Source organism: Aedes albopictus, chromosome 3 (assembly GCF_035046485.1).
Source record: "Aedes albopictus strain Foshan chromosome 3, AalbF5, whole genome shotgun sequence".
NCBI lineage: Eukaryota > Metazoa > Arthropoda > Insecta > Diptera > Culicidae > Aedes > Aedes albopictus.
In genome coordinates this window covers 317,423,878-317,545,773 of record NC_085138.1, presented here as the reverse complement: position 1 = coordinate 317,545,773, position 121,896 = coordinate 317,423,878, and the positions used below count along the sequence as shown (strand labels likewise).

The 121,896-nt window shown below is 39.0% G+C and overlaps 3 protein-coding genes and 2 long non-coding RNA genes across 5 annotated transcripts; 1 reads left to right on the top strand and 4 right to left on the bottom strand.

Moving 5' to 3' along the window:
* The first annotated feature begins 405 nt into the window (after positions 1-405).
* Positions 406-1,533, top strand: LOC109413575 (enoyl-CoA hydratase domain-containing protein 3, mitochondrial). The gene is made up of 2 exons (XM_019687264.3): positions 406-565; positions 627-1,533. Exons 1-2 carry the CDS (start codon positions 530-532, stop codon positions 1,422-1,424), a joined length of 834 nt encoding a protein of 277 aa, XP_019542809.3. The 5' UTR covers positions 406-529; the 3' UTR covers positions 1,425-1,533.
* A 7,200-nt stretch (positions 1,534-8,733) lies between these two features.
* Positions 8,734-9,955, bottom strand: LOC109413574 (speckle-type POZ protein). The gene has a single exon (XM_062859299.1). It carries the CDS (start codon positions 9,772-9,774, stop codon positions 8,806-8,808), a length of 969 nt encoding a protein of 322 aa, XP_062715283.1. The 5' UTR covers positions 9,775-9,955; the 3' UTR covers positions 8,734-8,805.
* Positions 9,956-10,366: 411 nt separating this feature from the next.
* Positions 10,367-12,808, bottom strand: LOC134284174 (uncharacterized). Its single transcript, XR_009995667.1, has 2 exons — positions 10,589-12,808; positions 10,367-10,513 (listed from the first exon to the last, which is right to left on the bottom strand). It is a non-coding gene; the product is annotated as an uncharacterized LOC134284174 (long non-coding RNA).
* A 5,380-nt stretch (positions 12,809-18,188) lies between these two features.
* LOC134284175 (uncharacterized) lies at positions 18,189-28,134 on the bottom strand. Its single transcript, XR_009995668.1, has 2 exons — positions 18,568-28,134; positions 18,189-18,504 (listed from the first exon to the last, which is right to left on the bottom strand). It is a non-coding gene; the product is annotated as an uncharacterized LOC134284175 (long non-coding RNA).
* Positions 28,135-45,674: 17,540 nt separating this feature from the next.
* Positions 45,675-90,833, bottom strand: LOC109401280 (glutathione S-transferase). The gene is made up of 7 exons (XM_062858022.1): positions 90,763-90,833; positions 77,082-77,239; positions 75,755-75,922; positions 67,835-67,977; positions 67,609-67,765; positions 66,701-66,868; positions 45,675-46,337 (listed from the first exon to the last, which is right to left on the bottom strand). Exons 1-7 carry the CDS (start codon positions 90,816-90,818, stop codon positions 46,027-46,029), a joined length of 1,161 nt encoding a protein of 386 aa, XP_062714006.1. The 5' UTR covers positions 90,819-90,833; the 3' UTR covers positions 45,675-46,026.
* Between the last annotated feature and the right edge of the window lie 31,063 nt (positions 90,834-121,896).

Genomic DNA, 121,896 nt, shown 5'->3' with positions numbered 1-121,896 from the left:
CTGGAAAGAAATGAAAATTGTGTAACGCTCGTAACGCCTGCCGGGCAAATCAAATGGAGCTGTCACTTTTCCTTGCGGAAAAATATTCCGTTCATTTATTCCTCAAGGAAAAGTGACATTTCTTCCCATACTAATCAGTTGCCAAAATTCCTTTGGTAATTAGAGGGATTTTTTCTGGAGTGCGTTTCTTACCAGGTGCGTACTAGACTTTAGTAGCAACAGAGCAATGGCGGATATTTATTCGACCGTCCGGTCCGCCCATAAAATCGGCTCGTAAAATGTACATTTTCAGGGCAAAAATTATGACCAGTTTGGAGATCACCATTGTTCCACTATGTATATCAAATTGTTTTGCTTTCATAATGTCTGTTCACATCTTTTCACTCATCGGCCATCAGTTTGTTTTTGTTTCCGTTTAGTTGCTTATCGCTATATTTTTCGGTTTGGTTGTTGAAATTTTATGTTATTTTATAATAAAGATTACAATTAAGATAATATTTAATAAACCATTAAAAAATAGTTGCTTACAATGCTGCGAAAGTTCGGTCTGCTCCAGCATCACAAGGTAACCCAAATATGCTATAACAGGCGTTATTTCCTCACCGTTTGTTTTTACGTAATTCCAGCTCGGTTCAGTTGCATACCGGCGCCGGCTGCTGAGCACCTTCACCGAACGCGATGGCATCGGTCACATCCAGCTGGACAACGAGAAAACCCGTAATTCGTTGTCGCTTGATATGATGGACAGCATCCAGCAGCATATCGTTGCCCATCAGGACGATCCCACCGTGCGGTGTTTCGTGCTGTCCGCCAAAGGTCATGTCTTTTCGGCCGGGCACAATCTGAAAGAGCTGACGCCCGAACGGGGACCGGATTTCCACAGGCAAGTGTTCGCCAAATGCTCCGAATTGATCGGGGTCATCCTCAGGGCTCCCGTTCCGGTGATTGCCAGGGTGGATGGTTTGGCTGCGGCCGCCGGATGCCAGCTGGTGGCTTCCTGCGATATGGTCGTTTGCAGCGATAGCAGTACTTTTTCCACTCCCGGCGCCAGTTTTGGGATTTTCTGCTCGACGCCGGGAATCGCCGTAGCCAGGGCCGTTCCTCGCATGAAAGCTTCCTACATGCTCTTCACGGGGCTTCCCATCAGCGCTCAGGAAGCGCTGGAATCCGGGCTGGTCAGCAAGGTGGTCCCATCGGATCGGTTAGACCAGGAAGTGGAAACCATTTGCGATGCGATTAAGGGGAAAAGTCGGGCCGTGATTGCGCTGGGAAAGAAGTTTTTCTACGAGCAGATCGCAATGGATGTGAACAGTGCCTACCGGAAGGGAGAGCAAGTCATGGCCGACAATCTGGGGACGGTTGACGGCCAGGAAGGGATTCTGAGCTTTGTGGAAAAACGCAAGCCGGTTTGGAGACATCACTGAGTATCGATCGGTAAGTAGAACTGTTTTGATCAATTGCATTTATTTTTGATGTTTATATTTGCCATTTAATCGAGTTTATTTACATATAAAAATGTATCTATTATAAATATCGAAGAAGTCATTAATCCGAAAGCCGTATTAATAGACACCTATTTTTTGAAGGATTTGTTTTATTCTCTCGAGCACTCTCGGCATACGATTTCGTACCACTTCCGAAGGGAGCAAAAAGTAAACTTCAAATGTTTATTCTTTGCCATCATCATCGCGTTTTATTGCAATTAACCCTTCCGTTACCAAAACATAAGTCTGGAAGTTCATGCCGGTCACTAAGTGTCTTGGAACCAGTTTTACGGATGTTCCGAGGAACCGGTTCCGGGGTAAATTTTTGAATATGATTCAATACCTTCGTAATTATTCAAGATACATCATTCTGAACTGTTTTTGTGTTATCCGAAATATTTCGTCCTGGTATTTATTCAAGGACTTTTCCCTGGATTCACCTCCATTTATCGATTCTTCCAGCGAATTGTTAGGTATTCTTTCATGGATTCCTTCCGATATTTCTTCAATAAACTTCTCCTGGGATTTTCCAGGCATCCCTGATGAAGTTTCACAAGAAATTCTTGCAGAGATTCCTCCAGCAATCCCTCCTAGGATTATTCTAGAAATTCTTACTACGAAACCTCCCGGAATTCTTCTAGGGATTTCCCTAGAGATTTCTATTGGGATTTTTTTAGGAATTCTTGGTGAGGTTATCCAAGACAATCTTCCTGTGATTCTTCCAGAAGTTTCTCTGGCGATTCCTCCAGAAATTCCTTCAGATATTTTGGCCTGGGATTTTTCGAGAAATTCTTCATGGGATTTCTCCAAGAACTCGTTTTGGCCTACCTCCAAGAATTGATTGCCTTCGATTCCTTCAGGGACTCTTCCAAGAAATCCATCACAAAAAAAACCAATAGAAATCTCTAGAGAAATCCCTAGAAGAATTCCGGGAGGTATCAAAGTAGTAATTTCTAGAACCACCCTAGGAGGGATTGCTGGAGGAATCTCTGCAAGAATTTCTAGTGAAACTTCATCAGGAATGCCTGGAAAATACCAAGAGAAGTTTATTGAAAATAATATCGGAAGGAATCCATAAAGAAATACTTAGAGAATTCACTGAAAAAATCGATAGATTGAACTGTTGTGGCTTTCTCAGTCTAAGAGCATTGCAAACTGTCACAAATTTCGACAAATGAAAATATTTGTATTATCAAACAAATGGAACAGTTCAGTTTAAACTATAAATCAGTTTGTCGCTATAGTAAACTGAAAAATCGGTTGATTTGAACTAGAATTTAATTGTGTTTACAATTTATTTTTCTGCGTGAAGTGCAGCTTTGGCCGTGATGGATAACGCGCAGGTACTCAAGACTGCATCCGCAAAAAGTTGGTCGGTTTCGATGTGTTGTCTTTTTTTATTCGTTTTCGTTTCCATTCGCTTGTCGAGTGTCTAAAAATAGATTTCCGAGCTGCCGCAGGAGCTGCCGTCACCAACACATTCACTTGCCGGCTTTGTTAGTGGCAAAAGTGCAGTCGTTTGAAACAATCTGTTATTTTATGTTGAAACTACCAAATCTCTGTTTGTTCTAACAAACTGTCAAAAATTTCGGCAAATGAAAATATTTGTATTATCAAAAAATGGAACAGTTTTGTTTAAATTAGGAATCAGTTTGTCGCTATAGCAAACTAAAAAATCGGTTGATTTGGACTGGAATTTAGTTGTGTTTACAATTTATTTCTCTGCGTGTTGCTTCAAGAAAATTTGGTCTGCGGCACAACGAAATGTTACAGAGAAAGTTGTGCAGAATCTAATGGGAGATATCAAGAGGAAAGTCCGAGCGTTCTTCAGAAATGCGAAATAAATGTTCAAACTCACGTAAATTCGGTCACATGGATGTTGATTGTCATTTATAAAAAATAAACTTATGAATTTGTTCAAAAATAAATCAGGTCAAACATTTCAATAGGTCCTATCTGCATTTGAGAGGCTCTCTCTGCTCACTTTCTCTCTCAATTATTGAAATGTAATGGTACACTTTTCAACTATTTTTGCAGTACAAATCAAAAGACGATTGTTTTGTCCATCGTTCAATACAATGAAACAATCATAATACAAATAAACAGCTTAGATATTAATGAAAGAGAGGGAAACCAAAGAGAGCAATCCCCACAACCCAACAGTATGGTCACTTGAGTATCCCTGGGATTTTAATTATATGATGGTCAGTGATCACAGCCATCAAAACGTTCCACCCTTTACCAGGGCTTGCGACCTGTAACCATGATGATTTCCGCTATGGGAAACCACTATGGCTAGCGGTGTTACGAACGCATCCAGTTGTCCTAATGAACAAAACGGTTTTAGGCGTAAAATTGTCTGGAAAATCGAATTAAAGTGGTTAAACAGACCGCACGGATCATTATCCTGCTCATTTTGCCCTAATTCCCCAGTTTTTTTATTGACTTTTATATGAAACTAGCTCTAAAACACTTCTGAAACATGAATGCAGTTTGCCTTGAAGGACTTTTCTGAAGGATTTTTCTGAGAGACTAAGATGTAGAGAATCGATTGGAAGTGATTGCAGTGATCGCATGAATGTATTTATGCTTATTTTATCCTGATTCCCCACATATATTGTGTTTTGTATGAAATTAGCCCTATAACTCACAAGAAACATATGAAAGGTACGTTCAGAAGCGTTTATTTGGAGGATTGAGGTACAAGGAATTGATTAGCAGTGATGGCAGTGACCGCGTGAATGAAATTATGCTCACTTCACCCTCAATCCCCACATATATTGAGTTTTGTATGAAATTAGTTATATAACTCACAAGAAACTTAAGGGTGGGTTTCTGGGTGCAGTATCATAACGTCCGAGGCCATAATGTCCCAGGACTTTATGGCGCATTTTTTCGGGGCATAAGGTACAAACATGCAGGTATGTCACGAAGTCCAAGGAAAGAAGGCACATAGGATATTATGACGCACCCAAATTTTTGGACGCTATTTCGCAAAAAAACGCGACTTAACGACCGGGACAGTATGGCCTCGGACGTTGTGATCCGGCCCCGGGTTTCTGTAATGGATTATGATACAAGGAATCGATTAGAAGTGATGGCAGTGTCCGCGTGAATGTAGTTATGATCATTTTACCCTAATTCCCCACATATATTGAATTTTGTATGAAATTAGCTCTATAATTCACAAGGAAATTATGGGTGGTATGTCAAGAAGCGTTTATTTGGAGGATTATGATACAAAGAATCAATTCGAAGTAATTGCAGTGATTGCGTGAATGTAATTATGCTCATTTTACTCTGATTCTCCACATATATTGAATTTGTTTTTAGAATTAGCTATAATATAATAAAATACTCACAAGAAGCTTGTAGGTGGTATGCTGTGAAGGACACTGCCATCACTTCTAATCGATCCCTTGTATCGTAATCCACTGAAGAAACCTTTCATAGCATACCACCTTTAAGTTTCTTGTGAGTTATATACCTAATTTTCTACAAAACTCAATATATGTGGGGAATTAGGGTAAAATTAGCATAACTACATCTGCGTGTACACTGCCATCATTTCTAATCAATTTTTTGTATCAAAATCTACAATGGAAACTCTTCATAGCATACCACCCTTAGTTTTCTTATAACTCATAACTCCCAGCTAATTTCATAAAAAAAAACTCAATATATGTGGGGAATTAGGGTAAAATGAACATAACTACTAGAGTGGGTCAACGTTGTATGGAGAAACTTTAAATTTGATCGCATCAACCCGGAACAAAGTTTTTTCAATCTGTATTGGCGGCCAAAACAACTGTGCAAAATTTGGAAGCGATTGGTTGCGTCGCCGTATTCCGCATTGCGATTGATATTTGTATGGAAGTTAGTATGGGAAAACGTACTTTTTTGCATTTTACTCATAACTTGAATTCCTTTGTCTAATACCATGTAACTAATGACGATAAAGTATAGCCTAGGATATGCCGAAAAACTTTACCGAAGACCGCAAAGTGATCCGACGCTTGTGAAAAAAGTTATTCGCTTGGTAACTTAGGACAAAAATTGAGATTTTATTGTTGATGTTATTCCTTTACATGTTAAATGTTAAGCACCACTAGGCAATCTGTACGTTAAAACTTTTTTCACAAATGTCGGATCACTTTACGGTCTTCGGCAAAGTTTTTCGGCATATCCTAGGCTAATACTTCAACATCATTAGTTAGAAAGTTTTAGACGAAAAATTTAAATTTATAAGAAAAATGCAAAAAAGCACGTTTTCCCATACTAAATTTCATACAAATTTCAAACGCAATGCGGAATACGGGGAAGCAACCAATCGCTCCCAAATTTTGCACAGTTGCTTTGGGCGCCAAAATGAATCAAAAAAGCTTTGTTCCGAAAAATCGACTTTGTTGACCCAGTCTAATAACTACATCTGACGTGTGCACATTGGTCGGGCTCCATATAAAGGGGCGGCCAAAACTCTCAAAAAACGGAATTGATATTTTTAAACTTTTTTTCACTTTATAACAAAGATAATGTATTGTAGTTTTATGATTCTTAATTAAAAGCATACCAGCTTTTGATTTTCTATGACATTTTCACTGCCAAAGTGGCCCAAGCCATAAAATTGAAAAATGAATTATTCGAAAAAAGTATAATAATAATATTTTGAGAACGGAATATATGTTTTATGTTATCCAGCATATGAAAGCTTGTTATTGGACTGTTTGAATGCACGTATGATGCAAAATTAATATGTCACAAAACTTTTCAAATTTTCATATATTGTACCTTAGGAATTTTGGTAATTTTTAAGTTAAAAAACGGTTAGTGTCGTCACGTGTCGCCGCAATTTCGAATAGTACATTTTAAACATGATGCTTAGGGCTGCATAAAAACGTTTAAACTTTTTGCAGAAATTTGCCGTTTTTCAAATTAGAGCTATTTAAAAAAGTCATATTTTTTTCATATATTTTACGTTATTTTTCCATTTTTTACTGAAATAAAATTTATCTTTCCACATTTTTCACACGTTTTGAACAAACTTGATTGGATTTGATCGAAAGATGATCATTTAATTAAATTTAAATTGATTTTCTAACAAAAATGTAAAAAATGTGGGGTTTACTGATTTTTACCGTTATTGAAATTATTGAAGTTACGTAATTTTTGAATACCCCTTTTTAAACAATAAAAATACTATAAGGCTATCTGACGTTTGATCTCCTTTCTCTGTTTCGCTCCCGAGATGGATAGGTTTGTTTTCATACGGAAACGTTTCCGTATGAAAACATTAAACGAAAAATTGCTATCTTCTGTGTCTGCTTGAGAGAGAAGGGTAATGAGCGCTAGATTGCCTTATATAACATATCTAGACAACTTATAACTTCGATTAAACACATAAAAAGAGTTTTGGCCGACCTTTATATTTTTCCGAGCTTTGTGGTGTGGCAGGCACGAAGATACTCTATGCCTAAGGAAGTCAACGAAACTCCCTTTACGAATAGTTCCTGGACCGACCGGGAATCGTATCCGTTACCCTCAGCATGGTCATTAGAGTGGGTCATCGTTTAGCTGAGCTTGATTGACCGCCCGTGGATGCTACTCCAGTATCGCCAGACCAGCTACACTCACACAAGGACCAATGAGATAGCTGCCGGGGTCTAGCAGGCATCTTCAGTGTGTGAGCGTTGGTGATCTTCTATTTTTAGGCGACAATGGCGCCTGCCACGTCAGGTTGCAGGTCAATGTGGGGAAGGGGTAAGGAAGTGATGATTGCAATCGTTTGTATCCACATCTGGCCGAATATACCTCTGCGCCAGCACAAATTCATGCGGATGTTGGAGTGTTGGTGGGAATTGGTTGGCAGAAGGTTCACACATTGGTGTGTGGATACCAGAGGAAGATGATAGAATTGTGTGTTTTTATTATTTTGAAGATGTGCGGCACAGCTCGCTTCATTGCATAACTTGTAGGCGTTTTTCTAATAGGATTGTGACACTGTGCTGTGAAAGTTTGGAAGGAAGGGAAACGGCTTTTTCAACCCGTTTCTGTTCTAGCGACGGCTATGAACATGTTTATATACATGAGTTGTATATGTAGAGAGCAGAGAGAAAGTATTTAGAAAGATACAAAGTAGGAGGAAAGGGACGGGCCAGGGATTGATCCCAGGACCTTCTGCATATAAATCAGAAGCGGTAGCCACTAGACCACCAAGCCTGTCTATGGTCATTAGAGTGGGTCATCGTTTATATGGAAAAATGAAAAAAAAAAATCAATGGTATCCCATCAGATCCCATTTCAGGACCCAAATGAGTGTGCAAAATTTGGGCACGATCGGTTATGTCTACGTTTTGCGCATCGCGTTTGAAGTTTGTATGGAATTTAACATGGAAAACACCCTTTTTTGCATTTCTCTCATAACAAGCTCGAATTTTTCTAAAACCGTGTAACCGATAGCGTGAAAACATAGCCTAGGGTGTCCTGAAAAACTTTGCCGAAGACCGCGAAGTGATCTGATGCGTATGAAAAAAGTTATAGCGTTAACATTGCTTGGCGAAACAGCATGATTTTGTTGCTATTGTTATTCCTTTACATGTTAAAACATAAACACATGCATGCGGTTCGTTGTTTATAACTTTTTTCACAAGCATCGGATCGCTTTGCGGTCTTCAACAAAGTTTTTCAGAACATCCTAGCCTATCATTTAGAAAGTTTCAGACAAACTTTTTCAACTTATGACTAAAATGCAAAAAAGTATGTTTTCCCATACAAAATCCCATACAAATTTCATTTCCAATGCGCGTGTAGACGCAACCGATCGTGCTCAAATTTTGCACTGATTCTCAGGAGCCGAAACGGAACCGAAAAAGCTTTGATCTAAGAAAACGGTTCCGATGACCAACACTAATGGTCATGCTGAACACCCATGCCTTTACAGCTGTGGCTATATGGGCCCCTGATTACGCCTTACCTTACCGGGTTACGCCATCAATGCCAAACTTCGGCGCCAGTATTCATTCCCACAGCGTGCGTCGGCTACAAGAATGAGATGATCATCATTCGTTTTTACGATGATTGCCATACGACTGATTCGTAATTCCAAAACACGATGTTGATAATTTGGACTGGATGGAGGGACAAATCAGTCGATTTTAGGATGGGGTTTTCTTTCAATGTAGCACGGCTTGCTTGATCCCAAATTCGCGTTCCTATTCAACCACCGGGAGCTTGAATAAAATAAAGGCAGATGTTGGTTATTCAAAGGTTGGATTTATTATTCTTGTGGAACATATTGTAAATAAGAAAAATCAGAAAAATACCGCTAATTTTCCTCGTTTTGTACCGAAAGTTTTGCAACCAGATCGAGCCAGTCCTTTGTGAGCATAGCCTCTTCAATATTTTTTGCCAAGAATGTTTTGGCTTGTGAAGCCAGCAGTTTGGTATTATGCCGATTCGCAAACGCCAGCATCTGCAATGCATTTTCTACCGACAGTTGTTCACATAGAGCCTGTTCGCAGACGATCTTGAGCCCGACCAGGTCGTATTTATCGGCTGCTCCCAGCAGCCGATCCGCCATCAGATGCACCTTAGGAGCTTTGTCCGTGTAAATGAAGTGGAGCATTTGTTCGACCACTTCGTAATCCAAATCGTCGATTTCTACACGGTTAGTCGAGCTTTCCTTCATGTCGGAATTGAACATGGCCCTGAATACGGAACTGTGAGCGACCAGAATGGCTTTGTGCACCTTAAACTTGTCTTTCCCACATACCAAAATGACATCCGTAAATTTTTGATCCTCCAGCAAAGAAAGCTTGTTCAGGTAGACGTCCGGTGGAATGAGCTGGGCTTTTGACGTATTACTAGTCTCCCCATTCTTAGGCAACGTAATTACCTTCATCTCGCCATATAGGACTATCCTATCATCTATTATCCACTTAGATTGAAAATCCGACGCAGTCATCGAGATCGTTTTATACGAACAATTCAATATCTGACGCTCCGTGAGCGTGATCTTTTCGCCATCCTCATTAATAATCCAAATCTCATATTCCCCACGAACATCATCCGCACAAACTACCTTCATAGATACCTTTATTCCGTATCTTTCCCTACTTATACATATATACCATGTTTGGGTTCTATCGTTCAAGTACATTGGAGGCGATTCCAGTAAATCAGGAAATGGATTCAGTTGAAAATGCGCATTTTCGATTGTCCAAGTGGCACTCAGTTCTACGACCTTATTCTTTGAGTTGACGCTGCAATGGTTGCTTCCAGTTGAAACGGACATTATACCGAAATGACACTTTTATTGGTTCTGGAGTAGTAGATCTTCCGGTATATCAGTGTTATTTCTTCGACCAAACTGAAAAACCTAGAAACTATTTTTATGTTAATAAACTTTATAGTGATTCGAGCAAGTTGTAAGCACTGATTTGAATTTCTTTCCCGTATGGGGCGATTCAAATATGACGTCCATCATTTTTCGGAAATTTTAGACCCCCCCTCCCCCCTCTGTCACGCTTTTTCGTATACCTTATACATGGAGTGTCACACTTTCTCAGATCCCCCCTCCCCCCTAAACTATGGACGTCATTTTTGAATGACCCCTATATAGTTTTCTTACATGAATTAGGTAAGCAAAATAAAATACACTCTGAAAAATCTTCACGTCCGATTTACGTGAAAACATAGGTAATTCTCGTCCACCATACTTTTCATGTAAAAGTTACATGAATTTCAGGTGGAGGAACTCACCGGTGAGAGATTCTCGGTTACATGATTTTCACGTGAAAATGACGTTATTGTTCAGGTAGCTCAAAAAGGTCTTTAACGCGATTTTTGTAATTCTTGTTTTAAAATGATAAACTTAATACACAATATTCATTTCCACTAATTTATTTCAAATTAAAGTTAAATTTATACAAAAACAATCAATCATCTGCATTGCACTAAGAAGTAGACCATTGTTGCTGGCTCGTAAACTGTAGCTGTGTTGCCGTTGTTCTCGCGATGAATATGAAAGTTTACTGAAAGAAATTAATAGAGCACATATAAAACTACAACTAAATGTATAGGCAAATTAATAATAATAAGAAACTTACTCGGATTTCCATAAAACAACAGTTTTCAGATAACAACAGCTGCCAATCCACTGCCTCGTCCACTGCCGCCATGTTGGTCACTCAGTATGAAACTTCACTCATATTTTTTTCAGACAGGAAAATCACGTCATTGTGACCTGAACTGAAGGTGAAACTGAACTGATCTCATGTAAGAATCACCGGAATCATGTGAAACAGACCGGAAGAAGCATAACCAGTAAGTACGTGATTTTTCACGTAACTTGGACGTGAATACTTTTTAGAGTGTAGGTAACAATTATGAAGCAATCGGTTCGGTCACGCTCATTGAAAACTACTCTAAAGTGAGTCACTTTGGTACAAAGTGCATCAGCTCATTTTAGAGTAAATTGAAGTTACTCACTTTTGAGTAACTGTAAGATTTCCCAAAATTAGTGTAGTTTTCAACTCACTTTCTTAAACTTCAATAAAAGCAAAAGTGAGTAAGTGCTACTCACTTTTTAATTTTTTTAGATGACATTTTATAGTATAGGGTAAGTGTACCAATTATGGCTATAGTACCATTTATTCGCCATAGTTGATTTTCACCCTTTAACGATATATATCAACAATAAAAAAAATGTGAACAACAGATCACGTTCACAAAAGATGGTTGCATTCATTTAAAGTCCACGTTTTGCTCAAATTATGGTAGAAATAAATCATTTTCTTTAAAATTTCGGCTTCCTTGCACCCTTTTTCGCCATAGTGTACCAATTATGGCTAATCCCATAAGAAATGCATGCAAATAGTGCGAAAAAGAACCGAAGTTAAAAAATGTAGCTATAACTGGGACAGGGTTCCTATCATTGGCACACGCCGTAATAAATACTTAAAGTAGTTTTGGCTCCGTTTTTATATTTTTCCTGTAAAGTATGGAAACTAAACTATCTTTTAACATATTGGTGACATTCGTTGGTCTTCTCGTTATTTTTGTACAAATAGTTTTCCTTAGGTAGTGCCATAATTGGTACAGGCACCCTAATTGGGTTTTTAAATTAAGAAAAATGTATTGATTTTTTGATTTTATACGAAAGAGCACCTTTTTCTGAACCACCATGATTTTTTTCAGATTTTTGGAACTTCATTTTGGTACCTAAAATCGCTTTCGAAGATATTTTTCGAAATCACCTTTTGACAGCTGGCCAACTCACTAAGGGCCAGAATCGCAATCTAGCGGAACAAAATTAATTACTCCAAAACGAAGCATTTCCGGCACATGGTATCTTCGACAAAGTTGCTTGACATCAGCAGGGGCATCTATTGCTAAGAACGTAGTAGTTCGCAAATCGTCCGCATAGGTGGCGCCACCATCTAACTTCTTTGTTTTACGTCCTAGAGACTTGGCGTCTTCGGCAAAGTTGTTCATTTTGGCAAAATAAACAACTCTTTCTCAGACGTCAAAATTCCACAGCCTACTGTTTTCGAGTTATTTTAAAAATAAAATACATTCAATGAAAAACCAGTTTTTTAAGCTTATTTTGACATTTTTACTAGAAACCATGTGAGTTTAATTTTTTTTCCCAATGCAAATATGTCAAACCAAACACATTCTTTGGAAATATATTCAATATTATCATTAAAAATTTGAAATTAAAATACAAATTGGAAAAAATAGTGGGAATTTCAAGCCTTAATATCTCACAAAGCGCAAAAAATCGCAACTTAAAATTTTCAGCAAATACGAAGCAATACTAGGTGAACATACTATCAAAAATTTGGAGAGGTATTTTTTGGTGTTTTTGAAATAATAGCTTTTTAGTATCACCATAAATATAAGTAGTGCCAGCGTGTAACTTTTTACTGTTACACATTAGAGAGTTTATGTCTTCGAGAAAGTTGTTCATTTTGACTAAATAAACAACTGTTTCTTAGACGTCAAAATTCTACGGCCTACTGTTTTCGAATTATTGTATATAAACTAGATTTTATTGATAAAATTTGTCAATAAAACACATTTTGATGCAATAGTATGAACTATTTTTTATTGTTTTAATTTTTACGATACATAGTAGGTCATGAAACTGTCAGTTTACTATTGTCAGCATGGCTCAAGGTAACTTTTAATTGTCAATTTCTTGATTTTGCTTTGGCTGACCAAGCCATGTGGGAAATTACACTGTTGAAAATGCTTTGACATCCATGTGCACAACAGAACATGTGCTCGATGAACAAATTGAGATTTGAAATTATGAAAAGAAATCCACGTACTCCGGTGAGACTCGAACTCACGACTCCCAATTCGCTAGACGGGCGCTTCTATTCCTTCAAGCTACGGAGTCACTCGACTATCTCCGTCGCCAGCAGGCCTAGAACTGAACTCGATTCCACAATCGCACATGGTTATCTTCTTTTCACAATCCAAACCCCCTTCGGATGGGATTAGATGAACATCTAACACATTGTCTGTTGTGCACATGTATGTCAAAGCGGGAGAGGAAGTTATTTTTAATTGTCGAGAGCTTCGGGCACTGCCTTCCAATCACTTATTGGTATGGCAATTAGTGTGCAGTCGGACTCTCGACGGGTCGGTCCTCGGCCGACCGAATACGGTAAGGGTGACCGTAGCACCTTACAAATGTCAATTTCTTGATTTTGCTTTGGCTGACCAAGCCATGTGGGAAATTACACTGTTGAAAATGCTTTGACATCCATGTGCACAACAGAACATGTGCTCGATGAACAAATTGAGATTTGAAATTATGAAAAGAAATCCACGTACTCCGGTGAGACTCGAACTCACGACTCCCAATTCGCTAGACGGGCGCTTCTATTCCTTCAAGCTACGGAGTCACTCGACTATCTCCGTCGCCAGCAGGCCTAGAACTGAACTCGATTCCACAATCGCACATGGTTATCTTCTTTTCACAATCCAAACCCCCTTCGGATGGGATTAGATGAACATCTAACACATTGTCTGTTGTGCACATGTATGTCAAAGCGGGAGAGGAAGTTATTTTTAATTGTCGAGAGCTTCGGGCACTGCCTTCCAATCACTTATTGGTATGGCAATTAGTGTGCAGTCGGACTCTCGACGGGTCGGTCCTCGGCCGACCGAATACGGTAAGGGTGACCGTAGCACCTTACAAATGTCAATTTCTTGATTTTGCTTTGGCTGACCAAGCCATGTGGGAAATTACACTGTTGAAAATGCTTTGACATCCATGTGCACAACAGAACATGTGCTCGATGAACAAATTGAGATTTGAAATTATGAAAAGAAATCCACGTACTCCGGTGAGACTCGAACTCACGACTCCCAATTCGCTAGACGGGCGCTTCTATTCCTTCAAGCTACGGAGTCACTCGACTATCTCCGTCGCCAGCAGGCCTAGAACTGAACTCGATTCCACAATCGCACATGGTTATCTTCTTTTCACAATCCAAACCCCCTTCGGATGGGATTAGATGAACATCTAACACATTGTCTGTTGTGCACATGTATGTCAAAGCGGGAGAGGAAGTTATTTTTAATTGTCGAGAGCTTCGGGCACTGCCTTCCAATCACTTATTGGTATGGCAATTAGTGTGCAGTCGGACTCTCGACGGGTCGGTCCTCGGCCGACCGAATACGGTAAGGGTGACCGTAGCACCTTACAAATGTCAATTTCTTGATTTTGCTTTGGCTGACCAAGCCATGTGGGAAATTACACTGTTGAAAATGCTTTGACATCCATGTGCACAACAGAACATGTGCTCGATGAACAAATTGAGATTTGAAATTATGAAAAGAAATCCACGTACTCCGGTGAGACTCGAACTCACGACTCCCAATTCGCTAGACGGGCGCTTCTATTCCTTCAAGCTACGGAGTCACTCGACTATCTCCGTCGCCAGCAGGCCTAGAACTGAACTCGATTCCACAATCGCACATGGTTATCTTCTTTTCACAATCCAAACCCCCTTCGGATGGGATTAGATGAACATCTAACACATTGTCTGTTGTGCACATGTATGTCAAAGCGGGAGAGGAAGTTATTTTTAATTGTCGAGAGCTTCGGGCACTGCCTTCCAATCACTTATTGGTATGGCAATTAGTGTGCAGTCGGACTCTCGACGGGTCGGTCCTCGGCCGACCGAATACGGTAAGGGTGACCGTAGCACCTTACAAATGTCAATTTCTTGATTTTGCTTTGGCTGACCAAGCCATGTGGGAAATTACACTGTTCGAGTCTCACCGGAGTACGTGGATTTCTTTTCATAATTTCAAATCTCAATTTGTTCATCGAGCACATGTTCTGTTGTGCACATGGATGTCAAAGCATTTTCAACAGTGTAATTTCCCACATGGCTTGGTCAGCCAAAGCAAAATCAAGAAATTGACATTTGTAAGGTGCTACGGTCACCCTTACCGTATTCGGTCGGCCGAGGACCGACCCGTCGAGAGTCCGACTGCACACTAATTGCCATACCAATAAGTGATTGGAAGGCAGTGCCCGAAGCTCTCGACAATTAAAAATAACTTCCTCTCCCGCTTTGACATACATGTGCACAACAGACAATGTGTTAGATGTTCATCTAATCCCATCCGAAGGGGGTTTGGATTGTGAAAAGAAGATAACCATGTGCGATTGTGGAATCGAGTTCAGTTCTAGGCCTGCTGGCGACGGAGATAGTCGAGTGACTCCGTAGCTTGAAGGAATAGAAGCGCCCGTCTAGCGAATTGGGAGTCGTGAGTTCGAGTCTCACCGGAGTACGTGGATTTCTTTTCATAATTTCAAATCTCAATTTGTTCATCGAGCACATGTTCTGTTGTGCACATGGATGTCAAAGCATTTTCAACAGTGTAATTTCCCACATGGCTTGGTCAGCCAAAGCAAAATCAAGAAATTGACATTTGTAAGGTGCTACGGTCACCCTTACCGTATTCGGTCGGCCGAGGACCGACCCGTCGAGAGTCCGACTGCACACTAATTGCCATACCAATAAGTGATTGGAAGGCAGTGCCCGAAGCTCTCGACAATTAAAAATAACTTCCTCTCCCGCTTTGACATACATGTGCACAACAGACAATGTGTTAGATGTTCATCTAATCCCATCCGAAGGGGGTTTGGATTGTGAAAAGAAGATAACCATGTGCGATTGTGGAATCGAGTTCAGTTCTAGGCCTGCTGGCGACGGAGATAGTCGAGTGACTCCGTAGCTTGAAGGAATAGAAGCGCCCGTCTAGCGAATTGGGAGTCGTGAGTTCGAGTCTCACCGGAGTACGTGGATTTCTTTTCATAATTTCAAATCTCAATTTGTTCATCGAGCACATGTTCTGTTGTGCACATGGATGTCAAAGCATTTTCAACAGTGTAATTTCCCACATGGCTTGGTCAGCCAAAGCAAAATCAAGAAATTGACATTTGTAAGGTGCTACGGTCACCCTTACCGTATTCGGTCGGCCGAGGACCGACCCGTCGAGAGTCCGACTGCACACTAATTGCCATACCAATAAGTGATTGGAAGGCAGTGCCCGAAGCTCTCGACAATTAAAAATAACTTCCTCTCCCGCTTTGACATACATGTGCACAACAGACAATGTGTTAGATGTTCATCTAATCCCATCCGAAGGGGGTTTGGATTGTGAAAAGAAGATAACCATGTGCGATTGTGGAATCGAGTTCAGTTCTAGGCCTGCTGGCGACGGAGATAGTCGAGTGACTCCGTAGCTTGAAGGAATAGAAGCGCCCGTCTAGCGAATTGGGAGTCGTGAGTTCGAGTCTCACCGGAGTACGTGGATTTCTTTTCATAATTTCAAATCTCAATTTGTTCATCGAGCACATGTTCTGTTGTGCACATGGATGTCAAAGCATTTTCAACAGTGTAATTTCCCACATGGCTTGGTCAGCCAAAGCAAAATCAAGAAATTGACATTTGTAAGGTGCTACGGTCACCCTTACCGTATTCGGTCGGCCGAGGACCGACCCGTCGAGAGTCCGACTGCACACTAATTGCCATACCAATAAGTGATTGGAAGGCAGTGCCCGAAGCTCTCGACAATTAAAAATAACTTCCTCTCCCGCTTTGACATACATGTGCACAACAGACAATGTGTTAGATGTTCATCTAATCCCATCCGAAGGGGGTTTGGATTGTGAAAAGAAGATAACCATGTGCGATTGTGGAATCGAGTTCAGTTCTAGGCCTGCTGGCGACGGAGATAGTCGAGTGACTCCGTAGCTTGAAGGAATAGAAGCGCCCGTCTAGCGAATTGGGAGTCGTGAGTTCGAGTCTCACCGGAGTACGTGGATTTCTTTTCATAATTTCAAATCTCAATTTGTTCATCGAGCACATGTTCTGTTGTGCACATGGATGTCAAAGCATTTTCAACAGTGTAACTTTTAATTTTTTGCATGTTATTTTCCAAATGTTTTAAGCTTAACCTTTTTTGTCAATCATTTTAAATTTTAGAGCGCGAAATATTTTGCTGAGAGCTCGTGGATTTGTTCCTGGATGGAAAGGACGTTGATCAATCTCTAAAGATTGTGAAACTGGAGCTCCACGAAACTGACATTTTCATGACCTACTATGTATCGTAAAATCAAAAACAATAAAAATAGTTCATACTATTGCATCAAAATGTGTTTTATTGACAAATTTTATCAATAAAATCTAGTTAATATACAATAACTCGAAAACAGTAGGCCGTGGAATTTTGACGTCTAAGAAACAGTTGTTCATTTAGTCACAAAGAACAACTTTCTCGAAGACATAATATCTCTAATGTGTAACAGTAAAAAGTTACATGCTGGCACTACCTATATTTATGGTGTTACTAAAAAGCTATTATCTCAAAAACACCAAAAAATACCTCTCCAAATTTTTGACAGTATGTTCACCTAGTATTGCTTCGTATTTGCTGAAAATTTTAAGTTGCGATTTTTTGCGCTTTGTGAGATATTAAGGTTCAAAATTCACACTATTTTTTTCAATTTGTCTTTAATTTCAAATTTTTAATGATAATATTGAATATATTTCCACAGAATGTGTTTGGTTTGACATATTTGCATTGGGAAAAAATTTAAACTCACATGGTTTCTAGTAAAAATGTCAAAATAAGCTTAAAAAACTGGTTTTTCATTGAATGTATTTTATTTTTAAAATAACTCGAAAACAGTAGGCTGTGGAATTTTGACGTCTGAGAAAGAGTTGTTTATTTTGCCAAAATGAACAACTTTGCCGAAGACGCCAAGTCTCTAGAACGTAAAACAAAGAAGTTAGATGGTGGCGCCACCTATGCGGACGAGTTGCGAACTACTACGTTCTTATCAATAGATGCCCCTGCTGATGTCAAGCAACTTTGTCGAAGATACCATGTGTCGGAAATGCTTCGTTTTGGAGTAATTAATTTTGTTCCGCTAGATTGCGATTCTGGCCCTTAGTGCAACTGCTTGACTGCTCCGCCCAGTACAAAATGCGACGAGGGGTGATTCGACAAATCGCTCCCATACAAACTTCAAACTGATTTTTAAATAGGTTCCTGGGCACCAAAATTCATGAAAATTTGGATTTCGGCTCAGTTTTGCATGCAGATTCTTAATATGGAATTATCTCAACACCGCTAAAGAAGCCAATTGATTCTAAAACAAAAAGCAAGTCAATAACATTAATTATTTATTTATTTCTCCATTGCATAAATGTTAACAGTTTTAAAATTGAAAAAATAATAATAAAATAGCTAAATCTTCGCCTTGGTCCACTTGACTGTCTGGACCTCGGTCTGATTCCATCCCGACTTTGATTTTTGGTGGTTCCAGCGCATATTGGCCAAAGCAGATTCTTTGAAAGGAGACACCACGGCGACCGGGACGGGGACACACACAGGGTGTCTTTCGGGGCTCATTAATTTGGCTTGTTCGTCTTCGACATGTTTTTTCGTCACATGGACACGGTCTTCCATTTCGGACAATTTCCTGAAAAATATAAACATCGGTACAATTATATTTTATTCCACAGTTTTGTCGATCTAAACTTACCGGATTCATTTTCTTCAACACTTTTCCGCATGAAAACTACCTTAAAAATATAGATTTTTCAATAATAATCGTTAAGTCCGGACCGAGGTCCAGACTTCGCATGTTTTTCGTAAGTTTTCGGCGGTTGAAACTGAGTTCTTTTCTGATGCCGATACTCAAAAGTGAGTAAAGCACTAATTTTCCTATAAGAGAGTAGTTAATAACTCACTTTGACAAATGCATGTTACTCACCTTTGACAGATTTAGCAAAAGTTTGAAAGTGAGTATAATTTACTCATTTGAGAGTAGTTTTCAACGAGCGTGTAGATAAATGGAAAGAAAACCAAACGAGTGCGAGGTTTATGCCAGAGAAGTTGTTTATAAATAAAAATAAACAACTTCTCTGGTTTATGCCTGGTTTAGACTGTTCAATTCAAACGAACATCTGACTTGAAAACTTCTCAAGCATGTTCAATACAATGGAATGACGTGTTAAGACTGAAAAAATGACTTGGGTGTCCACTTGCATGCTCTTGAATGCATCTCACTTGAAACAGATGTTTACATTGTTCAACTCGTGCGGTGCGTAAGCAAACTGAATTGAATTAATCTAGCTTGACAGATGACTTGATTCGAAGACGGTTAATAACAAGACAGACATCTACCCTCTTGCTCCATATACTCTGAGAACTTCAAGCACACTAGCACCGCGAACGCCTCCCGGGAACAACATAATTAATAAGTGTGTGTGAGATGCTGCAGCTTCCGTGTACGTATTTGCATGTACACGCACACAATCATGTTCCTGTGAATCGTTGAGGGCGTTTCAACCTTGTCGCCTGCGATAGGGTGGGAGCTGTCTGTCCTGTTATTAGCCGTCTTCGCTTGAATTCAACTCACATGAATCGCGGGTTTTGACGGGGCAAGTGGGATGATTTCGCAAGGGGTTTCAAACTAAATTGGGGATCACGAAGGTGATGATTTTGTTTGCGGTTTTCTGTGGGAAAGTGAAGGAGGGAAGATTTTTTGCTTTTTTTTCACTCATACTCCCATAAGAAACCCCGTAGGAAGAAAGAGTGTTTCCCGGCTCATCAACCTTCGTAGTCCCCAATTGATTACTTGTCACTACTGAAAAAAAAAATACTCTGATTACTGTGATTACTATGATTACTTATTGATTACAAAAATTACTATTGATTACTCAAGATTATTACTGATTACTTCTGATTACCCACGCTATGTCTGAACTAGCAGAATATAAAAATTGTGTGTACATCGGGTTTCTTTCCACAGAATGTCGGAATTTATGCCATACAGTGATAGACATTCGTTTAGTCGAGGCTAAAAAAAATTCAAAAAAGTGCCAGGAAACTCATACAAAAGATTTTATGATAAAACTTTTTTATCGTAGTGATAGAATATCTAGTACTGTTTTATAAAAATGTAATACCTCACACTTACATATACACTGAAACTAAAATGAGGGTGAAAACCCTTCAAATGTCATTTTTGCCGAGACATTCGTTTAGCCGAATTGTATACAATTGATATATCAAATTTCGAAACATATCCAACAAAGTCGTTTTGTATGGTGATCTGCATTATAGATCGACTTGTAAATCATGAATTAGATCGTTTTTGGAAGTGTTGCCATATTAATTTTGCATGCATCTCATATAAATATGTCATAATAATTTAAATGTTTCTCAATTGAGATTTGATGTAGTTATTTTTATCGGAAGTGTTTCAAAAGAAGCTAATGAAAGTTTCATGATCAAAGCAGGTTGAAATTTTGCGAAAAACAACGTTTTAACAGAAAAAAATAACACAAACCATCAAAAAATCACGTATTTAAGTATTGTTTTGATGAAATATGATGGTTTCACTTGCTTAAATCACAGCGTTTACTACTATTACGTCTTCTAATAGCTCCCAATATCTTCTAGACTGTATTCTGGCAGAAATAATATACATTGGACGACTCATATTTCGAGAAATGGCACCGAAAGTATTTAAATTTCTAGCATGAACTACTTGTTTCATTATTTAGACATTCTTTTCAAATAAATCATGTTAAAAATGAATGTGGTTCACAACTAAGACTCATTTATAATATATTTCTTCAGATTGAATGAAATAAGCCAATTATTTAACCAAATCTTGCATTTTTGTAGGAGCATCTGCTTTTGAATAAACAGGGTACACAAAATCTGAGACTTCTTGCAGTTCTTTCCCTGATAAAAAGTATCATAAAAATACGATAAATTTTATTGTTACAACACCATTTTTTCGAAAAATATTCACCATTAAACGCATTGTAATTTACACGGCAAACTCACCATCACCCCTATTGTTCTATACCATTCGGCGAATGGTAAATGGCTTTTTTACAATAAAAAATGGTGGTCGTTATGTAAATATCTTAACCATAAAATTTTGAGAAAATTTTCATACACTTTTTCGCGAAAAACAATAGAATGTATTGTGTTTTTATGAGACATTTTTAGGGCAATTTTCAAAAAATAACAATATATCTTAATGTTTTTTCATTGTTCTTACAATACAAATACAATTAATTGAATGGCGTCAAATGAATCGTTGTTACAATAAAAATACAATAATATTTGTTGTATATAATATTAGGTCGTATGATCCATACCATAAATCGTTCACAATTCATGTGGCCATTAGTATCTGTAAATGCTGGAGAAAAATGTTACCGAGAAATATGAATTCTTTGGTTTTTCAAAGGCGAAATCTGTTAACAACAAATATTATTGCATGTTTATTTTAACATCGGTTCAATTGACCCCATTAAACTAATTGTATTTGTATTGTTATCAATGGTAGTTTACTATTTACTAGATTCCTTTAATTTATTGGAAAACATTAGAAAAATCATTGTTCATCTTTTTCTTGTCGTAACATCCTCATTTGGCTAAACCTGCTTTTCAGCTAGTTTTCTATGAGTACTTCCTCAGTTATTCATTGAGATCTTCCTCTGCCAACACGGCTTGACGTCTGTCAGTCGTTGAAGTTTTAGCGAATAACATTCGATAACCGAAACATCTACTGTACTCAAATTTAAAACGAAAACTATAAAAAAAATATGTCAATTGATTTTGTATTTGATTATACAAACATTATCCAAGTAACAATAATATTTATTGTTATTTATTTGCTACGAATTGTTTTTAAGTGTAATTGAGAAATAAACTCTTTTTTTAATAAAAAGTCCATGAGAACTTTGCATGCACTTTTGCAACTATATAAAAACAACTTAAATTATTTTTTACTGATAGTAACTTTAAATTATTATAGAACTATTGAAAAACAATCGAATCAATTAGTTACTAATAAAGCTAATGTTCACTTATTGTACGAACTATATGGGCTTGCTTTCTATTGTAAAAAGTAACAATATATCTACTATGTGTTTTATTGTGAACAATAAAACCAGTCATATGTTAATAATATTTACCATGTAATGAATGGTAATTTTTTATCCGGGAACCCTAATCCCACCTAATGTATCTGACAGGAGCCAACATCTATCGTGTATCCACAATGGAATCCTTTGTGGATACACAAATGTTTACATACAACATGTTGGATTCTAAAAGATGGCGTCCTCGCACCCTAGTGAGCAGAATATAAAAATTGAGTGTACATCGGGTTTCCTTCCACAGAATGTCGGAATTTATGCCATATTGTCATATGCAGAAACTTTTAAAATATTTCATCGGTGAAATTTTGATATTTTCATCTTTTTAACGGTTTTTCATACAAATTTACATGAATTTTCGTTTTCGGCCAATTTCTTCAAAAAATGTATGGAAAAATTTTCACCGATAGAATATTTCGAAACCATCTGAAATGATCTCAAATGAAAATATAGCTTGAATACTGATTTTTGGTCACCGACGAACCGACGTCACAGTGGTGCTTCCAAACTGTCAGTTCAGTGGTGTTCAAAACAGATTACCTATCATATATGATTATCATATGATTACTCATGATTACTTTGTTTGGTTATACCGTTGATTACCTACAGTCTGGTCTTTTTTACGCGGTTTTCATTTAGGCGGCCACGTAAATGAAAACCCCACACAAAAAAAAATAATCGTCTTATTTTTGCATGATTCGTCGAGAAATGGTGAAACTTTTTTTCACGCGGTTTTTTGAATTTTGAACTGAGTTTTTTTACGCAGTACGTATCCCCAGCGTAAAAAAACCTGACTGTATTTGATTACATTTGATTACCATTAATTACATTTGGTTACCCTTGATTACATCTGATTACCATTGATTACCTCGGATTATTAAAGAGACGAGCCAGCCAAGGGCTGAAAGTCTCTTAAATAAAAACAAATCAATCAATCAATCGGATTATTAATGATTACTTTTGATTACCCCATGATTACTTGTGATTACTCAAGATTACTCAGTTTAATAATGATTACTTCTGATTACCATGATTACGTGTGATTACTTTAATTACTTATTGATAACCAGGATTACTATTTATTACTTAAGATTACTACTGATTACTCAGTTTACCTATGATTATCATATGATTACAACTAATTACTCATGATTACTTTGTTTGGTTATACATACCGTTGATTACCTAGTTGATTGCATTTGATTACCATTGATTACATCTGATTATTATTGATTACATCTGATTACCATTGATTACTTCGGATTACTAATGATTACTTCAGATTACTTGTGATTACCTGATTACTCAGAGAAATCTAAAATAATCATTGATTACATGTCTTTAAAAAAAACTTGTTGGAAACCCCTTGTGATTTCGTTTGATTTGACTGCAGAAGTTCAACATGTTCAACTTTCGTTCAAGTCAAGTGTGTTGCTCAGGTGAGATGAATGCGACACTGATTTTTCATTTCGGCCTTACTGAGATTTTTTGGTTATGGGTAGTACGGAGATCGCAAGAAATTTCTTGGCCTATCTCGATGCATGGGAAATTCAGGCAAGCAATCGCTCAAGAAATGAGAAAGCGTTGCTTTATTCCGGTTCCTAGTACGGAGCTGAAACGAAACGTCAAATCAAATGGGGCTTGCTGTGTTAAATTTCTTGACCATTCCGGTCACTGAAAATTAATGCACTGAACGAAAATTACTTGAGCGATTCCGTTTGAGGTCCATACCTAGCATTAAAATGCGAAGAAGACGACTACATGTTGCTATAGAAACAAAAAGAATAATGATTTTGTTTGTTTTGATCAAGTTATTAGCGAAAGAGAGAGTCGACGATAAGAAATTGATCAAGTCAGTTAGGCCTTTGTGAAAAATCACTATCGAATGGTGGTGTTTACACGTTCAATTCGCGTTCAATTTGACAGTTTCCATTGACTTGAATCAATAAGGCAATCTAGCGTTCATCACCCTTCTCTCTCAAGCAGTCACACAGGATAGCAATTTTTTGTTTAATATTCATATTTTCATAGGGAAACGTTTCCGTATGAAAACAAACCTCTCCTCGGGAGCGGAACAGAGAAAGGTGATCAAACGTCAGATAGCCTTATTGGCGATCAAATGTGAGGTTAGGTAACGCAAAATTTTCAACTTTGGAAGCAAAAATAACATATGTCTTGTCAATACATTGCATGAAAGTTATGAGAATCCGTAATAATTTCACTTTTCTTCCATTTATATCATTATTAATTCAGTCTAGGGTTCGTAATTCACTGTTTTAGAAAAACGCCACCTGCACAATTTAGCTTTGCGTTTGATCGTCAATAACGAAGACGGCTAAATGGTAGAACGTCTTCGCTTATAAGTCACTTCCACCGTCTAAACCAGGCATTACTCCCGAACGATGGTGGGTAGCAAACACGGACGATTACAAATTATAGACAATATAGATTCCATAGACTCACGGAGGCGTAGACAACTGTAGCCAAACGTGTAGTCAAAAGAGCATGACGTCTCACGATTTCAATAACTATAATGGACTACGTGACGTCATATTTGCTCGGTAAATTCACGATAAAACACACTTTAATCGTATTGCTCAACCATATCTCCGCGAGTCTATGGAATCTATAGTGTCTATATAACAAATGATTATCCATAGGGTGGGTAATCAAAATTTGAACCAAATAGGAGGCAATCAGTGAAGTACTAGATTGAAAGTAGTGAGCTGGATTTTTGTATGGTGAGATGATCGATTCTCCATTTCTGCAATGAAATGGTGCAAACAGCGTGGGTTATATGATTTCTTGTCTAATTTGATGCTGTTTGACCAAAAACTTGGGTAACTGTGTTGTTGAAGTTGCAAGAAATAAATAATACAACAACACAGTTATCCAAACTTTTGCTCAATCAGCATCAAATTAGGCAAGTAATCATATAACCCACGCTGTTTGCACCATTTCATTGCAGAAATGGAGAATCGATCATCTCACCATACAAAAATCTAGCTCACTACTTTCAATCTAGTACTTCACTGATTGCCTCCTATTCCGGCTTTCTGAAGCAGTGCAAATGGAAACAATTTACTACGGAGGAATTCCACGGAGTCATGTCAGTCGATCCTGAGCGACCATTTCAAAAATATCTGAAACTTTGCACAGTTTTTCAGTTCCATCTAAACCGCCATTTTTCGATATTAAACCTTCATATTCACTCACGACTAACTTTTCAAAAGGGTGTGTGCGAAAACAGTTCAAAAATATTCTAAAAGCTGTACAGCAAAAACGGATTGTTCGATTGTTATGAATTTTTCAGCAAAGTTAGATAACTAAATGATGATTCCTTAGAAAATATACACTGTAAAAAATTTCTTTTTTTACTTCAAAAAAATATGATCTTTGTCACAAAAACTCAAATATCTCAAAACCCTATCTTTTTACCAACGACAATTTTTTAGGGGAAATGGCCCATTATATCAGCTATCTACCATAAAATTTTGGTGATGGTAAACTGATAAACAAAAAAGTTATGACATTTCAAACATTTCACAATTTTTAGATTTAGTTACAAAAAAAAAAATTTTTTCTGTGTAAACTATTTCGAGAATTATATTTTGATGCTGATTTTATTGTCAAGGCTACCACCTGAATTAAACAAGTTGTTTTCAAGATATTTTTGTTTGATTATTCATAATTACTATAGTATCTATTTGAAACTTAGACGCGATCCAGTGTTGTGATCAAAAATATTGAGAGTGTCATACTTTTTATTGTACGTGACTGGCGAAAAAATCCCTTGATAGTGTTGAAAAGCTGTTGATTATAAGAAAAATGGAATTAAACTTATTTTTAAGACAAAAGCTGTATAATAAAAGTTTTACATACGCGTATACGTCTAGTTTATCTGCAAAAAAAAATTACCTCTTAGAGAACAGACTTTATGATCGGAAGAATGCGAGTAATTTCAACAACAACAAATGCATGAGAGGTACATACCATAGACAAACAGACGAAACGCCTAGGACACTTTTCGTGAAAATCCATCGCCCAGTTCACACTACCACCACCTGGTGGAAATGTTTCACGAAACACTGCGTTGTGCAATATCGTCATCAGAAGGCGCTAGTGTGAAACGTCAAACGCACGATGGGCGCTCTTCTGGATATGAAAGCCACAGCCAAGATTCAAAATGATCGTTAAATGCGTGGTCAATGGAAATTTCGTCAGTGTTACGTTTGTGTGTCTGTATACATACCATGACAATGCTCACGAAAAAACAAAGAAATACTACCGCTATGGATATTAAAAATTTAATAGTAAATTTTTTCTTCAGCCAAGCAAACAACACCAAACTAGTCAGTTAAAACTAATAAGTGATTGTGTTTATTATAATCTAACGAACAACATGAGCAGTCGCTTCAACATCTATACCCATTTCAATATTTTTAACGTTGCAAAACACGCTTTCAACATTCATCTTGAAGAAGAGGGAAAACACTTGTCCTCAAATGTAACAGCAAATTAATGAATAAACGACTAATGCGCGGAGAGCGTGATAGAATCGGAACATTACTGTACATATAATATACATAATACATAATTAAAACAGCTTGTTTTACTCACGCAAGGCCATTAACAAAAAAATCAGCATCAAGCTGCGATTTCCGGCCGAAATAATTTACACTAAAAAAAATTTATAACTAAATGTGAAAATTATGAAATGTTTTAATTATCATAACTTTTTTGTTTATTAGTTTATCATCACCAAATTTTTATGGTAAATTTTTAATACAATGGACCGTTTTCCCTAAAAAATTACGTTGGTAAAAAGATAGGATTTGAGATATTTGAGATATTTGAGTTTTTGTGACAAAAATGATATTTTTTAATGTTAAAAAGATTTTTTTTTCACAGTGTATATTTTCTTATGAATCACCATTTAGTTATCTAACTTTGCTGAACAATAAAATCAGCATCAAACTGCGATTTCTGACCGAAATAATTTACACAGAAAAAATATTTACCAAATGTGAAAATTGTGAAATTTTTGAAATGTTATAACTTTTTTGTTTATTAGTTTACCATCACCAAATTTTTATGGTAGATTGCTAATATAATGGACCGTCTTCGCTAAAAAAATTACGTTGGTAAAAAGATAGGGTTTTGAGTTATTTGAGTTTTTGTGGCAAAAAATATATTTTTTCATGTTAAAAGAGATTTTTTTTCACAGTCTATATTTTCTTAGGAATCATCATTTAGTTATCTAACTTTGCTGAAAAATTCATAACAATCGAACGAACCATTTTGGCTGTGCAGTTTTTTGAATATTTTTGAACCATTTTCACATACACCCTTTTGAAAAGTTAGTCGTGATTCAAAATAAAAATTTGATATCGAAAAATGGTGATTTAGATGGAACTGAAATACTGTGCAAAGTTTCAGTTCAATAGAAAATCTTGAATTAAAAAATTTCCTTAATTTTGATGCTGTTGCTTGGAATCGCTCTACGGCAAAATCGTATGCACATGAAAGCCACAGGTATAAGCTTTCTGTTAAATGGTAAAAAGTATGTATTTGCACCGAATTTCATTGAAATATTTTATTTTTCATCAACAATGATTTTAATCTTAATTTGAACCATCGTAATTATAATTTTAACCAATTTTAATCTTAATTTGAACTACTGGCAGCAGCAGCTCGAACATCTCACAAAACAGCCAATGGGGCACGTTCGGTGTAGTACTAGATTTGTAGTAATGAGCTGAATTTTAGTATGGTGAGAAGGTCAATAGGAGGCAATCAGTGAAGTACTAGATTGAAAGTAGTGAGCTGGATTTTTGTATGGCGAGATGATCATTTCTCCATTTCTGCAATGAAATGGTGCAAACAGCGTGGGTTATATGATTTATTGTCTAATTTGATGCTATTTGAGCAAAAGTTTGAATAACTGTGTTGTTGTTTTATTTTTTCTTGCAACTTCAACAACACAGTTATCCAAACTTTTGCTCAAACAGCATCAAATTAGTCAAGAAATCATATAACCCACGCTGTTTGCACCATTTCATTGCAGAAATGGAGAATTGATCATCTCGCCATACAAAAATCCAGCTCACTACTTTCAATCTAGTACTTCACTGATTGCCTCCTATAGGACGCAATCAGTAAAGTACTAGATTGAAAGTAGTGAGCTGAATTTTTGTATGGTGAGATGATCAGTTCTCCATTTCTGCAATGAAATGGTGCAAACAACGTGGGTTATATGGTTTCTTGCCTAATTTGATGCTGTTTTAGCAAAAGTTTGGGTAACTGTGGTGTTGTATTATTTATTTCTTGCAACTTCAACAACACAGTTACCCAAACTTTCGCTCAAACAGCATCAAATTAGGCAAGAAACTATATAACCCACGTTGTTTGCACCATTTCATTGCAGAAATGGAGAACTGATCATCTCACCATACAAAAATTCAACTCACTACTTTCAATCTAGTACTTCACTGATTGCTTCCTATTCTCCGTTTCTGCAATGAAATGGTGCAAAAAGCGTGGGTATTATGATTCCTTGCCTAATTTGATGCTGTTTGAGCAAAACTTTGGATAACTATGTTGTTTATGTTGCAAGAAATGGAGAAAACAACAACTTTGTTGCCCAAAGTTTTGCTTAAACAGCATCAAATTAGGCAAGGAATCATAATACCCACGCTTTTTGCACCATTTCATTGCAGAAACGGAGAATTCAATAACAAATTTTGAAAACGACGTATAATCAATGGTGTAGCATTGATTATACGTCGTTTTCAAAATTTGTTACTGAATTGACCTTCTCCCCATACTAAAATTCAGCTCATTACTACAAAACTAGTACTTCACCGATCTGTTGTATTCCATGCTAAACAATGAAAAATCACATGAATCTGCTAATTCTCATACCTATTTTTCATTAGGCAGTGGAATCTCAACTCAGAATGTTAGAAATTCTTTAGGAATTTGGAAACTAAATTTGGAATTTTTCATCCCCCAAGAGTAAACAAAGCAACCACTAGCGCAATCTACAGGCCAACACTATAAACTCATCCCCGTTTACTAGTTCAAATTTAGATTACAAATGGTTCAACTTAAGATAACATTCCCCAAGTAAGAGTCACTTAAATTTGATAATTTTATGACAAATAATGCGGAATATTATTCGGTTGGTCGATTCTACGATAAATAAGCTTTCATTTGACGTGTTCACATTTTGCGTGCGATACAATGCATGAGCTGTACGAGTGCACCGAAAATGTGCTTTCTCTTGGGGGAAATGGGTGAAATCACAGTGATTTTTCAATTGTCTGTTTTCCATGACAAAAACGCTTTTTTCAATGCTTTTAAAGTCCATGTTATCATGTTATATTACGGAAAGCTGTTTAACCTTTTTTTTCGGGACAATATTTGCCTGAAAAGTACGTCGTTTTAATGAATTTTGAAATGGTTCAAATTAAGATTACAATTTGACTAGTTCAAAGTTTGATTTCTTACCCTACCTTTTTTTCAACGACCAATTTAGTGGTGTCGGTGGGCGTAAAACTATTAACACTTCCTCTACCGTTTATCTCAAACAGCTACTTTACTACAGAGAATTTGTTTACCTGCTAGAGAAACGCCACGAGGATTTATTGTAACAGCCAAATACAATATCTACTTCAAATAGAAATGAAAATATATTGACCAATCCAAATTCCTGTGTGGTAGTGGTTTGTGTTCAGAATTCCCGTGTTAATCTATCTGTAAGAACTTTGTAAACATCTTTTGTTCTCACGTATATGGATAGGCTTGCATTAGGTTTCGTGAGACATTTTTTGGACAACTCAATATAGAATAGAAAACATTGACCGCGAGCGATGTCAATTATTCACAGGTCCGGTTGAACATACATGTTTGCCTGTATTTGTCGCCAAAAATATGTAAACAAACCGATCAGCTGATCGCGACGTCACGTTCGCCAGAAAATTTGTTCGCAGCTTCTGGAACGTGGCGTCACCTTCGGCAACTTCGTGCGATTTCTGCTTGCCGAAGTTGACATGACACGACTACTACTTCAAAATTATCATATCACAAACACCACTTTGTCCGATGGGCCTAACCTGTGAAATTTAGAACATTGGACCGCGAGCGTCCTGCTCGTCACATACACATACACACGTTCTCGCTTGTTCCCTCGCACTCGTTCCTAGTATAGACATTATAGATACCATAGACTCGCGAAGAAGGCGAACACAAATGTAGCCAAACGAACTGTCAGTTCGTGTAGCCAAACGAGCATGACGTCACGATTTCAATATCGACAATGGATTGCGTCATATTCGCTCGATACACTCTAAATTCACGAAAAAACACACTAAAATCGTACTGCTCAACCATGTCTCCGCGAGTCTATGGTATCTATAGGGTCTATAGTTCCTAGCTGTCAACTCCCGTTACTGAAATATTTATAAAATCATCCATGTCCAACTTACCCGATTATGAAGCTTTCCTAACCGTTACATTCCTCCTATTTCTTTAAATATAATTCCTTGATGGAATTCTTAGACAGAGGAACTTTCGCAGCAATCTTTGGAAAAAAAATGAAGGAATCTATGGAAATTGGGTTTTTAAATTAAGAATAATGTATCGATTTTTTTGATTTTATACGAAAGAGCACCTTTTTCTGAGCCACTATGATTTTTTTCAGATTTTTAGAACTTTATTTTGGTACGTAAAATCAATTTCAAAGAGATTTTTTGAAATCACCCTTTGACAGCTGGGTAACTGTTTGACAGCTGCACCCAGTACGAATGCGACAAATCGCTCCCATACAAACTTTAAATTGATTTTTGAAGGTTTCCGGGCACCAAAATTCATGAAAATTTGGATTTCGGCTCAGTTTGACATGCAGATTCAGAATATCGAGTTATCTCAACACCGTTAAAGAAGCCAATTACTAAGATTTTTTTTCGTGGAATCCGTAAAAAAATCCATACAGAAATCGTGGGATGAATTTCTTAAAAATTCTCTAATATTCTGATTTGTTACCGGAATCAAAACAATCCGAGCTTTAGTAAATGTAAACGGATGATTTGGTTTGAAATAACAAATCTGTTGTTTAGAACAACCGGTTAAGTTTGTTTTTATGCGGTAGCTTTTGATAGTAGAAACAACAAACTACCCGAATAAAAATATAGTAGAAAAACCGAACGTTGTATTGTAACAGTACTATTTAGAACCATATTTTAACAATAGACAGCACTGTAAAAGTAAAAAAATAAAAAACAAATACAATAAGATGTAATGTAGACACCATACAGTGAATTGTATTTAACCCTAAAAGGGATACCTTCATGGCCTCAGTTTCGTCACCTCGCTGAGTGTGTTCCATCAAAGACGAGCTCTGAAAGGCGCCTGGGGTCCAATGGACCCCAGGTATCCCTTTTAGGGTTAAATAGGATTTTCATAATATATTGTACAGGTTGTTTAGTATCGTTACAATATTTTCAATCCAGTTGAAAATTGGAGATTTCGACTAGCAAAGTTGGATTTTTTTCCAAATCTATGTGTCGGACCTAACTTCGGAAGTAGTGCGATGTATAACGGACCTGGTATACTATAATAATACTAAAAAAAATATTTTTTTCCTGCATCTTGCTTTGCTAGATTACCGTGCAAATGTTCAATCGTCTAAAATATTTGTTCACACGTCAAACACCAAGGAAAGTAGAAAGTAAACAAACCGATTATTCCATGCATCAACCAAAAAGTGTAACAGACGCTTAAAATTTCTAGCAGTGAAACGAACCAATGTATGTTGAAACTGGTGGGAGCATATTGTGGGTTTAGCACTAAATTGATTTCCGAAAAAAACTTCATTGACTTCCGTTGCCTTTCCTATGCGTTAAACATAATGCCGGAAGTAGTGCGCTGTACAGTAAATCTGGTTTTCTAAACAGCGCACTACTTCCAACGTAACGTTTAACGCATAGGAAAGGCAGCGGAAGTCAATGTAGTTTTTTCGGAAACCAATTTAGGGGTTGTCCATAAATGACGTAGCTTTTTGGGGGGGAGGGGGGCGTTTGTGATTTTGTGACGAAGTGTGACGATAGGGGGGTAGGGGTTTATGATATGCTACAGTAGACGTTCGATAACTGCAACATGTTTACGTTTCACTTAGCGAACAAAATTCGATAACTGCAACGTCAGACAGGCGTCAACAACCCATCAATTGACGTTAAATGAACGCAAAATTCATTCGACCGTTCATTTGGGCTAACTTGACGCACCGTTTTGACGGATAGCGGTGCGATAACTGCAAATTTCTGCACTTACCCCCGAGCAGAAGAGAATAACAACAGCATAACAAAATGCGTTATTTTGGCAAAATAACTGCATCATGGAATTAGTAATTTTCATGTTATTAACATAACATATTGAGTTATAAACTTGTCTGTCATAAGCGGCAAAATAACAAGTCACATAACAAAAATTTGTTCCTGAAAAATCAATTTAAAAACATGTTTTGTTAGTGGCAATAACAACTTAATAACAGTGAATTTGGGAAATATTTCAATAACAAATTTTGATATTGAAGAGTTATTGATAACATTCCGAAAGCAAAATTAGGGTAAAAACTAACTTGTTTTTACTCATTTTTGGGTAATTATTTTAAGTGTGTTATTCTATTTTTAGAAAATAATAGGTCACATAAAAAAAATTCGAATTCATTATAAAACTTACAAACATCGACGGGATTTGAACCTCCAATCCTGCTATCGTAAATTTCCAGTCGCCTTTACCAATGAGACTATCACAGCACTTGCAGTGAGGGACGATAGAAGCTTTACTGGTTCTACGTATTGCCAGTTTCCCTATTCCCCCATTTCATGTTTGCCAGTCGCAGGACAAAAATAGACAGAGATTTGAATGCAAGATCAAACAACGAACCTCTCTCTCTTACCAACAGCGCTATCGCGGTGCGCAGACATGTGCACTGTAACACTAATAACAGTGGTGGCGTTCGCAGGGCCCGTCGTCGGCTGTTTCGGAACAAAGAGAACGACGAAAAAGTTGCTAGTCGACTATTTATGATTGAGCTTCGTCATGGGGTGCATTTTGGCGGCGACAAAGATCCTTTCCAGACGGAGATGATTTTATTTAATTTTTTGTTTTGTTCGCGTTGTGAGAACGGCGATTATACACGTACCTACGTGAGCGAAGGTAAAAGGTAATTATATCATATGCCGATATGATTACTTCTGCAGATGCTGTTTAGTTTTATTCTGTTTTAGATTATTTTTGGTAATGAAAAAAGATATTTATGACATAATGTCAAACAATATATGATCGAAAAATAATAGACCGAAAGAAAAAAGTTATAATTGACAAATGCAACAATTGAGCAGAATTGTCTGTATAGTTGACATTTTTATTGATTAGAATTATTTAGTAGGTACCATATTTGCTATCTCCACTCTCACTAACATTCATTACTTCGTAATACATAGTCTGTTCGATACTTTTTGACGTTATAATTAGAGGTTAGAATAGCAGTACTGTTAAAATGACATATAAATTCAACTAAGTTTACTCAATTTTGAGATAAAAAAAACTCATTTGCAGATATATCACTTTTTGAAGCTAAAATTTTACTTAACCTATAAGAATTGGGAATCGTAGAAAAGTGATAGGAATTTGGCACCGTAACGGAACTGGGATATTGAAAGGGAAACATATCAATAGCTATGATGCTATATTTACCCAAAACTCAAATTATAGCAATGAATAAAATAAAAAATACGGAAGAGTCTGATGAAATTTCTAGGAGTTACAATGCCTTTATTTTTTACTTCATAATATGAAACAGCAGACAATAAAATAAAGAAGGTAAACTATGTAATGGTTATATCTGCGATAAATTTTCTCCGATTTTGACAATATTGATCTCATTTGATCCAGATTTATTTTTTCCATCAAAAACAAATCCGACTGAACCGATCTGGTCATCGTGAGTTAAGAAAAAACCCGAATTGCCATACACGTGGAATTTTCCATAGACCAGCTGCAATTGGCTTTTTAGTGGTGTTGAGATAATTCCATATTCACAATCTATACATGCCAAACTGGGTGGCGGGTTTAAGCGGGTGGGGGGGGGGGGGTGGAAGCTCAGGTAAAATATTATCTCCTGGGCGCCCATTAAAAACACCACCCCCGGCGAAGACTGGCGCTCGAGCCTAGCTATTTAGCACTGTAGTTGGAGGAAATGCCAATGCAGAACCCGTAGCTTCCGGGAAGGTAAGCCCAGCTCCCTGGGTTAGTGGGTTGGTGTCAGGCCCTGCGAGCCAGCCGTAAAAAAGACTAGCACCGGAAAATCAACAAGAGAAGAATGCGAACCGATACCAATGGCGACGACCACAGCGACGAAAAGGGACTTGCGATTGGAAGCTCGGTACGTGGAACTGCAGATCTCTCAACTTCATCGGGAGCACCCGCATACTCGCCGATATACTGAGGGACCGCGGGTTCGGAATCGTAGCGCTGCAGGAGGTGTGTTGGACAGGATCTATGGTGCGAACGTTTAGAGGTAATCATACCATCTACCAGAGCTGCGGCAACACACGTGAGCTGGGAACAGCTTTTATAGTGATGGGCGACATGCAGAGGCGCGTGATCGGTTGGTGGCCGATCGACGAAAGAATGTGCAGGTTGAGGATCAAGGGCCGATTCTTCAACATTAGCATAATAAATGTGCACAGCCCTCACTCCGGAAGCACTGATGATGACAAAGACGCATTTTACGCGCAGTTCGAACGCGAGTACGACCGCTGCCCAAACCACGACGTCAAGATCATCATAGGGGATTTAAACGCTCAGGTAGGCCAGGAGGAGGAATTCAGACCGACGATTGGAAAGTTCAGCGCCCACCAGCTGACGAACGAAAATGGCCTACGCATCATCGATTTCGCCGCCTCCAAGAACATGGCCATTCGTAGCACCTTCTTCCAGCACAGCCTCCCGTATCGTTACACCTGGAGATCACCACAACAAACGGAATCGCAAATCGACCACGTTCTGATTGATGGACGGCACTTCTCCGACATTATCGACGTCAGGACCTATCGTGGCGCTAATATCGACTCCGATCACTACCTGGTGATGGTTAAACTGCGCCCAAAACTCTCCGTTATTAACAACGTACATTACCGGCGGCCGCCCCGGTACGATCTAGAGCGACTGAAGCAACCGAATGTCGCCACCGCATACGCGCAGAATCTCGAGGCAGCGTTGTCGGACGAGGGTGTGCTCGATGTGGCCCCTCTAGAGGACTGCTGGAGTACAATCAAAGCAGCCATAAACAACGCAGATGAGAGCACTATCGGGTACGTAGAACGGAGTCGACGAAACGATTGGTTCGACGAGGAGTGCAGAGCGGTTCTGGAGGAGAAGGATGCAGCGCGGGCGGTAATGCTGCAGCATGGAACCCGACAGAATGTGGAGCGATACAGACAGAAACGGAAGCAGCAGACCCGTCTCTTCCGGGAGAAAAAGCGCCGCCTGGAAGAAGCGGAGTGCGAGGAAATGGAACTGCTGTGCCGTTCACAGGAAACACGCAAGTTCTACCAGAAGCTCAACGCATCCCGCAAAGGCTACGTGCCGCAAGCCGAAATCTGCAGGGATAAGGACGGGAGCCTCCTGACGGACAAACGTGAGGTGATCGAAAGGTGGAAGCAGCACTTCGACGAGCACCTGAATGGCGAAGATAATGTAGGCACGGAGGACCAAGGCAGCGGAGGAAATGACTATGTTGGTGCAGCAGAGGACGGGAACGAACCAACTCCCACGCTGAGGGAAGTTAAGGATGCCATCCACCAGCTCAAAAACAACAAAGCGGCTGGTAAGGACGGTATCGCAGCGGAACTCATCAAGATGGGCCCGGAAAAGTTGGCCACCTGTCTGCACCAGTTAGTAGTCAAGATCTGGGAAACCGAACAGCTACCGGAGGAGTGGAAGGAAGGGATAATCTGTCCCATCCACAAGAAAGGCGACAAGTTAATGTGTGAGAACTTTCGAGCGATCACCATTTTGAATGCCGCCTACAAAGTGCTATCTCCCAGATCATCTTCCGTCGTCTTTCACCTAAAGTAAATGAGTTCGTGGGAAGTTACCAAGCCGGTTTCATCGACGGCCGGTCGACAACGGACCAGATCTTCACCGTACGGCAAATCCTCCAGAAATGCCGTGAATACCAGGTCCCAACGCATCACCTGTTCATCGACTTCAAAGCGGCATACGACAGTATCGACCGCACAGAGCTATGGAAAATTATGGACGAGAACAGCTTTCCCGGGAAGCTGACTAGACTGATAAGAGCAACGATGGACGGTGTGCAGAACAGCGTAAGGATTTCGGGTGAACTATCCAGTTCATTTGAATCTCGCCGGGGACTACGACAAGGTGATGGACTTTCCTGCCTACTATTCAACATCGCCCTGGAAGGTGTTATGCGACGAGCCGGGCTCAACAGCCGGGGTTCGATCTTCACGAAATCCAGCCAATTTGTATGTTTTGCGGATGACATGGATATTATTGCTAGGACATTTGGAACGGTGGCAGAACAGTACACCCGCCTGAAACGTGAAGCAGCAAAGGTCGGACTGGTGGTGAATGCGGCTAAGACAAAGTACATGCTGGTAGGTGGGACTGAGCGAGACAGGACAAGCCTTGGCAGCAATGTTACGATAGACGGGGATACTTTCGAGGTGGTAGAAGAATTCGTCTACCTCGGTTCCTTGTTAACGGCTGACAATAACGTGAGCCGTGAAATACGAAGGCGCATCATCAGTGGAAGTCGTGCCTATTATGGGCTCCAGAAGAAACTGCGGTCAAAAAAGATTCACCCCCGCACCAAATGTACCATGTACAAGACGTTAATAAGACCGGTGGTTCTCTACGGGCACGAGACGTGGACGATGCTCGAGGAGGACATGCAAGCACTCGGAGTTTTCGAGCGACGGGTGCTATGGACGATCTTCGGCGGCGTGCAGGAGAACGGTGTGTGGCGGAGAAGGATGAACCACGAGCTCGCTGCACTGTATGGCGAACCCAGCATCCAGAAGGTAGCCAAAGCCGGAAGGATACGGTGGGCAGGGCATGTTGCAAGAATGCCGGACAACAACCCTGCAAAGTTGGTGTTTGCTAACCATCCGGTTGGTACAAGAAGGCGTGGAGCGCAGAGAGCACGATGGGCGGACCAGGTGGAGCGTGATCTGGCGAGTGTTGGGCGTGACCGACGTTGGAGAGCTGCAGCTGCAAATCGAGTATTATGGCGGCAAATTGTTGATTCAGTATTATCATGAATTTGATGTTAACTAAATAAATGAATGAACATGCCAAACTGAGCCGAAATCCAAATTTTCATGAACTTTGGTGCCCGGGAACCTATTTAAAAATCGATTTAAAGTTTGTATGGGATCGATTTGTCGAATCACCCCTCGTCGCATTTCGTACTGGGCGGAGCTGTCAAGCAATTGCCCAGCTGTCAAAAGGTGATTTCAAAAAATCTTTTTGTAATTGAAGCTTAAGGTATCAAAATAAAGTTTAAAAAATCTGAAAAAAATCATACTGGCTTAAAAAAAGGTGCTCTTTCGAATAAAATCAAAAAATCAATATATTATTCTTAATTTAAAAAACCCAATTGGTGATTGGTACAAATTAAGTACCTTACCAAGAAAAAAAATGTGAAATTTAAATTTATACGTTCAATATGTAGTCCGTCCAAAGTCTTACACCGTACATCAAAACGTTTTTAATTAGATTTTGTTTTAGATTTTATAGAGACATTTTAAAATCTTCTCCTGTGTGGTAGGGATAGGATTTTTCAAAACACCATCGTTCTTCTTCTTCTTCATGCACCATCAAATCACCAATAGCATATCTGCCCAGCCTAGGCCCAAAGTATTGACTTCAAAGTAATCATTACGAAGCATAAATGTCAATTTCTTGATTTTGCTTTGGCTGACCAAGCCAAGGTTGACCGTAGCATTTTCTGTGTTCATGTTCTGTTGTGCTGCACGTGGATGTCAAAGCGTTTTCAACAGTGTAATTACGAAGCATGTTTCACGAGAGACCATATTTTTTTTCAATACGCTAACTCCAACAACGCCGATATTAGAATAGAGGAGCTTAGAAGCAAAGGGGTGTAAGTTACAAAAACCCACTTTCGAGTAAATGAGCTTTGAAGTTTTTCACCAGTTTTTCATCCCATTGAAAATGTATGGAGTTTCAATATCAACCCAATTTTCTCTGATTTACTGTAATTTTTCTAATCATCATAAAAATAATCTTTAAAAAGTTCCTGTGAGCTTGAAATCTGAAGATTTTTTGATATGTTTAGCTCAAACTCGACAAAACGGTCACTTACACCTCTTTGCATATGGGCCCTCAATAGCATAAGGATATGTTCCAGAAAATTTGGACTTTTGGGAATACCGCGTAACCCAATCGTTCTATTCGCATAACCAATCAATAAAAAAAAAGATTTCTTATTCAAACGAGTCGAAGTTCACTTAAATCGGTTCAAAGGTGAAAAAATATGAGTACTTTTCAGTTTTGAGGGTAACCGGATACGCTTCCGGCATTCTACGCAATGAAAAACAAGCGAAACTGCAGCCCCTCAACAGCAATTGAATGTTTTTTTTTTTAATTTTTCAATTACATAGAATAAAGCTGTTTCCTTATAAACATTTTCTGATCTTTTACCTGCTATCCATCGACCTTTTGCTCTACAAGCAATGAAAAAAACGAATACTTAATCAAATTTCTCATTTTTTGTAATACATATAGCTAAAAATTAAAATTATTTCATATTCTGATATAATTATGTTATTTTTGCAACTGATTATTTTTTTCAGTTGCAAAAATAACAAAGTTATAACAGAGTTTGTTCTGATTTATTTGTAACAAAACTAGTTACAAAAGATTATAATATATTTTGTTACAATTTAGTTTGAAAAAGTTTGAAACAGTCCATGTCATAACAAAATTATAACATAACTTATTAGTTATATCACATTAAGATATAATTATGATATATTATTGTTATGTTCATCTAGTCGGGTATGGCCTCCACTTTAGCATCCTATTCTACATCATATATGACTTCGTGATGGCTGAGAATTCTATATATTTAGACCAACATGTGAGAATGCGAACTTCAGTTTCTCTCTTCCCTAATAGGTGTATTTTCAACTATTCATGTACCTATCTTTCAAATAGGTAGATCCGACTTCATCCTCTGGAACGACAGGGAAAACATGTGAAATACAAAATATTTCTGAAAAATCCCATTCAAAACCATCTACAATTTTGGATTCAGCTGTCTGTATTAGCTTCGTTCAAACAAGTTTATTCCATAAGTTTGACATTTTTATCATTGAAATTCACATGTCAAAGGCGGAATCTGGAACGTCCCTTTGAAAACCTCAAAAACCTTCAATATCGTCTGCAATGTTCTCGTTTAGATGTATGCAGGGTACTGCGCCACTTGGGCAGTGGCTGGTATTTTGGGTACTTTTCAGCTACAACTCAGTCAATTTCAGATATTTAACAAAACCTCGCGCCGCCCAGCAGGGACTTTGTTTTGTACACATTACAGCACCTCCATGTCACGTAATATACCACACCTCTTATCAAATGTGATACCGTAAGCGTACCATACTTTGCGCACCTAGGGCCTAACTTTGCGCACTTTTCAAAAAGTCGTTAAACAATTTTTCTGGTGCATTATGCAAACTTTTTCCCACGGAATACTAGCTAGTGATATGGGGCATGCACTTTGTCTCAGTTTGGATGTAATGATAAATGGAAGAGGAAGACAAATTGATAAGTGAATATGCAGTTGCTTTCCCTCAAATGCTGTAAATAACGTTGTAGAATGACGTAGGTTTTGTTTCAAAATTTGTTTTAGTTTAGATAGCAATACCATAAAGTACTTGTGTACTCTCAATAATACAATAATAACCAAACTTGTTCCACAACAGAATGTAATATTGAGTTGTTATTTAAGGGCTGCATACCAATTGCTTGGTCATAACAAAATAAGATTGTCCAACAAAACATGTTATGGAAACGTAATGCCTTGATAATTCAATAATAACAAAACAAGATATAAAAACAGGTTTTGTGATTTCGTAGTTATTGATTTGATATTCCCCTCTGCTCGGGCCGGACTTGCAGTTAAAAAGCATTGCAGTTAAACCGTTTGCACCAACCGATCGTCTACTGTAGTAGCTACAATGTGCAAAGCTTTTAGCGAACCATTCCATTATAATACACTTTATTACACTGTATGGTACAGGAATAGTTTTCACCTAACACCTTATGGTTAGTTTTTATCCGGGCTGCAGGCCGCAGCTCATTCTAGAGCTTGTTCTAGATTTTATTTTTAACAATGTGCAATAAACAAAATTGCTCAATATAAACGACTGATGTAGATGCGTATACATGAGTGCCACGATATTGTACCGATTTAGTTACAAAATTATTTATATTTTCCCTTGTAAAATTTGATTGAAAATTTTGTACCTCTGATGGCACAAAAACTGCACAATTCTTGAATTCAATTTTAAGAAATTGCTGTTTCTAAATAAGTTTTGCTGACAATGTGACCACAAATATTAAAGTCACAACATAGTTACAAGAACTGGGAGGATATCATTTACACTTTTATGCAATTCAGTATCATAATTAACATTTTATATAACTCATTTTGGTATAATGGCCATTTTTTCCGAACTGGTTCATTATGCAACGAAAATGAGTTGCATAATGAACAATAGTTGTATAATGTTCATAATGCAACTCATTTGAGTTGCATTATGAACATTATGCAACTCAAATGGGCTGCATTATGAAAAAATCATTGCATAAAATTTTGTATGGAACTCGTTGCAAAACTCGATTTTTTCAGCACTCTTCGTATTTATCCAACTCGGCAAGCCTCTATGGATAAGTGTACGACTCGTACTGAAAAAATCAACTTTTTGCAACTCGTTACATAAATACCTATTGCATTGTTTAAACCAGGGTTTAAATTTACTTTTTCATTGTTAGGTAAACTATTTTTTTTTTCATCATACTTTCATTATGCATCCATGAACACTGGCATCAAATAAACTGTTAGCATGACTGCCAGATTTGTTTTCAATTTCAATCATGCAGGGGCGCACCAAAAGTCTTCTGGGATGTTCAGGGGGTCTTACGGTCTATCCGGGGAAATTCCAGGGGCGTTCGAAAGAACTGCACACGGCTTTGAGGGATTTCATGGGTTTTCCATAAGGTTTCATGTGGTTTCAGGGGATTTTAGAGGGTAATGCGGTTTCAGGGGTATTTGAGTAGGTTTCGAAGGGTCCCAGGGGCGTTCCAGAAGTATTCCGGGGGTTTCAGGAGCATTCCGCGGTCTGCAAGGGCTTTCAGGGGCGTTGCTGGGAGTTTCATGGAGTTTCAGGGGGTTTCAAAAGCGATCCAACGATTTGATAAAAGTTTCAGGGGTGTTCCAGAGGGTTTCAGGGGGTTTTAGGGGTGTTCCAGAAGTGTTCCATGGGTTTCAGGGGCGTTCCAAGGAGTTTCAAGGGTGTTCCATGGGGGTTTAATGGTCGTTCCATGGGGTTTCAAACGGCTTCAGAGGCGTTCCAAGGGTTTCAGAGAATGCCAGTGACGTTCCAGGGGTGTTCCATGGATGTTCCATGAGGTTTCAGGGACGTTACAGGGTGTTCCATCGGGTTTCAGGGATTTTGTAGAAGTTTTAGAGGTGTTCCAGTGACTTTAAGGGGTGTTCCAGAGGGTTTCAGGGGGTTCCAGAGGCGTTCCAGGAGTGTTTTATGGGTTTCAGGGGCGTTCCAAGAAGTTTAAGTGGTGTTCCAAGGAGTTTCATGGGCGTTCCTTGTAGTTTCATGAGCGTTCCAGGGATTTTCAATTTCAAGGGGTTTCAGGGGTGTTCCATGGATTTTCAGGAGTGTTCCAGGGGGTTTCAGGGGTTTTCAGGGGAGTTCGATGCGGTTTCCGAAACGCTCTAGCGGGTTTCAGGGGGTTTTAGGAGCGTTCCAGGGGTTTCCATGGGGTTTCAAGGGTGTTTGAAGTATTTATATCCCTGATATATTTTGAAACCCTGAAAAGCCTTGAAACCTTTCTGAGAACCCGTGAAGCTTCTTGGAAAGCCCACCAAATTTCCCCTGAAACCCTCGGAAAACTCTCCGGAGTCCTCCTCAAACCCCCGGAAAGTCCTTGAAACTCCTCTGAAACATCCCTGAAACTCCCTACGAGAACCTCCATAAATTACGTCACGCTTTGATGGGGCAGGGGGAGTTCAGCAAAGTGTGACGATCTATACACAAATTTCAGAGCCCTCATTTAAAAAGTCTAACATAAGGGGGAGGAAGGTTGAAAATGGGCAAATTTTGCGTAACGTAATTTATGGACGTTACCTAAGGAACCCCTGGGACCCCGCAGAGAACCCCTCTGAAATCCTTCTGGAACTTCCGTGAATTTTGAAAATGAAAACCTGATAAATTTGTAACAGATAATATAAACATTTCGACTACCAGAATGAACCGTTCAACATTTAGCGAGTATCGGTCAACATTAGGACGAGCCAGCTCACGGAAGCGTTCAACCACAGACAAACAGACGTAACACTCTTCAAAACAGCTTGGCACATGCATTTAACGATCAATTAAAATTTCATTTGATTTGCGCGATCCTTCCACCAGAGGCACTAGTGTTCGGTCGCTTTGACGTTCGCCAGTGCACACGTTGCGGTTATACCAACAGATGGCAGTGTACTCATAAAAAAAGACAACGGGCAAAAGTTTTTGATGAATTTTTGTTTAAGAGTTACGTCTGTTTGTCTGTGGTTCAACATTTGGGTTCCAGACATCCGATATAAATGTTCTGTTCTCTTAGAAAATGGAATTTAGGGTAAAACATATTCAATGGGAAGAATAAGTAATGACCGATTCTAGACGTTCACTGGGTATTTTCTATCACCGTGGAATTATGCACGGAAAAACAGAAGAAAATAAAAAATTCCAGTACTAATCGTTCAACAATTGGCGAAATTTGTTTAAATTTTAAAACATGTTGAACAAAATCAAATAGCTAAACCACAGACAAACAGACGTAACACTTCGAACATTTTTCGATTCAAATCATAGTCACGGAAACATATTCGCCCAATACTAAAAGGACTAAGTTTGGCCGACCATCAACTAGGTGGCGGTAGTGAGCAAACGTCAAACTCGAACAAAAACGATGCGAGCGCCACGGGTGGGCAGTTGGCCAACTATCATATTTTGATAAATCTGTGACCGATGGGAATTATCAGAGTGTTACGTCTGTTTGTCTGTGGCTAAACCACTTGAAAAAACGCGAGAAACCTGATATTTTCAGAAGATTCAGTAGACGTTCGGTCGGTGCAAACGGTTTAACTGCAATGCTTTTTAACTGCAAGTCCGGCAAGTGCAAGTGCAACAAATTTTCAGTTATCGCACCGTTATCCGTCAAAACGGTGCGCCAGGGTAGCCCAAATGAACGATCGAATGAATTTTGGGTTCATTTAACGTCAATTGATGAGTTGTTGACGCCTGTCAAACGTTGCAGTTATCGAATTTTGTTCGCTAAATGAAACGTAAACATGTTGCAGTTATCGAACGTCTACTGTAGTTAAAAGTACAGTCACTATATATACAGTCTGGCGGATAGAACTATCGGAGCCAATTGAACGTGACATTTCGAGAGAGCTTAAATACGAGGGGAGTATTGTATCCGTAAAGATAATAATTTGCTGTTCTGAAAACACGAAGTCTGTCGAAAGCTTGAACTCTTCCTAGTGTTGGCAGTATATGCTCCTGCTGCCGGTTCTTAGGATTTTCTATTCGCCAGACTGTATATATATAGTGACTGATGTTAAAAATAATACAAAAATATTCAAAAACAAAGTTTGAACAAAATAAATTTTCTTAAGAATACTGTTGTAAAATTGACAAATGCTTCAAATAACTTTAGTTTGAAAAACTTTTAATAATCTCTAAACTGTGATTTAAGACGAAAAATCATTACTTGGTATGTGAAGATGAGTAAAACTCAGTATTTTGAGAAAATGTATTAGTTATTTAGACTTCTAGAAGCTGAATATATTCAGGATCTGGATCAGGATCAGGATTTAGGATTCTGAATACTGATTCAGAAAAGTGTTGTAGTTAGTTATTACTTCTGTTGGAAACTTTTTCATGAAGAAGTTTTCAATAAAAGTATCGACACAGACAAACAGACGTAACACCTTGAACGATTTTCATGCAAATCCATCGCCCTGTTCACACTACCATCACCTGGTGGAAAAGTTGCACGAATCACTGTGTTGTGCATTATCGTCAACAGAAGGCGCTAGTGTGAAACGTCAAACGCATAAAAAAACGATGCGCGCGCCTCTGGTTGTGAAAGCCACAACTATGAAAATTTAAAATGATCGTTAAAAGCGTGGTCGACGGAAATTTCGCAAGTGTTACGTCTGTTTGTCTGTGGTATCGATAAACCTGTTATTTATTCCCTTACATATATAAAAATATGTCAAAATTTCTTATTGTCATTATGGTCAAGGTTGTTAACCGATAAATTATCGACAGTTAACTTAACGCAAACTCGAAAACGATAAAGATTGCTCGATAATTTCTCGATAACGATAATCAAACTATGAATCAACGCGAAGATCAGCGTACTTTCGATCATTTTGCGATAAATCTAGTTACCCTAGTGACGGCATCAACAATGATTCAGACCGCGAAGATTTTTTTCCGGAGACATAATCGAGTCGATAATTTCAACAGTTAACTGTATCGCCGATGACGAATCCGTCTGCTGAAGACGTTATCGTTATCGACGATAAACGATAACAGACGTTAACTTTATCTGCGATGACGATAATTTATAGATTAACAACCTTGATTATGGTGCCTACCAACGGGCCACATTCTAATTAACTTTAAAATCAGTTCGCGGGCCGCACAAAACCTTCACGAGGGCCGCATGAGGCCCGCGGGCCGCAGTTTTGTGATAACTAAACCTTAATTTCTGGTGAATTACAACAAAGCTTAGTTCGAAACTTCTAATTATTTAGCATTCAAATATTTGTTGATTCAAACTACAATGATTTTTTTTCGTGTATGGTTTTGTGTTGTATGCGTGAATTTGTGATGTTATATTGCATCGTGCATTTGTAATGTTCCATTTTAGTAACATAGGTTCAACCAAAAGCATTTAGTGTAACTTAGAATATGTGTATTGGGGCCCATATAGCCGAGGCGGTAAACGCACGGGTATTCAGCATGACCATGCTGAGGGTGACGGGTTCGATTCCCGGTCGGTCCAGGATCTTTTCGTAAAGGAAATTTCCTTGACTTCCTTGGGCATAGAGTATCTTCGTGCCTGCCACACGATATACGCATGCAAAATGGTCATTGGCAGAGGAAGCTCTCAGTTAATAACTGTGGAAGTGCTCATAGAACACTAAGCTGAGAAGCAGGCTTTGTCCCAGTGAGGACGTTACGCCAAGAAGAGGAGAGGAGAGAATATGTGTATGTTTATCGGGCTAAAACCGTTGTTTTTTCGGAACTCAAAGTAAAACACCAGTTCGTTAGTTTCGATTTGGACTTTACACACAATATGTATTCTCTCGATCTCGACCTTGCTCTTACGGACAACTTAAAATATTTCTTAACACCTTAAACGTACGAACTATGTATTGGACTAGAATCTAGATATTCTCTTACTGTGGAGATGTACAACGTTCAATTAGTGAAATACGGTTTCATAAAAGATGCCACCATCATGGCAGGAATAGATACAATTCCTTCCCAGACCTTGGTTTCTTGGTTCTTTCGCGCGACTTATATCCCTACAAGCTAAAACAGCACAAAAATGGCGTAGCGTTCAATCGTAATCCCATTCGAGTTTATATTCAGTATATTCTTTTAGGGGCGGTTGTCTTAGACTTCAGTCACCGGTCTCTTGGCAATGTACGCCTTGACGTTCTCGTTTTCCACCACCTTGTTCACGACCTCCTGCAGCTGGGGGAAGTTGGTCAGCAGATCGGTCTTGGTGAGGTAGTTCAGATAGTCCAGAATGCCGGCGAAGTACACATCGGCCCAGGTCGGTTTGCCCAGCACCAGGTGGCCATTGTTCTCCTTGGCGATCACGTTCAGCTTGGTCAGGTAGAAGGGAATCACTTCGTTGGTGAGGGTGATCATCTTCTTTTCCTTTACCATGTCATCCGGCTCGTAGGCAACGATGGCGATCTCTGTGGATTGGATGGAATTTTAGAAAAAGAATTTCCGAAAAATCTATATTTTTATAGCAAAATAATAAAAAATCTAAGTGTAAAGGTTTTTGGAAATTTGAAATTATATAGCATGCAATATGGATCCACAATGAATATTACTCTCGGTGTATTTTTTTTATAAGTCCTTCAAATATCCTAAAACATCTTGGGAGACATCATTTCAATCCGACAAATCGTTTTCAAACTATGATTTGTTGAAAAAGAAAACTCCGTTTTTTTTCATACGTCCTTTTCAAAAGTTAGGTGAGGAAAACTGGAAATGTGTTGATACAAAAGTAAATGCACGAAATCCAGCGAACGAATAAATTCTCAATCTCAATGAAATATTTGGTCAAATATGGCATATTTTTCGTGTTTTGGGCTGTAAATATGCGAACCGGTTCCGATAGAGAGTGAGAAGGATATATATTTCCAAAACCAACGTTTACTGCTAGTGTTTGGGATTTTTTTTGTTAATTTCTCAAGGTAATTTCTTTAAAAATTTCTCCAGGGAGTCCTGGAATTCAAATGAGCATTTCTCTATAAAAATACCTCCAGAAATTTCTCAAATGCTTCCTTCATGAATGATTACTTCAGGACTTTTTCCGAGGATTCCTCTAGTTATTATTTTAGGGTTTCATTCGGGGATTTATTTAGGGATTTCACCACCCGGATAAAAACTAACCATAGGGTGTTTGGTGAAAACCATTCCTGCACCATACAGTGTACCAGCTACAATAATGTATATTGTAATGAAATGGTTCGCTAAAAGCTTCGCACATTGTAGCTACTGTACATTTACATTCGATTTTTATGTAACACTATATTATATTGTTTTTCTTACGTTTGAACCATTCACTTTTCCGAAACATTATTTTTCCGTGCATTTTTAATTATTTATTCAGTTTTAGATTTTTTCCGTGTTTTGTTTTGTTGATGTTTGTGACTTTTTTGATGCAAAGGAAAGGAAAGAAAAAAAGTGAATAAATTGAAACATCAATTTAAAGTCAATAAAATGTTTAAATAAGTAGTAAACCAGATGTCTTAAGAACTGCAGATCCAAGAGATATGGCGGGCTAGGTATGTAGAGTGCGATGAGAGGAATACGAATACGAGAGGAATATCTTTGACGTAGAGCCATCTTTAACAAATGGACTGGACTGATAACTGAAAGAAATTCTAATATAGGTTCGTCTGTGGGTTCGCTTTTTAACCTAACTTTTACTTGAATCGAACTTCAGACAGTTTTCTCATGAGTTGTTATGTATTTCCCCGTGTATTTCAAACTTTAGTCAAACTGGAGCCTCAATATTGCAATAACGGTTAAGCACGCTGTAATGATACTTATGTACCTCATCACCCACTTCATGCAACTACATTAGTGGTCTAATAATACTTAGCGCGCTCGGCATAGTTCCAACATGCCGCTCAAAGTGTTGCCACAAATAATGCTTAGTTTGCGAAACCCGGTTATCTGGCTGGTGGGGCATGGGAGCCTAAGCTTCAACTGTAAATACAATCAGAGACTACTCAGACCTCGACTCAGACTTGAACGTGGGCGAGCCAATATATGAAGGGTTATCCAAAACGCTCTGGAGAATTCCCAAAGCGCATTCTCATAATGCTAGTAAGCCTAAGATGCCATTAACAGGAGGAAAATGACAAGATAATATAACATTATATGGTTTATGTAATTTAAACCAATACAACATAACAAAAGAGAACCATTCCAAAACCATTTTATTAAATGTATAACCAGTAGTGAAACTACAATTAAAAACTATATATTTACGGTACATTTTATTGTTTGAAACCATATGTGTACCATACAATGTACGGTTCATTAAAACCCACGTATCAGTATTTATAACAATTCATTTACAATATAATGTATGGTTTTGAAAAAAAAATATATATGGAGAAAAATATTTTTTTATATTGTTTCGATACTTAACCACCCGTATAGTATATTGTAAAAATCTTATTTACAATTTTTATTTTTACAGTGGTGTCTATTGTAAAAATATTGTTTTAAATAGTACTGTTACAATACAACGTTCGGTTTTTCTACTGTATTTTTTATTCGGGCAGTGAATTCTACTAGCGATTCCTCAAAGGATTTCCTGCACGAGTTTGACAATAATTCCTTGTCAATTTTTGCTAAGGATTCTTTCAGGAATTTACCTCAAGAATTTCTCAAGATTTTCAGAAATTTCTCCTGAGATTCCTCCAGGAATTCCTAACGGGATTCCTCCCGGAATTCCCAATGGGATTCCTCCCGAAATTCCTCCACAAATTCCCAGTACTGGGATTCATTCTAGACTTTCTCTTGGATTTCATTCAGGAATTCATCCTGAGATTCCCTCACGAATTCATCTTGGGATTCTTTCAGGAATTCGTACTGAAATATCAGGAATTTCTCCTGGAATGTCTTCTGCAATTTCTCTTAGTATTTCTTCAGGAATTCTTCTTGGGATTTCCTCAGAAATAGCTTCCAGAATTCCACCTGGGTTTCTTTCTGAAATTCCTTCTGGGATTTTTTCAGGTTTCCTACAACTGGGGATCCTTCAGGAATTCCTCTTAGGCTTTCTTCAGAAATTTCTCTTAGAATTTCTACAGGAATTCCTCCTCGGATTCATTCAAGAAATCCTCCAGGGATTCCTTCACAAATTCTTCAAGGGGTTGCTTCAGGAATTTCTGATCGTTTTACTGCAGTGATTCCCTCAGGAATTCCTCCTGGGACTCTTTTAGAATTGATTTACGAATGGTATTCTTTCAGGAATTTCTCTTGGAATTTATTGAATAATTACTATTATTATTAGCTTCATTTAAGAGGCTTTCAGCCCTTGGCTGGTTCACCTCAGATTTTTAAAAGAATTCCTATGAGAATTAGGGATCTTGGAGTTCTTTTGGAAATTCCTCCAAGAACTCCTTCAGGAATTCCTCTTAGGATTTTTGCAGGAGCTCCTCTTGTGATTCTTCAAGGAATTCTGCCAGTAATTCCTTTCGGAATTTCCCAAAGATTCTTTCAATAGTTCTTTCAGTGATTTCTTTAGAAATTGCTCCAGTTATTCCTTCATGATTTTTTTCCTGAAATTTCTTTCAGGAATTCCTACTAGGATTCTTCTGGGTATTCCTACTGAGATTTTTCCGAGAATCCATACTGAGATTACTTCTGAAATTCCACCCGGGAAGTCTTTGGAATTCTTCTTGGGATTTTTTAGGAAATCATTTTGAGATTCTAGTAGAAATTCCTCCTTGAATTCCTTTAGTAATTCTTCCTGGAAGTCCCTTTCTGGCATACTGCCAGAGATTTCTCCGGAATTCCTTCAAGAAGTATTTTTTTTCGGAATTCCTCCTAGGATTCCTTGTGAGTTTCCTTCTTAAATTTCTCCTGGGCACTCTTAAGGAATTCATTCTCGGAATTATTCCGGAATTACCCCAAGGATTTCTTCAGCAGTACATCTTGGGGCTCATTCCGGAATTTATCCTTCCTGCGATTCCTTGAGGAAGTCCTGTGATTTATCAGGAATTTATCCAGTTTTTTTTTCAAGAATTCATCCTGGGATTACTCCAGATTTTTTTTCACAGATTCTTCCTAAGATTCCTCCTAGGATTTTTGCAGGAGTCTCTCTTTTGCTTTTTTTTTCAAAAGTGCAGCCAGTTTTTCCTTCTGGAATTTCCCAGGTATTCCATGAGTATTTTTTTCAGTGATTCCTTCAAGAATTCCTCCCGAGATTAGTTTAAAATTGCTTCTCGAACGGGATTCTTTCAGGAATTTCTCCTGGAATTTCTAGAAAAAAATGTTATTATTAGCTAGGAATTCTTTAAGAAATTCCTCCAAGAACACCTTAGACATTCCTCTTAAGATTTTTGTTAAGCTCCTTCAGTAGTTCTTTTAGTGATTCGTTCCGGAATTCCTCCAGTCATTATTTATTTTATTTATTTGTCTTTATTCAAGAGGCTTTCAACCAAATGGTTGGTTCACCTCCGCCCTCCAGTCATTCTTTCATAAAATCCTTCAGTAATTATTTCTTATTTTTTTTCAAAGATGTCTTCACGAGCTGTTCCAGGGATTCCTTCTTGGGATTTCACCAGGAATTCCTCCTGGGGTTTCTAGAGAAATTTCTAGAAGAATTCCTCTGGGGATTCTTTCAGGAATTCCATCTGGTTTATATTCTGTCTCCTGAGCTTACTTTCGGAATTCCTCATGGGATTCTTTCAGAAATTCCTTCTGAGATTTTTCAAGATTCCTTCAGGAATAAGGCTTGCTTAAGAAACTCCTTTTAGAATTTCTATATTGTGAGATGGTAATTGCTAAGTTTCGAGGAGAATTACATATTGAGCATCTCTACCATACGACACGTTACCATTCGGCTGATCTGTCAAAGCATTGGTAGCACACCAATACCAACCTCAAAGCGGTGGCGTCTTTCGCGCGGGAGAGTTCACATCATCCTCTTTCGCATCCCGACTACCGTGCCGGCAGGTTGTGCATGCTGGGCGACAGTGTGTAACGAAAGCGGATTTTATATAGGTATATAAATTCCTTTTAGGATTTCTACAGGAGTGCCTCCTCGGATTCATTCAGGAATTCCTTTAGGAAATCCTCTAGGGATTTCTCAACAAATTCTACAACAGGTTTCTGATCGTATTACTTCAGGAATATTTCCAGGAAGTGTTTCAAAAATTTCTACTGGGGGGATTTCTGCAGAGGTTCATGTATGTTTTTTTTTGGGAATTCTTACTAGGATTCTTCCGGAACACTACGGAGGTTAACTGTCAAATTCCTCCTGGGATATCTTCGGAATTCTTCTTGTTTTTTTCAGGATATCCTCTTAATATTCGTTCAAAATGTCTCCCGAGGTTCCTGCAGTAATTCTTTCTGGGATTTCTTCTGGAATTCTTCAAAGGATTTCTTCCGGAATTTCTCTTAGGATTTCTTCAGTAGTTCATCTTGGGACAATGTATCCTTAAGAATTTTATCCTGCGATTCCTTGATGAAGTTCTCCTACGATTCCTCAAGAATTCATCGCGCAATTCCTTCTAGAATGTCGGGATTCTTCCATAGATTCCTTAGAAATTCCTCCTAGGATTTTTTCAAGATATCGCCTTGTGCTTTCTTAAGATATGCTGCCGCCAGTAATTCCTTTCTGAATTTCCCAGATATTCATTCGGTAATTCTTTCAGCAATTCCATCTGGGAATTTCTCCTTGAACTCTTTTAGGATGACTTCACGAATTCTTCTCGGGATTCCTTCGGGATGTCTTCCTGGGATTCTTTCAGGCATTTCTCGTGAAATTTCTTCTGAAACTTCTAGAATTGATCGATTGATTTGTCTTTATTTAAGAGACTTTCCCAATTTCTAGAAGGATTTTCATGATAATTAGGGATCTAAGGATTCTTTTAGAGGAACTCCTCCAAGGAGTCCCTCAGACATTTCTCCTTGGGTTTTTGCAGGAGTCCCTTTTGTGATTCCTTCAGGAATTCTGCCAGTGATTTCTCCCGAAATTTACCTAGGATTTTTTCAGTGATTCTCTATGGGATTCTTCCAATTATTCTTTCATAAATTCCTTCAGGGTTTCCTTCGGGAATTTCTCTTGGCAATCTACTAGGAAATAATCCAGTGTTACTTCCAGTGTATTTCCAGAGATTCCTCCAAAAATACTTTCGAAATTTTTCTGGAATTTCTCCATGGATTCGTTCAGGTATCCCTTAGGGATATGTATCCAAGAATGCTTTCAACGATGTTCCTGGAGTTCTCGCAGGAAATTCCGGTCAGGAATTCCTCCTGCGATTCTCTTAGGAATACATTCAGAGATTCTTTTTTTTCTTCTAGAAATCCTACAGGACTTATCCGGATTATTTCAGGGTTTATCCGAAGGTTCCTTCTGGGATTTTTTGTTGGGATTAGCCAAAAATTACTCTAATGTCTTCTTTTGGAATTTTTCCAAAGGTTTCTTTCCTGGGAATTCTCCAGGAATTTCTTTCGGATTTTTTATTTTTTGAAAATTCCTTGAGTTATTAGTCTAAATATTGTTTCAGGGCTTATCAGAGGATTCCTTCTGGAACTCCTCTTGGGATCTTCTGAGCAATTCCCTGAGAGATTTCTTTCGGAATTTAACTAGGTAACTAGGTAGGGGTTTCGCCAAAATTTTTTACAATGGTTTCTTTCATAATTTCTCCAAGGCTTTCTCCAAACTTTTTCTGGGAATCCTTCAGAAATTGCTTCGAGAATTTGGATTCGGTCGAGAATTCAAACAGGAATTCCTCTATGGATCCTTTCCGGCATTTCTCCAGGAATTTACCCGGGGATTTCTTTTGGAATGGTCTGAAAATTTCTCCAGCAATTGCGTCAGTGTAAGTTTTAACGGGAATTCTACAGCATGTTCCACCAGAAATTCTTTTAGCAGTTTCCACCGGAAATTCTTCCAAGAGAACTACCAAAAATCCCTCTAGATGTTTCTCCAGGAAATCCTTCAGGAATTCCACTTGGAATTCCCGTTGTAGTTCGGCCGCGAATTTTCGTGGGAGTTCCACTGGGATTTATTTTCGAAGTTTCCGCAGGAATTCTTCCAAGAATTCCACCTGAAATTCTTCAAGCAGTTTCGCCGGAAAGCTTATTCTGGAATTTCTCAAGAAAAAAAATTACTGAAAATTTCTCTAGGAGTTTCACCTTTGATTCCTCTAAAAGTGCCACCGAAAGTTCCTATTGAAATTCCACTAATAATTCCTACAGGAGTTCTGTCGATAAGTTTTGTGGTAATTCGAAATTTCAGTAGCCATTCCACCGGAAATTCTTTTAGTAGTTCCAAAGAGAATTTTTCTAAGAATTTCATAGAATTCCGGCAGGAGTTCCAGCAGAATATCCTGTAGGAATTCCACTGGGAATTGTTCTCGAAGTTGCACCGAAACTTCCTATAACAGTATCATCAAGAAATTCTTCAAGGAGTTCAACATGAACATCCTCTTGGAGTACAACCGGGAATTTATGTTTGGATTTCACCCAGCATTTCTGTAAGAGTTTCATCGATTATTACTCTGGGTGTTCCACTTGCATATCAGGCAGGAACTCCGCGTTGAATCTCTGAGGGAGTTCTACCGGGAATTCTTTTAGCACTTCCACCAGGAATTCCTTTAGGTGTTACAAATATGCTCACGCCGCATCACCAATAAATGTTTTTAATAGTATTTTTGTCAGGCCATTTCACTGGGAATTGCAGCAAAAATTCTACCAGAAATTCTTTCCGAACTTCCACAAGGAGTTTCTCAAGGAATTCAAACAGAAATCCTCCAGCTCCAGCTCCACATAATATTTCTTTAGGAGGAGCTTCAGCTGAAATTACTTTGGGAGTACTATCAGAAGTTCCTTTAACAGTATCATCAGGAATTCCTCTAGATGTTCCATTGGGCCATGTGGAACCTTTCAAGACAAGGAATTCATCCAGTAGTCCCACCAGGAATTCTTCCAGGAATGCCACCAGAAGATTCAATCGAAATCAATGCAAATCGAAGAAGCATAGAAAAATTTTCTCGAAATTCCACCAGCCGGCAATTTCTTTGGAAGTTCCAATGATAAATGTTCTCAAAGTTCCAACGGGACTATCTCTAGGAGTTCCTGAGGAACATACTCTAGCTGTTCCACCGTGAGTTTCTTTAGGAGTACCGTTAGGCATTCCCGTAGGAGTTCCGAAGAAAATTTTTCTGGGAGTTCCACTATTTTTTTTTTTTTAGTTCCACAAATCATTTCTCTAGGAGATCCACTGGGAATTCTTCTCAAAGTTTCAACTAAAAGTTCACTTGAAGATTCTCTGTGAATATATGTACGTTCTCCACCGTGGAGCCTCGGTGGAGCCTCGTAGCCGTGCGGTTAGGGTCACCAAGCTTCTAATCGCACCATGCTATGGGGTGAGGGTTCGATTCCCGCTCCGGGCGATGAAACTTTTCGTGAGAATAGTTTCTTCTCCGTATCCACTGGTGCATGCTCCGTGTGTCCCTTGTCTAGTGTTTAAGTTTCATTCAGTCTGTGCAGCCTCTGGCTGAAGACGGTGTCCGCGTCTTTTTTTTTATGAAACTCCTGTAAGACTCCCACCGAGAATTCCTGTTGGGAGTTCCACCGGAGATTTTCCCAGGAGTTACAGCTTGAATCTCTCTAGGAGTTCCATCGATTATTCCTTGAAGTTCCACCGGGAGGTCCGGCTGGAGTTGTACCGGAAATTCTTGTGGGAATTTCACAGAGAATTCTTCTCGAAGTTCGATAATTTCTCCAGACATTCCCTTTAATAGTTCCAAAGAGAATTTCTCTAAAAACTCCTTAAATTATTAATTTTTCTTTGCTCTAGAAGATTCACCTTAAATTCCTATAAAGGTTCCGCAAGGAATTCTTCTGAAAGTTTCCCAGGGGATCCTCTCGATATTCTGATGCGAAATCATTTACGAGTTACACTCGAAATTCCTAACATGAGTACCGCCGAGAATTCCTGTGGGGATTCCGCTGGAAATTCTTTTCAAAATACTACGGGAAATTCCTCTAGGAGTTCCACCAAAATTTTTCTTTAGAAGTTCCAAATAGAATTTCTTTATCAGTTCCACCGAATATTCCCAGGGAGTCGAGAAAATGTTCCCGACCGGAACGGGAATCGAACCCGCCGTCTCCGGATTGGCGATCCATAGCCTTAACCACTAGGCTAACTGGAGACCCCTGGAGATTATTATTATACCAAATAATACCGTAATCCGGGGTCAAATTGATAACTTTAAAACAACTTTTGCTGATAACATTAGCGGCAATTCAAATATTGCCAAAAGAATTTCTGTAAAATCAGTACCCAGTGGATCTCCATGAAACCATGTGACAGAATTTTGTTCAACAAATTTAAACTTTTAGTTAAATTACTTCAAAAATCAAAAAATTGAAACTGCCACTTTGGGGCGAAATTGATCAGTACACAATTAAGCATCGGTTAAAAAAAAATCCTTATCCGCTTAATTTTGCTCTTCTAAACCCAAATAACGCGTCAAAACTCTTACAACTAGTGAATTTGGCACCTAAAATGCAAAATTAAATTTTGTTATTTCCCCTTAAAGCGAAACTGGAAGCATTTTGTCATTTTTTCGGTTTTTGATTTTTTTATTAAATAACGAAGCAATATTCTCAAAATCGGTTTTCGTGAGCATGTAGAGTATGGATCAAGATATCTTCTGAATTTTTTTGAGGTTGAAAATGTTTGCCATTTTTTCAGAAACCATTTTTTTGTGAAATTTTGTTCAAAAATGGTTTCTGCAAAAACGAAAAACATTTTCTACTACAGGAAAAAAAATCAGAAGATACCTTGATCCATACTCTACATGTGCACGAAAACCGATTTTGAAAATATTGATCCGTTATTTAATAAAAAAAATCAAAAACCAAAAAGTGAGGAAATGCTTCCAGTTTCGCCTTACCGCCTAAAGATAGGCAATTTCTTTCGAAATAAGAGATTTCTGTTACAATAAATGACTTTTTCCTCGAAAAAGAACTTATTATTAACTTATTCATATTTGGAATAGCTTCATAACTTTCCAACAAAGGCTCCACAAAAATGTTAAAACAAAAAAAAATACGGGAAGTCCTAATGGCAATCGATTGTTTAGAAGCAATGATTTCAGCTAAGTGAGAAATACATTGCAAATTCCTTGAAAAATAAGACAAAACTAACTTTTCCTAAAAAATTAAAAAATAAAAGTCATCTCTAGACATCTATGAACTAGTTGAAGTAAGAGATTTGAGATCATTGCGACGCTTAAAAGTTCCTGGTATGCAATTACAATGTAGTACCCAAATGATCAATTTCATCCCGCTGATCAATTTGACCCCAGTTTACGGTACTCTAGAAGTTCGACCGAAAAATATGGTATGAGTTACAAATTTTTTTTTTAGAAGTTTCACCAGTTCAAGGAGTTTCACCGTAAATTCTCGCAGGAGTTCCATCGGGTTTTTTTTTCTTTAAGTTTCACCAAATATTACACCAAACATTTCTGTAGAAAATTCAGCCACAAGTCTTGAAGGAGTTCCACTGGAAATTCCTCTAGGCAGCATCTCTTTATGACGCAACGCTTAAATCTTAATTTTCTTCTTTCCCACTCTTGCGTCCGTAACGCTTTTTTTGTATGAAAATCCTAAAATTTTTGCATGGGCCGTAACGCTTGCCTGTACTGCCTCACCCGTAGAGCGTTACGAAATTTGTGGACGGCGTACTAGAAACACTAGAAACGTCATCGGGAATTCGAAAAGATTTCACAGGACCACCATGATATTGTGTAAGAGTTACAGTCAGCGGGGCAACACGGACGTGAACCACGAATAGATGTGCCGTAGTCCACATGAATTTGACATGTTTGGGAAATTGACACTTTTGGGCACTCTGACAGCAATGAGGTACAGATACAGGTGGCGCAGATAAACATTACAAACCACTAGTTGTCTCTTTTGTTCTACCGCTGATCAAATGCAACTCAATTAGTGACGTCACTAATTCAGTTGCATACACTGAACGGCAGCTTGCGGTGAAAATTACTATTCTCAGGGTTAATTTAAATACACAACGCCACTAAATTTGTACAGACTGAGTTTCGTTTCAATTCAACAGAATCATGTTTTCAACTTTACCATGGACTCGATTTTTAATTAAAAAAAGTTTCTGATGGCAACCGGATTCGAACCAAAAACCTCGACATCACCGGGCTCGCACGCTACCACTCGGCTATCGAACCGGTTGATGTGAGGTGAAACAAAACGCACACAAGAAGCGTTGGTGGGTCGATGGTCATGTTTTGCCATGGTAAATTTATGTCGTTTTCGTTTTTGCGGCGGTGCTACACCGCTTCGTGCTACACCTTCCACTACAAAAACGAACATTTTCGGCGCAGTTGCATTGGTGTGCGTGAATAAAAACCAAAATATTTACAATTTTGCAAACGCTGATTGGTGGACGCGGTGTACACCTGCTACACTCCTGATTTTCTGAGTGCTGAATCTTGAGCGGTGCAGAAAAAGTGCTACACCGGTGCAGCACGAAAATCAAAAACGAACAGTTTCGGTGTAAAAGTGCTGCACCGGTGTAGCACCACCGCAAAAACGAAAACGACATTAAAAACATGTTTATGCTTGTCATTAGTGCAAGCCGCCTTTGAGTGTAAGATCAGCGGTAGAGCAAAAGAGACAACTACACTGAACGAAAACATCCTCCTCAGAACGTATGATCCATCATTCCTACTCATCCAAAATAGGATACGCCCTTTTTCAAATGACTAATGCAACCGAAGGATGAATCACAGCTTTTCCGGATGATTGTCGATTGATTATAGACTTTTGACTAATACGCCCACAGTATGCACCGTCAATCGAAAGTGGGATGAAAAAAAAACCGAACGAGGATCATCCGCGAGCTGGATGATGCTTGTTACGTGCGTGTCCCACAACGCAAATCATTCAGTTGTCGCATGCGCTTCCCACCAAAGATCGACTAATTACTAAACGCCTAGGATGCATGGATTACGCTGGTCTCGCATTGAAAGTTTTCGTTCCGTTCAGCAGCCATTGTTGGTAAATTGAGCACTTTACCTCGGTTATTTAGTTTTGAAAGTTTAACATTGTTTCTATGAAAATAAATAACGCCAGAACACTGCGATCAAGGTAAGATACAATATTAGCAATTGGCTTCTTTAACGGTGTTGAGATAACTTCATATTCTGAATCAAGGTTGTTAATCGATAAATTATCGTTATCGTCGATAACGATAATTGCGTTCAACGTTATCGCTCACTGCGATGACGATACATTATCGCAAGATTTATCGGCCTTCGATAAATCAACGCAAGTTAACTGTAGTTAACTTATGGAAGTTTCAATCATAGTAATCTTGGGTGAAAATCTTTGACAGCAACATACAGAGCTCCAATGATTCCAAAGTTACAGTTGTGTTTTCCATCGCAGATAATGAACCTTCGGGAATTATCATTGGGAATACCTCCATGGATTCTACATAAGGATTATTTCGACAGAGAATTATCGGGAGAATTCTCAGAGAATTATCGGGAAATTCGAAATAACGGATTCAAACGGGAATTCTTTTCCGATACATTGGGAGTTCTGTCGGTGCCAGATATTCTATCGAATAGTTTTCCAAGAATTCTATTGTCACTATTTTATTGGGAGTTCCACTAGGCATTTCTCTGGAAATCCCTCCAAGAATTCCTTTAATATTTCGCCAGCGATTCCATCGTGTAAATTTATTAGGTAAACAAGGGCTTTCATCAGGAATTCCACCAGAGAATTCCTCGCCATTCCAGTGGGATTTTGCCACCTAAGTCTGGAATTTCTTCCAAGATTCTATCGGGAATACCTACAGGAATGTTGTCGACTGATTAACAAGATGCAAGCATAATTTTTTCCGGGCTGTAACGTTGATGCACAGCTAATTGCTATGATTAATAATATCCCACACTTTGGTCATACACACGCCGCAGGAAAATTTCAAACTACATTTTTTTCACTCACCATTCAACAGTTAACTCGATAATTTTCGATAAATTATCGAAGTTACGATAACGATAACGATAATTCAACGCATTATTTATCGTCAACGACGAATTATCGAATCACTGTCAACGAAGTCAAAGTTGGCGTTAACTTATCGGCGATAATTTATCGATTAACAACCTTGTTCTGAATCTGCATGCCAAACTGAGCCGAAATCCAAATTTTCATGAATTTTGGTGCCCGGGAACCTTGTTAAAAATCAATTTTTAATTTGTATGGGAGCGATTTGATGAATCACCCCTCGTTGGATTTTGTACTGGGTGGAGCTGTCAAGCAGTTGCCCAGGTGTCAAAAGGTGATTTGAAAAAATCTCTTTGAAATTGATTTTGGGTATCAAAATAAAGTTCTAAAAATCTGAAAAAAATCATAGTGGCTTAGAAAAAGGTGTTCTATCATTTAAAAATATAAAATCATTGATTTTTTTTAAATTTAAAATCCCAATTGTATTGTTTGGACATAAACGAATATTACGGGTTCTACTTCAACATTTCAGGAAGGCATCTTGCTGTAGCTTCCGCATGGTTCAGCGACAGGAACCGGTGAGATTCCCACCCAAGCTTCCATTTGTGCACCATTTGCAGGTTCAGCAGCACATCTGGCAACTCGAATTCCCCGCATCGCTCGATAACTGAGCACATCACTGGATTAGTGTTCTTTGTAAGATTAATATGTAAGTTTTACTCATCCATGAGGCTTTCAATAAACTTTAAAGCTTTAAAGATAAACAAATTGTTTCATTCACAAAACCCTCCTTATGGATCAATTACGCATAGAAAAACGTTCTTCTTCCCATACAAAAACCAGATTCATTCCAGTTGATAACCAAATTAAACTCATCAGAAAACCAGATGACTAATCATTCGGTTTTCTTCTTGAAATTCATACGGTTTTAGGATGATCGTCATTCGACAGGTTGTCATCCACATCAGAGTCTTTCGGTTGGAAATCATTCGCTAAAGGAATGATGTTCGTTAAAGGGCGTGTGCGTATATCTTTGAAGTCGATTTAGGGAGGATGTTTGGGTTCAGTGTAGTGATTCGCAATGTTTATTTGCGCCACCTGTATCTGTACCTCATTGCTCTGACAGATCTGGGATGTGCACGACATTTGTGATTTAGTCATTACCACTAGTTATTACTTAAGTAAAACGTGTAAAACTAGCACAAGGTTATCAACATTTTAGCGAGCAACCGTTCGAAATAACACGACAACGCGGAGATAGCAAATAAATCAGTAAACAATTGTGTAATGCATCAATTTTTAACACAAACAATTTTGAACGTGTTTTTGTTGTGAGCTATGGGGATTTAGCCTTTCGCTGCCCCCCTGGTTACGGTGGTAATTTCAGTAGAAGTTTCAATGGGAATTCTTCTAGAAGTTCTACCGAGAATTCCTCTAAGAGTTTCACCGTAAGTTCCCTCAGCAGTTCATCCGGATTTTTTTCTAGAGTGGCAACGACATTTTATCTAGGAGTTCCACCCTTGTTCGTTGAGAATTTCCACTGCAAATTTCTGCTAAAGTAAAGCGGATTTACTCTTGTAGATCTACCGGAAATAATTGTAGAAGTTCCACCAGGAACTGTTCTAAAAGCCTCACCAGGAGTGCCTCTAGAAATGGCATAGAATATTGCCCTTCCACTGGGACTTTCTCCTAGAGTTCCACCCGGAATCCCTTCAGGTATACAAAATTCGTCTAGTAGTTCCACTCTAAGATTTCCACCGTAAATTGGTTTAGATGTTTAAGCTTAGTTTCCTGTTCCCAAGTAAATTTCCTCCTTCCAAGTAAAATTCCTCTCTTTTCCGCAAGTAATTTTGACAACTGGTGCGAAATGTCACTTTTCCTTTCGGAAAAATAGCAAGGACTATTTTTCCATGCGGAAAAGCGACTGCTTTGTTTGATTTGTACGGGAAGCGTTACTGGAGTCACACTTTTTTCCTTACTTGCCATCTGCGAACCGCCCAAGTAATTTTGAAGCGGAATTATTACTTGTCCTCTGTTTATGCACAGTACGTACGAAATGTAAACTAGCCATTAACCGGAAATTTTTCTAGGAACTCCATCAGTTGATCTTCCTGTAAAGGCAGGAGTTTCACCGAGAAACCCTCTAGGCTAGTGAGTTCCACTATAAAAAACTTCCAGAAGTTTCAGCAACGAACCGAAAAAGTTTCTAGGATTTACACCGGGAAATCCTTTAGAATTTACTACATAAAAGGAGTTTTACACGCAGAAAGCATAGTAAAATCAAAAATATTTCAGGTAAACTCAAATAAATTGTCAATTTGTTCTGGCAACAAAAATAAAACTGTTTGGAGCAAATCGAACGTCACTTTTGAAGCAAATTCAATTCATTTTTGAAACAAACATGCATCTTCTGACAGGTTATGTTAGAAACAAATGTAAAAAAAAAAATGTTTTTTTTGTGGCAGGTCGGCCCTACGGAAATATTTGTTTTCCAATTAAATTTTCAAAGTCATTTCCTTCTCTAGGAAAACCCACTTCCCGCGTGGCACTTTCAATGCCAACATCGTGTAGATAACATACGCTCCCGAAATCAATGAGATATCGTGGAAACTTTTGGTGAAACTTGACTTTTTTTTGCAAGAGGAAATCTTGTTTGATGCTGCAGGTGGAATTTGAGATTTTTGTTTATGTTATCGACGGCGGAACGGGGGGCTCTTCAATGGATATTGTAGAAATGAATATGTAATTGAGTTAGTTTTAAAAATTAATATTTTAGTTTTAAATATTTTATCAGTTTACCGAATAAACATGAATATTTTTGTTTCAAACGAACGAAATTTGTCTCCGTGTACTGGGAAATCTTGTATTATTTTCATCGATTTCCTCGTTGTTGTAAAAGAGTTCAAATAACTTTTGTATGATTAAATTTGGTCATACAGGAATCGTACACACTTTTGTTGCACTTGTGTGCTACTGGTGTCTCCAGGCATTACGCCAGTAATTCCTCTAGAAGCTCCTCCGGAAATAAGCTCTACCGCAAATTCCTGTAGGAGTTTCACCAGGATGTTTTTAAGAACTTCCACAGGAATCATCCTAGCAGTTCCACCGTTAATTCTTCTAGGATTTTTACCAAGAATCTCTCTCACAAAAAATTTTTCAGTAGATCTCCGGAACTCCGGTTAGTAGTTTCGTTCGTACGGGCGATCGTATTTCTTCAAGAGTTCCTCTAGATTTTTTTTTATTAATTTTAACGTAATAGCCTATCATCAATTTTTCATCACATACATAATGTATGGTGTTTCAAAATCTATCCAATTTTCTCCGATTTATTGTAGTTTTTATAATTATACTAAAATAAGCTTGAAAAAGTTCCTAAAAGCTTGAAATCTGAAGCATTTTTTGATATGCTCAGCTCAAAATAAACAGAATGGTCACTTACACTCTGGGTCTCCAGTTAGCCTAGTGGTTAAGGCTATGGATCGCCAATACGGAGACGGCGGGTTCGATTCCCGTTCCGGTCGGGAAAATTTTCTCGACTCCCTGGGCATAGTGCATCATTGTGCTTGCCTCACAATATACAATTCATGCAATGGCAGGCAAAGGAAGCCCTTCAATTAATAACTGTGGAAGTGCTCAAAGAACACTAAGTTGAAGCGAGGCAGGCCAAGTCCCAGTGGGGACGTAGAGCCATAAAGAAGAAAAAGAAGAAGGTCACTTACACTCCTTTGCATCTTGACCCCTCATTTATAATATCTTACCAACAGTCGTCATTGTGTCATATGGCGATGACAAAATAAATAAACAGCGTTTATAAAATGGATGACCGTTTACAATAGAAATACACTAGAACTCCAATGGCGCTGTAGTCACTTTTCTTATTTAATTATTTAAATAACTTTAATTGCAATATCTTACTATTTTTAAGTGGTCATCTTGTAGAGGACCTTTTGTTTTGGTAAACAAATTTAACTTGACACTTCTAGTACCGCTGCTGACGCTGTAAGGGTGTGGCAAACTAGATGTTAGTCACATGAACAGTCGCGACATTCGACTTCTGTGGCTAGTTATTCTACTCCGTTTACGAAGCTACTTCAATCTAACAAAGACGAGTTGAATTTTCTCTGAATCCATATTAAAATCGTTTTTTATGTGTCGATATTTTGCAATACTAAGCAGTTTTTGAGCTTCCAAAAACTCGTAATATTGTTGAAGACGCCAAGTTTGAATTTCAACAATTTTTAGAATCATAAAAGCTTTTCAATCAAAAAGTTTTTTTCACCATGAATACCACAGAGTACGATCTTTTCAACTCATCCAGGAAATTGGAAATCCATTTGCTCCTTTTTGAGATATGATTTAAAAAAAGTAGTTTTCTTGAATAAAAATTCAAATAACTTTTTTACTTTGAGAAATAGAACATTGAGCTCTTCGGGAAAAATATGCGATACTTCTAAAAGTGCTCAGAACAAAGTTTTTACGAGGAACGATTTAATTGGGTTTTTAAATTAAGAAAAATGTATTGATTTTTTGATTTCATACGAAAGAGCACCTTTTTCTGAACCACCATAATTTTGTTCAGATTTTTAGAACTTCATTTTGGTACCTAAAACCGCTTTCAAAGAGATTTTTCGAAATCACCTTTTGACAGTTGGCCAACTGCTTGACAGCTCCGCCCAGTACATAATGCGACGAGGGGTGATTCAACAAATCGCTCCCATACAAACTTCAAACTGATTTTTAAATAGGTTCCCGGGCACCAAAATTTATGAAAATTTGGATTTCGGCTCAGTTTTGCATGCAGATTCTGAATATGGAATTATCTCAACACCGCTAAAGAAGCCAATTGAAAGTTGTTGTAAGAAAACTGGATTTCAGGGATCATCCTAACACAATTTCTTAAAAAAACCATAAGTGAGGAACCATAAGAGATGCAATAAGGGTTTCTTCTGCAAATTTGCTCCAAGTAAGTTCTTCTACAAATTTGTGGAACATTTTGTAAACGTATATAAAATTATTAAAAAGCAGATGTTTGGATCAGCTAAACTAGAGGGGCCACCCTAAGTTCACAATGATGAGGATGAAGGTCCAAAAATAAGAAGATACTTTCTCAAAGACACCATGTATCTAAAACTAAAGGCTTAGGCACAAACATTTCTGTCTTCGTTAATATGCCTAGGGACCCATTGTTTCTCATATGAAATCCTTTACCAACTGTTACGGGTATAAATATTTGTTACATTAATAAGACAGAATAATTGTTTAATGTATTCAAAGTTTAATATTCGTGCGTTCTTTGTGTTGCATGTTGAATTTTGACTTGTTCCCCTTGTATTAATTAACATTTATAGGGTTCTGGCAGAATAGAGGCCCATAAAGCGCAATCCTATTTCGATTGCCAACATTCAGGCCATTTCGGGTCGCGATTAAGTACTAGAAACGTAAACTTTTCCCTGGCACAGACTTCAAGTCATATTTAGAACTCTAGTGATGAAACCCGAAACGGGATGCCCGATTAGAAATAGTTTTCCTAGACAAAACCAAGCTATGAACACAGCAACAAAATTTGCTGTGTTAATGCTGTGAACTAAAAGGTTAACTGCCAACTAAAATACAATGGAGGGGCCCATAATAATCAAGGGGGTGTAAGTGACCATTTTGTCGATTTTGAGCTGAGCATATCATAAAATTCTTCAGATTTCAAGCTTTCAGGAACTTGTTTTAGATTGTTTCTACGATAATTAGAAAAATTACAATAAATCTGAGAAAATTGGGTTGATTTTGAAACTCCATACATTTTGTATGGGATGAAAAATTGGTCCAAGACTTTGAACCTCATTTACTCGAAAATGGGTTTTTGTCACTTACACCCCTTTGCTTCTAACCCCCTCAATTCCAGGATAACTGATGAACCCAAACCAATACACGAAACCTCGTCATCCTGTGATCGGAAGATGTTATCCATGTGGATAACAGGGCACATTTATGTTCTGCGTTCCCAAGTAACATTTTGATGGCCAATAGGAAGCACAGAGAAGAGACATCCAGGCTAGAACAAATTTCAATCAGAAAGTTGTGTAAGGATTTGAATCTTCACTTGAGTAAGGTTGTAAACCAATATACGATGACAACACTAACGCCGCCAAACACCATATTGCCACAGTCAGTGGTGAATTGAAATATTTCAAGTGGTGAATTTAATTAGTATGAAAAATTAACCGATTGCAGCGCCACGGTATTGCCACTTGTGTTGCCGATTTCAAATGGCCGTTAAATTCCTTACACAGTTTCGGAACTGGACTTGGATGTCTGTTCTCTGTGTAGGAAGTAAGCAGCTGCGCTTATGCTAAAGTGCCGGTAGTGGCGCTTTTCTGATAAATGCGGTAAACGTGATAACAGTGTAAACAAGCAGAAAAGTTTGCGCTACGGAATCATAGACGGCGCTCGTGTTCCATGTGTTTTTCACATATACAGCGGCGCCGCCTGGCACCTATCCACTCGAAACATCATGCGCAACACGGGTGTAAAATGCCAGTCAGAAAAAAGAAGTAAACAACTTGAAATTTGTATGGTGATGTAATCAATTCTCTGTTACTGCAATGAATCCAGAAGAAACGCGTAGGGATAATGATTTTGTTTCTAATTTGCAACTTTTTGACCCAAGGCACAAATCGCTGCGATGCGAAACGAGTGCAAGCCAACGATTTGTCCATACAAGAAAAATGATTTTACTTTTAATGTGGTGGCGCCATCTCTGAGAAAAACAAGCTTTGATTTCCTACTATTAGTCTTGGAGAGGTTTCTAGAACCGTCAAAAAACCTAATACCTTTTATTTTGGTTTTATGATGGTGTTAAGAATCTTCTAATCTTTTTGACTATAAATTGTTACCTGGGTTGTGCTGTGTAAATTTGTGATATTTGTTGTTTGTGCATTTGTAAGGTTCCAGTGTCGTGAAATGTTAATCCTTTGAAATAATTGATTTTCTTTTATTTTTGTAACAAAACTTCAATCACGATGTGTATGCATAACACTAGTTTACAGCATTTTTGAACTCGGTAAGCTGATAATAATTTTTGGTGAAAAAAATTACAGTAGAGCGGAAATTTTTTCGACTTTTCATACAAGGTTGACGATTTGAAATCAATTTTTGTTCTATTTTTAAGCATAGTCGGTCACTTCATACATCTCTTTCTCCGTAATCAATGCTCCGATTGAGGTGATTTTTTTACTGCAACTCGCCTACTTATGACATGTCAAATGAACGTTGAGAAAGAATTTTTAAATTGTTTTTTTTTCTCGTTGAAAAAAAATACATTTCTTCATATATTTTTGGAAACTTTGCTAAAATTTAGGGAGATTGACCCTTAAACTTGCTAATATCTTGAATTTCATCAATCTTACGCAAAACCTACATTCAGAAGATCAAAAGGTATTAAATTCAGCTTTTAATTTATGGAAAAAGATTTAAAATTTGTTGAACAAAACGCAAGATAAATATTTGAATTTTAATTAGCTTCATATTTAAAAAAAAATGTTTAATTCGATATTGAGCTAAAACTCAAAAACTAATCTACTTAAATTTTTTCGAAATTCGGTTTCGAAATCAGCACTGAATCGTGCTCAAAAAATTTTAATCGTTTACAGAAGTTCACGTCTTTCGTTTTATTTTGTAAACTAGTGTAATCGATCGTGCCCAAATTTTATACAGTTGCTTGGACCTCAAATGGCAACTGGAAATCCTTGATATGATTCAATGCCATCAAATGAAAATTTTCCCGTCGTTGACCCACCCTAATACTTACTTAGACGGAAATCGTTAATCGTATCAACAATCGCATCAATCTGGAGCTCCTCCACCGGATCGGCCCCGGCCAGTCCGATCTGCTTGGCCACGTAGCGGCACATGGCCAACGATTGGTGGACTCGCTTGCCGTCGACCTCCAGGACCGGCATCTGTCCCATGGGCATTGCTGCAATGGAATAGGGTGGGTGCGGACAAGGGAAAGAGAGAAGAGCGAGAGAGAAAGCAAAGAAATGACTGTTAAATTTTAATAGAAGCTGGATTCGCGAGGGGGTCGAAATTCAGCATGTTTGTCAAAAAAATGCTTTTGCAAAAACTTTTTTTTTATTTGAAGTGTTTGAAGAAGTGTAAACAGTTAAATGATGATAAGCAGCTTTCTTATGGCTATCTATGGGTGAAACGGGTAGACTTACGTTATTTTCGGGTTTGGGAAGGCGCTGCTGTTATCAGCCGGGGACAAACATATTCAAAGAGTTATACCCATTAACAAACAAGCTTTTAGCTACAGAAGATGCTACGTTATCTCAGCGACAGAAAACCAATCGGGAGGCCTTGGTTTCAGACAGGGGAGTGCAGCAAGGAAAACATGTCTTTTTTTCTGTTGATGACTTGCCAGATAAAATGTGTTGGGGAAATTTATTGGATCATATTTTTTTAAGGTTTTATTATCGTTTCTTATAACAAAGTTGTGTAATGCTTATTCACTGGTCTTAAGTGGTGAATGTGTTTGGGTGTACGTTAATGTGGTTGATTCGCAATGCTTCAACTGGCACTGTAGCTGCTAGTGCCTATGATTGGTGGTGATAGTCTCCATTTGAATGTGATAGTAAAAATTGATTGTACTTTCAACCGAAAAGCACGTGTCGTTTTCCTTTGGTGTATGTGTGTGCGTAGTTGTTTAAATATCAGTTTGGGGTCGCTTATCGATCCAGTTCTTGATCGAATCAATGCTCGTCACATTGTCAACGACTTTCTGCAAGTTCGGGTGGTTGGCCACGAGGTCCGACTTGGTCATGTAGTTCAGGTAGTCCAGGATGGCCACAAAGTACATATCGGCCCATGTGAGCTAAAAAGCAAATTTGTTCAGGATTAGTAATCGAAAGATTCTTCCGTGGCTTAGTGACGGGTTATTTACTTTGCCGTTGGCCATGTGGCCGTTGTTGTCACGGGCGATGTCGTCCAGCTTCTCCAGGTAGAATGGAATGACCTCGCTGTTGAGGGTGACCAGCTTCTTCTCCTTCACATCATCATCGGGTTCGTAGGAGACAACAGCGATTTCTATAAGGGTAGGAAACTTAGCATTCGGGTGGTTCCGTGGGATGTTCGCCGAGCGTTGCCTTTTTGCCATAATTATTCAAATTTATTCATCAAAATCTTATTACTCACTTACTTTAGAGTCCTTTGTTCAGTTGTTCTAATTTCTGTAAGTGTTTGGATTATCAAAGTTTAACGCAATTTTAACGAAGTTCGCCAATATATAGCGATCACTAAGTTAAACGCAGTTTTACTAAAGTGCGGTACAAATGAATCGGTTATTCAGTAGTAGTTATCGATCATTCGGTAATATGTATATGTATTGTTAAACTTTAGTATTTTTTGTTCATTTTTCTCTAGTTCTGGTTTCAATGCCAGATCCATTCCTTTCTTCCTAATTTGATTCTATCTAGCTACTTTATATCTACAACGCATGTATAAATATTCGAACCCATCGATAAAACCAAAAACGGGTTGAAAAACCCGTTTCCCTACCTTCTAAAATCACTCCATAAAATGATCAGTCTATCACATCACGCCGAAAAGTTATATAACAAGTAAACTATGCTTTAGAGACATTAATCTATCATTTTACGCCTGGCATCCATGTACCAAACGTGAAGCCTCTGTCATACACATACAACCTTTTTCCCAAAACATCCACATGTTACTTGCGCAGACGCAGTGGTGTATACGATCAACCGTGGGCAAGCGATTGCAACCGTTACTGCCTGCCTCTCTCTCCCATATTGACCAGCAACCTGACGTAGCAGGCGCCATTTTCACGTAAAAAATAGAAGATCGCCGACACTCACACATAGGGCACAGCACCAATGTTCTAAATTTCACAGGTTAGGCCCATCGGATAAAGTGGTGTTTGTGATATGACTCCTCCAGGAGTTCCTTCTTGGATACCCACCAGGCAATTCTTGATGATATTCTTTGTGGGGTTTATTTAGGATTCCTTCAAAAGTTTCCTCTGGGGTTTTTCCAGTAGTTTCTTCTGAGATTCCCAAAGAGGTTCCGCATGAGATTCCTTCAAGAGGTCTTGCTAGGATTCTTTCAGGAAGTACTTCCGGGTTTCTTCCACAGATTCTTTCCGGGATTTCTTAAGGAATACCTTCTAAGATTACTTCATGAGTTCCTGGATTCCTTAAAAATCCTAGGTATTGATTCCGATAATTTTTTTTTTTTTTTCAAGGATTACCCAGCAATTTAAGATTTCCTTCTCTGATTCCTCAAGATGTTCCATCTGAGATTGTTTTTGGGATTCCTACAAATGTTCCCTTTGGGATACTTCCAGAATTCCTTCTGAGATTCCTTATGGGACTTCAAGCAATTTCTTCTAGGTTTTCTCAAGGAGTTCCGGGAATCCACCAAGAATTTCATTCAAGATTTCTATGACTATGGAAGATCTTTTGGAATGTCTTCCCTGGAAAAATGGAATCTCGGAAGGAACTGTTGGAGGAAAACCAGACGAAATTTGTTGGAGGATTTCCTCATGGAGCTTCTGTAGGAACTCCATTAGGCATTCCAAAAACTGCTGGAGGAATTTCCAAATAAACTCCTGAAGGAATTCCCAGAAAAGACTCCTTGAGGATTTCCATTTGGCAACATCTGAAATGTATGAGCTTCCGGAAGAACTCCAAAAAGAATCTGCAAGAATAGGGCACAATCGACGAAGTACTAAATTTGTAGTAATGAGCTGAATTTTTGTATGATGAGAAGGTACATCCTCCGTTTCTGTAGGGAAATCGTGCAAAAAGCTAGGGTGTTATGATTACTTGTTTAATTTGATGCTGTTTGAACAAAACATTGGAAAACTCTGTTGTTGTTTTCTCCATTTCTTGTCTTTTCAACAGCAGTTTTCTAAAGTTTTGCTAAAACAGCATCAAATTAGTCAAGGAATCATACCTAATACCCTCGCTTTGTGTACCATTTCCTTGCAGAAGCGGAGAATTCACCTTCTCACCATACAAAAATTCAGCTCATTACTACAAATCTAGTACTTTACCGATCATGCCCTGTTCCAGAAAGAACTCCTGGAGGAATCCAGGAAAGAGTTCAAAAATGAATCCTGGAAAGCGTTTCTTGAAAAATCCCAGAAGCAGTACCCTGAAGAATACTGGAAGGAATCCCGGAAGAAGTTGCCGGAGAGATCCACGAAGTAGTTCCTAAAGAAATCCCAGAAGTAATTTCTGACAAAAGTGCAGAAGAAATTGCCGGAGGAATCCTTGAATGAGTTCCCAGAATAATCCCTGATGATATTCCTGAGGAATCCCGGAACGAATTCCCGGTGAAATTACCCTAGAAATCCTGGCAGGAATTCTTGAAGCAATCCCAGAAGTAGTTCCTGGAGAAATCCCGGATATGTTATTTGGAGGAATACTGATAGAAGCTCATGGAGGATTTCTATGGACGGATATTAGAAATAATTCCTGATGAAATATAAGAAGAGCTTCGGGAGCAATCTCGGAATTTTGGAAGGAGTTTCTGAAGCAATCTCAGAAGGAATTCCTGACGCAATCTCCGAAAGAACTCCTGGAGGAATCCCGGGTGGAATTGCTCAAAGGATCCCAGAAAAACTTGAGGTGTAATCGCAGAAGAAAATCCTTGAAGAATGCAAAAAAAAAAACAACTTCCTTCTGGGTTTTCTCTAACAGTTCCTTCCGGGATTTCATTTATCAAGGAATACCGTCTTGAAGTACAAAAAATCCTGAAGACATTCTATAAGAAACTATTAGGAAGTTCTCGGTTGGAAACCCTGGAGTATTCCTGGAACTTCCCTTGAAGTCGCAGAATGAATCCTGGAATCAGTTCCTAGAGGAATCACAGATGGAGCTTTTGAAGAATCTCAGAAGAAACTCCTGGGAAGATCCCATCAGAGGAAACTTCTGAGGGAATCCTAATTAAACCCCACAAAAAAATCTCAATAGGAACTCCCTGGGAATCTCAGAAGAAGCTGATGGAGAAGTCCTGGAAGATTTTTTTTTTGAGAAACCGTGAAGGATGTCCCGGGGTTCCCGGATGGAACCCTAGAGGGCCATTTTCATTAAGGTCATGTTAGACTATAGTTTTTATCAAGAAAAGTCAACAACTCTTTCGTACATGAAAACCTTCCACAAGTTTTGAAAATTTGTCAACTGTTTAATTAAATAACAAGCTGTTACATCTTCTTTCACATTTTTGGAAAGCTTGCCAAGAAATCCGCCAAGTAGCTTCTTCCTTACACCCAAGATTACCTTGCCAAGGGTTTTTTTTCGACAAGTAATGTAAACAGGTAACGTGGCTAGATTCAGTATATTCCTTGTCGGGAGTGGGGTTTTGATGCGAGAAGTTAATAGTAGCATGATAGCGTGGCTAGATTCAGAAAATTTCTTGCCGGGAGGGAATTTTTCGACGTAATAAATAAACAGTGCATTTATGACCAGAATCGCAATCTAGCGGGACAAAATTAATAACTCCGAAACGAAGCATTTTCCAGCACATGATGTCTTCGACAAAGTTTTTTGTAATGATCAGGGACATAAATTGCCAAGAAATTAGTAGTTCGAAATTTATCCGCATAGGTGGCGCTTTTTAGTTGTAGGTCCTAAAGACTTCGCGTCTTCGGCAAAGTTGTTCATTTTGACAAAATAAACAAAACTTTCTTAGACGTCAAAACTCCACAGCCTACTGTTTCAGAGATATTTTTAAAATATATTTCAATAGTCAATAGTTCAATATTGAGCTTATTATGGTATTTTTACGAGAAACCATTTGATGTTTGAGTTATTGAAAGATGTAGTTTTTTCCTGAACTTGTACTCCTCACAAAACATAAATTATGCTTTTCTTATAATAATCCGAAAACAGTAGGCCATGGAATCTCGACGAATATGAAAGAGTTGTTCATTTTGTCATAATAAACAACTTTCTCGAAGAAAGCAACCCGGATAAAAACTAACCATAGGGTGTATGGTGAAAACCATTCCTGCACCATACAGTGTACCAGCTACAATAAAGTGTATTGTAATGAAATGGTTCGCTATACTATACATTTACATTGGATTTTTATGTAACAATATATTATACTGTTTTTCTTTCGTTTGAACCATTCACTTTTCCGAAACATTATTTTTCCGTGAATTTTTAATTATTTCTGGTGTTCGATTTGAATAGATCGTATGTTTGCTGTGATTCCTATGCAGATTCGACCTATTCAAATCGAACACCAGATTTATTCAGTTTAAGATTTTATCCGTGCTTTGTTTTGTTGATGTTTGTGACTTTTTTGATGCAAAGGAAAGGAAAGAAAAAAAAGTGAATAAGTTGAAACATCAATTTAACCTTTTGGAATCGATTTTTTTCGCCGCTGTTGACGCAACGTCGCTGGTGTCGAACACATTTGTTATGCTCGGTTTCATCGCCGGGGTCATATATGACCCCGCCGGCTCCAAAGGGTTAATGCCAATAACATGTTTAAATCAGTGGTAAACTGCAGGTCCAAGCAGGGGTCCAAGAGATATGGCGGGCTCGAGGGCGGGCTAGGTGTGTAGAGTGCGATGAGAGAAATACGAATGCAATGTAGGCCAACCCGGAAAGATGCAGGTCAGATTACCGTAAATCAGTAGATGAGTTCAACACTTCAACACTATTCTTTCTGTATTTGCATTTAGGGGAGTTTTCTCCTCTTCTCTCATGTGATCTTGCCTTCGACCACAATCGAATCAAATGCGGTTGACAAACTTTATCTTTGACGTAGAGCCATCTTTAACATATGGACTGGACTGAACACTGAAATGACTTTTAATATAGGTTCGTCTGCGGGTTCGCTTTTTAACCTAACTTATATTTGAATCGAACTTGACAGTTATCTCATGAGTTGTTATGTATTTCAAACTTTAGTCAAACTGGTGCCTCAATATTGCAATAACGGTTAAGCACGCTGTAATGATACTTATGTACCTCGTCACCCACTTCATGCAACTACATTAGTGGTCTAATAACACTTAGCGCGCTCGGCATAGTTCCATCATGCCGCTCAAAGTGTTGCCACAAATAATGCTTAGTTTGCGAAACCCGGTTATCTGGCTGGTGGGGAATGGGAGCCTAAGCTTCAACTGTTAATGTATTCAGAGACTACTCAGACTTAGACGTGGGCGATCCTATATATGAAGGATTATCCAAAACGCTCTGGGAATTCCCAAAGCGCATTCTAATAAATCTAATAAGCCTAAGATGTAAAGAAATGTAAGAAATGTAAAACAATTCAACATAACAAAAGAGAACCATTCCAAAACCATTTGATTAAATGTATAACCAGTAGTGAAATTACAATTAAAAACAATTTATTTACGGTACATTTTATTGTTTGAAACCATTCATGTACCATACAATGTACGGTATATTTAAACCCACGTATCAGTATTTTGAACAATTCATTAACAATAAAATGTATGGTTTTGCAAAAAAATATATATGGAGAAAAATATTTTTTTATATTGTTACGATACTTAACAACCTGTATAATATATTGTAAAAATCTTATTTACAATTAATGGTATGGTATCCTACATTACATCTTATTGTTTTTGTATTTTTATTTTTACAGTGGTGTCTATTGTAAAAATATGGTTCTAAATAGTACTGTTACAATATATCGTTCGGTTTTTCTACTGTATTTTTTATTCGGGATTTTTTTACAGCGCAACGGTCAAAAGTTAGACGCTAGCGCTAGCTTTACTAATAATATTACAAAAGATCAAATATCTCAAAAACACCAAAATATATCTCTTTCAATTTTTGGCAGTATGTTTGCCTAGTATTGATGTGTATTTGCTGAAAATTTCAGGTTGCAATTTTTGCGCTTTGTGAGATATTAAAATTTGAAAATTACACCATTTTTTTTCGATTTGTTTGTTTTTTTTTCTTCAGTTTCTAATGTTAATATTCCATCAACTTCTGTCTGAGAGTTATTATTTGACACATCTGTATCAGAAATTATTTTAAAATTCATATGTTTTCTCGTAAAAACACCAAAACAAACTCAAAAAACTGATTTTTGACTACATACTTAATTTTATTTTTAAAATAACTCCAAAACAGTAGGCTGTAGAATTTTGACGTCTAAGAAAAAGTTGTTTATTTTGTCAAAATAAGTCAAAATAACTAAAAAGTTAGATGGTGGCGCAACCGATGCGGATGAGTTGCAAACTACCAATTTATTGGCAATTAGTGCCCCTGATTATTACAGAAAACTTTGTTGAAGACACCATGTGCCGCAAATGCTTCGTTTCGGAGTAATTATTTTTCTCCCGCTAGATTGCGATTCTGGCGATCCAGTGATAGGAACACTCACTTGCAAAGAGTTACATTCACTTGCTAACATCTCTGTTCAGAATCGCTAACGAAAAACAGCGTATAGATGACATTTGGCTTATTGTTGTATCTAGAAGTATTCCGGATAAAGTATATGTCGCACATGCATATCAGAGTCGTGAGAAAGCTATGAAAGAGACTCCCATGGCGTGAGTGTGATTTACATTCACCATGTAGTGAGTTGCCTTTATAGGCCCCTCACGATTTTGATACGCTTGTGTGACCTATACTTTGTTCGGGCAACGTCTAGATGAAGTTTCAAGCTAAAAGTTATCCATGCATTGTTTTTCTGAACAGATAACATATAAAGTGAATCTTATTTTTTGCAAGTAGGTGACGTCTCATCTAAAAAAAAACTTGTTTCTACAAACAACAAAATAACAAAAGCAGCTACTTAACAGCTTGTGTAAAAGAGTTTTATTAAGCACTTATGCAGCAAAAAAGTGTTAGTTGAGTACTTTCTCTGAAAACGGTCAATTTGCATGGAGGGTGGTCTTTGATATTTTTTTACCTACGAGAATACAAAAGAATGTATTGATTGTACGCTGACAGCACCACCTAGTGACAAGAATTTAAAACTTGTCATTTATGCATACGTTTTTTTTTTCATAGGTAACAAATTGCAAGCTCCATGAGCGCCCCTTAGACTTTCACTCAACTTCACTCAAATTTTCACCGTAGCTTCTGGGAGTCCAAAACAACTGTTTTATTTAGAGTTTGCGCTAGGTCACAAGCATCGGTAATGAAATCGGCGATATTGATAACTGAATGCGATGCGATCCAAATCAGTGTGAGTTGAGTAACTGTCACTCCATCGGAACTGGACTGATTGTGATGGTGATGAGTGAAGTTCACTGATAGGTCATCTTTAGAATTCGTTCTGAAACTCAAGTGAAGGCCTATAAGGATCATAATTTTAAATGTTGTGTAACACAACTAGTATTGCATTTTAGCCGTGGAAAAGCTCGAGTTTTAGCCTAAACCACCAAAATATCAAATTAGATGCACACTCCCGACAAACTCACAAAATGTGAGTTCTTCTTTCGGAAGGGAAGTAAAGCGTGGATCCCGAAATGAACTAGCCTAGGACTAAAAATCTCGTTAATACAAAAAAAATACCTAGATGCAATGATAGTGATCTAGAGTGCGGATCAATATCTCATTTCCGTCTTGATATTCATCGGCCTACAGTGATAGTGACGGTAGTGCAATATCAGTAGTCATCTGACAAGCCTGATATTGAGCAGCTCTGGGTGACTTTGCATTTTTCGAGTTTATGTTTGTAATGTAAGTTTGGGCCTGAATACTAATAACTGTAGAGTGTAGAGACGTATATTAGATTTCTTCTAATAGGCTCCAATCCCATTCATTGATTCAATTCAAAACCAAAAGCAAAATGGCAACGCTCGCGCTTCTCATCCGGACGGACGTTCAGATCTTACTCAGGCGGAAATCGTTGATGGTGTCGACGACGGTGTCGATCATCAGGTTTTCCCAATCGTCGGCACCGGCCAGGCCGACCTGCTTGGCCAGATAGCGGGACATGGCCACCGACTGGTGCACCTTCTTGCCATCCACCGACAGCACCGGCATCTGTCCCATGGGCATCGCTGTGAAACGGGGTAAGAGTAGGAAACAGAGAAGAAAAAGAGAAAAAGAAAAGCAAATCGTTTGGTTTTGTGGTTATGGTCGATTCGTAGGAGGGTCGTTTCGCCGTCGGTAACACCAGTGCCTCCCCCGAACAATGCCTGCCACCAAACAATGTTTAACAATTTAAGCTTATAGAACGGTTTACGTGACGATGAAAACCCGATGATCAAGCGATGAGAAAGCTGCCATTTTTACACTGTGAATGTGAGTGTGGATGAGTCGTGAATGTCGTGATGAGGTACATTTTTTGTGAAATCCAGCGAATATTAAAATCTTAATTATGGGGAGATAATAGTTTTCCTTGCTGCATAGATTATAAGCGGTTAACGAGGTGATATCATCTAGTAGGCCATTATGTCATCTTATAACAGATATCAGCAACAACACAATCTATAGAAACAGCAAGGCATGCTTTGCTCTTGAGTTAAAATTAGTCAACAGGAAATCATTAAAACAATCGATTCTCCACGTACCGAAATCGTCGCCAAATCTGCGATATATATAATGCTATTACAAAGCCTTTCAGCATTAAAACATCACTATATGCCAGATTTGTCGCAGTGAGCGCATGAAAATTAAGCTTATACAACTGTATATTATATAACTGTAAGAAATCTCTTGAAATATCCTAAATGTGAAACTGCCAACCCATTAATTCCGTGCAGACATGCCTGTCTACGAAGATTCAATATGTCAACTTCGATCATCAGGCAGGATATCGAAATGTGGAGAGTCGATTGGTTGCATAACCAAACATGGCAAACGACACACAGTAGTGACTGTTAGTATACTGAAGATAACGAGTGTTATCATCGAAGAATTGAGTTTGAGTGAGTTGTTTACCGCAATCATAATCAAACCCAGACGTGCGATGAGTAAGAAACACGGACGAAAATAGAATACATTATCTGAATGAGACGTTTGCGAAAGTTACACAATATGATAAGTAGGTTTACGCAGACAATGTTAAAAAAGAAAACATGTTAAAAAAGACACCTATAAGCGATTTGAAAAAGTTATCAAAACATTGATCAATGCAGTATTTAAATGGAAACATACAGTACAACACCGGGTTAGGCACAGACAACGGGTAGGATGCTTTCCGGACGGGAGACTCACTTGGCTTCAGAGCTGGCCATTCCTCGCGGGTGATTCTGATATCGTCGAAGGGCAAATTGCCGTAGGACAGCAGGAACCGCAGGGGTTCGCCCAGGGCCTTGACGTTGAAGTAGTACACTTTGTAATCCGGCATGTTGGAGGGGTGGTGGTTTGATGCGCTGAAATAGAAGAATAAAGATTTGAGCTGAAGATAACTAAGTAGATTGATATTAAATATGAGTGTTGTTCCACGACATAGAGATTGTTTGGTAATTTGATTGTCATTAAGATATATTGCACAAAAATTGTTTGTATTTATTATGCCTAACTCTTCGTCAAAACTATTTACAAGAATTTAAAATTTGATAATGCCACTATTTGTTCGCTCCATAACATACCAAGTGGACCAGTGTCTGCGTCTTAGCACATAGTCTTAGCTTAGCGTTCTATGTGCACTTGCACAGTTATCAATTGAGAGCTCTAACAACGACAAAGAACGATATGTTATAGAGCTGCTTGGAATTTTAAGAGAAATTCTCGAAGAAACTCTCAGAAAAAAATCCATTGAAACTCCTAGAGAATTTCTTGGCGGACCACCCAGAGAAATTCACTGAGGAACTCCTCGAGAAATTCCTGAAGAACTCTTGGAAGGACTTCTAAAGGAATTTCCGGAGAAACTTTTGGAGAATTCTTGCAAGAACTCATAGAGGAATTGCTGGATGACCGCCTTTAGGAATTCTCGGGGAATTCCCGGATAAACTCTTAGAGGAATTCCTTGGCGAATTTGGAAAGAAACTCCTAGAAGAATTTCCTTGGGGAATTTTCGGAGAAGCTCTTCATTAATCAAATTGGAACTTCTAGAAAAAAAAAATCTTGGTTCAACTTCTAGACTCTAGAGGAACTCCCACAGATATTCCTGGAAGAATTTCTAGAGATATTTCCGGGGGAACAACTAGAGGTATTTTTAGGAGATTTTTCGAAGGAAGTCCTCGAAGAATTCCTTAAGGAACTCTTTGAAAAAAAAATCCGTTGAAACTTCTAAAGGAATTCTCGGAGGAACTACTTGAGAAATTTCTGAGAGTACTAGAGGGATTGCCGGAGGAAGTTCTAGAGGAAACCCCTAGAGGGGTGACTTTAAAAGTATTTTTTTTCCAGATTCCCTAGATTCTTGCCGTAATCGTAAGCTATCTTCAGGATGGTCTTCAAGGAAACCTTCGTGAATTTGATTTATTCTTTTGGAAAAATTCTTTCACTTAAAAATCGTGTTCGAAACAAGTGTAATTCAAAATTTCAAACAATTTAAAACTAGTAGCGTTCCAAAATTTAGAACGGTTATAAATTTGCATCAAAAAACGGATCACCGCTAAAAACGTCTTAAGCGGACCAAGATGTGGACAAAGAATGCCTACTAATTCTGAAAGCCAAAATTGTTACATATGTAGATTCTTGGAACATCCTCGAACCTAGCGGTCCTCGATGTGCACAAAATTTTCGTAGTATTTTCAAAAATTAGGAATTATTCCTAGAGTCTTTGAATGTCCTCAAATATCCTGAGCGGTTGAAGCCTTGCATTACTATTTTTGAGCGGTTATACTTCGAAACGGTAAACACTGCAACGCTGTTGAAGATCTTCCATCCAATAGTTTCGATTTAGGTTAGTAATAATCGTCCAGCACTGTTCTGAGCATTTGTAACGGTCATTGAACAGCTTTTCAGTGCCAACAAGCTCTACACAAGCATTCCTAATACTTATAGGCACTGTAAACAGTAAGCACTAAAATAGGCCCTGTATGCCTGTATAAAGCCTACAAGCTGTAAAGAAGTTTGTCAGTGATGTAACGGGGCTTGGAGTGCATGACGTTTATATCAATCAAAATTGATTTTGACCAAAACAGACTCAAGTCGATCTTGATCTATCAATTTTAACATCAATGTTTAGGAAAGCGATAATTTTTGGTGCAAATTCTGTTGTTTAATAGATAATGGAATCTTTAAAGGCTTTCTTGATGTTTTAATGTTGATTGTGGTGACGCCAGACACAATTCTTATAGTTCATTAGTTCTAAGACAAATTCCAGCTTATTTCCCTCCTCTTCTTCAACGTTTCTCGACCATTTATTTGAATATTGCTTCTCCTGCATCGCTTCCTGCAATCGTCACCACCAAGGTTACCACTAAATCATCACCCCCCCATATCATTTTAATTATTAGAGATATCTCAATGGACTGTTTCTGCTGAATGGAAACATGTATGTTGGTTTAACTATTTTGCTTTGCATGGTTTAAATACTAGTTACACTAGTCACACTGATTCCATGGTGCATCGGTGGAGCAGATGGAATGGACTTGGACTTTCTATCAGGAACCCGGGGGACAACAGCCAGAATCTGGATCAAGCAGCAACCTGTTCTTTTTTCCTTTTTCTTTTTCTCACTTTTGACAATTATCGCTCCAGAGACTCGGTACGAAATTTGGAAGTTGGCCGTATATCGGCCGACTAATGCGCCAAAAGTGGCTTTTGAGCAGCTCTATTAGAGCAAAGATGGTTAGAAGGAAAAAGATGAACGACTTCCGCTCCTAACAGGCGACACGAATAGCGCCGCTCTGGCGAGCCAGCGTCAAACTAATACACTCTTAATGAATTTTCGGAAAATCTCAAAACAAACGCACAGGCAAATTCACGCTAAACTATTTTCACACATTTCACACAGCCACGCGCAAGGTTATTATTGTAATCGCCAATAGATTTTTAATTCAATCAATCGATTCAGTGATGGGTGAACCAATGTTAACCTTGATTTGGATATTCCAATGTTCGACAACACAAATATGTTTGCACAAACAATTCAATTTCAATTCATAAATAATGTAATCACTTTTTGTGTGAATCAAGATGTTACATTACATAAGAATTGCATACATACGCACCAACTTGTGATGTAGTTGGTTGAGGGGGGGAGGTGCGCAAGTCCTCTCAAAATAAATGAAATTCGGAAATTATCTATGCAGTTCATTTAATTTAGGCATATTCACATGAAAATTTGTGCATTTAGCTGAAAAAAATAATTTGATTCAATTTTGGAGAGCTTTGCCTCCCAACTACGTCACAAGTTGGCGCTTATGATTGCAGATGTCGAAGCTTTCGGATGCTTGGCACTGTAGTTTATCTTCGTGACTGGATTCTCTTCAAATTATCTTAGAAAAAAATCAGATGCAACCATACATGTAATGATTCCAATGTAGATTCGAAAATCATGGAAAATTACATATTATTCAAATTACTGTATTGTGCCATATAATTTCGGTACATTTAAACAATATTTTATAAGCAAAATATTTACAAAAAAAAGAGCTGAATCAGATTTACTCGACGCAATTTTGTGCTACGCAGTTTTAGCGTGTTTTATTTGTGTCAAAATGGTACACTCTAACTTGAATCTAGCCATAAAGGATGTTTTTTGCGTTTCTCACTCAACAGATGGCGGTAGCGTAGCATGCATAGTGTGTCTCCGGAGGAATGTATGGGAAAAATAAGAGTCGGTCATCTTTTTCCTTCTAACCATCTTTGATTAGAGGATATTAAACCAATTAGCTCTATTTGCCAGGTTCCATATTCGACTATAGAACCGACCTAATGCCATGTTTACGGCTCAATGGTTACTTGGGCGATTATTCAGGAGTTGAAAAGTACGCAACAAATTCAGTTCGCAACAAATTTTGTCTCCAACAAAAACATTCGAGACCATGTCATTACCCAAGCAACACACATGTTATAATAGAGTTACGATAGCGCAAGTTTTGGTTGTATAGAAGTTTATTTTACGTAATTCTAACATTGTGTTGAAATTACGTAAAATAAACTTCTATACAACCAAAACTTGCGCTGTCGTAACTTTTATATAACATGTGTGTTACTTGGGTAGTCCTTTTCAATGAAGTAGGTTGAACATTGTTGAAGTTCCTGCATCCTGCTCTTACCCATTTGTTGACGAGTAGGTAAAAGAGCAGGATGCAGCAACTTCAACAATGTTTAACCTACTTCATTAAACAGAACTAATATCTGTTACCAGTTGAGATAAAGAGTGATCGCCGCGCCTTCTTTGTTCATTGTTTCGTGTCCCTCTTGTTTGTCGATTCTCTTCTCTGGTTTTTATTCTAAAAATCAAGGTTTTTCCTAGACTTTGGAAAAACTGTATTTCAATTAATTTCACCAGGCATTTGTCGAGAGATTCTACGGGAATCCCCCCAAAGATTTCTCCAAGAATACCTGATCTGCCGTGTGTAGCGTCCCACATTCTATGGGAGTCCCTATCAACATGGAACAATCATGCTGCACACGGAAGTGATGGAATTCTATAGAAATTCCTGCCGGGATTACAGAGAAAATACCTTCAAGGATTCCTCAAGGAATTTCTCCTGGGTTTCCTCCAGAGAGTCCACATAAACTTCCTTCATAAAGTTCTCTTGTCCAGGGATTTCTCCAAGAATTTCTTTATTAATTCCTCCTGGGATTTTGGCGAAAAATTAATGATTCATAAAGGAATTCTTCTATCAGACATATGTGGAGGAATTCTACGAGGGTTTCTCCAAACAAGACTTTTCTAGGAAAGCCTCCAGAAATGCCCGCTGGGATTCCTCCAGCCATTCTTCTCGAAACACCTAAAGGGGTTTCTCCATGAATACCTTCAGAAATTCTCCCTGTGGTTTCTTCGGAGGTTTCTCCAAGGATTCTTCCATAAATTCTTCTAGAAATTTCTACAAGGGTTCGTCCAAGATTCGCTCACTAGAAATTCTTACTGGGACTCCTCCAGCAATTCCTACTGTAATTTATTGTCATGGATTTCTTCAGAATTTTGTTTTTGTAATTTATTGTCGTCAATCATATTTTTGTAGACCAAACGCTAGATAAACAATTCGGTATTCCTACTGTAAAAATTATCTTGAGATTATTTTGGGAGCTACTGTTTGGATATATTCGCGTCTGTTACTGGGATTTCTATAGACGTTGCTAGTAGGAACCCTCCTCGATTTTTTGGGTTTTTCATGAAATATCTGCAAGGAATCCTCCAGGAATTCCTGGAGGACTCTGAATTACAATAATTGGATATATTTTTACTGTAAATACCTGAGAAATCTCAGCAGGAATTCCTTGAAGAAATCTCTGTAGGAATTATAGCAAGAACATCAAGAGGACTTGAGGAATCCCAGGAAAAAATCCTAAAGAAATCCTAGGAGGAGTCTGCGGAAGAACCCCAGCAGACCTCACTAGGGGAATTCCAGAAGCGATTGCTGGAGAAATTTTATAAATCCTATTGGAATTCCACCAAATGGATTTCTTCAAGGATTCCTCGAGGAATACCTCCAGAAATTCTTGCTGGGATTTCATCAGAAACTCCTACCAGGATTTCTCCAAGCATTCTCGCTACTAAGCATTTCCAGATGGTAATTCTGCAGTTTTTGCCCTTGGGAGTCCTTCAAGAATTATAGGGATATTGACATCAAGAGTTGCCTAACCCTTTGGAGCCGTAGGGGTCGACATGACCCCGGCAATGAAACCGAGTATAAGAAACGTGTTCGAGATCGGCGAGGTTACAGCAACGAAGGCAAAACAATCCGGCTCCACATGGTTAAGGAATCCCAGCAAGACTTCTTCCTTGAAGAATTCCTACCACGAATTGGAGAAATCACAGCAGCAATCCAGGAATAATTTCAACAGAAATTCTCAAAGGAATCGGAAGAGGATTTCCAATAGAAATATGAAGAGGAACTCATGCAAGAAAGCCTAGAGGAATTCTAAAGGAATCCCTGAAAAAAAATCTCTGGGTGACTTTCTAAAACACAGGAAGAGGTTACATCAGGGATTGCTGGATGATTCCCATCAACCCTCCTTGCGCTCTCCTCTCTCCTCTTCTTGGCGTAACGTCCTCACTGGGACAAAGCCTGCTTCTCAGCTTAGTGTTCTATGAGCACTTCCACAGTTATTAACTGAGAGCTTCCTCTGCCAATGGCCATTTTGCATGTGTGTATATATACTCTATGCCCAAGGAAGTCAAGGAAATTTCCTTTGCGAAAAGATCCTGGACCGACCGGGAATCGAACCCGTCACCCTCAGCATGGTCATGCTGAATACCCGTGCGTTTACCGCCTCGGCTATATGGGCCCTAGGGTCATTTTTTATCCAAAACGTACACTACGTCAGCGAGATGTTTCCAAGGTGGGGCATTAGAAAGGTTAAGAATAATTGGAGAAATCCCAGCAAGAATTTCTAAGAGATATTCCCAGAGATATTCTTGGATAAATTCCAATGAAAATTCCTGAAGGAATCCTTGAGGAAATATCTGGAAGAATCACACGAAGAAATCTTGGAGGAAACCTAACCGGTATTCTTTGGGGAAATTCCAAGAGAAAGCCGGGATTTACTAAATAGCGTAAACCGCTGCGTCAAATGTTTTCCCGCGTAAACGTCACGGTTACCAATCTTTGATTATGTCATACGGAATTTTAAGAAAAGCAGAAAATCATGGCTTACACATTCAGTATACAGAAAATATTTGTTGGCGAAAATCTTGCAGAATGCTTTCGTAAAAATTCTCTAATGATTTCGAGACAGAATTCCTTCACAGTGTATTATTTCTGACGTGATGTGTATCAGTAATACTTCAAAATACTTTTTTACAGTACATATTTTCAAAGCAAAATTCTCACTGAACTTTTTCCACAAAATAATTGTGAAAGACCTACCAAAATTAATTCAGGTTGTTGTTTCTAGGATAAACTCAACGACCAGTAGGGTTAGGAAAATACAGGGGGATGACGAAGGGCCAGAATCATCTACCCAGCATTCAATGCAACATGGCGTCCAATGTTTTTGTTTTGATTGCTTAATTCATGGAAAAAATGCGCTGGAAACATCGACACTGCTTCGCTGCTACATATAATATCGTGCAAAGTGATAAAGAAAGAGAAACAATCATCAAAAACAACGATTTCGTTTGAAATGTGTAATTTCTGAAATAAGCACTAGCAACACACGAGCCACACACCCGAAAATCAGGAGCAAGTTAGGGTAAACCGACCAGACAGTGGGTACCAAAACGCGCCGTACCAAAAATGATGTTGGGTGAAGCGGCGATGTACCGAGTTTGACAGCCGTGTCACCCCACTGGGAAAATATGTTCAAGAAATGGTGTCTAACGTGTGAATTTCATGTTGCTATGCATTATGGGGTCTCCAGTTAGCCTACTGGTTAAAGCTATGGATCGCCAATCCGGAGACGGAGGGTTCGATTTCCGTTTCGGTCGGAAAACTTTTTTCGACTTCCTGGGCATAGAGTATCATTGTACTTGCCTCACAATATACAAATTCATGCAGGCAGGCAAAGAAAGCCCTTAAATTAATAACTGTGGAAGTGCTCAGCACTAAATTGAAGCGAGGCAGCCCAAGTCCCAGTGCGGACGTAGAGCCATAAAGAAGAACAAGAAGAAGAAGAAGTTTAGCAAAAAAAGTCTTTTTTGAACATACAATTTTCAAAAGTCCGTATTTTAGTGAAAAGTTGAAGAAGCTTTATGAAAATTTCACTGTAGCATCAGAAAATATAGGAAATGATGTGGTCAAAATTTGAACCTTTTTTTTTTGTCTGTATTAACGAGATTTTTAACCCTAGGCTAGTTTATCTCGGGACCCACGCTTTACTTCCCTTCCGAAGGAAGAACTCACATTATGTGAGTATGTCGGGAGTGGGATTCGATCCCAGGTCCTCGGCGTGATAGTCTTGTGTTCTAACCACCACACCAGGTCCGCTCCACAAAATTTGAACCATTTCCACCCATTGGTTTTTGGCCACAGCCGTCGTTAAAGTTGAAGTAGTACTAATTTGGATGTCTACAGTTTTTACTCTGTATTTATCATACTAAAACACCGTGCAGAAAAAAAAGTCAAGATATAGCCAAGATGGAGAATTGCAAGTGAAAACCCTAGGGAATCACAGTTGGAGTCTGAGGCGGCGAAATCTGCGAAGTAATTCCTGGAAAAACTCCAAGTGAAATATCTGGAAAAATTCCTGGAGGAGTCATTCTCCTTAAGGAATCCCAACAGAGGAGTTCCATAAGAAATTTCCAGAGGAATCTTAGCAGAATTCTTGGAGGAATCATTGGAAAAAAATCTCTGGATGAATTTTATGGAAAAATCCTTAGAAAAATCTCCAAGGGGAAATTTCTAGAGGATTCGCAGGGAGATTGACTGGCGAAGCCCTAGCGGAATTTCTACAGGAATCTGGTGAGATTACTAATGGAATCCCTGTTGAATTTCCTGGAGAAACCCCAGCATGATCTTCTAAATAATCTAGAGAAACTTTTGGAGGAATGACCCTTTTCATAGAATCAGCAGGAATTACTGGACGACTCCCAACTAACTTTTTTTAGGAGGAATCCCAGCAGAAATCGCTGGAGTAATCCAATGAAGAACCACTGAAAGAGTACGTGAAATAATATCTGCAGGATTTTTTTTAGAAATCCCAGCACACATTTCTGGAGGAATCCAAAGAAGGATTCCTGGAGGAAATCTAGAAAGAATCATCGGATGTATCTATGAAAAAGGTATTTTTTTCACTAAGCTGAGATTTACAATGACATGCTTTGAGGCCACTTTCTTACCTTATAAGCAAACCAGAAACAACAAACCACGCAGACCAAATTTAGGTCATCACATTAGTTCACATCAGTTTTTGGCCCTTTTGTAACGCGAGATTTGTTCTTACGTAATTTGTTTGTGATGCCAAAAGACATTAACTTAAATTTATGTTGATTATAAAATGGTTATTCTGAGTGAAAAAAACGGTTTTATCTTGTTCAAAAAAGCAGAAAAAATCGGTAGTACACAAAATCGGGTCACCACTGCACTGCATTTCTTATAGTACCTAACAATCATAACAATTTCAGGTTAGTCACTACATCTTCGTGTCTTCTCGTGGTGTAGTGGGCAACGCGCATGTCTATTGACTAGGAGTCGTGAGTTTGAGCCTCATCGAGAGGACGAGTAACTTTTTCACAAATTCCGCACCAATTTGTTCATTTCTCACTCACGTATTTGTAAAATCTAGCTTTTGGAATTAAGTAAAACTTCCACTCGGCTGGTTCGATAATTTATTAATTATATAAATCAATTAATTATATAGAGCACCATTTAAAAAAACCGTTTTAGCTGAAAATGCATTCCGATGCGTTGACAATTGCTTAAAATGCAGCCATATCCGTTGAACGGTTCTTTAAACGAAAAAAAAACGGTTCTTTAAAAGTGGAAAAAATCGACCCAAAAAACGAATATTCTAACACCGCTGGTTTCTGTACGTTAAGTTGACTATTTCTGATGTAAAAAAGTACGAGAAATCACCCTATTTTCAAACGGAGAGTCAGAATGCACTTTTAAACAACAAGCTTATTATGCCCCATATGCCCCAAACACTGTTGAAAATTCACAGTTTTGCATAATTATGAAGAGATTTTTATTGTTACTGATTTGAAGTTGAGTTGAGTTCAGAGTTGTCTAATTTGCTCCATTTCAACCTCTCTTTTCATGCTATGGAATGTTGAAATTAGTTTTACGTGCAATTGGGAGCTTAGTAAGCATGAGCATAAATGAAAGATCATTTCCTTATTTTACCTTATTTTACCATATAGGGGAGACTGGGGAGACTTGATCCCTTTTTCTTAATTTACCTGTAACTTTAAGAAAAAACACAAAACTAGATCCGATTTCCGTACAGAATGGCAGGTAAACATCTATTGTAAGTTAATACACAACAGAAGGCCTTTAAATTATTGTTAAAGTTTTCAAAACTGTGTTTTTATGGAGGCATGTCTTATGATGTATTTTTCAAAAATGGGTGACACTTGATCCCCCTTTGAGCACATGGTTTATTTAAAGGGAAAATAATTCCAGAGTCTCCCTATTCGTTTTCTTTTCGAGTTTTCTTGTATTTTCGATGAATATGGAGTGTTTGAAATTTTAAGATTTCCCTAAGTTTTTAAGGATATGCCGTATTTTCAAAATGGGGAGACTTGATCCCCCTTTTCTTGGTTTGTACTAAAGTTATAATTATCTGACACATTTTATCGTTGAATAGACTAGAATTCCAAGTAAAAAGAGGCTTCCGAATAGAATTTTATTTTTCACATATATAATGTGTGTGTAATTCTCGAGGGATCAAGTCTCCCCATATCACTGTTATGTATACTAAGCTGCTTTAATGAAAATATGTTAACAACAGCCGTATTTGGATAAATAAGTTTGAAAGTATTTTATTTAAACTATGTGCTGTGAAATTTTAAAACGATTTGGTTCAATTTCCACAAAGTTATTGAGATTTTTCGGAATCGCCGAAAAGATTTCTGAAGGACTGAAAACAAACCATCAGCCGGTAAAAAATAATGCAATGTAGAATCGAAATCACTTGTAGCCAAAACATATTCGTTTGTCCAGGAGTAGTTTTGGAAAAATTATGCTAGAAGAAAAATGTTTTTGATTCCGAGAAAATATGGGGGGAACAAGTCTCCCCAGGGATCAAGTCTCCTCAGTCTCCCCTATGTATGTCCCAAAAACTGCTGATAGTGATGTGATTATCATTCACGGGAGGGTACATAATATGTACTACATATAGCTATTCCACAGACAAACAGACGTAACTCTTAGGAAATTCATCAAAAACTTTTGCCCGGTGTCTTTTTTATGAGTACACTGCCATCCGTTGGTATAACCCTGAGAGAGAGGAGACAGTTGGCTTCGATTGCGTGCTACTTAAGTGCCCCACACAATGCATACGTTTGCGTGTGCGTGACAGTAGTTTGACACATTTTCCATGGGAAAACTGTCAAAAAACGCAAACCTCGACGGAACGGACGCTATGTGTTCCAGGCTTTAATGTCAAGGAGGACCTGTCACAAACTGTCACCGCAAACCGAACAGAAAACGTACATTGATGGTATGGAGTGGCCAAATATCCAAAAGATCTTATTGAAATTTCACTCCGTTTGTTGTGATTAAAAAAGATAAAATAATGATGGTCGGTTTTCCACAAGTAGTGCATGAAATCCATTAACTTTCCGTGTTTTATCACAGCGAACACAATATGCTAATCATTTTTGACCAATAATATATTTTCAAACCATTGTGCGGCGCAAAATGTTGTAAAAAGAAATAAGAAGAAGAAATGTAAACATCGTGGCTGTGAGTGAGCTGTCTCCTCTCTCTCAGGTATGACCGCGTGAGACACTGTCGGCCATGACGGATTTCGGTTTGACGTTTGCTAACACGCACACTACTACACAAATCGCCTGTAATTTTCGTTTGCATCATTCAGCAACGTGTACACTGGCGAACGTCAAAGCGATCGAACACAAGCGCCTCTGGTGGAAGGATCACGCAAATCAAATGAAATTTGAATTGATCGTTAAATGCATGTGCCAAGCTGTTTTTAAGAGTGTTACGACTTTTTGTCTGTGGCTGTTCATTTTGCCCCAATTTTCCCTGATTTTTTTGTGATGTACCGTATGTGTTTATGTTATAATTGATCGACTTCTGGTACCGAACCAATTTAATTGAAAGCACAGTAAAAATATGTGACTATTTCTAATTACAGGTTTTGGTGGGGAATCAAGGGTATAATAAGCATTTTATAATATTAATAGGTACTTATGTGTCAAATATGCACAAAACTAATTAAATAAGGCATCCCATATACACAGAGGTCCTATCAAATCAGTTTTGTGCATAATTGACACATGTTTTAAAATGTTTATCATGCCCTTAACTCCCCATCAAAAGCTGAAATTAGAAAAAAAAAGTCATATATTGCGGATTTTTTGAAAAATTTCCACTCTGCGGTAGCCGTCGAGTTCTACCGCAGCTGTCAAAGTCCTACCGCAGCAATGAAAATCATCCTATCATTGAAAAAGATGGTCAAATCAAAGTATGCTAGCAAGGTGAAAATTTCATTATTGCACTGAAAACAACTGAAAACCAACAACAAACAATAATCATCGACGTCGTATCCAAGGCGTTGCTTGGGCTTATCAATGATGCCTTAGAGAAAATCAGTAGTCTGACAGCTGCGGTAGCTTTTTGTTCTACCGTAAAACGGAAAATTTTCTCTAAATTAGCCATATATGACTGTCTTTGTACCATCCTGAGAATGATTCTAGTATATGATATGATATAATATAATCGATAAACCGCATTTGTATATTATACCGTAAAACGGGGTAATATTGATAATGGGGGTTACTTTGATAGTGCGACAGGCATTGTACCGTTTCATCTTATAACTATGGTTCTTTCAATCAGTTAAGAAAACCAGGCCTATGTTAAACTTTTTGGGTCAAAAATAAAAATTGTTGATATTTTCATCATTTGTCAACCCCTTCAAACAATCTGCTGTACGACTTCGTTTTAACTATTTTTTTCAATAAATGGCCTTTCATTAGCGCTACATTCATCATAGTAGATTCCAAATCTGGCTTTGCATCTTTTAACGAGGTGTGTTTTTACTAAATGCAATCAATTTTGTTACCCCCTTTTACGCTACCCTGGTTTATTACTTGTGAATTCCAGTCATTATTTTGGGAGTTATAATGGCATAAAGTTTAATAACCACGAAATAAGTGTAAGAAGAAGTCCCGCACGACGATAACACATTTTATTTTGAAATCATCAAAAGTTTACGGAGGAATGAAAATTTCATGAAACTATGCATAACAGAAATTCTAATTAACTTTGTAGAAGAAGTTTTAGTGGAAATCCAGCGATGATTTTTTAGTGAAACTTTTAATTCCAATGTTTGACTAAGTTTCCTTTAGAATTTCTAGAAAACTTGTGTGTGACGAAAATCCCGGACAAATTTACAGTCGCTTTTACAAACTTTTTCTGTAATTTCCTTAAGAAATCTATGGATATTGCCAAAAGTTCCGCCATAAATCACATCCAAGATTTTTTTTTATTTTTCATATTTTTGTAAAAAAAGTTCAACCCGAAATTATAAAAAACGTTCAAAATTCCTCCAATACTTCAACAGATTGGTTTTGATTGATTTTTTTTTCTAATTTTAAGAAATTTGTTTTGATACCTAAAATTATTTCTGAAATACATTTTTTCCAAAATATACCACGAACTCCGTGGACAATGCTTCAAAATATGAAGAAGAATTTCCGAATGTAATAAACAAGAATATTTTGCTGGAACTTTTGAACTAAATTCAACAGAGTTTGGTTAAGATCATTCTCCAAAACAATCAACAAAGAAATTGTTACTTGGGAATGTCTCTATCTTTGCTATGAAATTGAGCTTCTATTTAGTTCCGATCTTTTGGTGTGCTGGTTGGTATGTATTCAACTATATAACATTATTTAAACTGAAATCTACAGTTTCCTTTTCAGGGGGTACAGTTTTAATCCAACATTGAGTATTTTTCATACACAACACACCAACTAGCTCTGGCATTTCTCTCACAATGTTTCTCCTAGCTTCTCCAAAAACGCTTTGAAAGCAAAAATCTAAACTGCTGTTAGACGACGCCTCCTAAAACCGGTTCATGTCTTTTTTTTCAATCCCTCGTACAGAACATTAAGGAAATTGGTTTTTTGAGTTTTTTTTCTTCATACTCTTAGACATGCATGATAATTTTATTATAATTTATTCTTTGTTCTGCATTCTACCATGTCAAATCTGTGTTTATAATATCAGGTTCAATCCGGAAAGTGTAGAACTTCATGAATGTGGATATTTTTCAACTGATTTGAACCTTTTTTCAAATAAAACAAAACACAAGAGATCAGCTAACAAGCGAAGAAATTTCACTTTTTCACTAGAAATGGTTCATATTATATCACTCAGACACAATTGACCGAGACCTTACGACTTCTAGCTAATTGAATAACATGTTGCTCCTTGCATCCGAACATCCGAACCACCCCTTTATTGACACTATACGGCAATAGTTTTTTGTAGATATTAGCTCAAATAGTTTGTTTTGCACTTATGGTCTCGTGTTACAAATATTAATAAATATTAGCATTAGCATGACGAGGGGCTTTTCTAATCTCCATGACACAGCACAATTCGCAGTTGCAACATCCGATGTCCGTTATCTATTCCATTGATTGAGTCACTGTCCGTTAGAATCTTCCACAATTTCATCACGAATTTGAATTTATCTGCACGCCAGTGTCCGTTACATAACCCACCACTGCAAATCATTGTGCACCTTTTGGTGCTCAGTCTCTAGTACAATCGAATCACCAATCAATCAATCACCATGTTGGGTCACATCCACCGAAAATACGATTTCGCGTCGACACAATGTAGGTAAATCACTCGCTATTCGCTTTACTTTTTTTGTCACAGTCACTTGCGCTGAACCTACCTGTTGATAACTATCACTAACTGGCTGGGGCTAGGGGTTTGGTCAGACTAAACGTACTCGCCGGTGGGGGTTTTATTTATATACAAGCCTCCCGTGTGGGCCGATTCGATTCGCGAGGGAATTCATCCGATCGGGTACGCATCATCATCGTCGTTCTAGACTCCCCTCCTCGGTTCGTTTTGATAAGAATTTGACCGATAGCGAATTCGTGTGTGGTGTCTACCCACCTATCTACCTACCTATATGGGCTTCAATTGTGGTGTTGCGTCCATTTCGCACGCGTGTCACCAAAGTTTGTTCAGAAGATTATTATGGTCCAAAATATATGTATTTGCAAATTGTAGATAACACTGGTCGACAGAGGATATGTTAGTAAGCAAGAGCAACACTGAAAAGTAGAACTAAGGGAAGAGATGAACCAGGCTAGGGGCTGAAAATCTCTATAATAAAGTAATAATAATAGTAATAGAAAATGCGTGTTACCACAGACAAACAGACGTAACAATTGCGAAATTTCCATCGACCACGCTTTTAACGATCATTTTAAATTTTCATAGTTGTGGCTTTCACAACCAGAGGCGCGCGCATCGTTTTTCTATGCGTTTGACGTTCCACACTAGCGCCTTCTGTTGACGATATTGCACAACACAGTGATTCGTGCAACTTTTCCACCAGGTGATGGTAGTGTGAACTGGGCGATGGATTTCCATGAAAATCGTTCAAAGTGTTACGTTTGTTTGTCTGTGGTGTTACTATTTGAATTTACAATACCACATATTAAAAGTTTTAAGGTCGTGAAGAAGTATTTTTCTAGCGTATTTATGTGAATAGAATGAAAAACAGTATTTTGTTTTACGCCATCACTTTCATTATTTAATTATTCACTTTTACCTACTTGATCCGGAAGTAACTCTTAGAACATTTTCCAATTTAATCACACTTGATCTCCCTTTCATGGTGTGTACCAGAGTGTAAAAAATTCGAAGATTGAAAGTGAAGATTGACATTCTCATTGTTTCATTCATGTTTGGCCATATTCACATTTTTTTTCGCACGTCGTAAAATGTCCAATTTCTGTTAACAGACGCATATTCCGACTTAACAGGACAAACAGAGCAGATAATTAGTATTTTAATCAACTACTACCACAAGTTTTGAGGTGATTGGAAGTATAATCGGGAGTTACGGTCTAGTTACATTCATCAGTGAAAATTGTCAGTGACAGAATAATGAATAAATAAGTGAGAAAATTCATTCACCAAAATGAATTTTATTTTGATCCCTCAGTTCAACTCAGATCCCTCAGAAGCAACTTTGCATAATCTAATATTTATCTGGACTACCATTTGAAAAGTGCGTATTAGGGTGGCCCACACTTATATGAAAAACATAAAATTCGAAAAATGTCAAAAATGCCACCTTTTAAAACAGTTGTATTGGACTCCCACCTACGTTCAAAATTTAAGCGAAATCAATTTAGTGTAAAGGAGCGCTCAACGAGCTTGAAGTTGATATGGGAAAACTTGGCCAAATGTATGCAGAAATCTTAAGTTTTCGATTTTTTCCTATAGGTGGCGCTGCAAGCGTTCAATTAATAAAACGTTTGTTATTCATGTAGGTGACTATGAGCGCCCCCTTAGACTTGATCGATTTCGCTCAAATTTTGATCGTAGCTTCTGGAAGTCCAATACAACTAATTTAGGAAGTAAAACGTGACATTTTTCGAATTTTATGTTTTTTATATACGTGTGGGCTATTGAATATTGACGCTTGCAGCATATCAAACATATGTCACAATCGACAAAGCGACCAGGTCTATTGCGTTGTATTTGACACGCATATGATTTTTCCAAGTATCTCGAGTTTCTTTCGCCGAAATTACCGTACCTTACCGATCATGCTAAGGCCTAGGTGGCCTCTGCTGTACAATGTACATAGTAGCCGTCTCCAGTTCCGCACTCTGCGTAGGGTCCGCAGATCGTCCTCCACTTGGTCGACCCACCTAGCTCGCTGCGCTCCACGTCTTCTTGTACCGGTCGGATGACTCTCGAGAACCATTTTTGTCGGGTTGCTGTCCGACATCCTGATAACGCGACCGGCCCACCGTAGCATCCCGATTTTCGCGGTATGGACGATGGTTGGTTCTCTCAGCAGCTGATGCAGCTCGTGGTTCATTCCCCGAGCAGGAGAAAAGAACTGAAGAATAACTAACTCAGGTATGGAAAACCGAATACCTACAACCTGAATGAGATATTAAGTAGCCCTGCATAAGAGGTAAAATACCTAAAATAATAACTGATGTGTATTCTGTGCATAACGCGTGAATAATGACTTCAGGTATGGTAATACCTAAATAATAATCGGTGATTTTTCCATCCAAATAGCGATGTTTCCATAATTGAATAATAACTCAAGCAGTCCTCAACACCAAACCAATAACTCGTTGAGGTATTGTGTCAATACCTACAAAATACCAAAATGAGTTATTTTCAATACCCGAATAACCGACCAAAACCTTGTCTTGGTATGATACCTGACTTCGGTATGCTCCAGTTATGTGTCAGTTATTCGTTCCTGCTCGGGTCGCCTTCTCCAAGTCCCGTCTTCCATCTGCACTCCGCCGTAGATGGTACGCAACACCTTCCGTTCGAAAAATCCAAGGGCGCGTTGGTCCTCTGCACGTAGGGTTCATGTTTCGTGCCCATAGAGGACGACCGGTCTAATCAGCGTTTTGTAGATGGTTAATTTCGTGTAACGGCGAACTTTATTCGATCATAGAGTTCTGCGGAGTCCAAAGTAAGCACGATTTCCTGCCACAATGCGCCTCTGAATTTCTCTGCTGGTGTCGTTGTCGGCGGTCACCAGTGAGCCCAAGTACACGAATTCTTCAACCGCCTCGATTTCATCACCGTCGATATGAATTCGGGGTGGCGGGCGCGGTAATTCCTCCCTGGAGCCCTTTGCCATCATGTACTTTGTCTTCGACACATTAATGACTAATCCGATTCGCCTGGCTTCACTCTTTAGTCGGATGTACGTTTCCGCCATCGTCTCAAATTTACGAGCAATAATATCAATATCATCGGCGAAACCAACCAGCTGAACGGACTTCGTGATAATCGTCCCACTCGTGTTTATCCCCGCTCTTCTTATTACACCCTCCAAAGCAATGTTGAACAGCAAGCACGAAAGACCATCACCTCGCCGTAACTCTCTGCAAGATTCGAAGGGACTCGAGAGTGTCCCTGATACTCGAACTACGCACATCACTCGATCCATCGTCGCCTTGATCAACCGTATCAGTTTATCCGGGAATCCGTATTCGTGCATAATCTGCCATAGCTGTTCTCGATCGATTGTATCATACGCCGATTTGAAATCGATGAACAAGTGATGTGTGGGCACGTTGTATTCGCGGCATTTCTGCAACACCTGGCGGATGGCGAACATCTGGTCCGTTGTAGCGCGTTCACCCATAAATCCAGCCTGATATTGCCCCACGAACTCTCTTGCAATCGGTGATAGACGGCGGCATAAAATTTGAGAGAGTATCTTGTAGGCAGCGCTCAGTAGTGTGATCGCGCGGTAGTTCCCGCAATCCAACTTGTCGCCCTTTTTGTAGATGGGACACACGATACCTTCCATCCATTCCTCCGGTAATACTTCCTCCTCCCAAATCTTGGTAATGACCCAGTGTAGTGCTCTCACCAGTGCTTCTCCACCGTATTTTAGAAGCTCGCTTGGTAGTTGATCTGCTCCAGCGGCTTTGTTGTTTTTCAACCGGCCAACCTTCTCCTCAATCTCTTGAAGGTCAGGGGCCGGAAGTCTTTCGTCCTGTGCACATACTCCTAGATCTGTTACCACGCCACCTTCGGTACTTGCTACGACGCCATTGAGGTGCTCATCGTAATGCTGCCGCCACCTCTCGACCACCTCACGCTCGCTCGTTAGAATATTCCCGTGATTATCTCGGCACATGTCGGCTTGTGGCACAAAGCCTCTGCGCGAGCGGTTCAGTTCGTAAAACTTTCGTGTGTCCTTAGCGCGGTACAGCTCTTCCATCGCTTCGCGATCTCGTTTTTACTGCTGGCGCTTCTTTATCCGGTAGACTGAGTTCTGCCTGTTCCGCGCCTGTCTGTAACGTGCCTCATTCGCTCTCGTACGGTGTTGCAGCATTCTCGCCCATGCTGCATTCTTCTCGTTTTTCAACTGTTCACATTCGCCGTCGTACCAGTCGTTTCTGTGATTCGGAGTCGCGAAGCCTAGTGCTGTAGCCGAGGTACTACCTATGGCGGATCGGATGTCCCTCCAGCCATCTTCAAGTGTAGCTGCGCCAAGCTGCTCTTCCATTGGTAGGGCCACTGCTAACTGCTGCGCGTAGTCTTGAGCCACTTCTACGTTACGAAGTTGCTCGATGTTGAGCCGCGGCGTTCGACTTCGACGCGTGGTGATAACTGTTGAAAGTTTTGAGCGCATACATACAGCGACTAAGTAGTGATCCGAATCTATATTCGCACTGCGGTATGTGCGGACGTTGGTTATATCTGAGAAGAATTTACCGTCGATTAGAACGTGGTCGATTTGGTTTTCTGTTTGTTGGTCGGGTGATCTCCAGGTGGCTTTGTGGATATCTTTGCGGGGGAAGAAGGTGCTTCGGACTTCTATACCACGGGAGGCTGCAAAGTTTACGCATCGCTGGCCGTTATCATTCGATACGGCGTGCAGGCTGTTTCGCCCGATTACCGGTCTGTACATTTCCTCCCTTCCTACCTGCGCGTTCATGTCGCCGACAACGATTTTCACGTCACGCGGCGAGCAACCATCGTATGTTTGCTCTAACTGCGCGTAGAACGCTTCTTTCTCGTCATCGGGTCTACCTTCGTGTGGGCAGTGGACGTTGATGATGCTGTAGTTGAAGAAACGGCCATTAACTCTTAACATGCAAATCCTTGCGTTGATCGGCTGCCATCCGATCACACGTTGTCGCATCTTGCCCAACACTATAATTCCTGTTCCCAGTTCATTGGTAGTGCCACAGCTTTGGTAAAAGGTAGCCGCTCGATGCCCGCTTTTCCACACTTTCTGTCCAGTCCAACAAAGTTCCTGCAACGCCACGATGTCGAAGTTGCGGGGATGTAGTTCGTCGTAAATTATCCTGCCACATCCTGCGAAACCTAGTGACTTGTAATTCCATGTTCCAAGTTTCCAATCGTAGTCCTTATTTCGTCGCGTGGGTCTTTGCCGATTATATCGAGTCGTATTTTCTCCTATGTTATTCGCAATGGGGATTTTTACGGGTGGCTTATTGGGCCTACGCCAACACTCCTGTCTCGCCGGAGGGCCATCATCGTGCCAGTTCTGTTTAACGTCCCAACCAATACTGGGACGACCACACTGATGGGGCTACCACCTTGGATCTAGCTGGGCGTGATGCAGCGTTTCTTATTCAGCCGCTGGATACCAGAACAGACGCTGCTTGAGCCGCACCTCCTTGGTGAGCAGACGCTAGGGTCGTCCTCCTCAATCTAGCTGAAGTAAGAAGGATGCTGCGCTACCAGCTATGTACACAACTCTTATCTGGCGGTCTTTGTCATCGCTTGACCCGTGGAAGCATGAGGTAGAAACTTGTGTGGACCAGAGCTATGTTGGACGAATCGACTCACCGTTTTGCAGCCCTTTCATACAATGCGTGGCCTCATAATTGCCACATGCAGGGAGGACACAACTCTGGACAATTTTGCCCAGAAGAAGTGTAGGAATGAGTTTGGTTGGAATGCCGTTTCAACGGCTATCACCCACATTGTCTTGGAACTACAGGGGAGGTGGCGCGTGGACTCAGAGAATCGTTAGACAGACGCTATTCAAGGGTTGGCTACGTAGGTCATACCAGTGCCCTGCGACTGAAATCGACCCTTACAGTGATTAAGTGGGGGAGAACATCCTGGTAGCGTTGCTGTCGTGGCGTCGGTTTTTTTTATTCTTCTTGTAAACCATGAAGGGATAATCTGCTCCATAGACACTCGGATTGAAGGTCCAGGTAGTATGGGGTTAAGGACCGTCTTCTACAAAAAAAAAAAAATGAAAGCCAGGACTAGTCTTTCCTCTGCCCACTATACACATTCCAATGGTCGCCAAACTCTTCGTCTCTTCGGAACCACCAAGAGGCCATTTCTTCAGAGAGGGGCAGGTGCACATCGCACCACCAATGTTAGCTGCTTAGCCTGCAGCAACGAACATCGATGACTCGTTTTAAGGAGTCTACCAAGGTAGCATTCTGGCCCTAAGCCAGTTTCCCGAGAGGTCCCTATCACTCTCTTTGTCCTCGGAAGGCAGCCAGAGTCGACACCTCGCCACTTCCAAATACACAGCAAGTAAGGCCCTATAAGCCAGCACACAGAAGGACGTGCCGACAAGGGACCTCCACCTGCCCCGACCGTGCCGAGGATCCCTTTACAACCGTGGGCTCGGATCCAACCAAGTAGACCAACGCCACGACAGCAACGCTGCCAGGATGTTCTCCCCACGTGTGGTAGCGTTAGACACATGCAGAATGGTCATTGGCAGAGGAAGCTCTCATTGAAGCTGATTAGCAAGCTTTGTTCCAGTGCAAACTGTATACCAAGAAAAGAAGAGGACATGTAAGATGGAAGCAAATGTTGAGCAATATTAAATACTAGCTGGCCCGGCAAACGTTGTCTTGCCAAGTTGTGGTGGTTTGACAACAGTAGAGCTCATAACGTCATCGCACTCTAGATTGGTTTCATTTCGATCGTGTTGATTTTCTTCCCAGCTCATAAAAATCAGTAATTTATCATTTTTCTTACTTTTCTAGTTAATTGGAGTAACTTTTTGCCTTTCTCGTACACCAAGGTGTACCGAAAGGCTATATGTTCACTCCAAACACTAAAATTCGATAGAGTCTCCGGAGGGGTCACCAATCGACTCAGCTCGACGAGCTGAGATGATGTCTGTGTGTGTGTGTGTATGTGTGTGTGTATGTATGTGTGTGTGCGTATGTGTGTGTGTGTGTGTGTGTGTGTGTACAAAAAAGGTCACCTAACTTTTAGATAGTAAACATCAATCGATTTTAACGACTGAGGGTTCATTCGACGCGGAATCTGGTCCCATTGTTTCCTATTGAAAATGGTTCGGATCGGTCCAGCCGTTCCGGAGTTATGGCCATTTAGGTGTTCCATATCGGTACCCCAGGAAGGGGCCAGATATGAAAATGCAACTAACCCATACATGTGACCCATCAAACCACGGCATTTTCGATTATCAGATGAACGGGAAGTAGGAAAATAGTCTCAGACTATATCTGAACCAGTAATGTTCCGGAACCGGTTCCGGGTGTCGTGCCGGAAGTGGCCTAATATAAAAGTAAATATAACCCATGCATGCGACACATCAAAGAGCGGCTTTTTCGATAACCAGTTGAATGGTAAGCAGTCGTTTCAGACCATATTTAAACTGGTAGTGTTCCGGAACCGGTTCCGGGTGTCCTGCCGGAAGTGGCCAATAAAAAAATTGAACCAAATCCATGCATGCGACACATCAAAGAGCGGCTTTTTTGATAACCAGATGAACGGTAAGCAGGAAAATTGTTTCATACCTTATATGAATCGGTTGTGTTCTGAAACCGGTTCCAGGTGTCCCGCCGGAAGTGGCCAATTAAAAAACTGAACCAAACCCATGCATGCGACACATCAAAGAGCGGCTTTTTCGATAACCAAATGAATGGTTAGCAGGAAAATAGTTTCATTCCGTGTTCGAACCGGTTGTGTTCTGGAACCGATTCCAGGTATCTCGTCGAAAGTGACTAATTAAAAAACTGAACCAAACCTATGCATGTGACAAACCAAATAGCGGCTTTATCGATAACCAGATGAACGATAAGCAAGAAAATGGTTTCAGACCATATCTGAACCGCTTATATATTAAACTGACGAAGTTGAAGGGGTGAATGCAACTCGTAACGCTTAACGCTTAACAAGCTGTTTCCGATATTTGTCACCGATAATTACCAATCAATCCACAAATAACATATCTGAACCGGTTGTGTTCCAGAACCGATTCCTGGTGTCCCGCCGGAAGTGGCCAGTTAAAAAAGTGAACCAAACCCATGCATATGAAACATCAAATCATCAAAAATGTTGGATAACCAGATAAACGGGCAGCAAGAGAATAGTCTCTGACCACACCTAAGATTACCAGCAGTGTTACAGAATCAGGATTGGATGCATCGCTGAAATTACGAAGGTGAACAAAATCAATGCAAGCGATAAATATGCGTAAAAGAACAAAATCATAATAAAAATGAAAGCGATCTTGTCAAATCACACCATTTTAGATTCTTGAGACGTAATTATACAGTAGGATGAATCAACGTTGTATGGCGAAATTTTTAATTTTGTAGCATCAATCTCCTTTTGCGGTTGAAATTACTACGCACAGTTTTGATGCAACTGGTAGAGCCCTCGCGCTCTGTAACACGGTTGAAATTTGAATGGGTTTTATTATGAAAAAATCGCTAGATTGCACTTTTTTTTTAATTTTTTATAAATCTTATAACCAATGATAATAAAATAAAGGCTAAAGTATGCAGAAAAAAAATTGCCGAAATATCTTGATAATGATCGGCATCCAGTGCTAGTGAAGGTGGTCAAGCAGTCAACTGAGAGGTTAGATATTTTTCAGCTCTGCTTATACGTTTAACATAATACATAACTTCGGAATATGAGCCATCAATAAGTTTTCAAATTCAATTATGGCTTTGATATATTTGTTGCTTTTCTGAATAAGGCTGAAACAAATTTCGATTTTCTCTTAAGTCAAGAGGGCCCCCCTTGAAAATGTTATTCGGAATTCATCATTTTGAGGAAGGACACAAATAAATAGGGGAGATCGGGGCATAATGGACACCCGGGGTGAAATGGACACCCCTATTTTTTCCGAAACCGTTGACTTTTTTGCTAAACTTTTTATTTATTTATTTATTAAAGTGGATCTTTTAACTATTGTCATTCGGATCCACTATAGTGCAATATTAAGCGTATTGAACTATTAAGCACACAACTCTTAGCTGGCGGTCTTTGTCATCGCTTGTCCCCCGTGGAAGCATGAGGTAGAAACTTGTGTGGGCCAGAGCTATGTTGGACGAATCGACTCACTGTTGTAAAGCTCTTTCGTACAATGCGTGGCCTCATAATTGCCACATGCAGGGAGGACACAACTCTGGACAATTCTGCACAGAAGAAGTGTAGGAATGAGTTTGGTGGGAATGCCATTTCAACGGCTATCACCCACATCGTCTTGGAACTACAGAGGAGGTGGCGCGTTGACTCAGAGAATCGTTAGAGCAGACGCTATTCAAGGGTTGGCTACGTAAGTCATACCAGTGCCCTGCGGCTGACATCGACCCTAACAGTCTCCGGAACCACCAAGAGACCATTTCTTCAGAGAGGGGCTAGTGTACATCGCACCACCAATGTTAGCTGCGTAGCCTGCAGCAACGAACATCGATGACCCGCTTTGAGGAGTCTACCAAGGTAGCATTCTGGCCCTTAGCCAGTTTCCCGAGCGGTCCCTATCACTCTCTTTGTCCTCGGAAGGCAGCCAGAGTCGACACCTCGCCACTTCCAAATACACAGCAACACAGAAGGACGTGCCGACATGGGACCTCCACCTGCCCCGACATTGCCGAGGCCACCTTTACAACCGTGGGCAACCCAGTAGACCGACGCCACGACAGCAACGCTGCCAGGATGTTCTCCCCGCGTGTGGTCTGGTAGCGTTAGACACATGCAGAATGATCATTGGCAGAGGAAGCTCTCATTGAAGCTGATTAGCAAGCTTTGTTCCAGTGCAAACTGTATACCAAGAAAAGAAGAGGACATGTAAGATGGAAGCAAATATTGAGCAAAATTAAATATTAAACTCTAGTCTGTAGCATAACACTAGTTAAAATAACTGATGTATGTCACCGATAAAAGTAATAACATTTGTTCCGTCGCTAATAGAACCAATCAAACCAAATAACAGTAATCAAATCAAAGTTGAGTAGCGTAAGATTGGGTTCAGCATTGTAGCGTCTTGCAGGCCTTGACTATAGTTTTCATAGGTAGACACTTTTCGTAATTTTCAATCACATAAACCTCTCGCTATTTTCAAATTCCTTATTTCGTTCATTTCTAAACTCACTAATGTCGGATTTCGCTCGGCTGTCCTACTTACTCCTAAAACGATCGAACCTGCCGAAAACATCTAAGTGCGGATTCATTTTCCATCAACAGTCAATCGTTAGTTCATTCACTTTTCGTGCATGTGAGAAAGTTCTGTGTCCTGTTCGTTCGGGCAATTGATGTTCGCGTGATAAACCGAAAAAATCGACACCGCTGCTGATCAGTTCGTTGTAGGTGGGCAAAGAATATCGTTTGATCTGATTCATCCGCAGTGCTAATTAAAGTAGCACCATTTGCCGAATTTATCGGAGGTCAAAGGTACAAGATCGTTGTTGCTTTCGCTTTCGAGAGCTAGACCTTATTGATGATTTGCAAATCGAAACGAGAGAAACTCGTGATCGTGAAACGTGCTCCCATAGCCCACAATATCATCGGTTTGGTTGGTGGCCCAATGTCTTCTGCAGCTGCCGATCGATATCTCAATGGTGATAGGAGCCGATGCATGTGATTCGAATGCACCTAAAATAAGAACACCGGTTTAGTGTGGTGCGGTCGGTCATCGAGGCCTTTGCTTTGACCGCATTTTTCGAGCTTTTTTTGTTCACACACTATTGATAGCATGAGACGATTCATTGAGAATTAAGTAATTGCTTATTTACCAGATACTTCATAGAGTGCAATTTATTCCGCTGAATCTACGTCAAATGGAGAATCTTCTTCCGACTAGATCCTCACTGGACAGATCGTCGATATTACCCTCCATGACTCATTTCCCCGAATTCCATTACCCCGAATGACACTACCCCGAATGACCCATTTCCCCGAATTCCATTACCCCGAATGACCCATTACCCCGAATATTTTTTTCTGAATTATAAATTTCATATTTTCCAATACGAAGGAAAATCATGACGTTCATCCCTGAACGAACTAGTTTGGTCGACAAAACTGAACAGATCACTAACCAGTATGTTTAAAAGAACAGGCAATAACCAAAAGAAGGAAAAAATCTCTACTGAACAATTGGTTTCGGATCATATGGACGAAAGAAATAAACTAATGTGATCATGTCACTTTTCCATATAACAGTATAACTTGAAAGAACAGCCTACACTGAAATAAATTTTGTTGTGGAAACTACCGATTCCATAGTAAAATTACTAACCGTACCTATGATTCTCAACCGACAACAATTTCCAGTTAATTCCACTAAAACACTGTCAACTTAACTAGCAGTGCAGTTAACATAACCAAAAATAATCTTAATTTAACAAATGAGCATTGTATTTTTAACCATACTGTGTTGTAAAATGCGTGTCCAGGAAAAATTAACAATGTTTTGTTGTTGAGACGACTATACTTTTAGTTGAATTTACTACAATGCATTGTAATTTCAAGCATATTTCAGTTACCTTAACAGATTTTGTTGTCGGTTGAGAATCATAGGTACGGTTAGTAATTTTACTATGGAATCGGTAGTTTCCACAACAAAATTTATTTCAGTGTATGATTGGTGGGCTTCGCGGCCGAGCAATTAGCGGAACCAGTCGTTTAGGTGTCTCGTAAGCCTCGGAGTGTGGGTTCGATTCCCGCTCCAGTCGGGGAAAACTTTTCGTCAAACGAAAAATTCTCCACTGGGCCACTGGGTGTTATATGTGTTGTCCGTTGTCGAATGTTAGTATTGTTCAGTCTGTAGAGGCCGCAAGGCCGAAGACGGTGTAATTGTCTTTTTAAAAAAAATCTCTGATAAAAATAATAACAGTTGCGACGCCAACAAATTGCTTAAATTAATGATTAGAAAGAATAGCCTACGTTTGAAAGAAGGATACATATGTGATGACCACATAGTAGTTAGAATGTCTTTGAATGGAATGAAAGTTCTTTGGTAGTATGCTCAAAGAAGGAAAATTTTTGTTGAAGATGTGGTGAAACACTTGGTGTACCGATAATTACCCATGGCGGGTCTCGAGGTAGACTTGTGGATAAATAATTCGGATATTGGGCCATTCGGAGAAATGGGTCATTCGAGGTAATGGATCATTCGGGGTAATGGAATTCGGAGTAATGGAATTCGGGGAAATGTCCTAAAGCCCCCTCCATAAGCAGTCAATCGACAAATGCCGACCTATCGAAGCGTAAAGTCAGTCATCCTCGATGACTGTCGATGACCTTCGGTTGTGACCTCCTTCTTCTATGTTCCACCCTGTATCGTACCGCCAGGGGGTCACTGGGCGTGTACCCATATCGTCCAGTTCTCCAGTCTGGGCTAGCGTTTAGACCCGGACTCCAGAGAGTCACGTCAATAAAGGACTCTGCACCGTGCCTACTGTAGGTATTTTTTTCACCTACGTTCGCGACATCCACGTTCAGTCTAGTCATGGCTTCGAGTAATGCCCAGCCTCTCGAATTAGTCGATCGGCTGCCCCACTCGATTGCCCAGGCGTTGAAGTCATCGCCGATGACCGCAGGACTCAATCCTACTAGTACACTTGTTAGCGCATCTAGCATTGATGAAAACTGGTCCTGGACTGGGCTGGGTGGGGCGTAGCAACTACAGTAGTACACCCCATTAATCTTCGCTATTGTGAAGCTATCGTGCGACCTGGAAATTATTTCCCGGATCGAGGAACAACCAGTTATACAGATAGTCACTACCTTGGCCCTATCTGCTACCCAGTTCTCGTTATCGGGGGATGCGGTAGGGGTCCGCAAGTAGGGCGCTGACTTGACTCCTAAACTGACTGCCACAACAACTGTTGTGCGGCTTCACAATTGTTCAGGCTTAGTTGTGTAACCTGTATTATCGTCTGTTTCTCTGACCTCGTCTCGTGCCTGGACATTTAGGTCCGTCCGTTGTGTGACCATTGCAATGCATTGTTCGCCGAGGAAATTATGCATTTTAGTGCAGAGTTGCACTCCCTGGCGATATGACCTTCTGCTCCGCACTTCCTGCAAAGCTTTCTCCGCTCGGAACGCCCACGACTTATGCCATGCCCTTGCTCAAAGCACTTGAAGCACGTCACTGGCAGCTCATATATGCTGAGCGGACACACTGACCAAGCTACCTTGATCTTGCCGACTGCAATCGCCTTGTTCGCCTCCCCTACAGGGAGCTTGATTGTGGCGATCTGCGTGCCACCCGGGCCCTTTCGCAGGTTAATCGATACACTTGGTACATCTGCCTCGCACTGCTGTTTAAATGCGGCTGCGAGCTTCTCTGCGTCGGCAATCTCGTTCAGGTTTTTACACTGGAGAATCGCCTCTGTCGTTGGGGCTCTTACCTGCACTTTTTCGCCCAGCACTTTTTGAGCTAGCGCTTTGTAGGAGGTGCCTTTCTTGGCAGCCTCCTTCTTCAGCACTAGCATCATCTCTCCGTCCTGGTGCGCCGAATGCTTTTAACATCCACACTCGGCGCCTCGGCGTGTCTGCCTCAGTTTTGAAGACCACCGCATCGCTCCGCTCATGTTTGCGGGCTGGCTTCACATTTCTCACCCTTTTCTTTTTTCCGACCGTAATCCAAGGGTTCTCTTTCCCTTGGTCTGGTTGGCCTCCGTTCCTCCCAGGATTGGCCTCCTGAAGCTTAGTTTCCCTACCCCTTGCGCGTTTCGGAATCGGCTTGGCAGCCTGCTTACTCGCGCTGGCCGTCCCCTTCTCCCTCCTCGGCTTTCCGCCCGTTTCTGCCGGACGCTTCTTGGGCCGCGTCACATCTGCAGGTTTCGACCATGTAGCTGGAACTGTATGGCGGTTTGACCTTCCCGCTATGGCCCCGGCGTGCTGCATGGTTTCATGCTGCATCGTAAGATTGCCTGCAAAGAGGAAACTGCCCGTTTGGATGGACCGTTCCTCCTTGTTCGCATCTGCCGCACTCAGCTCTTCGACCAGGAGATCATACTCCTTCTTGATCAGAGCCATCGATTTGCGGAGCTTCAGGAGGCCCTGTTTCAGGTCCTAATCGATGTTATTCCGCCCACTTGTTTTGCCGATCAGCTCGCCTAGCTGTTCGGCAACTATCAACATCTTTGGTAGCCCACTCCTGTTGCGGTTCAGCGCCCGCGTGAGCTCCGAACTCACCTCGTGCTCCGCTTGCTCCACTTGTTGAACCTCCTGCCGTCTGCTCGCTGGTGAGCGCACCAGCCCTCGTAGTGGCGATTTCGCCTTTGCTCTCGTAGCACTACTCGCGCGAACGGGTGCAACGCCGCTCCATCTTTTATTCCACACACGATCACGTTGTTACTGTTGATGGGTTTTGAAATCATGTCTGTTGGGTCTCTCTTAGAGCCACTGTCCCTCGCTGCAAATGAAGTAGTTGCCAATGATCCTGGTGGTGATCTATGCAAGCAGAGAGGCCACTCGAGGGATTGCCCAGTCCCTTAATGGGGTCAGAGCCGGATCAGCGCCAATGTTCATCTGAACCTACTTCCACCCAAGCTGAGCCTAAGCTGGGCAGGTTAGCAACGTACTTTAAGGTCACGCCATGGTTTTATGGGACGGTAGACAGTGTCGACATTAACCCATCCGACGTTTCAAGTTAGTGTCTCCCGACCTTACTAAGAGGATAGAATGCTGTCGCCATTTGCTCATTTGTGCATAGTTACCTAAGCGTGTACCATCTCAGTTACCAATTTACCAATCATGGCAAGTTGCTTCGTACGAATGTGAATATGTAGTTGAAAAACGAGAATGTGAACAGTTGAAAAACGAGAAGAATGCAGCATGGGCGAGAATGTTGCAACACCCTACGAGAGCGAACGAGGCACGTTATAGACAGGCGCGGAACATGCAGAACTCAGTCGTCCGGAGAAAGAAGCGTCGGCAGCAAGAACGAGATCACGACGCGATGGAAGAGCTGTACCGCGCTAAGGACACACGGAAGTTCTACGAGAAGCTGAACCGCTCGCGCAGAGGCTTTGTGCCACAAGCCGACATGTGCCGAGACAATCACGGGAATATTCTCACGAGCGAGCGTGAGGCGGTCGAGAGGAGGCGGCAGCATTACGATGAGCACTTCAACGGTGGCGTTGCAAGCACCTAAGGTAGCGTGGTAACAGATCTAGGAGTACGTGCGCAGGACGAAAGATTTCCAGCCCCTAACCTCTAAGAGATTGATGAGGAGGTTGGCCGGTTGAAAACAACAAAGCCGCTGGAGCAGATCAACTACCAAGCGAGTTACTAAAATACGGTGAAGAAGCACTGGTGAGAGCACTACACTGAGTCATTAATAAGATTTGGGAGGAGGAAGTATTACCGGAGGAATGGATGGAATGTTTCGTGTGTCCCATCTACAAAAAGGGTGTCAAGTTGGATTGCGGGAACTACCGCACGATCACACTACTGAGCGCTGCCTACAAGGTACTCTCTCAAATTTTATGCCGCCGTCTATCACCGATTGCAAGAGAGTTCGTGGGGCAATATCAGGCTGGATTCATGGGGGAACGCGTTACAACGGACCAGATGTTCGCCATCCGCCAGGTGTTGCACAAATGCCGTGAATACAACGTGCCCACACATCACTTGTTCATCGATTTCAAATCGGCGTATGATACAATCGATCGAGAACCGCTATGGCAGATTATGCACGAATACGGATTCCCAGATAAACTGGTACGATTAATCAAAGCGACGATGGATCGAGTGATGTGCGTAGTTCGAGTATCAGGGACACTCTCGAGTCCCTTCGAATTTCGCAGAGGGTTACGGCTAGGTGATGGTCTTTCGTGCTTGCTGTTCAACGTTGCGTTAGAAGGTGTAATAAGGAAAGCGGGGATAATTTTCACGAAGTCTGTTCAGCTGCTTGGTTTCGCTGATGAAATCGGTATTATAGCTCGTAAATTTCAGACGATGGCGGAAATGTACATCCGACTAAAGAGTGAAGCCAGGCGAATCGAATTAGTCATTAATGTGTCGAAGACAAAGTACATGATGGCAAAGGGCTCCAGGGAGGAATCACCGCGCCCGCCACCCCGAATTTATATCGACGGTGATGAAATCGAGACGGTTGAAGAATTCGTGTACTTGGGCTCTCTGGTGACCGCCGACAACGACACTAGCAGAGAAATTCAGAGGCGCATTGTGGCAGGAAATCGTGCTTACTTCGGACTCCGCAGAACTCTCACGTCATCAGGATGTCGGATAGCAATCCGACTGAAACGGGATGAATGACTCATAAAAGGTTAAAATCCCTGGTAATAAACAAACAAACAACAACAATCCGACTAAAATGGTTCTCGAGAGTCACCCGATCGGTACAAGAAGACGTGTAGCGCAACGAGCTAGGTGGGTCGACCAAGTGGAGGACGATCTGCGGACCCTACGCAGAATGCGGAACTGGAGACAAACAGTCATTTATTCGCTAGAACCATACATTTTTATATGGGACGAAATTGACCTTAAAATGACTTTTTTCGATATTTGTATGGGAAATAAGAAAAAAATCAACAATATCAAAAAACCCAAGATGAAATATTTAAAACCTCACAGATTCTGAAACTAGAGGTCCAAAGCTACGATCCTGGGGAATAATATTTGAGGTACATTAGATTTTCATAATACTTCCCTTTGGACATAGCGTGGGGGGCCCTTCCCCCCACACCCCCCCCCCCAAATTTATAAAAAAAAACATCTAAGAAATATGGTGCGAACGTCGTCCCATTTTGGCATATCGTACACCAAATTGTATTCCATGTACCTGATCCATGCTTACCATGCTTACTTCCGTACCACATTAAATTCTATGCACCATTTTTGCAATTCTTGCACCTTGGATCTAACCACTCAATGTTGAGAATCACAACATTTGAATAACATGCACCATTTTGGCATTTCGTATTCCAAAACTATATTCCATGTACGTGAACCATGGTGACTTCGGCATCACATTGAATTTTAAGCACCAATTTTGCAATTCGTGCAACTAGTTATACAAAATAACGAGTATCACTAAATAACAGCACACTAACATCATGCACCTTCTTCAAAGCTTTCAATGCACCATCATGATGTGCACAGAATCATCTAGGTATCCACGCATTATTCTGATCTCATGCAATGTCTTTTAATCATTTAGGTATCTACTACATCATACTGATATGCACCTTCATGAAATTTCATGCACCATCAAAGCTTTTCAAGTACCATTTCAGCGTTTATCATATCATCTAGGCATCTTAAGCATCATAGTGGCGTGAGCATAACATAAAATACTTTTTTCTGTATTCTATGCACCATTTTTGCAATTCGTGCACCTACCCATGCAATATATTGATAATCGAAAAACGGCACCAACTAATACATCACTTAGCATCATGCACCTACTTCAAAGCTTTCCATGCACCATTTTGGCATTCACTATATCACCTAGGCATCTTATGCACCATTATGCTGTGGTTCACATTGGAATCCCTTGCACCATTTTGACATCTCGCATACAAAATAGCATTCCATGTACCTGGTCCATGTGAATGTCTGTGCCACATTAAGTTTCCTGCACCATTTTTCCAATTCGTGCACCTACATATGGAATATGTTGAGTATAACATAATCATGGTAATACTAATGCACCAAACATCATGCAGCTCCTTTGCGTTCCTTGCACCACCATCATGTTCACATAAATATCTAAGCACCATTTCATGCGTCATCTAAGCATTTAATTCACATTTGAATTTCATAAGCTCCATTTTGCCATATCGTACACCCAATTGTATTCTATGTACCTGATACATGTTGACTTCCGCATCACATTAATTTCTATGCACCATTTTTGCAGTTCTTGCACCTTGAATCTAACCACCCAATGTTGAGAATACAATTTCTAATTATCTCATGCACAACCATGATGTTCTCAGAATCATCTAGGCTAATCTCATGCACCATCTTTTTACTAATTAGTGATGTCAGCATCATATTTGAATAACATGCACCATTTTTGTACTTTGTATTTCAAAACTGTATTCCATGTACGTTAATTATGGTAACTTCGGCAGCACATTGAATTCCAAAGCATATTTTTTGCAATTCGAGCACCTAGCCATACAAAATGTCGAGTGTCGCTGAATAACGGTGGCAACTAATACAGCACACTATCATTATTATGAACATTATGCATCTTCTCCAAAGCGTCCACAGAATCATCTAGGTATCCACGCATTATGCTGATCTCACTATGTTTTGATCAACTAGGAATCTAATGCATCATGCTAATATGCACCATCATTAAATTTCATGCACCATCAAAGCTTTCCAAGCACCATTTTAGCGTTTTATATATATGATCTAGGCATCTGATGCACCATTATGTTGTGAGCATCACATAAAATACTTCTAATTTGTATTCTATGCACCATTTTTGCAATTCGTGCACTTAACCATGCAACATGTTGATAATCTTTGAATAACGGTGACAACTAATGCAGCACAAAGCTTTCCATGCATCATTTTGGCATCCACTATATCATCTAGGCATCTTATGCACCATTATGATGTGGTTTACATTTGAATCTCATGCACCATTTTGGCATTTCGCATACAAAATAGCATTCCACATTTCCACATACGTGGACCATGTTGTTTTCTGTGCCACATTGAGTTTCCTGCAGCTAATGCACCATACTGACATCATGCAGCTTCTTTGCATTCCTTGCATCACCATGATGTTCACAGAATCATCTAGGCACCATCTCACGCACCATCTTTGTATCAAATATTTGTCTAATTGCGAAATCATGCATCATAGTTAAATTTCATGCACTGTAGCGAAATTTCGCCCCCCAATTCTGATTTCAGGGGGCGATTTCGCCCACTTTGAGAATCACCAGTTTAGGGGGAGGAGAAACAAATTAACAATTTCAAGCTTATGTTTCACGTTCTACCAAAAAAAAAACTCTTGTATAGAAAATTTGTAGATATGATAAAAACTTACATTTTTCCGAAGACAGTTTGACTATCTTTAAAATTGTATAAGTTATATATCGTTTTTAATTTTTTAAGGGGATTTTTGGAATCGATTTATTCCAGTTTAAAAAATACCGTTCTCATAATTCTTGCTTCAAATTTGGATTTATATGTGACCTTCCAATCACATATATGCCACTCAAAGATTTTTTTTTATCGTAACAACTCCATGAGAGTGATCCTCCTCCAGGACCCTCTTCGTCTACAACGAATCCATTTCGTGTGAAGCTTTATCCTTCCACGTTCTCTGGTCCATTTTTGGTTTATTTCCGTAAAAAGGATAAACCTATCAATGTTTTATTGATATCATCAGAAATTTATAAAAATATTCATCTGTTAAGGAAATCAAAAAGATTTCTCTTGACAAACTTCGAGTGATTTTTGGTAAACAAGAGGATGCAAATTCTCTTTTAGAATCACAACTTTTCGCAAATTCGTATCGCGTATATGCTCCATGCGATTTTTGTGAAATTAGTGGAGTTATATACGATGAATCTTTGAAATCTGATGATGTTAGGAATTCTGGTGTTGGGGTTTTTAAAAACAATTCCATTTCACCTGTTCAGGTGTTGGAATGTAACCGTTTATCGAAATTGATTTTGAGTGACAAAGGTTCAGAATATGTTCACTCTAATTGTTTTAAAATTACTTTTGCCGGGTCAATTCTTCCTGACTTCGTATTAGTCAACAATGTTACTTTTGATGTGAGGCTTTATTTTTCAAAGCTCATGCATTGTGAACGTTGTCTACTTTTTGGACACACTATTAAGTTTTGCTCGAAACCAAAATGTGGTAAATGTGGTGAACCTCATTCTTCAACAGAGTGTGGCAAAAGCTCCGATATTTGTATTTACTGTAAACAGAAACATTTGTCTTTCAAGGAAAGTTCTGTTTATATAAGTAGTCAAGCAAAATTAAATCAAAAATTAAAAAATAAAAATCAAACATCTTATTCGGAAATTTTAAAATCTTCAGGTGATTTTTCTGATCCAAAATATTTTTGACAATTTATCTGTCGATGTACAGGATGACTCCACTAATGCTAATGAATTCATTTATAAACCTCCAATTAAAAGAAAAAAGGTTACAAATTTGGACAAAAAATCAAACTTTTCTTTCCAACCAACAACATCTTTTGATAAGCATTTTCCTCGTTTAAATTCTTCTCAACGAACCATTCCTGGATTTCAAAAAAATGATGATGAACCCTCTACTAGTAAAAAGAGTGCCAATATAAATGATTCTTCTGAGAATGCCACACATAATAATGATAAATCTTCAATTTTGGTAATATTGGAAGAGTTAGTTGAACTTTTAGGTTTTAGCAATTTTTGGAAATCATTGATAAAGAAAATTTTACCATTTTTGGCGAATCTTTTAAAAAAACTGAATTCTTTTAGACCCATCATTGCTTCATTTTTTTCATCGTAATGGCTTCCAATAATACCAAAAAATTAAACATTTTACAGTGGAATTGTCGTAGTACAGGCATACCTCGATAGTACGTACACCATCGCTTCGTTTAGTGTACGTACTATCGAAACGTACGTACTATCGAATCACAATTTTTTATTTCAAATTTCATTTTTAAATCAAAGAATGTTCTTTCTAGAACGTCAGGGTTGCCAAAAAATTACATGTGGCCTAAGGGTCCGTTTATTAATTACGTAATTTTGCTTGTTTGCTATCTTTATTGGAAAAATCTTCTTGTGCTCTGGGGATGCTTCGTAGAGGCATCTCGTCTATGGGAACTTAGATTGATTTTATTTGAGTTATCTTTTAGAACCATCCAAACTGGTCTAGATATAATTGAATCGATCTAGATCAGTTATATTTTGTTAAAAAACATTCTAGATGTATTTTCTTCTGCAGCATTTATTGCCGTGATATTTTCAAAATCTTGTGAACGTTGCTCCTTCTAGGACTCCTCCAAGAATTTAATTTTTTTACGAGAAGGGATTTCAAGAGGTATCCCGCAACTCTTGGAGATATTCAAGGAAAAACTACTTGATGAATCTTAGAAAGAATTCCTGTAGGAATGTCGGAATGAATTTCTGGAGGAATCTTGGAATGAATTCATGGAGAAATCTTGGAACGAAATTCCTGGAAGTATTCTGGAAGAAATTCCTAAAAAAAATCCTGAAAGTCCCGAAAGAATTACAGAAGAAATTCTTGGTGAAGTTTCGGAAGGAATCTCTTAAGAAATATCAAAAAGAGACCCTGCCCAAGTAACAATTTCAATTCCTTTTAGATTTGATTATTTTTATGGACGCTTTATCACAGCATGACCAATTCATGGAACATTTATACAGTAGACGTTCGATAAGTGCAACATGTTTACGTTTCAGTTACCGAATGAAATTCGCTAACTGCAACGACTGACAGCCGTCAAACAGTTGTCAACTGCTGTTGAACGCAGCCAGAATGCACTCAAAAACATCGCAATGCAGCTGTAGTGCATCTGAAAAACATCGCAACTCTGTTGACGTTTCGTTTTTGACAGATAGCGGTGCGATAACTGCAAAATTGTTGCACTTAGCGGACTTTCAGTTAAAAAGCATTGCAGTTAAACCGTTTGCACCGAGCGAACGTCTACTGTAGTTGTTTTTATCAAGAGAAAACAATCTTCGTTCGTTTGCGGTTTTTAAGTTGTCTTCAAGTTAATTTTGAAATTCGCGCATAAAACAACTGAATTTACAAGAGCATTGAATCTTATAATAAGTTTTAAGGTGTATTTGAAGTTATTTTCAACACATAACATCAACATATTTTATTAAAAGTTTATGCTTCGTTTAATCAAGTGCATTTCATCTGGCTAATTCTCCTTTAAAAACTTCTTGAAGCCTTCTATTCTTGAGCTAGAGCAATTACTCTGGAACAAGAACTATGCGAAATAATGATAAGACAACGAACTATTTTTCAATCCAAATAATGAATGTAACAAATTGGTTGAAAAACCGCGTTCTCATGTAAATATAAACACATAAACATGTTTGCTCACTGATAATTTAGCCATTCTTGTGCTAAAAAGTAATCATGTCAACGAAATAATGATTTTACGGCCAATCAAAAATGCGAGTAGCTGGCTGCTGTCGTCCTGCCTTCAACCAGTTTCTCACACAGGCCATAGCTATGCGAATCGCAAATGAAATGGGTACTTACTGTGACTCTGCTCAAGCTCATACCAAATAGTGTAATTGTAGTAAGTTGCACTTCATTATTAGGGTAAGAAATCAAACTTTGAACTAGTCAAATTGTAATCTTAATTTGAACCATTTCGAAATTCATTAAAACGACGTACTTTTTAGGCAAATATTGTCCCGAAAAATATGTTAAACAGCTTTCCGTAACATAACCTGATAACATGGACATTAAAAGCATTGAAAAAAGCGTTTTTGTCATGGAAAACAGGCAATTGAAAAATCACTGTGATTTCACCTATTTCCCCCCAGAGAAAGCCCATTTTCGGTGCACCCATACAGCTCATGCATTGGATCACACGCAAAAAGTGAATACGTCAAATGAAAGCTTATTTATCGTAGAATCGACCTACCGAATAATATTCCGCATTATTTGTCATAAAATTATCAAATTTAAGTGATTCTTACTTGGAGAATGTTATCTTAAGTTGAACCATTTGTAATCTAAATTTGAACTAGTAAACGGGGATGAGCTTCTAGTGTTGGCATGTAGATTGCGCTAGTGGTTGCTTTGTTTACTTTTGGGGGATGAAAAATTCCAAATTCCTGAAGAATTTCGAACATTCTGAGGTGAGATTCCACTGCCTAATGAAAAATAGGTATGCGAATTAGCAGATTCATGTGATTTTTAATTGTTTAGCATGGAATTGGCTGTTTTGTGAGTTGCTCGAGCTGCTGCCGCCAGTAGTTCAAATTAAGATTAAAATTGGTTCAAATTATGATTACGATGGTTCAAATTAAGATTAAAATCATAGGCGCCAACTTAGGGGGGGCAAGCATCGTTTTGCCCCCCCAATATTTGACGATTTTTCGATTTTCCCATACAAAAAATCAGAAAAAATCAGAAAAACCAGGCTTTGCCCCCCCCCCAATAATTTGGCCAAGTTGGCGCGTCTGATTAAAATCATTGTTGATGAAAAATCGAATATTTCAATGAAATTCGGTGCAAATACAAACTTTTTACCATTTAACAGAAAGCTTATACCCTTGGCTTTCATGTACATACGATTTTGCCGTAGTAATTTTTTTCCATGTGGGAGAAAAAATCACTTAAAATTTGCACTGCTTCAGAAAGCCGCAATTTGGTTCAAAGTTTGATTACCTACCCTAATAGCAAAAATAGAGGGAAACAAAATAGAATTGGCACACGAAACACCGCGAAATTTACAGAGACAACTTTCTAGCATCGAAAACGTAAACAAACAATTGTCAAAGGCTGTTACTCTTGTATAAAACGAATAAGTTTCATTTAAGACGAACAAATCTGCCTTAAGATCATAACTAGTAAAAACAATCTTCAATAAAGGCTGTAGCGTTCATGCAAGGTGACTTGGTTCCATCATTGTTTTGAGGGGGTTTGGATTAAAGGTAATAACAATTGATGGCGGCTGCATAAGTTTTGTTCGCTTAGAACGGCAGCCATGCTTAGAAAGAATTGAAAAAGTGGCGTAGCCTTTTGTTTTTAAAGGAAATTTATGTCTTCGTATATTAATGATTGATATTATTTTTGAGGCGCTTTGTAGTTTTCGTATGTTTTGGGTGGCATATCAACGACAAAGTGGGTATGGCACGGAATATTTCGATTTACTGTCATCAATGATCTGTCAGGCAATTTAAATGTTTTAGCCATTTCAATTTGATGAAAATGAGTTCGCAGTTCAATTACACAGCGCAACATTTTTTTGTCTCAAGAGCAAACTTATGTGTCTCCGAAGGATTTTGGGCCGCTGAATCCGAATCCGGGTTCAGATTTGCTCCAACACGTCACAATTTTGAGCTATACCTCAGTTCATAGGGCAAAATATGCGATTTTGGGCTTTTTTGACTGCAAGCCATTAAGCTTGGAAATATTTTTTTTAAGCAATCAAAAGGTTAATTGGTCAATTAACATCTAAATTAACTACTCATGCAAAATATTTCGTTTTACTCAATCAAATTTTATAGATTTAAGCATTTTATGTTAGAATGAAAACTTGCATGCAACTTTTGGAGGGTGACTTGTATGGGAAATATCGTACCTAACATAAATCGCTTAAAACTAGCAAATTCGATTTGATAAAGCGAAATATTTTGCATGAGTCGTTAATTTAGATGATAATTGACCAATTAACCCTTTGATTGCTTAAAAAAAATATTTCTTTGCTTAATGGCTTGCAGTCAAAAAAGCCCAAAATCGCATATTTTGCCCTATAAATTGAGGTATAGCTCAAAATTGTGACGTGTTAGAGCAAATCTGAGCTCGGATTCGGATTCGGCGGCCCAAAATCCTTCGGAGACACATAAGATTGCTCTTGAGACAGACAAAAAGTTAATTTTTGTTACGCTGTGTTATTATTTCATCCATGAAACAAAACTTGTTTGCATCTGCATAATGCTTAAGTAAAAGATTTCATTTATTATGCACTGTTGACACTTTTGAGAAAGACAGCTAAAAGATCAACATGCCTCAAGATATTCTTGTTATAGTTTCATGAAGTTCTTATAATCAATCATCAGCGCATGTACATAAATACAACTAGTTTCAAAGCAGTCTTCAAAAGCAGCTTTGAAGATCTCCTGAAGAGTGGGCCAGATTCGTCTTATGGATGTTTTATACCTATTTTATCTCAGATTGGCAGAACAAAGAGCTTAATTGCTAAGTTTTATTATTCTATCTTAGAAATTACTTCAGGATTGCCACAAAAGTATAATTGTTACTTGGGTGGAATCTCATTAGGAATCGCAGGAGAAACTCCTGGAAAAATCCCTAAGGATTCCCAGAAAGAATTCCTGGAGAAATCTCGGAACCAACACCTAGAGGAATTTCGGAACTGAAAGAAATTTGAAGAAATCTTTAGGGAGCGAGAAAGCGAAACAATTGAATTGGTACAGCCTATATGGCAATGCATACCGCGGTAGCTAAAGAATTTGTTCAAAGTTTTTGACGTTTTGTGACATTTTTGTTCACGTTTCGGACTTCAAGAGATTTCTTCCAGAACTTCTCAAGGAGTATATTAGTTTATTTTAGGATGTCTCTGGATTTCTTTTTTGGCTTCCACATGGTATTCCTGGAAATTCTAGCAACTTCACCCAGAATTTCTCTAGGAGTTCTTTCGGAAATGGTATCAGAAATTCTTACCGAGATTTTTTTCAAAAAATCCTTGCAACAATCAGTAAAGATTTATTCCTGGAATTTCATACGAGATTCTTCTCGAAGTATCTTCTGGGAATTCTTTAGAAATTCCTTCTGAAACCCTTTCAGAAATCCTACAAGATCCCTGACACGAACTTCATTCAGTGTTCCTCTAAATGCTTCTCCAAGATCCCTCCAGGAACTTCTTCCGTTTTTTTTTTCTGGAGCTTCTTCTGATTCAAGTATTCCTTCTGAGATTCCTACAATAATTTCACCAGGTAATCTTTCTGGGATTTTTCCAGGATTCTTTCGAAAATTCCTTCCGGGATTCCTCAGGTAATTTCTTCTGGGGAATTACTTTTCAATAACTTCTTCCGGGATTCCTCTTAGAGCTTCTTCTAGGATTTTTTTCAGAAACTGATTCAGGGATATCTTCGAGAACTCTTTCCAGAAATCATCTAGGGACTTTTTTTGGTTTCTACCAAGAGCTCCGTCAGGAATTGTTTGTAATGGAAATCCTCCTGGAGTTTATTATGAACTTTTTGGAGTATTTTGTTTATGGAATTCCTCATGTAGTTCCTGTAGGATTTTCTTGAATAAACACAGGAAAAAGCAACTTAGTTATAGCTCCCTGAAGAATCACATAAATCCTAGAGGGTTTCTAGAAAAAGTCTGTGGAGAAACCACGGAAAGAATACCTGGAAGAATTACAGGAAAAATTACTAAGGTAATCCTAGAAGGAGTAATGCTGATGGAATCAGAACTGATTTCTACAGAAATCCAGGAATCTCTGGAAGAATCTCGTGGAACTTCCTGGAAAGAGCTTTTGACGGAACTCCAGACGGATCCTCTTAAGGAATCTCAGAAAAAAAAATCCTGGAAAACCCCAGAGGGAACTTCTGATGGAATCCTAAATAAACTTCTGGAAGAATCTTATTAAGAGTTTACGGAATCCCAGAAGAAAGCTCTGGAGCAAATTTGTGGACAAATCACGAGGGGAGTTCTCTATGGTATTCTTGTGGAATCCCAGAAGGAACTTCATGAGGTGAGCCACCATGCCACCATCAAGTTATAAAACAGCACACGCACGCATACCCCCCTTTTAGAAATCAATCCAACCACTCATGATAAGCTGACGATTTTTTTAAGTCCGAATCATAAACAACAAAGCCACGAAACATCCAAAACTAAGAATATTTTCTTTAGCAACCGCGGCTTGCAGTGCCCTACGGTACTCAAAGTTGTTTAAATTTCCAAACTCATGGAAAACTGTCAAATATTTCATACGTATCGCAAAAAAAAAACGTTATTTGTTGGAAAACGAAAAAAAATAGCAAGTAAGTGAACTGAAATCAATGGTTTAGATAAGTAACTTGATGGGTTTGATTTATGTTTTGGAGAGCATTCTTCGCCGTTAAATTTAGTTTTTTTTTTATTACCACGCAAAATAGAACCATCATGTGCTTTTTTTATTTTATTACACCATTCTATTGGTAAAGAAAACGTTTAGTTAATAACTGTGCAAGTGCTTATCAACTACTAAGCTGAGAAGCAGTCCTCCCCAGTTGGGATGTAACGCCAGAATGATGATGCCAGATATTATGACTGACAGAAAACATCTATGTAAAGCAAAGAATACTGCAATCATTACATTAAACGTAGGGGAAGGTGGGGTAATATGCACCCCCTAAGCAAACGTGGCGCTATACACGGTAAAAAATCTGCACTGTGATATAAACTGATTGGCATTTGAATTCGCACTACTGTTCAATCAGTTTGTTATCAATTACATATCATTTGACAAATAACATCCAATGCCTCTTCAATTTTAATGTAATTTCACATCAATTCGTTGATGACAATGTTTTGATTTCAAAACTCAAATTAAAAAAAAATGTGTACAGCCGCACCCAGATTCGATACCAGGACCTTTAGAGTCACGCTCAACTATTTTACCACTACACTGCTTCACATCTGTTAGAGAGGTGCGAATCGAAGCGAAGCACTTTCTACCGCCTGTCATCTATATTTACTTTCATGCCCAAAACAGTCATGTCCAAATCAACAACTTTTCACTTTGGATCGTATTGCTTTTTACAGTAGTGCAAATCGAAGGGATTTTCTGTTGATTTCTCTGGTGAGTTTGTTTTGGTCCTCAAATCAACACTGACAGCATTGCGATCTCAAAGGAAAAGCACTTCTGATCATGTTGATTACGACATTGAATAGTTAAGGGATTTTTCCCTTACATCTAGCGTGCAGAATTTTTACCGTGTAGCTAAGATTAAGATGATTTTACACGGAGAAAAATATAAAGTTATGTCAATCATATTGCGGTCGCGAACAAGCATATTTGTGCACTGACTTTTATATTATCCCTTTCTGAGATTGTATTACGCATAATACCATAGGACGAAGCATAACAGAAGCTTGAAATGACCAGAATTGATGAACTGATTAGAGCAAGAAGTATGGTTGACTCAATCATATTATGCTTCCATCAACAATATTTATGGTTGATGGTTTGACAGTTCATTCATTTTCATGGTATATCCAAGCATGTTTACGCTTAACTTATCGCTAAACTTGAGGCTTAAACGAACTATATCAGATGGTTGTTTTGAGCTGTTTCAAGCATACACAAAAAATGCCCAAATGAGGTTAAATTTAGGATAAACAATTCTATAATGGTCGTAATTTAGTGTAATATGTTTTGATTGTAATATGTTACTCTAAATACCGCCATTACAGGAACTTTTAATTAGCTAAAATTTCTCTTGTACATTCTTTATTTTTAATTGATGTCCTTTAAACTATTCAACAACGCGGAAGTGCAGTCCATTCAAGACGTAGTAGTCAGCCAGGGCTTGTAGTGACCCATCAAGGGCTCTGAGTCACGTCGTCCATCATTAAGACCTTCGGTGGGGTAAACTCGTCGTGGTGTGACCGGCTGCTGAACTGATGGATCAAACGACCGCTAGTACGAGCAGACTGCCGTCGATTCCGAACTCCACCACGTTAGCCAGTACGGTCTTGCACTTCTCCAGAAGGTCGTCCAGTTTCTTGGTTTGCACAACCATTCGGGGGAAACCGTCCAAAAGCAATCTATTTTGGGTCATCTTTCGATTGCTAGAGTATGTTAAAGCTGCACCTAGAAAACATAACATAGACATCATGAGCTTGCGAACTCATGCACTCCATTACCGGCGGAATACTTACCTGAAGATGAAATGGCGAATCCCGAAAAATGTATTACTGCAGAACGCACTTTGAACGACCGCCGCCATGATGAACCATGACTGAGTAGACAGCAGGCAGGAGGCTGGGTCAACATAGGTTCAAGTAATGACACTTATGTTTGGTTTAGGCATTTGATGGTTGGTGTTCAATGAAGTTCATTACAATGGAACATATGCTTGATGTAGACAGCAAATCATTATGAATCAACCATATAAAACAATTATGCCAAGAATATCTTAGAAGCTTAAGAGAACTATGGAAAAAGTTATATCAAGCAGACAACTTTTCTGTTCGTGATGTAAATTTGGAAATCACTCCAAGGGGTCTTTCCCTCCTACAAAATTAAAAGTTAAAAATAAATAAATAAATAAATAACTCCATGAGATATTAGCATTTCAAGACATCGTTGTTTTTAAGTCAAAATTGCCCATAACATTTGAATGAAAAGATCTAGCAGAACAAATATGTGCCATTACTTGTACTTCAAATGCTCCGAAGGTAATATCTTCGAAAAAAAATCTAATAAAAAATGTATAGGGAAAACCCCGTTTTTGGGGGGATTACCCTATAAGTCAAAACTTAAAATTGACCTACTATGATCAAATCAAGAGCTGCATAAAAGGTTTCTTCGGCGAAGTTGCTCAACTTTGCTAAAGAACTTCATCGCATATTACTTAAAATTAAAAAGTTCCATTTCAGATTTGAGCCAAGACGAGGACAACCCTATCAAAATTTTTTGGGAAAAGTGCAACAAACAAATGCAAACAACTTCTCTGAAGACACCAAACGCCTAAAATTGATGATAACAGAGATAGGATTTTTTCCTGCTAAAACGTGGATCTATGAAGGAAGCACGACACTAGACAATGGACTAGCATGCAACGCCCAGTGGCACAGCCGAAAACTTTTCCTGACAGCTGCGGCGAGAATCGAACCCGTGCTCCTCAGCACGATGTACTATTGATTTTATAGTAGATTCCCAACTAACATTTTTGCTGTATAAGAGCTTAAACGAGCTTTCTTACAAAAGCGTTTGCTCCATAAGCTTTTATGCAGCTACTTTTGTTAGTAGGGTAATTAAAACATCATTGAATAATATTAATTGAATATCTATTGTTTTGATATGGTAAAAATAAAGTCTATTATATTTGTATGATACTTGAGAAACTTACAGCAACAAATTTCTTTTCAAGAAAACCTTCTTCGTAGCTAAAATTGTCTTTACACAGTGGCGTAGCAAGGGGGGGGGGGTGCGGAGGTGCGGTCCGCACCGGGCCCCCGAATTCAAGGGGCCTCCAAATCAGTGAAGGTTTCTTACACTAGTTTGAATAAAGTTTTTTTTTAAATAGCGAAAGTTTGCTACAATTATAAGTTTAATACTTGCAGATCTGCTGAAGGGTTTGTAGGGGCCCCTTCGTGAGATTTTGAAATGGGCACACAGATGACTTATTTGAAGTCCTTTTTTTTTCGATGATTGCTCTTTGCACCTACAGGGGTCCCGAAATACAAGAAAAAATGTGCTAGAAATCAAAATATAATTTTACGAAATTCAGTACCGATATGGAAGTAAAGTTCATGAGCATAATGAAAATGTCCCTGATACTTATCCCGATTGTGCGATATTTGCCAGAAAACCGTTCGCCAGAAAACCATTCACCAGAATGACAAACGCCAGAAAACCATTTGCCAGAAAGTACCATTTGCCAGAATACTATTTGCCCGAAAGTACCATTTGCCAGAATGTA

Bases quoted from the DNA above. Each gene is read 5' to 3' on its own strand.
- LOC109413575 (XM_019687264.3), top strand. From the start codon at position 530: ATGCTGCGAAAGTTCGGTCTGCTCCAGCATCACAAG. The intron at 566-626 runs GTAACCCAAATA...ACGTAATTCCAG, and splicing joins GTCTGCTCCAGCATCACAAG to CTCGGTTCAGTTGCATACCG.
- LOC109413574 (XM_062859299.1), bottom strand. From the start codon at position 9,774: ATGTCCGTTTCAACTGGAAGCAACCATTGCAGCGTCAACTCAAAGAAT.
- LOC109401280 (XM_062858022.1), bottom strand. From the start codon at position 90,818: ATGAAGTTCTACACTTTCCGGATTGAACCTGATATTATAAACACAGAT. The intron at 67,766-67,834 runs GTAAATAACCCG...TTTGCTTTTTAG, and splicing joins GCCACATGGCCAACGGCAAA to CTCACATGGGCCGATATGTA. The intron at 46,338-66,700 runs GTAAGTATTAGG...TCCAATCCACAG, and splicing joins GATTAACGATTTCCGTCTAA to AGATCGCCATCGTTGCCTAC.